This window comes from Mustela erminea, chromosome 11, assembly GCF_009829155.1.
Source record: "Mustela erminea isolate mMusErm1 chromosome 11, mMusErm1.Pri, whole genome shotgun sequence".
Classification (NCBI taxonomy): domain Eukaryota; kingdom Metazoa; phylum Chordata; class Mammalia; order Carnivora; family Mustelidae; genus Mustela; species Mustela erminea.
Window position 1 is genome coordinate 35,497,262 of NC_045624.1, and position 115,757 is coordinate 35,613,018.

The following is a 115,757-nucleotide window of genomic DNA, read 5'->3' on the forward strand; positions in this document are numbered from 1 at the left end:
GAAAAAGTAGTTACAAAAGCCATATCAATCTATGCAAAAAGGGAGACTAGCTCAAAAACTGTGTTCAATAGCTAACATTACTGTTCTATTACAATTCAGAAGACAGCCTGATGTCATATTTTTGCATCACTATTCCAGTAATAGATCTACTTGCTCCTAAAAATTTATTTTCTTTGCTCATGAAACAGTATTTTTTTCTTTTTGCAGATAAAGCAAATAGCTAATCAGTAGGAAAACAATCCAGAATTTTGTGTAAGAGAAGATAAGGCACAGGTTGATTCAGAAAGATTCAGAAGGGTTATTCCCAGAACAACCTTGGAAGTAATTTATTGAACTGTCTTATTGACTGGATGCATTACTTTGGAACAGCAAAACATAGGAGTAAATAATCCACGAATGATCAAAGAAATGTAGTAAGACTTAAAATTTCCGTCATCTTGATAGCTGACTCAAAACTTTGCCTTCAGAAATGTGTTTTACTTGGTTATTGAGTAGCTTCTCTTAAGTAGGTTAAAATTTTTAATTTAATATTATTTCTTTTTAAATAAAAGCCTACACAGAGTAAATATAGGTTATCACTTTCTGAGGGATCGTGTTAATTTCATAATTAGATAGTCTTGTATGACAGTACTTCAAAAAATGTCAGATTAATTTATTTTTTATATTTCCGGTCATTTAGAATTTCTGTTGCTTATATGAAAGATGTTAATAGCTATAGCAAACTTCCAATAGAATGGCAATAAATTCTTCCAGTAGTTGTACCTCAAACCTTGAAATATCTTTGTCCTAGTGACTGGAATCTCTTGTTGCAAGAGAATACACTAGTAGTTCCAACATGCCTGCTTTATTAAAACCCATATGTTCTTGAACATCATCTAAGTATTCTAAGAATCTCATTGGTGGAAGGGGCCTTGGAAGCCACCTAATGCAATTTTTATCAGACAGAAATCTCCTCTATCCAAGACTGAAGTCCAAGGAAGAGAAATGGGACAGCTCACCTATGATGGAATTTCCCTCATAGGAAGAGGGTATTTGTTCATCCATTCCTCAATTCTTTTATTCATTCATCCATTTATTTAAGTGTTCAGTCTTATATTGTCCAAGTCTAATACCTCTTTAGAGTTTTAGATTTAAGAATAGTTAAAAATAATTATCTCACAGGTGGTCTTGTTCCCAAACCATCTTACATGATGGAATTATGGGATGTACATTTTAAGGCTGAATATGAATTAAAAATAAGAGGCTTAAATTTCCCTGTTAAAATTAAGGAAAGATATGCCCCATACCCATTTCTTAGAACATTTTTATAAACTTGTAAATTCTTCCTCTGCACCTTCCAGATGTATGTAAATATTTAAAAAGTCTCTTGCCACTTATACAGTCCAGGAATGTCTTCCTCAAGGACCTGGAAGCCATCCGTTTGGAATCTAAACACCAAGCGCAATAGTGGACCATCTCCCCATTTCTGTGGAAGGTTGGAGTCCAGCTCCAAGTTGCAAAACTAAACGCCTGTCCTAAAGATGTGAGAATTTTTTTTTCCTTTATATAAACCCAATTACCAGGTGCATTTTGGATAAACTGTGTGTGACAAATGGTGCTGTCGAATTCTCTTAAGGATTAATTATTATGCATATTGAAAACATGTATGTAGTAAGTTGTATCTCCATGGCTATATAAAAACGGCCAGATTTCTTTCTGTCTTTGCATTTCTTAATGGATTTCCTGTGATGTGCATCATATTCTGGTTTAATGCTTGTCTGAAAATAAAATTGTTTTCTTTCTCTTCTACCATTTTAGAGAGGTTTTCTGAATTGGTAAGATTTTTCTTCTAATTATATTATTTCTCCCCAATAATATTCAAATGTTTCCCAAATAGAACTGTGCATATGAATTATATGAGGAACTTAAAAACAAATTCCTTCCACAGATCTGCTGAGTTAGAATTTCTCAGGGCACAAAAATCTGTGTTTAAAAAATAAATTCTTGGGGCTCGTGGGTGGCTCAGTGGGTTAAGCCTCTGCCTTTGGGTCAGGTCATGATCTCAGGGTCCTGGGATCCACTCCTGCATCTGGCTCTTTGCTCAGCAGGGAGCCTGCTTCCCCCTCTCTCTCTGCCTGCCTCTCTGCCTGCTTGTGATCTCTGTCAAATAAATAAAACCTTTAGAAAAAAAGTTCTTCCTGGCAATTTTGATGGATGCATCTTGGAATCGTGGACTAATTTGATTATTTGTATTTACTTATATAAATACTAAGTTCAAGCATATGAGACATTTTGTGTAGAACAAGAAGGATAACTTCTCTGAGAGCAGGGGCTCTGCCTTATTTGAATTTTGATTCCTATACACAATCAGGTGGTAATGGCGCTTGGTATATAGTGGTGACACAATAAATCTTGCTTTGTTTGTTGGCATTTTAACAATGCCAAGAAGAAAAAATTCTACCCTATCCCTCATAAATTCATTCTAATTTATCTCGCTTTTATTCATCCTTAGATTACTTATCCTAGATTCCCAATGTTCCCCTTAAAGTCCCATCATCCTTTGTTAGTGTACCTCTTAGCATACCACATAATAAACTTAGTAAGTTTCCAAAACTTAAACTCTACCTTGAATTATTATTCTTCAGGTCCATCTAATTCATTCTTATTTAATTCCACAAGAATCCAAAAAAAGCAAAATTAAACTTATGAATCCCTTTTCTTTATTTTCTGGTAGTTGTGAAAATGATAGTGCTATAAAATATTTTCAGTTATATGACATCTTTCATTAAAAAAGTTCACTCATTTATTAATGTAATACCATGATCTGCGAGATTCATAGATACTATACTTACTTTATGGTTGAATAAATTTATTTTGCACCGTAAACTGTGCTGGGAATATAAAAAAGAAAGAAACAATATTTTTCTTTAAATATTTAAACTAATTAAAACATTTGAACTGCCAAATAACTGTCAATATTCAAGTTTATTTCTACGTTTTACTCCATCACCCCAACATAAGCCTTATTATGACAAACTTTTCCAAATTAAAGGTATAGGTTTATGCCTGGGTTTATTATTAGCAATATCTGTTTATAATTCTGCCCCAATTCTTTAGTAAACAATGGGCAACTGAATGTTATAAAAGGGATTTAAGTGTCACAAGCATTTATTGATTGCAAAGAAACTACATTATATAATTTTAGCCGGTTTCTCTACAAGATTTCCTGGGTTGAACTCATCAGAATTACTCATTGTTTAAGGTTAACACCTCAGGATTATTAGTTCTTGGACCCTATTTTATAAATATAAATACAAATATAAAAAATATATAAAAATACATTTAAAACTTGGATTCATTTGGAGTAAATGATAATTATCCAATATTTTGCTGATATGTGTGTGCATGTATGTATGTTTTATAAATTGAGGTTTTTTATGCAACTTCCAAAAGAATCTTCAAATACACTATTACCAAGTTGAATATTAGCTAATTAACCAACAAGTTTTGACAGACTGGGAGGTTATCAGGAGATAATCACAGCCCTCAGGTGCTGTGAGGCACTGGGTGCAGCTATAAGTGCCTCTAATTCCCTAAGGGTGTGATTAGCTCATGATAACAATGCTCCCTTGAGTTGTTTTTATTGCTTTTATAAAAAAGTCTTTGTTGTGAATAAAGTGTTTATTTTTATGCAGGAGGAGTATGGAGTTGACAGTTTAGACTCTTGAGTGAATAGCAGTTACTTCTGACTTGTACACGCCTTGACAAATCTGCTCATTTAAAATGCTTCCCAGCCAGTCTGGATATTCTGACTACCTCAGTAATTCTGTAAGAAAGCCCAACTTCCTTAATGGACAGTTGTAAAATTATGTTTTCAAAGTAATCCTATGGGACTTCTTAAATTAGAAAGGGACCCATTTTGTGGAATAACTGCATGTGAAAAATTAACCAATCATTTTTGCAGAAAACCAGAAAAATATTTGGGGTGCTCAGGTGAATGGTCTCAAACTCCAAGATCAAAGAGATCAGCTGATTTGGGAAATACAAATGAATAGAGGTGAAATTGTGAGACAGACATCAGAAAGCTTTACTTCCCTTTGATGCCTCTCTATTTTCTCCCCAGAAATCCAACCCCAGTGGCTTTCCAGTTCAAGTAGAATAAAACTCAAACTTTTCATTATGACCTGGACATGAGCTAGTCCCAATGACTTACTTCTCAGTCCCAATCTCTTACCTCCATCATTATTGATGTTCTAACTGTTCCGGTTTTCTTTCACTTGAAAAGGCCAAGATGGTCTCAGGGAATTTGCACTGGCTTTTCTCTGTGAAATGGAAGTCTTTCCATAGGTCTTCACCTGGCTGCCTCTTCTAACCATTCAAGTCTTAACTAAAACATCACTGTCTCAGAGAGGCCAACTCCCTAAAATGATCATCTCCCATTATCCTATTTCAGCTTTTTCACTGCACATATTAAATATTAAAATTATATTAATTTTATTGTCTGTATTCACCAATGAATATAAGTTCATGAGACCAGAAACTTTCTCTTACTCACACTAATAGATAGATATAGGGATATAAGGATGTATGTTTAATATATATCATCTATGTGATAGGATGTGATAAATCTATGTGATTAACAAGGCAAATCAGATCAGATCATAAAGAAATGATTACACACTCACTATTTATTTATGTAAACAGTGCTTCACATTCCATTCTGCAAACTCTTAATGAGTTTATTTACATTTTGCTTTCCCATTTTGCTTTAAATTTTATTTATTTACTTGACAGACAGAGATCACAAGCAGGCAGAGAGGCAGGTAAAGAGAGAGAGAGAGGGCGAAGCAGGCTCCCCGCTGAGCAGAGAGCCCGACGCGGGGCTCGATCCCAGGACCCTGGGATCATGACTCCAGCCAAAGGCAGAGGCTTTAACCCACTGAGCCACCCAGGTGCCCCGCTTTCCCATTTTTATTAGTAGTGTAGATTATTAAATAAACTATTTAAGACTATTAAATAAATAGATTAAACTGCTATGGTGTACCAGAAATAAATATAAAAACCTCCAGATTTTAAAGCCAACTTTGGAATCTAAAAGTCAATATTAACAGGAAAAGTTTAGGTATCAAGAGGCCTGATATCTGAAAACTAAACATGATGTGAATGTGGGCAAGATAAACAAGAACTGAAAGAAGGATGTATTTGGAAAAATAAATATGAACTCAATCTTAAGTAGGCAAACTACATAGAAGCACTTCTATTTGTATAAACTCCTTGTCCCTTTAAAAATTCTATGCCTTATTTGTCCACACTAAAATGTGACACAAAAATATTTACTAATAAAGTCTTGTAGCTTTGAATTATAATGAAATTAGCTAATGTTTATTGAATGCTTTCTGTGTGCCAGGTGGTGGTGTTTTAGGGTTTTGTGGGCTACTCAAATTATGTAGCAAGAGACAGTGACAGGGCAACTACAAGGAGAGGGCCAAGAATGTGAACCCAAGCAATCTGGCTCCAAAGTATTCCTGTGTAATAAAATTATGTGAAACCAAGCCCGATTTGTAAACAAAATGTAACAAAGCAGATTTTCAGCCAATGCAGAATATAATGTCTTTGGACATGATCCTTACTATCTATCAGTCTAACGTCACCAAAAATTAATTATTACATTTTTCCTGATGCAGGGGCCTTAAATGGCTTTCTTAAAAACTGTTTTCATAATTTCTTAGATCCTATTAATATTCTGTTTGATCCACAAAATTGCCTTTCAGTTACTCTTATTAGGCAAGAAAGGTCAAGCACATGACAATAGTTTTCATGCCTACCAAATTGCATCACACAAATAACCTTCCTATGGAAACCAAATTAAAGTAAATTATAGAAGGAGGAGTTGGCCTCATAAAATTGAATGAGAAAGGCATAACTGTGCTATTCAACCCCCAAACCTAAAAACCTTACTCTAGTCATGAGAAAACATCAGACAAACACAAATTGAGAGGCATTCTATAAATACTAGACAAGTACTCCTCAAAAGGAGACTAAGGAGATATGAGACTAAATACAATGTGATATTATACCCAAGCAGGAAAAGATATGAGTGGAAAACTGGAGAAATCTGAATAAAGTATGTAGTTTAGCTAATAGTTTTAGATCAGTGGCAATTTCTTAGTTTTGATAAATAAAAGATGGTTACAAAAATGTCAAAAATAGGGGAGATGAGTCTGCATTGGCTCTCTTGGATGTTGGGATCAGATTTATTGCCTAGCTTACCCTGGAGAGATGTAGGCATGTTAGAATGTTCACTACATGTTTCATTACATGATCCTAACAACCTATTTGTTCAGGACGTAAGTATGTACACAATTGCATATGACTCAGTAAATAAAGTCTCTCTGAAAAACAAAGTTAGAGAATGCTTTTTATTTGCTCTTCATCTATGCACTTCATTTAAATGGCAATGATTTGATTATTTTTCCTTGTTCTTAAGGATCTAAAAATAACTCTACTCCTGGATCCTCCATAAAGTGGCTATAAAATAAGATTTGTTCATTTATATGACTTACATGTTGGTAATACTGAAATATGGGCCTGTCTTTTCTCTTCCTTCAACATCTCCCCACTTAAACTGCATTTGTCTGCTGAATCTACCTTACCTCCCCCCTCCCCTATGCCACTTCATATCTGTGTTCTTTCTGTAAGAAATCATTTGATAATTTTACATTTTACCAAAAGTAAACTAAGAATTCAATTTTAACCTCTGATTTTGATTTCATTTTCCTTATATTTATTTTCTTCTATAATACCTAAGAATATATAAAACTATAAGGACTAAAATTGATCAAATAAAATATAATGCTAAACATTTATCTACAGGTAATAATGGTTCAATTTCCAAATTCCATCAAGTTCTCATTTCTGAAATGCTGTTGCTGAGAGACTCTTTCTTGCAGTCTTGTTAAGTGACCCTGTTTGCTTCATGATCAGTCACAATTTACATCTCTTCTGAAAACGGCATAAAATAATGTGCAAATTCTCTAATGCATTTGCAAGAAAAATATTTTCTTTTAATGACTCCTAATGAACCCCGGTTTTATGCAGGGTGTGAAAAGTTGCCAAGATGTGTAAAACAATTAAGATGACAAAAAGCATGAGTTTTAAAAGCCATTTCGCTTGTGCAATGTGTGTGAAAATCCACAATAAGTCCTAAGGGAAAAATTAATTTTAATAAGCTTTTCTTCTTGCCTGAAGACTGTGTAAATCTAAGGCATAAAGAACTGTGTATTAATGGATAAGGAATAATATGAGAGTTTTATCTCATAGAATAAATCTATTTCAATATCAACCTGTTACTTTACACTTGAACTGTAAGGATTTTTGGTTATTTACTAGAGTAACAATATATTATGTCTCCTATAAGTGCAATACTAGGTAAAAATTTAGACAGGTGAAATCTTAAATAATTTTTTTTTCACGTGAATGCATTTACTATTATGGATCATTGTTTATGCCATAACCTAATCGTTGAAACTCCTATCTTCATAGATTAAAAGATGGTCACATTGATTTTAAACCTTTAAGTATAAACAAAGTATCCCAGGAAGACTTAATGATCTAACTCCAGATAATCTTATTAATTACATACTTGAAAATAAAAGCTACAATACATGATCTTCTCATGGAACAATTATTTCTGAAGCCAAATACCGTATCTAAGAGGATATATGATCTCAAGAGTTAAAAATCAAAATCATTATCCAAAGTGCAAGTCTTCATGAAAACTTCCAGAATATTTGATTTTACTGAGCGCTTCATTTCTGATAGCTTTCTTCTTTATCTTTGCTTCTACATTTAACTTTCAAAAGGACCAAATGATGGAAGCATTTTTCACAATGAGCCACCGAATGTGAACAAATTGAGGCAAAATAGAGGGGAGAGTTTGGATAATATCACAGATATTACTGGTATCTGCATGAGAGTGTGAGAATAAATTTGTGGTTAAGAATTTATACATTAGAATCATTCATTTGCACTCTAATCCCAATTTTGTCACTTGTTAAAACTGAGACTTTGGTCAATAAATTTATCCTCAGTTTCCTCAACAATAAATGTGGAATAATTATAAATAGTCCTTATTTTATTAGGTCATTTTGTGATTACATAAAATATCTGGAACTTAGTTAAAACTGTATCTTCACACACACTTAACACAGTGGCTATGAAATGGTTAAGTCTTAAGATTTTTGAGAGAGTGGAGGATGGGGATTTTAATGCTTCTATATAAGAAGAAAACATCATAGCATTCATAAAATGAGAAAATCTTATCTTATGTTGGATTTCAAATAGAATGTTCTCTTCTTCCAAAAGCCATGGCACAGAGCTCTTGCCAGTCTTACAGAGCTTCAGCATGAATGTAGAATAGGATTACTCTTGGAGCAGGTGGGGGCAGTGCCTGGAAAGGGCCATGGAGCGCTCCTAATGGTCTGCTTCTTAATCTTGATGATGGTTATATAAATGTGTTCACATTGTTAAATACATGAAGCTGTCCACTTATAACTGGTGCACTTTTCTGCATTTATGCTATACTTAGGTAAAGTTTACAGTTTGTACCCTCCAACTATCCTCCTTGTATACTTTATTTACCCATTCTTACCTCAATTTATTTACTATTTATTTTTCCCACTGAAAAGTAAATTATCTTGTCTGTGTTGTCTGTTTTGTTTCTGATCAAATTCTGTGTCCAAACAATTAGATAGCATGGCAAGACCTAAACTGAAAAAACAAATATTGAGTCAAGCGGTTTTCAGGCTCTTTAATACAGCTGAACCTCTTATTTCATCACTGATCACCAAGCACCAAATTCCATGTTGATTTTGTGTTTTAATATGGAAAGTTCTTGTGGATGTAGCCTGTTAAAGCATGGACCTAGGGAACAGGATCACGGGAGACAGAAGAGCTGGGGTTAAACATGGGCTGTGTCAAGATAACAAGAGCATAATAGGGCCGATTTACACAAAAGAGGATGGACAGATAAGAACATGAACATCCCCTCACTAAGCTGAATGTCATGGATTTCTTTACTCTGGCTTGCATTCTTCTTGAGAAATTATTTTACTGGGAAACTTCCTTACTGCATAACATTAATATTTAAATATTATATAGTATTCAAAATAAATTTATTGAGAGCATAAGTTAAAATTAGAATATTTTACTAATAAATTTAAAAAGATAAAGAATGTCACCATCAATGTAATTATTTGTTATATTCTATAGTGATGGGGTATAGGACATGCTACCCCAAAATATGGCACTTCTGTATATTGAATAAACTAAGCTGAAGGAGTTTAAGAATATGGCAGATGCAGAAAAGTTACTCTGACCTACTCATATTGTCCTCTTCCCTGAAATAGGCCATAAAATCCTCCTGAGAGGTGCCCTTGTATATACAAAGAAAAGGAGCATCATTTTCTCCAAAGACAGAGGGACACTAAGAAGAATCTTAATGAAAGAACTTGTTAAATTTCCCCCAGTTTACTACAATTACCTCATACTCTTTTACCTATCATATTCCCATCTAACTCCACTCTCCATAAAAGCCAGCAGAAAAATGCATGTCTGTGTCTTTGGGGCTTCAATTCCTTATGAAAGCTCCTGTATCATGTAATGATATTTATGTGCTTTTTTCCTCTTAATCTGTCTTTGTAAATTTAATTTTCACACCTGACCAGGAACACTCATAGGGCTAAGGAAAAGTTTTTCCTCCCTGCAACAGCTAAAATTTAGCATGCATCAAGTACCTCCTAAAAGCCAGAAACTGTGTTGTTTCATTTCAGCTTCACTGCAAAACTGTAGGATAGATATATCATCTCTAAGAAGATGAAAATAAGACCCACGTGGGAATAATGAGCAGTCCCAGTCTTGAACTGCCTAAATGTAATTTTATCTTTCCTTACAATACTGTTCTAAAAAAGCAATAATATACATCAATTCAAAAACCATATTCTAGATCTTCAGTGTGGCCTGAGGCCAAAATTTTTTCTTGAACTCAGGAAAATACAAGAGCACAAATTAAAAGTGAAGAATTTGCAGATATGTAAAAGATTAAAATCACAGTATTTCTTTGTACCTTCTTATGCTAGTAACTTTGAAAATGTCAATGAAATAGATGATTTTGTAGAAACTATACATTGCATAAGTACATATATTTTCACTTCATATATCCCAGATCTGGAGCTGAATTAGCAGACAACCTGGAAATGCCAAAGGATGCAGACAAAAATAGCCCCCGTAAAGCTTGCTCTCTCTAGCCAATGACCAGGGAAGGGGCAGCCTGGCAAGATATAAGATAGAGATATAAAAACAATGTTTGAGACCATGCCTGTATGTCATATGTTAAAGAATGAAAAGAGAGTACTGGGGATCCGAAGCTTCTGAACCCTCTCCTCTCCCAGCTGCTGCACAAGGGAACCATACCTTAGGAGACTGTGCTAGTACTTGGGAACATTTAAACAAAACAACAACAACAACAACAAATCAGCACTTAGGAGTCAGGAGTATGTGGCAATTTTTCCCAGTTATCTGGACCCTCCGCTTTTCATATTAAAAACAATCTAATGATATACCTTGGTTGCTGCTTAAAAGACATAGTCTGGGAGAATATAGCTGTGGAGTAGTGGTTCTCAAGAAGTAATGATACTGCCTTCCCAAGAGAAATCTGGTGACATCTGGTGACAATTTTTGGTCATCATAAATTGATGAGGGGAGTATTAGTAGTGTTATCTATCAGAGAGAGGTCAGAGATACTACTAAACATCTTACAGTATACAGAGAAATCCTTCCCGAAAGTAATTATTTGCTGATATTGAAAAACCCAGCTCAGAGGGAGAAATTGCGATATTGTTGAAGGCTCCATGTGTTTATATGATTTCTATTTACATGTATACAAACACTCTCTGTGAATCAATATCTCCTATTTTCATGCTTCAACACACACACACACACACATACACACACACACACACAGAGGCATACACAGGCATACACACATACCCACACATGCACACACACCTCAGTCTCTTAACATGTGGCCACAGGCAAAGAAAAGTCCTTTAAAATGACGTTTTTCATTTGACCTTGCTGTTGTTCACATTATAAAGAAATACTTGACTTTAATAGAGATCGGAGAAGTTCACAAATGTATAAATAATAATAGTCTTGAGCAGTGGGAATCCAGATTATTTTGTTTAGTTTTTATATTCTTTCCTGAACTGTCCCAGTTAGAAATTATACTGATTAATCAGTCACCTTTTTGCCATATTATTATTCTTTAAACCATGATTTTTATGGCCATATATTATTCCATTACCAAGGTCTTCATAATTTATTTAATAGATGTCATATTTTAGTTATTTATGTTGTTTTCATTCTATCCCCACCTCCCTAGGCATAGTGATGCCCTTATATCTTTATGTGTCCCTCCTAATATTTCTTGAAAACAAAGTCTTAGATGTTGAATTTGTGGGTCAATGATTATGAAAAAAATTGGAAGTCTCTTGTTGCTTATTACCAATTTACTTTGTATAAAGTCTGAACTAATTATAACTGCCACTGAAATATATGAAAATGGCAGTTTTCTATACTAGTAGATATTATTATTATAAATAATCCTGAGCTGGTGAGATAGATAAAGGAGTACAAAATGATAAAAAAGATATTAGGATTTTGCTTTCATCTCAGGTTGCATTTATTGGAGGTCAGCACTATTTTGAAATAAAGCAGACAATGGTTAGGCTCAGAGTTTACCAGCTCAAAGTTTTTAGAGGAGTCAGGCAGACAATTTCTGTGTTGAGGAGGCCTTGGACAGCATGAGGGCCCCTGGCGCCTCCGGAGGGAGGAAAGGTGAAATTGGGAATGGAAATTTACTGAAGTCAAACTACTTTTTCTCAATTCTGTTTAGAATTTTCTCAACCACAGAACTTTTGGAAAGTAGGAAATGTTAGATAACTTAATCTACTTTGTGTTACAAAGAAAATGAAATCCAGGAAATTTCAGGGATTATGAAAATTCACAGTTAGGTAATGGTAGAATTAAAATTGCACTCTAGGCTGGCTGACTCACAGCACTGAATATTTTTTAACTGGACAATGGTTTGATCTGGCATTTGCTCTTAATTATGAAAATATGCAGTCACCCACAAACCCAGAACATAAAAGGATTCAGAGAAGCCCTAAACGTAATCAAGTCATTTGCTTCAATATGTAATTTCTAGTAGTCATTTACTTGGTTTCCTCAAAAATATACTTGCATGAATTTATTCCTTTGACCTGGTTGAAGAGCCAACATAGAAATTAAAGACAATGATAAGAAGTGATTCCATAAATGGGTTAAAGCCAATGCCCATACTGTTTAAAATAAAGGCAATATACATTCCTTACTCATCAGATACATAGATTCATTATGCAAAATCAAGTTAAAGGGCACATTCCTTTGAGCAATATCAACTTTAGCCAAGAGACAATTTACGTGGAAAGAAACATATAGATATATGCTCTCCTATAATATATATAGCTGAATAATGCAGAGTTATGAGCACTGGTCCATCAGCACAGTTGAAAATCCATGTATAACATTTGACTCCCCAAAACTGAACTACTAATAGACTACTACTGACCAGAAGTCTTACCAATAACGTGAAGAGTCAATTGACACATATTCTGTATATGTGTTATAAACCATATTATTATAATGAAGTAAGCTAGAGAAAAGAAAAATGTTATTAAGAAAATCACAAGGGAATATACACTTACAGTACTGTACTGTATTTATTGAAAACATCCACATGTAAGTGGACATATCGAGTTTAAACCTGTGTTGTTCAAGGCTCACCTATACATACCATATATAATAGATACAAGCAATGCATACACACATTCACATGCATTTTTTTTCTCTTCTTGGAGACAGAAATAATATAAGAAATAAATACCTGAACAAGATAGAGACAGAACCTAACAGCAAGACAGAATTTTTTTTGGCCAAGTCTTAGCAAGTATTACTTTATCCTGTGGAAAAAGCTCAAGGGTGTTGCAGAGACCTCCAAACTTGTAGGTCAAAGGAACCAACAAGGGAAATGTTAAATTGCTTTGCTCTCACCTGCCCTAAATTACTATTCACCACACCCCACAAGAGAAAACAGTTATTAATAAGATTTTTCCATTATTTTCAAAATAGCTTAAATATATATTGGACTATGTTTGTCAAGTTAGATAAGGTTATTTTTGGAGGTGTATTAGGCAGAAAATGCTTTAACTCCTTCAGTAAAAATTTAACAATCATAGAATAGTCAGAAGAGTTTCAGATTATAAAATGTTCTAAGGAGGACACCTAAATGGAAAGAGATTAATAATTCAAGAAATAGCTTAGTTTAATTTTTGACTATAGCACTTAGCCTTTTAGTGTTTAAATAATGGAAATATTATTGTCCATTAAACAAATCCTCATTAACTTTAAAAATTCTTATCTGACTATATTGTAGTTATATATGAAGATTCTTTAGGCAATCAGATAGCTACAAATTCAGTTAAGCCAATTGATGAATATCTAGACTCAACATTAAATGCTAATTTGAGATGCTAAAACCTTGATAAGTGAAGAATAATCTTCCAGGTTGTATAGATTTATATGGACATAACTTAAGGATGAGTCTCAGTTTGTTGTCAAGCTAGGACAGAGCTGTTCCGCCATTGATGATAATCAAGGACGGACAGTTTGGTGATGACACTGCCTAGAGAGAGTAAATTTGGGTTCAGATATTTAGTATCAGGTAGCAGGAAGATAAACATCAACAGGGGAGATAAACTGTGGAAACTTACTTACAGTGAGTTAGGGCTACAGAAAATTTTGTCACCTAAATGATAAAGGCTTTTAAAAATAACTAGATAATTGTAAGAAATGCAGGACTCAGCAGGATAGGGAAAATGATGAAATTTGCAAATGTGGAAGATAAGAGAATTTTAGATAATCGTGAGTAGATATGGTTGTATCTACTGTTCCTGAATTAATTTTGAAGAAAAAATCAAATAAGTTGATCAATAATATCAAATCATGAATTGTAGAGATTATATTTGCTAATGAAACTAATTGAGTACTACTTTTTCTTCTGTAGGGGGATGCAAATTAACAATGAAAGGGCCATTATTCAGGAGATATAAAAGGCAAACTTAAAAGACAAAACTATCAGCTGCATCTCTGAAAAATAAAAATATGACCAGGATGGCAAGAGCAGTCATTTATCATGTCAGCTCAATTCTAATAGTTATATCCATGAGTTAGAATGTTAAGGTCACCATTTGATATAGAAGAAATTGGAAACCACCAGTGAGAGCAAATGTTCAAGAGGTCAGTGCACATTAGATTTAAAGGTCTTTAATAACCGTGTGCAGATCTCATGTACAAGGTGATGTAATATCATCCCTCAAGAGGTTACATTAATAAAGAGAGTCAACCTCAAGTTGAGAAGCAAAACTTCATAATGTTATTTCAGAAACTGTAATGCTAGTTCATCTGTAAGAGATTGTGTTATTAGCTATATATATATATTTTTGCAACTATTTCTGCTGCTTATTTCTGTTAAAGATCTTTAAGAGGATGTGAACTTTTTCTTTCTGGCTCAGATAATCTCTTGCATGATATTGAGTCTGACCTCACAGGTTTTCAAAATGGTGCTATTTCAGAAATGGGTACCTGTTCTGAATAGGTTGTCTTGGAGGAAAACCTCTTTCTATTAAACAAGTGGTTTAGATTGGAAACTCAACAAATTTGGGTATATACCCTGATATTTTATAGATTCTCAATGGCCTTAAGTAGTTTTTACCTTAAGAATGTCAGATTATGTAATATCCTATGCATTTTTAAAGTTGGTCATTCATAACAGAAGGAGTTTTAATATAATTTTCCCCCCACAAATGTTGAATGAATACTTACCAGGTCTAAGGCTCAGCGTAGAAATTTCAGAAATACACCAAAGTAATGAGGAAAAAAAATCACTTTTCTCATGATGATCACCATCTGCAGAGGTAAGAAAATAAAACAACACAGAAATACATGCAGGGTAAAAATTAGGATGTATGATTTTCTGGCAAGGTTTATATGTTTTACTACTTGCAGTGATTTTGGAGGATCTTCATTAATCCTTTAATTGAAATTACAAAATAAGACACTTAAGCAAACATAAATATCTATGCCTCACACTAGGAGATATGTGGGAAATTAAAGATAGTGGAGAATTGGAAAACTGTTTATATTTGGCTCCAAAATAATGTATACTTATGTATAAACAGTCCTCTCATACCCACTCCAGGAATGGGTGAAACTCCAAACAAGATTCCACAGTCACATCATAATACCCAACCCATAAGACACTGGATCAGTTCCTCTGCTGTCTCAACTTGCCCAGTTGCTCCTCATTCCATGATAAAGATAGCAACAACTTTGATATCCATAGTATTGACTGTAACAGTATATAATCAACTTCATGATTTAAAAGTTCTGAGAGGTTTGAGCCATAGCTTAACTGCAGTAGTGAAAGAAAACAAATGCCAGGGAGTAGTGTTAATATACTCATAACTAAATTACAATAATCTAAAAATGAAAATAAAACTGTGGCAGACCTGGTGATACAAACAATCTTTTTGCAGATAATTTATTCATTCCAATCCCAGGAATAATATAACATATTGAACTGCCACAATTTGGCCAATCACATTTTTAATGCTTGGGAATACTTTGCTCCAGGTAGAATGACATGTAACTTTGATTTAGCATAAACAAAAATATTGTTCAAATCATGTTCACTATTTTATATATATGATTTAAAAAAAAACTTACCCAGGGTAGAATTTTAGGGTTATTATACAACAGGCAAACCAATTTAGAAAAACCTTAATGTTTTTCATTAGAAAAAATAATATACGCCTACTTTAACAAAGGAAGAAATCTAGTGAAACCCCCGAATAGCAGACTAATTACAAGAATACTGTTTTAGTGTCTTCTAATAGGGAAGCAATCTCATAAGTATGAATGGATTGATTCTATAGTGTCTGACTTGCTAATTTGGGGCTAGAAGATGAATTGAGGGTTTCTTTGGGGGAACATCTGTAAATGATAGAAATCAAGATCCCAATGAGATTTTAAAAAATAAGAAAAGTGAAGGAAATTTAAAATAGCATATTTTAATATTTTTATGAGATAGATTTCAAATTTTAATACTATTCGATTAAAGAAGTAGTGAAAAATGAACAGCATGGGATTCAACAGGGAAAAATACAAAAAAATTAAAATAAACAAAACATGTTGTAGGAATAAAGGTAAAAATTGTGTGGTAATGCACAAAGATCGAAACAATACTTGTCAATCATATTCAACCACTAGTCAATAATTTAACCAGCTTAGATAAAAAGGGAAAATAAAAGAAGGAGCAAAGTTATTTATTTTTTATTTTTATTTTTTTAAAGATTTTTATTTATTTATTTGACAGAGAGAGATCACAAGTAGGCAGAGAGGTAGGCAGAAAGAGAAAGAGAGAGAGAGGGAAGCAGGCTCCCTGCTGGGCAGAGAGCCGGATGTGGGACTTGATCCCAGGACCCTGAGATCATGACCTGAGCCGAAGGCAGCAGCTTAACCTACTGAGCCACCCAGGCACCCAGAGCAAAGTTATTTAAATGAAACTTTCTATTTATTACTTCCAAATTGATTGGGAGTTCATTCATTCATGCACTATGCCAGACAATGGGACTGTGACAGTGGATGAGACCAACATGGCACATCTGTTCATGGAGATGATAGTCTACAGAGAGAAACAGCCGTACATGAGTAGTCAAATGAATATTTATGTAATTAAAAATACTGATGAGTACTATGAAGATAAAAAAAGTAGGTGTTGGAATGAAGAATAACAAATGGCTGCCTATTTTAATAGAGTCATAAGGGAAGACTTCCTGAGGAGGTGATATTTAAGCTAATAGCACACAAAAAGGAGCTAGAAATGTAAAGATGCATAAAAAAGGGAACATCCCAGATAGAGGGAAGATCGATGGTTAAAGCCCTGAGACAGAAATTAGATTGGTCCCTAGAAGCAGGAAGATTTAAGTAAAAGAGAAAGTACATTTTTAAAATCAGAAGTAATTTATGAGAAAAAACACATGAGTCTACATATCGGTAGGTAAGTAGTTATTAATACAGATAAAACTAACCCCAAGTTGTCTAGTCTGTTCTTTTCTACTTAGTCCAGATCCCATTTCTCCTATATTGAGTAGAAGAGTCATCTTCTATGCCAAGGAAGTGGATTAGGCAAAGGAATTCTTTCAAGAGGGTACTTGTATATTTGGTTTTCTGTGTGTTCTAACATATTGATATCATTTAGTATTTTTAAACTTTGTATTTTGGGGAGCTATTGAAAGACCAGAAGGCTCTTTTACACAGCTTCTTTAGATTGTCAAAAACTGTTATCAGTTGTATAATTCCCAGAGATGATTCACTAGTTTGGATAGCTATATCATATTAAACTTTCAAGGAAATAGCCCAGGGTCCAGGAATCATATATTTTATTTTTATTAAAATTTTTACTTGACCATAGTTTAAGTTGTCTTATTTTTCTTAAGTACTGAGGCCTGTGGGACTGTATTGATTTGTCAAGATGTCCTACTTCAAGCTGATTTCAGAAATAGAGTAATATGTTACATTTTTAGAAACTAGGTGAATCTGCAGAACTGGGCCACAGCAGAGTAAAATAAATGACTTATCAAAGTAAAAGCAAAATAAATAGAGAAAATGTGTGTGTGAGAGAGAGACCCCATTAAATTAAGATCAGTGCTTCTCTCCGTTATTTTCTTTGTCCCAACAGTCTTCTCTGTAGTAATAGTATAGTAGTATAGTATATAGTAGTTGCCTATTCTTTATTATATATTTTTTGAATATATATATTTTTTCAGGTGTTTCTTTTTCTTTTATTTTATATATATGTATACATATGTATACATATGATTTATATGTATAAAATTAAAAAAGAAATACCTGAAGGGCAAGGACTTTAATTTCTATGTGGAGACTGAAATATTTTTACCCTGGAGTCTTACTATAGAGTTGTCTTTGGGGTAGATGGTGTAGGATTGCCATATAGCTAAATCCCTCCTCCTTTAAAACAGTTGGTTACAAGACATCAGAAAAGAAACCTTTTTATTTTTTATTTTCTTTAAAGATTTTTTTAATTTATTTGACAGAGAGAGATCACAAGTAGGTGGGGAGGCAGGCAGGGGGTTCGGGGGAAGCAGGCTCCCTGCTGAGCAGAGAGCTGATGTGGGGCTTGATCCCAGGACCCTGGAATCATGGCCTAAGCCGAAGGCAGAGGCTTTAACGCATTAAGCCACCCAGGTGCCCCCCCCCCCTTTTAAAGATTTTATTTATTTAAGAAAAGAAACCTTTTTAGAGAGAGCTTCATCAAGCCTGTATTTTATAGATTTCTATTCTTTAGCCAAAGTTTTAGTATATACTTAATAAAATTCTTAATAAAATGCCACCAAATAAATAAACCTTAAATAAATGCCACCAAAATTTCTGGGCACTATGTTTCAAAGGAAAACCTTCAGAATCCCTTAGAAGGTTTATGAGATGGTTATGGGTAGTTAAGACTTGCAAGTGTCTCCTAGAGCTATTACGGAGTGTGCCTGTGCTCCTCAGCAGTGGGACACAGAGCATGCAGCCATGGCTGCTGACTGCACAGGTTTCGAAGAGAAAGTGGAGCATGTGGACATTTAGGCGCTGACTCCAGCTAAATTGGTTAATGACTAGTATCATCTAAATGAGGTAGCAAGCTGAAAGACTCATAATCTCTCCCCGTGCGCAGATTTTAATTAAATAATTATAATGTCCTTGTTGTAATTATTTATCAGTAACTGTGCTCTTGAGTATTGCCTCTTTTGCCTTCATCTGTTCTGTCAGCTCAGCTGAACAATGAAACATTCACTTGGCAAAGATGAGGGGTAAATGAATGATTCTTATGCACCACAAAATTGCACTTGAAGAATTGTAAACGAGGCAAGATTCTAGATTCTTCGTTTATAATTTTGCCTTTTTACTGCAGAGGAAGCTCAGCTTCCTGATCTAGGATATGATATGGTTGAGCTTGATAGAGACTCAGTTTTTCTTCTAACATTCAGACATTGAAGTCATAGAGAGGTTTCAAGACTATGACCAGTAGGCATGTTTTCTCAGCATCTAGAACTTAACATTACACATTATAACACATACATCCCTCAAAGAACAGCATTTTAAAATGTTACTTCCTATTTTGGGGCTGTGGAATCTATAGTCGATAACATAATGTGTGTCTCAAATAGTGCAAAACCCCCAAATAACTAAGGAACAAGTTTATATTAATAATACCCATAACAGCAGTGAGTCAAGAGACTCAGTAAGCAGTAAAGCTGATTCAGGAGTCAAAATAGGGCCATAGAGGAAAACAGAGATAGATTTAGACCATGTAAAAGGAAGCAAGTTCTTTAGAGCAGACTTCCCCAAAGAAAATTTGCCTTTATAAAGCATCACTTTTCTCCATTTCTCCCCGGAGTTCAGAAGGAAAACAAGGGTTTTAATTGTCAAATGTGACATTAAATTTTAGTAAAAGGAAGCACATTGTGAGTGTGAGCAGGGTTTGTAAAGCACTATAATGCAACACTGGTGTTTATGTGTCTCCCTTTCCTGTAATTTTTCCATTTTGCACCTCTCCTATTCCAAAAGGATCTTCCCTAACTAATATTAGTGAAATGTAGCTTCACATTCCACACACTCAAGAGATTTTGCATTTAATGTGGAAATCTTAAAAATTAAAATGCCTCAGCAACCAAAAGAATCTTTGGGATTAATGATTTTTTTAAAAAACTGAGTAGGTTTTTTATTTGTCCAAGGAAGTTCTTTAAGTGTGAATCAGAAACATTGTCACCATATTTGACTACAGATATTCAGACAAGTCTGACTTTGAAGGTTATGGGCAATAAAGAAAATACAAGGATGAAATTTTATTTCCATCCATCTTATGGATGTGTGTCTGTATGAGGCTGAACACAGGAAAGAGGTAGCTCCTTTAATCTCTCCTAATACTATATTGTACTTTTTTGTGTGTAGTCTTATTTATCTCCTGCTAGAATAATTCCTGGTTTTCCTTATTTTTACAACTATTACGTATGATATCTCAACATTTTCATTTTTTAATTGTTCCCGATAAAAACAAAAACTCTAAAGGTCTGTATATAGATCTTGCATATACAATTAATTCTCATTACTCACAATAGTTATGTTCTATAAAATCATGGGTTCCTGGGTGGCTCAGTTGGTTAAGCAACTGCCTTCGGCTCAGGTCATGATTCTGGTCTGGGATCGAGTCCCACGTGAGGCTCCCGGCTCCACGGGGAGTCTGCTTCTCCTATTGACCTTCTCCCCTCTCATGCTCTCTCTCACTGTCTCTCTCTCAAATAAATAAATACAATCTTAAAAAAAAAATCACCATGAACACTGAATTAGTGAATACTGAACCGTGGCTCCCCTGGAAAATACAGAGTTAGATTTCTGTGAGCCTCTGGTCACATTTTCATCAACTGATTAACACATAACCTTGTTTTATTTATGTTTCTGCTTAAAGAAATGTTATTTAATATATTTTGATTCATTAACATTGAATTCACAGTAAGCAGCATTGTAACTCATGACTGAATGAAGTTTATCTAACACATGTATCTCCTCTGTAAGGCAGATCACAGCCTTCTTGAGCATAGGAGCACAAGACAACATTTTAGGTGGGAGCTCACTGAGACTCCTTTTAAACAGTAAAATCACCAACAAGAAAGACAAAAATGTGTAAAAATTGTGGCATAAAAATGGACAGAAATTTATAGTGTGAGAGCTGAAACAAGAAGGTAAAATTTCACCTTATTCGACTGGAAACATGTATGTTGGGCGACTCAAATTTTTCACCTCTTTGTGCTTGTTCACAAATGCTCATGAAGGTTTTATGAGTATTGATTTTGGTGTCACAAATCAATTTTAACAAGTAAAAGAATTCACGAATACAGAATTCATAAATTATGAGGATCAACTATAGTGACTTTGTCATATTCTCTCACTTATAACAATTAAAACTTTTGAATATGTAATAGTGAATACAGTTGTGGATAATAATAGCATTTTCTTCTCTTTCCAATCTTTATCGGTTTTATTTCTTTATCTCGACTTACTCTGCTAGATAATAACTCTGATACAATGTTAAATACAGGTGGTGAGAGCAGACATCCTCTCCTCAGGTGGAAACTCAGAGGGAAAACTTAATATTTTATAAGTCTGGTGTTCCTTATAAGGTTTATCAGATTAGGAAAGTTCCCTTCTATTCTTAGTTAACTTAGAGTTTTATTATGAATGAGTGTTCAAAATTAGCAAATGTTTTTTTTCTTCAAATGTTGAAATAATTATATATATGTAACTGTAGACAAGTATATATGTATGTGTGAATGTGTGTGTATATGTGTGTGTGTGTTTGTGTGTACTTCCATCCTGGGAGTAAACCAATTTGGTTGTCACATATAATTTCTTTTTATATGGCTCTGGATTTTGTTTGCATATTTCTTCAGAATTTTTGTATCTGTGTTCATGAAAGAGATTAGCCTATAACGATTTGTCCTTGCAGTGCTTTAGTCAAGTTTTCATATCAAAGTTATTTAGCTTATAACAGGAGTTAGAAAGTGTTTCTTTTTTTACGTTCTGAAAGAGGTTTCTGTAAATTTGGTATTACTTCTTAAATGTTAGTAATATTCTCTCCTAAAAACTCCTAGCCCAAGGCTTTCTTTTGAGAAAGGATTTTATTTACATATTTGTAAATGAAAACTGTGTAAGTTTTCATAAGAGATATTATTTCAGAAGTTCTTAATTTGCAAAAAGTCTCAGATTTATTGGTATTCAAATTATCATTTCAGATGTATCCTACAAATTTTGGGAGATATTTATACTACATTACAAAATATTTTCTAACTTTCACTGTGATTTCTTCTTTCATCCAGTGGTTATCCAGAAATAATTGCTTAGTATCAAAACATTTGGATTTATTTCTATTTGCTTTTTTTTAAATTGATATTCAATTTTATTTCACTGTGTGATTTCAGTCTTTAAAAATTGATATGTTTTAGAAAAAGGTAAATATTGTAAAATAACTCATGTACTCAAAAATATCTTGCAGTTGTGTTCAGTGTTCTCTTAATGTTCATTATAATGAAGTTTGTTTATTGTTTTTAATGTTTTTAATCTACATATTCTTTCAGTTATTGAGGAAGGTCTTAGAATTTCTCCTAACTTGACTGTAGATTTGACTGGTTTTCATTTATGTTCTTATTTATTTTTATTTTAAAAATATTTTATTTATTTATTTGATAGACAGAGATCACAAGTAGGCAGACAGGCAGGCAGAGAGAGGAGGAAGCAGGCTCCCCGCTGAGCAGAGAGCCCTTTGTGGGGCTCGATCCCAGGACCCTGAGATCATGACCTGTGCCGAAGGCAGAGGCTTACCCGACTGAGCCACCTAGGCTCCTCATTAGATATTTTAAGTTATTATTAGGTGCATACAAATTCAGAATCGTTATCCTTTCCTAGTAGAAGACAACACTGGGATATATCCCTCTTTATTTTTAGTAACTCTTCTTACTTTAAAATCTACTTTTCCTAATATCAATATAGCTATACCAACTTCCTTAGGTTTGGTGTTCATAGAACACAGCTTTTCCACCCCATTACTTTAAACTTCATGTATTCTTATGTTTAGGGTATGTCTCTTACAAGTAGTATACTTCTGCATTTTTTCAAACAAAATGATAATCTTTATTTTCTTTTTTCTTTTTTTTTTTTTTTAAGATTTTATTTATTTGAGAGAGAGAGAGAGAGAGAGAGCATGAGAGGAGAGAGGTCAGCGGGAGAAGCAGACTCCCTGCCGAGCAGGGAGCCCTATGCGGGACTTGATCCCGGGACTCCAGGATCATGACCTCAGCCAAAGGTAATCGATTAGCTAACTGAGCCACCCAGGCACCCAGATAATCTTTATTTTCTAATTAGAATACTTGTTTCAGTTTTTTAATGTATTAGGTTGAGTCATATGCAATTGACAGCTTTACAGATAGAATACCTGCAATTCTATGTGACTAACTCTAATTAATGTACTTGGGTTTAAATCTACCATCTTACTTTTGTTTTCTACTTTTTAAAAAAGATTTTATTTACTTATTTGAGAGACAGAAAAAGAGAGAGAGAGAGAGAGCACGCACATGAATGAGGGAAGGGGCAAAGGGAGAGAGAGAGAATCTGAAGCAGACTCCTCTGTGAGTAGAGCCCAAAGAAGGGTTTGATCTCATGACCCTGAGATCATGACCTGAGCCAAAATCAAGAGTTGGTCATTTAACCAACTGAGCCACCCAGGAACCCCTTTGCTTTCTATTTTTATAAACTGTTTTATGATCTTTAATTTCTCAAATCCTATCTTCTTTTGGTTACTCTATTTTAATTATATTATTTTTTACCTTTCCCCTTTATGAATGTTTTACCTAATACAGTCTTTAACTTTTCTTTTCATGGCTAACCCAGAAATTACAAATGCACCCTCAACTTTCAAATGTCTAATATAAATTAATACTTTTTCCACTTGTGAGATGAGGTGACATCTCAGAAAACTCTGACTTTATTTACCCACTTCCTCACCATCTTTTGTGCTGTTTCTCAGTAGTTTACATATTTTTTGAACAGTTAATAAACTTCTATTTTGGATAGTTTTAAATTTATATAAATGTTGCAATAATATTAATAGAGTTCCCATATATTCAACTATCTATTTCCCCTTTTGTTACCATCTTATATTCTTTTTTTTTTAATTTTTTATTTTTTATAAACATATATTTTTATCCCCAGGGGTACAGGTCTGTGAATCACCAGGTTACACACTTCACAGCACTCACCAAAGCACATACCCTCCCCAATGTCCATAATCCCACCCCCTTACCATCTTATATTCTTATGCTACTTTGTGATAGCTAATTAACCAATATTGATACACAATTGTTAAATAATGCCAATACTTTATTCAGATTCTTTTAGCTTTTATTCAATGTTCTCTTTGTGTTCCAGGGTCCCACCAGGTTCCACAACATATTTACTTTTTGTATCTCCTTAAGTTCCTCTAAACTGTGATAGCTTCTCAGACTTCCCTTTTTTTTTTTTTTTAAAGATTTTATTTATTTATTTGACAGAGAGAGATGATAAGCAGGCAGAGAGGCAGGCAGAGAGAGAGAGAGATCACAAGTAGGCAGAGAGAGAGGAGGAAGCAGGCTCCCTGCTGAGCAGAGAGCCCGATGTGGGGCTCCATCCCAGGACCCTGAGATCAGGACCTGAGCCGAAGGCAGCGGCTTAACCCACTGAGCCACCCAGGTGCCCCGACTTCCCTTACTTTTGATGGCCTTGAGGATTTGGAGTACAGGTCAGGTATTTTGCATAATGTCCTTCAGTTTGGATTTATCTGATGTTTCCCTCATGCGTAGACAGAGATTGTAAGTTTGGGGGAGGAAGATTACAGAGATAAAATGCCATCCTCATTCCATATCAAGGGTCTGACCTATCAGTGACAATGTCAACCTCATGTTTGCCATATTTCTACAATGTAAATTTACTTTTCCCCCAGCCCCCCAACTCTGTACTTTTTAGAATTAAGTTATGCACAGTCTACTCTTAAGGAGTAGGGAGTCATGCATCATCTCCTTGACAGTTGGAGCATCTAGATAAATTATTTATAATTCTTCCATTTATCTATTTATCTATTGTTCTTCCATTTACTTATTCACTCAACTATTTATTTACATACATACATAAGTATGGACTCATTGGCATTTATTTTATATTTCAAATTATAACTCAGTAATTCTTATTTTTATTGCTCAAGTTGTTCCAGCTTTGGCCATTGGAAACTCTTCTGTTTGGTTCTTGTGTTCCTTTGACATAACCCCATTATTTTTTTAACTAATATTTTTTCCCCTTACTTTCTACAAAATGATCCAGGCACTACAAAATGACCCAGGCTCTTGTATATTCCCTGTCCCAATCTAGAAACAGTCATTTCTTCAAGAACTCCTACTTGCTTTTATTGGAAAGGAGTATTAAGAATCAAGATCTAGGGGTGCCTGGGTGGCTCAGTTGGTTGGACTACTGCCTTTGGCTCAGGTCATGATCCTGGAGTCCTGGGATCGAGTCCCACATCAGGCTCCCAGCTCCACGGGGAGTCTGCTTTTCCCTCTGACCTTCTCCTCGCTCATGTTTTCTCTCACTGTCTCTCTCTCAAATAAATAAATAAAATATTAAAAAAAAAAAAGAATCAAGACCTAGATCTTTTTTTTTTTTTTAAAGATTTATTTACTTATTTGACATACAGAGATCACAAGTGGGCCAAGAGGCAGGCAGAGAGAGAGGAAGGGAAGCAGGCTCCCTGCTGAGCAGAGAGCCCGATACGGGACTCGATACCAAGACCTGAGCTGAAGGCAGAGGCCTCAACCCACCTAGCCACCCAGGCACCCCAAGACCTATATCTTAAGTATTATGTTGCTACTGAGGATTTTGTTCCTCTCAGCAGGCAATTCTAGGAAATCTATGGGGTGTACTAACCTGTGTGTGTGTGTGTGTGTGTGTGTGTATACACATGTCTATAATTATTTCTATATGTAAACTTCTGTAACTATATTAAGGTAAACATGAGTTTGCACTGAAGTCTCTGACTCTCATCCAGCACCATATGGTTCATTCTAGCCACCTCTCCTTCCTTATCTATATCCTCTCACTCTAGTAGTAAGAACCTTGTTTCCATGATCCATTATGTATTTGCTTATTTTATTTGCTCAATCCCAGTATACATGTATAGTGGTATGAGTATTGTTAACCTGTATCCCCATAGGAAACAATATATATTAATTACAGTACAGTGTAATTATGGTTCTTTTAGCCCTTAGTCTCGTAGTGTCTACTCATTTCCTAAGTTAGGTACCCCCCCCCACTCCTTTCTACAAAGTCGTCATACGTCTGTAACACAGATTCTTTTGTCACAGTCTGCATTCCATTCCAAAGTCCACAATATCCTAACTGATTTTTAAAACTGCATCCATTAAAGTCTTGGTCTTTGCGTTGAAAGGTCCTATGAGTTTTGATAAATGCATAGTCCCCAATATTTTAATTATACATATATTTAGAATCCCACGAGATATTAATATTATTTTGTAAATTCACTATACATTGTCACTTAACCACATACTTATACTCTCCCTTGTTCTTCATTCTTTATTGAATTTACTTGTTTCCATCTGTGATTTTTAATCACAACCCTTTTAGTATTTCCTTTAGTGCTGGTTTGCAGGTGCTAATTCCTTGGGTTTTTCTCCTGTCATGTCTCTATCTCATTTTCACGTTTGAAGGCTATTTTTGAAGAGTCTGCAATGAGGTTAACCCTTCAGTGGTCTCAGTTAAATTCCTGGAGTAATTACCCTCTTTCTTCTTAGGATGTGTATGTCAGTTTTTGTCTCTCTATAACTTTAAGTCTTCTGTAAGCTTTGCTCAGCTTCTTAGCTATTTGGGAATTGGCATAAAGCCTTGAAGGAAAAAGAAAAGTCAAATGTCAGACTCATCTCTGTGCCCCTCAAAACCTTTGTTGCTGCTTTGTGAACTTTCCAATGACTTCAAACAGATTTTAAAAATTATCTAGTTTTTCTAATTGTTCTCAGTAAAAGAGTGATAACAGTTTGCCATACAAAAATTCTGGAACAGCAATTTAAATTTCGCATGTGTGGAAATTTCTGTGTCATACTAAGAAGGGTTTGAATAGTTTTGGGTATTCTACAACATAATCTTCATATTTACCTGTGTGATGTCATCCCAATCAGTTCAACTATAAAGTACTACATTGCTTATTAATTCAATACATATTGGTTGATATTATTGCATCACAAATATATTTTTGTGAGATGAGATATGGTAGACTATTTGGAGACTATATCTTTTTTCCAAGGTAAACAGGTATCAAAATTTAATCAATATTTTACTTAATCTTCTGGTGTATCTTGTTGTTGTTTTCATTATATGTGGTTTGAGAATCTTTTCAAAGGGTTGACCCTGAGACCTTCAGGCTCAGGAAAAAGGAATACATTGTTTTTACCTCTTTTTATTTTCAAGGTCATATAGATCCCTACTGCATTGAAGTTCAAAAGATATTATAATTATGATATCTGCAGTGAAGTCAAGTTAGTTAATGTTAACATACATAGTCACCCATTTTTCCCTTATATATGGCTACTACTTCATTATGATTATAACTTGATTTTGTAAGACACTACCTAGAATGTGGGCTAGACAGAACAAACACATGATTAAGATTAATAGCCATAGTACAGACAATACTTTGTTGATGTTAAAGAGATTTTTGGTTTAAAAAATATATTGCTTTTTCTGTTGCTTTTAATTTACTTAATTTTTATTTATTTATTTAAGAGAAGAAAGGGTTGTATACAATGGATAGTTTTGCACTTCAGATTATTGAATATTTTATTCTTTTTTAAGATTTTATTTATATATTTGACAGAGAGAGACACACACAGCAAGAGAGGGAACACAAGCAGGGGGAGTGGGAGAGGAAGAAGCAGGCTTCCCATGGAGCAGGGAGCCTGATATGGGGCTTGATCCCAGCACCCTGTGGTCATGACCTGAGCCAAAGGCAGACACTTACCAACTGAGCCACCCAGACGCCCTATTGAACCTTTTAAAGTAATTTTGCTTTGTTCTGAATTAGCACACCTAAAATTAAATTATCTGATTTTGAACTATATTCAGCGTTTACTAGAGTGACTGAAAAAAATTGTCTGTATTCCAAGAAACAGTACTGTAGATTAATCTTTGCTATTGTGCAGTGGCCTGTTGATCCTGGTCTAAATGTTAAAATATTCTATAAATATAAAAAGCTAATTTGTTAAATATAGCACAAATTTAATAAAAATGGAGGTTGAAATCTAGTTAGGGGCTGAGGATGTAACATAATTTTGTTTAAAAAAAATAATGCCTATATCATAAGAAGACTCCAAATATCAGTTATTGATGTATTTCTAATTGCAAGAAAATTTCCTATTCAAACAACACTTTTAGTAGAATTTTATAAATATATGTTGCAGCACCATCTAGCAAATTCCTAGTGTATTTACCATATCACAAACATTTTATTCTTTTTCTAGTAGTGAACATATATTTCTGAGTATCTGCAGAGTCATGGAAAATTACAGCTTTTAAGAAGCAGGGAAAAAGAGAAAAACCTCAAAAATAAATCATAAGCAATACATTCTATATTTACATTTTTAAATGCTGTTTATTTTATATCTATCTATCTATCTATCTATCTATCTATATCTGTGCCTTAGGATAAAATTTATGTGCTTTTCTTTTTAAACAAAACTCCTTGCATATAATTTTAACATATGCTATTATTTGATATTCTCGGTTGTTTATTTCTTTGGTCTATAGACAAAATAAAATTAAATACTTGTCTATTATATCTGCGCAATATGATAAAAAAGGGAAAAATATCACTATTCCTGATGACACTGCAGACAGATTAATAAATGGAAGAAAAGTATTGATAGTACTGGGAAAACAAGAAGTTAGAGATAAACCAACTTACTACTTTTATGACTGTTGGCATATTATATAACGTCCCTTTATCTTAGTTTCCTGAACTTGAACACACCAATGATAGTAACAACAACAATAATAGAGCTATTGACAAATGCTTTGTACAGAATATAATTCAACAGATTATTTTTCATAATCTATCCTACAGTAAATTTGTTTCTGATTATTTGACAGGTTAATCTACTAAGGAAGCAAGGTGAAAAGTATCATTTATCAAATGCCCAATTTGTCTTGACCAGCCTGGGTCATTTTGCAAAAACTCGGACAAAAATTCAATACATTTTGCATACCAATGCTCAATATAACCAGTGACAAAATAGTCATTCCTGTCAGTTCAGTTAATTGAAAGTTTTTATTTAGAAAAAGCAACTACTTGATTAACTGAATTTTTCTATCTTTTCAAATGGTCTGAATCTAAAATTTTATCTAGATGAACAAGTCATTTTCAAAGAAAAAAAGCTTATTCTTTTAAGAGAACATTTTTAAAATTATCAGAACTCAATGAACTTGTTTTAGCTGACTGACTTTTAAAAGCCTAAGTAGCCTTACTAAGTGAAAATATTTTTCTATTGAACAAATGTACAAACAGGTTTTTATGTCTAGAGACTGTTCTTATTGTTTGGATTGATAGCTGATTCAAAGCTTAGGTTCCAAGCTGGGTCACAAGAATCATAATGTCAGCCTGTCAACTATCACATTTCTCAAACACAGCATCTGGTTACTTTGAACAGGGACTGGCCTGCTGGAACCTGACAGTTCAGTCACTGCCAGAAGTCTTATAATAGCTGAAGGAACTGCACACAGTAACCTTTTCATTTAGCACTCACAAAGATTCTGTCCAGAGACCCAAAGCCTGGAGACACCAAAAGAGATTTAGCTCGAGTCAAAGTTAAAGTTCTGCTTCTATTTTATTTTATTTTAATCTTCTTTTTTTTTTAAAAAGAAAACTAAGGGATATTTGCAACCAAGTGGACCATTTATAAACAAAGAACCCTAAAAGCATAAGTCCAATGATTAAAGGTTCCGTGTCAACTACTATGCCTCAAGCATTAACATCTAAATAACGTCATTTTGATGACATGGGAATGAAAGTATACCCTTTTATCACTGGACTATATAAAAGTGACAGAAATTAGCAGTAACAGCTTTTCAGAGAAGGTTGGCCTCTTGGGTATAACTAAGCAACCTCTGAGAAACGGAGAGTGGTATTTCAACACTTGAGTACCATGCTTTACTAGGTTATTTCAGACATTACAAGTAATGTATTGTTTAGTTGTACCCATGTACTCCATTAAATGCATCACAGTGTGGCATGGATTCAGCAAGTTTTAGTCATAACATGCCAGCTGGAGAATAGTAAGGGGGGAAAATCCATTTTCAATTTCTGCTTAATGTTCTGGTGAAAATAATGTAAGTCACTTCTTCTGTGAATGTATTTACCTTCCAAACACATGGTTTCTTTTCGATATATACCACTAAAATAGATTTTTCAGTAACGTGGTATTTGCTTTCTTCCTCTTCCTTACTTAGGTTTTTCATTCCTTTCTTACTCTTCATTGGTGCATATAAGTTTCAACATGTTTCTTTTACTTCTAGAGTTAATTAAACTTAACGCAAGACTGACATTTGCAAGGTTTACGGAGCAATGAAAGTGTCTTTCTAGGCAAGAAATACACAAACACCATGGTTGTATTTCACAATTGTTTTTCTGAACATCTTATGGCTTTCAAAGCCTCACAATCTTTCACAATAACTATGGAAGACTATGGAAAAAATGTGTAATTTTCATTTTTGTCATAAAAATAATTTTCATTTGTTTTGTGCTCCAAACGTTAAAATCTACCCAGAGGATTCCTCCTTGTCTACTGAGCATGTCTACTAAGTACTGCTCCATATTTAACTCACTGTTAGATCACACCATGGCTTGAGAATTCTTCTAATCTCTTTTCCATTTATAACTGTACTGCTTGACCTTTTTTCAGCAAGGTGTCTTGTATATAAAATGTCAGTGAGAGGATTACAGACATGGGACAAAGATATAGTTTAATTAAAAAAGGTCCTGTGGGATTGAAAAAGGTTACTGGCCTAGATCACAAATATTTAATGCCAGATGACTATTTATGAGGCTGAATTTTTTTTAAAAAAGGAAAAGAAAAAAAAAGATTTACTGGCCATTTGTAATTGCCAACTATTAAATTTTCAATAATTAGGTTATACTTCTGATGAAAAGTTTTGTTTTGTACTTACAGTAAATCTATGGACTATGCCAGTTATAAAATGAAAATTAATTCAAGTTCCCTTTAAGTGAGACAATAGAAAAAAGGCCTACAGATCTGGTTATTTTTAATGTGAAAGTTCAAATATTTAAGAAATTCATTTCAGTGTTCAGAAACCATGTAGAGATTGATTAAACCAGATCCATGCACGCAACAAGTTCCTTTCTCACTCATTTATTCTTCCATCCAAAGTTGTTTAATTGTACATACATACATGTCAAAATATTAAACAACTGAGTTATTGAACCACTATCTTGACAAGGATGTCTGTTCTTCAGAAGGGATAGCCAAACAATAAAAAAAGACTACTACCACCAAAAGCTAGCTCACTGGGGGTGCTGGATGGCTCAGTCAATTAAGGGCCTGACTCTTGATTTCAGCTCAGGTCATGATCTCAGGATCATAAGATCGTGCTTCATGTTGGGTTCCATGCTGATCAGGGGGTCTGCTTGAGATTCTCTCTCTCTCTGTCCATCCCCCTACTTGTGCTTCTCTCTCTCTCTCTCTCTATCTCTCTCTCAAAAAAGGAAAATCTTTTAAAAAAATTAAAAAATAAAAGCTAGCTGATTAAAATGTCAGAATACTCTCTCACTCTCTTTCTCTCTTTCTCTCTCACATACACACACACACACACACACACACACCCTTATCCATGTGAAGCTGAAGCCCATATAGGAGGTCAACAACCAGTAAGGTAGCAAGGAGGATCCTTCTTTGAATTCAGAATTTGGTATCTAAATTTATATCCCTTAACAACTCTCTTTGTACACAGGGATTTTGAAGGATGCCAGAGAAAGTTACCGGCAGTTTCATTTAAACTTTAAAATTAACAGTCTCATAATGTTTTGTTATAAAAAATGGAAACTTCTCATGCTGCTTCTCTAAACCTCAAAACCTTCCTGGCACCAAAAATCTCACCTGAGCTTTAAGAATGTCTTGGACTACAGTCTTTTAACTTGAAATAAAGATCAAGATTCCTAAAATCATGAATTAGGAATCTCATTCCAGTGTGCAACCACTCAATGTAATCATCGCATTCACTTTAATCTAACATTTCTTCATGCAGAGGAGTGTTTTCAATTATTCTATTGGAGAAACTTATATACTTTGTATACTTATATAAAAGGCAACTTTTGGTGTTTTTACATGACTCCAAATTCAAAATTTCAAAAACTCAGAAACTCCATAATTAGTAATGTAATGTATTTGTATTTGGTTGTTTCAGGTATTTTAATGCTTTAACCATAGTAGCACCAATAATAGCAGACACAGGAAAGAATAAAAACAGTTTCAACAAATCTGATCCATTCAATATCTGAATGAAATACATCCAGGAGAAATTTTCAAGGTTAACAGAATAAAAGGGTGTATTTACTTGCTCATTCATTTGTTCTACAAATAAACATTTAATTTAAGTGGAAGACTACTATGTGTCTGGCATTGTGCCAAGTGCTAGGGATTAAATTGTGAACCCAAAATAAAGCTCCTGTTCTCATGGAGCTAAGAGTCTATTCAAGGTGATGCAGTGACAGAGATTTGTCAAATAATCATACTAATGAAAATATAATTACAAACTCAGATAAGTCATATAAATATAAAAAGTCATTTAAAATAAAAATTAAATAAAAATATAAATAAAAAAATATAAATATAAGTAAAATATAAATATAAAATAAAAAGTACTCTCTGAAATCTTGTAATGAAGAAAGTTAATCTACATAGTGGGGTGAGGAGTGGTGGGGAATCAAGAATATTACACAGAGCCATTGGTCAGGGAGGTCCAAGGATGAGACCATATTTAGCTGAGAACCACAGAAACTCCTAAGAATTCAGGAGAAGAAAACTTCACAGAGACATTCTTACAACTTAAGAATGACAAGTCCTCAACAGAAAAATAACCCATTCCTATGAAGAATCAAACTGTGATGAAGAGTTAGCAGGGGCAACACAAGAAACTTTGCTCCCCTCATATCTGGATATGATCACATTTGAAAAATACCTTAGAGCAACATCTAGACTGCTGTTTAAAAAAAAAAAAATAGGCACCTTAGCATAGTCACATTGACACATAAAATTAACCATCAGAATGAAAAAAATTAAGAGATGTGAAAGATAAAATGAGAAAATGCTACCTATGTCTGAATGGTGTTTTAGAAGGAGAGACAGAGACTAGGAATGAGTCAATATCCACATAAATACTGCCTGAAAGTTTGTCACAATTAAAAGAAAACCACAAGATTTTACATTAAAGGACACACGAATTCAGAGCAAGAAAATAAAATTAAATCAACAAGTAGCCAGTTGTTGTGAAACTGAAGAACATAAAAAATAAAATAAAGTAATCAAAGGTTTCAGAAGAAAAGACATATCACCTAATAAGGAAAGGTAATCAGAATGAGACTAGACTATTTATTAGCATCAAAAGCTACACAAGGTAATGGAAAGATATCTTCAAAAAGCTCAGGAGAAATGAGTGAACAAACTGACTTGTATACCCAGCTAAATGATTGGTTAAGAAAAAGGTAAAATAAAGGATTTTTTGTCCCCCAAGACAAAGCCTGAGAACTTTTTCAATCTGTGAACTTTGCTGAAATAAATTTTAAATTATGGATTTTGGTACAAAAAAAAATTCTGAAGAAAGAACTATAATGCAAGGCAATTCTCCCCCCCCCCCCGAATTTTAAATATTTTGGTAAAACTAAGCTTCAATTGCAAAAGAAAATGAACAGAAAGAAAAAAAAATACCTTGTTATTAAAGAAAGGCAGAACTTAACAAATTAGTTAAGTTAGTTAGACAACTAACATAAAAGAATGAAGGATGTGATAGAAGTTAAACTGTTCTAATCTATTTGAGAGGTCCAAGATATTCTTTAATGCTTGATTTTGTGTCATGAGAAGATACTAAAAATAAAAGGACAACTTCTATATGTAGTGAAATTGGCAGAAATTTCTAAACTAGTAAAGGAATAAAAAGAGAATTAAAAAACTTGAGCAGAAAAGCTAAGTGAAAAAAGCATATAAAACAGAAAAACAAAATAAGGTGATGGAAGTAAGTCCATATATAACATAAAAATCACAAAAATCTTATTGGATTTGTTTAATCTATCTTTGCCTCATGAAAATATCTCAGCATCAAAATAGAAAGACAGAAAGAAAAAGATAGTAAAAGATACACTGAAAATTACTAAACAAGGAAAGCTAGTGTTGTTAAATTTATTTCAAATAAAATAAATGCTAAGCTAGACTCCAGCCCCTTGAATTATCTTGAGTAGCCATATTTATATTCATTTGAAGAGAACTAGTAACTGCACTTACTGTCAACTTCTGAGTACTCTGAGAGGGTCTCAAAAAACTTTAAGAACTGTTTCTTGGGAAATATCGTTCTGTTTCTAAATTTTTTTTTTATACCAAAATATACCCAGGCAGAGAATTGTTCTGAGACAGAATGACACATTTGGTTGTCTTCTCAGCCTTTTAAAACCTCCTTTTTTGGCTTGTAGGACTTGGTCCTGACTGTCTGGTTTAGAAAACTGAAATAATTTTAAAAATTTATAATTAAAAACAAAAATTATACCACATCCAGGTTCTTGTATACTATGAGAGAATTATATGTGTCCGAGACATTTGGATTAATGTCTGGTTGATAGGCTTAGCGACTGAGCAATGAGGGACTTCTGACTATACTTCATGTTACCTACCACCAGATAGCACATTGCCTAAATGCAAAGAATAAGTGTCTCAGACCTATCAAAGAAGTAACCATAAGAAGACAAGTGGTTTAATAGACAGAAAGGTGATGATAGATAAATGATGATAGATAGATAGATAGATAGCAATATTTTACCTGTCAATTGAATAAATATGAGTGGAAATGTTAGTTATCTACTTAGAGTTAAAATCAGCTATAATAATAATAAAAATTTAGTCTAATTAAAAGAGATTAGACTGGTGTATGTAGGCCTTAGACTCTTTGCTCTTCTACAAGTGTAATTTTTGGATGAGTCATTTGACCACTCTAAACTTACATGTACTATACGATGAAGAACTAGGTGATTTCTAAGATATTTTCCAGTGCTACAATTCCATCCCATCATTTGTGGCAGTATATGAGAGAAAATACAATTAAACTGCCTCAGGCATCTTGTGAAATTTATACTTTCTTTTAGAATTCAGATTTTATTTATTGTTTTATGAAGACGATTATGATTTTTAGAAACTCCAGATAATTGGCAACCACAGACTAGGTTAGTCTCATCCATGGTTGAATTTGTAAGCTCTTATTTTATCTCTTAATGCCAAAGACCTCTAGAAGTCTGCCTGAAGATGAGCTCTGGTGAGCAGTTTGGCAGGGGCTTAGTGTTAGATCAAAGTCCTACCCTAGTTCTTGTGGGCTCTTGGAATGCCCTGAGGCTGTCCCTATTCTCAAAGGTTGCACCCTGACCTGTGTTTCTAGGGCTCGGATTTTATACAGTTATCTAGGCTCTGCAATGTGCTCGCCTCTGTCATTTCTAGCACTTCTACTTTTACTCCAAGTCCTGACCTGGACAAGTCACTTGATTTCACTGAATCTCTGACTCCTCATCTGTAAATCAGAAATAATAGAACTTGCTTTTCATAGTTATATGAGAATTAAAAGAGATAATATATGTAAAGCACCTAATACACAGGCAAAGGTGGACATATACTTTATAAATTTAAATTTCTTAAATGTTGGAGAAAATAATATTCAGAGATAACACAAAACTCAGATGACACAATCCCAGACAAGGCTGATTAGAAGTTCAGAAGGTGAATACCTAGCAATGCCAGTAGGGCTACTCAACTAACTCTCAGAGGAACTCAGAAATGAAAGGGACAAGAAAAATTTGTTGGTGTAATCTTTCAAAATAGAATGAAGTAAGGCTTAAAAAGAAAACTAGGGAGTAAAATATTCAGCTGAACATTTGAAAAAGACAAAGAGGCATAAGGGAGCCTGGAAGGCTCAGTCAGTTAAGCAGCTGCCTGTGGCTCAGGTCATATCTCAGGGTCCTGGGATCAAGCCTCACATTGGGCTCCCTACTGAGTGGGAAGCCAGCTTGTCCCTCTTCCCACACCCGACCCTGCTCATGCTCTCTCACTTTCTCTCTCAAATAAATAAATAAGTAATAAAATCTTTTAAAAAAAAGACAAAAACAAAGTAAATTAGATGAAGATCAATATTAGTTATCAGTGTGATGAAGCTGACTGGTAGATTGTTACCTTAGACCCTATTAGCAGAAGTAGATTCTACAAGGGAGGTCTAGTCCTATTCCTTGGCTCAGGTCACATCTCAAGAAAACTATTTTATTTGGTTCCAAATGCAAACACTATCAAAAGATTACTGTTGTCATATCTTGGGACACAGATACCCATAACCTGAATGAATGGGAGGTAGGGGCTTCAAAGGAAATAGGCTAATTGTGGGTGTGAGAAAGTCCACTTGGTGGTCATGGTTTACTATTTGAAGGTCCCCGACAAGATCAATAGTCAAGACTGTAAAGTGAATTAAGATTGTCAGATAAAATATAGGACACCTAGTCAAATTTGAATTTCTGAACTAAAAATTACTTGTTTATCCAAAGTTCAAATTTAACTGGAAATCCTGTATTTTTCTCTGCTAACTCTGGTAAACCTATGGATATGACATAAGAAAATGGGTATTCAACAGACAGAAATACGATGACAAGGATTTCAGGGGTTAAAAATCATATTAATTAGTGCAATACTGTAGCAAAATAGCAATCTGTCAGTATTTAGCTGATAACAATGTATTTTATTATTGACTACTGTCAGAATTTATAAAATTAAAAATCATTGACATTTAATATACTTTAAGTACTAAAACTTTTGAACATGAGGAAAGTTTGCTTGCTTCACTAACTCTTCAGCTTACTGTACCTAGGGTCTCTTCCAGCTGGGTTACAGAGCACAGTTGTTGAGCTCCAGCTACTTCCCACCCTCTTGAACTCCCTTGAAGAGAAAGAGCCCTTGGGCCCATTGTATAGGGGCAGCCATCACTCTCTGTCACCTACTCAGCTGCCTTTCTGACAGCCTGTCCAGCTGGAACCTTACCACTTCCCTTTCCTAGAGAAGATTAGAGGGACCTCAGAGGTTTACACCTGGCAATTGCCAGTTGAGTGGAAAAGAGGGAATGAGGTGCTTTGAGATTAAGATGCCAGTGTTGAAATAAATGTAGGGAGGCAGGGCAGGGATTGAGAGATTGTACCAAACCACAAAAAGTGAATGAAACTGCTAACTGATGTCTGAAATGAAGATTTATGACAGCATAAGTGAGCATTACAATATTATAAATGTATGGACTCCAGACCATCCCTCTGGCATGGATATCAGAGTACCAAAAACAGACAGACATTCGGTATTCAAAACTTTGAGAGTAAAGTATAAGACACCAGCAATAGCACCCAAGCTCTAATGGTGAGAAATTATACAACTAAAGATAAGTGTGAGTACATAGATACCTACACATATCAATTATAGGCATAATAGGCAAGATTCTTCAGATAAATAGAACCAATCTCTATGTAACGAGATTTGCTATAAGGAATTTGCTCTCAATGATTATACAGGCTAGGAAGTCCAAAATTTGTAATCATGGCCAGCAGGTTTGTGACACAGAGGAACCAATGGTGTGAATACAGTCTGAAGGCTGGCAGCCTGGAGACCAAGGATAATCAGTGGTACAGTTCTAGTCCAAAGGTCAGCAGGAAGAGACCCAGGAGAGTTGATGGTGCAGGTGAAGACAAGAGACAATCTTCTGGAGAATTCCCTCTTGCATAGAGAAACTAGTCTTCTAGTGGGCCTTCAACGGATTGAATGAGGCCCAGCCACATTCAAGAGGACAGTGTGCTTACTTAAAGCAATTTAAATGTTAATCCCATCCAAATACCTCTTCCAAGTTGACACATCAACCATCACAGTAGGTGCATGCCACATTTTGTTCATCCACTCATCTGTGGGACTGACATTTGTGTTACTTTCACCTTTTGGCTACTGTGAATACTACTACTATGAACATGGGTGTACAAATACTTGTTTGGGTCCCTGCTTTCAATTATTTTGGATATAAACACAGAAGTGGATTTGCTGGATTATATGGTAAATCTGTTTAATTTTTTGAGGAACTGCACTACTGTTTTCCATAGCAACTACACCAATTTACATTCCCACCAGCAGGATACAAGGTTTCCAATTTCTCCACATCTTCATCAGTGCTTGTTATTTTATGCCCCCCCCCTTTTTAATAATAGCATCTTTCACAAGACTATCTTACTATGTTTTTGATTCTCATTTTCCCAATGTTAGTGATGTTTAATATCTTTTTTTGTGCTTATTATCCATTTGTGTATCTTCTTTGGGGAAAAGTCTATTCAAGCTCTGTCCATGTTAAAACTTTTTTTTGGTCCATGCATGTTAAAACATTTTTTCTTTTTCAGCCTTAGTTCCTTATATATTCTGAATATTAATCCCTTATCAGATATATGATTTAAAATGTTTTCTCCTGTTTTGTGTATGGATTTCTTGTTCTCTTGTTAGTGTTCTTCGAAGCCCAAAAAGTTTTTACTTTTGATGAAGTCCACATCTTACCTAGTTTTTCTTTTGTCACCCATGCTTTGGTATTTTACCCAAAAAATGTCTGAAAGCTTCCCCCTTATGCTTTCCACTTCTCAGAGTTTTATATTTTGGAGCCTTATGTTTATCTTTGATCCACTTTGAGTTAATTTTTGTATATGGTATAAGTTAAAGGTTCAAGCTCATTCTTTTGTATGTGGATAGGATATCCAGTATTCCCAGCACCATTTTTTGAAAAAAGACTCATTTTTCCCAGGGTTGGGTTTTTAGGAAGAAAAGTACCAAAGAAAATTAATCTGAGGTTAAGTTGAACAAATTTGCAATGGATAAAATATCCCACTTTTCAATTATATTGAAAACTAACTTAGTGTTAATCACTTTCCTCAGTCAAAACCAATCACATATATAGTTTAAATTAGTGCCAATTTTATACTGAATATTATATTCCCGTCTTGTTCTAAAATAACCATATGTAACATTGTGTATGTTTTCCTAAATTAGTGTTGCTATTTTATACTCAAGTGAATACTCCTGCTCCTTTTGTGACTTTTCAGATGGGCATATTTTTTTTAGCTTATTTTTTTCCATTAATCTTTTTTTCTACCAAATCCATTCTTTTACTCTCTCAAGGTCAGTTAGAATAGTTTTCTCATTTAACTGGCATGTACTGAAATTCCTACCTTTAGATTATCCACACAAATGAAATAATGGGTTATACTTCCTCTCAAGAGCAGTAAGGAAGATGCTAAAGATCATTACCTTAGGAGATAGATAATTCCAATAAATGATGGATGTACAAAAGCTCTCTAATGCTGATGGTATCTAGTTCTGGCAAAAGCTGATTAAAGCCACTGGTCAAAAGTTAAACTTGCCCCAGATGGAAGGACTGGAGAGGTGTGGAGTCCTTAAGATTAATTAAATTTATTCCCTAGACATTTGTATCTCAATTTCACTTTAGGATATGGAGTTTACCTAGTCTTCCTCATCTCCCAGCTAGTTGTATTACCAGTTTACTGCTCAGACACTGGAATGATTGTGTTTGCTCCCATAACTTTATTCTCATTGAACAAAATGATTTACCATATTGTTAAAAACAAGAGTCCCATCATGGTTAAGAAAATGAATGATATTACAGGTGTTTTGCTTTTACTATGCTTATTGGTGCTAGTGTATTTGAAATGAAAGTAAAAAAAAGAAAGACCTAAAATTGTGCACACTATTTCAGGTGGTTAGTTTTTTAAAAACACATCCACTAAGTTTTCATGACCTGAGTCAATCTTCAGAAATCTTCAAAGTGCATTTCAGTACAACCCCCTATATTTATGATTTCAGAGTATCATACGTTAAACAGTTAATAAAGTGTACATTTAGCCAAGAAGTCTGTGGAGCAAATTAGTGTGTGAATCTAACTCTGCAATTAAATGAAAAGTTCAGCAGTTAGAAATGGGGCTAAGTTCATCTATTCTAGTTTTTAAAAATCTATGTAATACAGAGAGCAACTTAAAATTATACAATGCAGGGGTGCCTGGGTGGCTCAGTGGGTTAAGCCGCTGCCTTCGGCTCAGGTCATGATCTCAGGGTCCTGGGATCAAGGCCCACATCAGGCTCTCTGCTCAGCAGGGAGCCTGCTTCCCTTCCTCTCTCTCTGCCTGCCTCTCTGTCTACTTGTGATTTCTCTCTGTCAAATAAATAAATAAAATCTTAAAAAAAATTATACAATGCAAATCAGAGTTGAAATTTGTATGTCGAACTCTTCAAGGATGAAGATTGAAATATATTTTGGGGGTAGGAATGACAATATTTACAAAATTTCTATTACAAAGAGAAATCAGCAAATAAGAAATCATATGTGAGTGTAGTGTATTTAGAAATCAGCATTACTATATGCCAAGCAAATGTTTAGAAACCTCAAAACTTTTCTTTTAAATTTGATTTTAAAACAACAACAAAAAAGCCAAAATATTACTCTAAAATTTTAGGCAACATGAAAACTCAATGTGCACATATTTAAGACTCTGAAGTGTGCTGCAGCTCTTCTGGGATCATGAAACAGTAGCAAATAAATCAGATATATAGCTACATTAATTCAGGTTGTAGTGATTAACAGATAAAGTACATGAATATTAGGTTATAAAATTATTGGCACAAACATTAAAATATTTCAATGGTTAGATTGGGGTACAGGCTAATATGAAATTGGTAGTAATGAGTTCAGAATTAGCTTTATCATGAGAAAGCTATATGTACTAGAAAGGAAATATAATATAATAAAACAGTGGCACAGGGACTCCCTGACATAATAAATCACTTGAAGTGAAATCTGATAGGCACAGTGAGCATTTATTATAAAAGGCTTGTATACAGAGGTAAAGAGGGAAGCATACTCCAATGGTTTGCTAAATAAATAATAATTGAATAACATGGGAAAACAAAATGGAAATGAATGCAATCTTGCATTTGATTCCAGTATACCTAAGTTTGTTATTTCCATTGAAATGTTGAAATACTCACACATTTTAAGTGTATATTAACAATTGAAGTAGAGATAAGAGCAATGAATAGGGATTTAAAAAAGCAGAGAAATCAGCATGAATTCTTAATATCTGGCTATCCCAGTAAATAGGTATTATTAAAAGCAATAAACCTAAGGGCACCTGGGTGGCTCAGTTGGTTAAGCATCCAACTCTTGGTTTTGGCTTAAGCCATGATCTTAGGATGGTGAGATCTAGCCCTGCTTTGGGCTCCAGGCTGGGCATGGAGCCTGCTTAAGATTCCCTCTGCCGTTCCCTACCACCTTGCCTCTCACTCCAAAACTAAACAAATAAACAAACTCCCCTCTTTGTCTTTTTTTTTTTTTTTTCTTCCGTCACTTCTTTCTCTTAAATCTTAACTCCTGCATGCAGTGGCATTTGGAAACTGATTCTCATGTTTTGGTTAATCTCTCTTAACTGGGTCTTTGACCTGAACTAATATTACAGTTAAAAACCAAGCAGAAAGTAACCCATTTGCTTTTAGATCCTGACACTGTACAATGTGGAATAGTCTTAAGGTGACAGGAATTGAAAAACATCCGTGAGAGACAAGTAACATTTACTGTTTAGCTCCAGTTTTTTGGTTACCCATTCCAATGCGGACTGGCAGCTTAGCAGTGTTACGTAAGAACTTACCTACATTAAACTTTAGTTAGCAGTCTGAAGTCAGCATGCAGATGCTTCTGATTGGCTCAAAAACCTAAACAAGAATAAGAAAGGAAAATAGAATAAATCCTCAAGATTCCAAATTTCTTTTTTTCCTCTTTCATCCCCAAATTAGTCTAGTTCACAGCCTAAAGATCACAACTGAAAACATCTTGGGTTTCAAGTCTGAGGTATGAAAGAAAAACACAAAGTAAAAACTTCCCTTGTTATACTAAGTTCATATAAGCCAAATAAAATTAGACAATAATACCGGATAATCATGGACAATACTGTCACTGTGTAATTTTGCACAAATTTTGTCCTGTGAAGTACATCCTGAATTTTTCTGTGACAATAATTTTTTTAAAGCAATGATTTTCAAAGTTCAAGAAAAATCTTAACATCATGTAGATCTGTTTAAAATATTTCTTTCTTTCTTTCCTGGTTTCACTGATTTTTATCAACAAGTCAATTTCAACAGACTTATTTTTCACAGAAATACCTTAGTAGCTTGTTTTTATAATCCAACTAGTCAGTTTTCATGTACACATACATTGTAAAGAACTAACCCTTGCCTCTATGTCAAAATCTATGACAAATTAATAAAAAGACTTATTTATTCTTCAAATAGGAAATTTTATCTATATTCAATAGGGCAAACTGATTATCAAAACAATAAATTTGATGCACTTATAATTTCAACTATTCATATATTAAAACATGGAAACATTTAGACCTTTATTTTAAAAGCTGACTAAGACAGGTGCGTGCATAATTTTTTAAAGGAATATTAATTTAAAAAACTTCTTTCATTTGTTGTAGAAATTGAAACTTAATACTTGTAATGAAAAACACTACTCAATAATGCCAGATGAAATTTTAGCATAAATTGTAATATTTTTTATTTTGCTATTATGTCCTGGTGCTATCATCATGAATCATACATTCTTGAATTACAATTTGCTTTTAAGGAGGAATACAAACGCTCTGAAAAATTACAATGCATGTGTTATGATGAATTCTGTCCTCTAGAGGGCAGTGCAGTACAAACTCAGAGGACACAAAGCAAAAATTAAAAAAAAAAAACAAACCCCAAACCTTAAATGTTAACCAGTATCATTTTATTCTAGTGGTAGGGACAACATAGCAACATTCTTACCATATGCTATAATGCCAAAACTTCTGGGTGTAGGAGAGAAAGTATTGCCAGTTGTCCAATTATTTTGACCATGTGTCAATACAAATTCTTTAATGGAGATTGCTTTAAAAAATAAATTTATTGACTAAATTGATCTTCTGTTGTTTGGATACAGGTCAGTAGATTTTATTTAAGAAGACAGTTGACATAAATGGTTCTGGACTCGGCAAGACTTCGTTTCAGGTTGTATGAGCTCCTTAAAAAAAAATTCTTCCTCTATATTCCCCCACACAATAGGAAGTACACACTTGATTTTATGAACTTATTTTTTTCCTACTTATGGCTCTCCAAAATCCTTTTCAAAACTAAAAGTTAAACCTACTTATGGCAAATTATAAAAGCAATTATAGTTTTTATACCCTCAAGGACAGTTCTTGCAAAACTCCTAAAGCCTTTGTACTCCTGTTGGGTACTATTTAACAAATGCTGAGTAATATTAAACTTTAAACTCTAGCCAACCAAGGTAAGGACATTACCCAAGCTCTAATATCATGCTAAAGAATTAAAATACTTGCCAGATGCCTTATATACACTAACTTTTTTAATCCTTAAAACAGTCCCGGGATTTGGTACTAGTACTTCCCCATTTTATAGGTGAGGGAAATGAATCATAAAATTAAGCAACATGGTTGGTGTTTCATAGTTATTTCGCAGGAGAATTAGAAAGGAAATCCTGATCTTTCTAATGCCAAGCAGCTTTTTGTTTGTATGTTTAGTTGACACACAATGTTACATTAGTTTCAGGTGTACAAAATAGTGATTCAACTTCTCTGTATATTACACTTTGTTTACCACAAGTGCAGCATACAATGGTATTACAATATCATTGGCTAATAGTCCCTGTGCTGTGCCTTTTATTCCAGTACTTACTCATTCCATAATTGGAAACCTGTACCTCCCACTCTTTCACCCATTTTGCCTATCCCCACCCTCTTCCCTCTGGCAACCTAGTTCGTTCCCCGTATTCATAAGACTGAATCTCCATTTTGTTAGTTTATTCATTTGTTTTGCTTTTTAGATTCCACATATGAGTGAAATCATATGGTATCTCTTTTTCCCAGCTTGCCTTATTTCACTTAGAATAATACCATCTAGGTTTATCCATGTTATCACAAATGGCAAGATCTTATCCTTTTTTTGGATGGTTACATGATAGTCCATTGTGTGTGTGTGTGTGTGTGTGTGTGTGTGTGTGTGTGTGTGTGTGTGTATTTTATCCATTCATCTATTCATGGATACTTAGAATGCTCCAAATCTTGGCTATTGTAAATACATGGGGCTCCTTGCTCAGTGGGGAGTCTGCTTCTCCCTCTGCCTGCCAAACCCCCTGCTTGCGCTTGCTTTCTCTATGACAAATAAATAAACAAAATCTTAAAAACAAAACAAAACAAACAAACAAAAAACAGTGGTTCTCAAAGTACCATCCCAGATCACAGCATCCTGGGAACTCATTAGAAAGACAGTTTCTCAGGCCCCATCTCAACACCAAGAAAACAAAAAGGACTCTAACCCACAAGAAAATCTTACCAATGGAGAAGGCATCAACTTAGATCTGCATAACAACCTTACTTTTGTTTATATAAATTTCCAGGTTACCCATAACTGAGCTTCCTTGCCTTCTCCCAACTAGGTTGGTTACCCATAACTGGGCTTCCTAGCCCTCTCCCAACTACTCCTCTTCCCCCAAAGTTTTTCTTTTTTGTCTTTAGCTGAAGATAGTATTTAAGATGATGTATCACCAAAATTTACCTATTTTTCCCTGAGTATCTCCCATGTGTACATGCTCATTTTTCTATTGTCAAACTATCTTTCATTACAGGGGTCTAAACCAAGAACTCAGAAGGGTAAAGGGGAAATTATTTTCCCTCTCCACACTAGAATTGTCAAAGACTGAGGGTAGAATAGTGGGTGCCAGAACCTGGGGGCGGGGAGAAGGGGGACTGTTATTCAATAGGTATAAAATTTCAGTAATGCAAGATGATTATATTGTAGAGATCTTTTCATTGTATCTATAGGTAACAATACCGTATTGTACACTTAAAATTTTGTTAAATGGGCAGATCTCATGTTAAGTATTCTTTTGCAATATATATATATGTGTGTATATATATATTTATATATATATATATAAAATCATAATTTATGCAGTTTGTACCTTGCTTGAATTTTGATTCAAATTAGCTAACTGTGAGAAGATAATTTTGAGATAACCAGGAAAGATTGGAAGAGACTGAATATTAAATAATAAGAAATTATTACTGTGATAATGATGTTATTGTTCTATTTTTTTTTTTTTAAATCTTTACCTGTTAAAGATTCATAGTGAAGTACTTATAAATGAAATGACAGTATGGTGGGATCTGGCTTAAAATACTCTGTTCAAATAATAAGTAAAGATGAAGTAAGGATGTTGATCATTTTTGAGGCTGAGTGAGAGGTATGTGACTTTTACCATTATCTATTTTTGAATATATTCAAAAATTTCCATAATTGAAGATTAAAACAAATTAATAAATAAAGGACCCCCTCTTTGCCAGAACTTTGTAAATATTGCAGACTTATTGAAGAACGATAGGTATGAAATTCATCAACAAAGTATTTTCAGTATATCATAACATATCATTCTTAATGTCTGTGAATTCAAGTAATAGGAAGGTGCAGATAATTCAAAACTTAAACTAGACTTACCTTTGTTCACAAGGCAATGGAAATGAGCAAAATACATGGAGATGGCTTTAGTAACATTTCATTCCAAGCCACATGATTTGAGAATCTTGAGAAAGACTGTTAAGTTCAAAGTTAGAAGCCATTATTACCATAAGCAGCCTACTTCTTCTCTGAAGAAGAAAAAGAAAAGAAAGAGGAGGAAGAGGAAAAAAGAAAAAAAAGCTGGCATTACAAAGTTACCTGTTCATGTCTCAAGCTGTTTACCTGGCTGTTTGCAGTGCTTGGCAGAAAAGTATATGGATATTCCCACCATGGCCTGAGAATCAGGCTATCCACCTGGTGTTAGTGACCCCTGGTTATTTGTCTTCTGTAGCTAATTTTTTTTAGCTCACATCAACTTAGGACTTGGACAGTCTGGGTATCCAGCCTCACTGTCTCAGCCATCTAGCCCCTTATGGAGACATCCCTTCCATGTCCTAGGCCAAACTCTGGTGTGTTCTTCCCAATTCAGAACTGAGAGTACAAAAGGCTGATTTGCATGTTACCCAGAAATTACTTAGCCAGGACATTTAATATGTTTACAGATCTGCTTCAGTATTTTCCTTACATCAGCCTGACTTGAAAGAGCCGAAACTAATTCTAACCATGCAAAATTTGTTTTTATAATTGTTACTGTTTCTGTTTGCTTGACAGTTGCTTTCTTGGTGGGATGAACACTAATGGGTATTGTCCAAGATACTGTTATTTTAAATCTAATTCTATGCTTTACTAAGTTTTATTAAAATAAATACCCATGTGCACTGCTTCTATGAATTTGACTACTATAGATATGTCATAGCCATGGAATCATGTAGTATTTAATCTTCTGTTGCTGATTCATTTTACTTAACATAATATCCTTCAAGATCATCCATGCTGTAGCAAATAGCAGGATTTATTTCTGTTTTAAGTCTGCATAATGTTACATTCCATGTATACACCACATTCTTTTTCCATTCCTTTGTTGATGGATGCATGGTTTGTTTCCATAAATGGCTACCCGTGACTATGCTGCGGTAAACATGGGAATGCAGACATCTCTTAGAGATGGGAGTAAAGGAAGTTGTTCAATGAGAATGAATTTTCGGTTGTGGTAGATGAACAACTTTTAGAGATCTCTGTACAATATAGTGACTATAGTTACCTATATAATATTAAATACTTCAAAATTAATTAAGGGAGTAGATCTCATGTTAAGTATTCCTACCATTTAAAAAAGAAACAAGTGAAACAATCTTTGGAACATGTTGGATTATGTTTATTAATTTGATTATATTAATATCATGGGTCTTTGTATATGTCCAAACTCATCAAAGTCTGCATGTTAAATGTGTGCAGTTTTTTAATACATCAATATACCTCAATAAAGCTGTTTTTAGAAATGGCTGCTCTAAAAAATAAAATAAAATAAAATAAAATAAAATAAAATAAAATAAAATAAAATAAAATAAAAATGAAATAATTCATGGGCTTATTTCTTTGCCAGTGGTACCACACAGAGTACCTCATATATGCCAAAGTTGGTACTAGGTGAATGGAAATAAAAAGATCATTAAGACATGACCTCTCCTTTGAGAAGTTTACAGTTCATCTTGGGATCAGGTTGATGGTGGGACATGGTAGAACACAGCCATGTTAATGTTGGGGAAGAAAAATTTTATTCTCCCCTTCAATGTTCTCACTGGTCAAAGAAATCAATTGGTATGAAACAGATTAACAGGGAAAAGGAAATTTAATTACATGTGCATGGAGGTCCAATAATAAAATTGAGACCCAAGAAATGACCAAGGCATGCAGTTTTTACACATATTAAAGAAAATAAATCTGTGAAAAACTGACAAAATAAATACATGTTTTGGAGCTTCAATTAGTAAAGAATTCTAAACAGAATTTGGACTGGCATAGTAAATCAGTAAAAGTCACAAGATCTGTTTATATAGGTTTTTATATTTTAATTTTATTTCTATATTGTTATTTGGCTCTTTATATAGGCTTCTTTGGCCTTGAATTCCCTATCTCAGATGATAAGGATGACTCTCTACCTCCTGGTACGGGGTGGGTACTTTTCACATGTGAGGTTCATTTCCTGCTTTCTGCAGACAAAGGAGGGTCAAAGTGTCCATTTTGCATTGGCTATTTCTTAAGTAATCTTAATTCAAAATAATCAATATGCCAAAGTGGCATATTTTGGGGCTGCTTGCCCTGAGCCCCAGCATAAACAAATAACTGTAGGGGAATACAGTAAGTATGTTCCAGGAATAGTGCAGATAATAAACAAACCAACAAATAACACTTAGAAATATCGGTGTATTACAAGTGCCCTATGACCTTTGGCAAATGAGGTAAAGAGAACAAATGCCCCAAAGTTTCAGAATGCATACATTATTCCCATAAATACATGTGAATAAAAAGTTATAGCTGCAATGTATAACATGGTAACCACTGGCCATTTGTGGCTATTTACACTTTAACTAATTAAAATTACAGTAAATAAAAAAGATCAGTTTCTTATTGGCACTAGCGATATTTGAAGTGCTTAATAGCTATATGTGTTTATTGGTTACTGTATTGAATAGTACATGGCATCACCATCATTGCACAAAGTTCTGTTGGACAGCACTAATTTATAGTGTGAAGACTGTTAATAGTCCCTCTTAGACTCTAACGTGCATAAGAATTACCTGAGTGTCTTGTTTAAATGTTAATTTTGATTAAGAAGGTCTGGAGTGGGACCTGAGATCCTGTATTGCTAACGGGCTCTTGGATGACACTGATGATCTGTAGACCATTTGAGTAGCAAGGGTCTATACTATTACATTAACCCTAACAAAAATGTAATGTGTCAAAGGGACTTTGTCAAACCTCCTTTGCTCTGAAGCAGTATATCTTTAATGGAGACAAAAAAAGATGATTACTATGCGCTTAATAGAAAGAATTTTTCATCTAAAATATTGGAGGTTGTATTCTACAACTCAGTTATACACATAATAAGGTCTACAAGTCCCTACATTTAAAAAAAACTTCAGTTCTGAAACAAAGTGTAACAAAAATTTCTGTGCTTTAACTATGCACAATCCATATCCTTCCGCCTCTGATTTTTGGCATTTGTTAATCTATTAAAAGATCAAATAGTCTCAAATAATTTTAAATTTAATTAAATTGAAATTTATTTATCCATTAGAAAATTTGAATACATTTAACTACTGCTCTAATAATGCCACCTGCAGTCTTCTCTTTTGATTATTTCATTTTTTTCCTTGAGATACATATATTTTTATTTAAATTCAATTAATTAATATATAATGTATCATTAGTTTCAGAGGTAGAGGTCAGTGAATCATTTATCTTATATAATACCCAGTGCTCTTTATGTCACGTGCCCTCCTTCATGTCCATCACCCAGTTACCCCATTTCCCCACTCCCCTCTCCTCCAGCAGCCCTGTTTCTTTCCTAGGATTAAAAGTCTGTTATGGGTTGTCTCCCTCTCTCAACAAAAAAAGATTTTGTCTTCTTTAATTTCTTCCTCTCTTCCTCTGTGATCCTCTGTTTTGTTTCTTAAGTTCCACATTGAGTAAAATCACATGATAATTATCTTTCTCTGATTGATTTATTTCACTTAGCATAATATCCTCTAGTTCTATCCCTGTCAGTGCATGACAAGATTTCATTTTTTCCATGGTTGAGTATTCCATGGAATGAATATAAATATATATATATATACATATATATATATATATAATCTCCTCAACTCTTCTTTATCCATTCATGAGTCAATAGGTATCTGGGATTTTTCCATAGTTTGGCTGTTGTGAACATTGCTGCTATAAACCCTGGGATGTAGGTGCCCCTTCAGATCACCACATTTTTATCTTTGGGGTAAATACCCAGTAGTTCAACTGGGTCTTGGGTAGTTCTATTTTCTAATTTTTGAGGAAACTCCATCCATACTGTTTTCCAGAGTGTCTGTACCAGGTTGCACTCCCACCAACAGTCTAACAGAGTTCCCCTTTCTCTGTATCTCCACCAGCATTTGTTGTTTCTTGACTTGTTAATTTTAGCCATTCTGGCTGGTGTGAAGTGGTGTCTCATTGTGGTTTTTAATTGTATTTCCCTGATGCCCATTGATAGTTGAGCATTTTTCATGTGTCTGTTGGATACTTGTATGTGTCCTTTTTTTTTTTTTTAAGATTTTTATTTATTTATTTGACAGAGATCACAAGTAGGCAGAGAGATAGGCAGAGAGAGAGAGTGGGGAAGCAGGGTCGCCGCTAAGCAGAAACCCTGATGCAGGGCTTGATCCCAGGACCCTGGAATCATGACCTGAGCCGAAGACAGAGGCTTTAACCCACTGAGCCACCCACCCAGTTGCCCCTTGTATGTGTTCTTTAAAGAAATGTCTGTTCATATCTTCTGCCCATTCCTTGACTGGAGTATTTGTTCTTTGGGTGTTGATTTTGATAAGTTCTTTATAGATTTTGGATATTAGCCATTTCTCTGATAAGACATTTGCAAATATCTTTTCCCATTCTGTTGGTTGTCTTATGGGTTTTTGTTTTGTTTTGTTTTTGGTGTGTGTGTGTGTGTGTGTGTGTGTGTGTGTGTGTGTTTTGTCTTATAGTTTTGTTGACTCTTTCCTTTGATGTGCAAAAGCTTTTTTATGTTGATGAAGCCCCAGTAGTTCATTTTTGCTTTTGTTTCCATTGCCTTTGGAAATTGTGTCTAGCCAGAAGTTGCAGCCAAGGTCAAGGAGATTGCTGCCTGTGTTCTCCTCAAGGATTTTGATGGATTCCTGTCTCACATTTACATCTTTCATCATTTTGAGTCTATTTTTGTGTGTGGTGTAAGGGAATGGCCCAGTTTTATTCTTCTACATGGTGCTGTCCACTTTTCCCCACACCAATTGTTGAAAAGACTGTCTTTTTTCTGTTGGATATTCTTTCCTGCTTTGTCGAAGATTAGTTGACCATAGAGTTGAGAGTTCATTGCTGAGTTCTGTATTCTGTTCCATTGATCTATGTGTCTGTTTTTGTGCCAGTACCATATTGTCTTGATGATTACAGCTTTGTAATAGAGCTTGAAGTCCAGAACTGTGACGGTTTTCTTTTTCAACATTCCTCTGGCTATTCAGGATCTTTTTTGGCACACACATTTTAGGATTATTTGTTCCAGCTCTGTGAAAAATGTTGATGGTATTTTGCCAGAGATCACATTGAACGTACAGATTGTTCTAGGTAGCATAGACATTTTAACAATATCTGTTCTTCCAACCCATGTGCATGGAACATTTTTCCATTTCTTTGTGTCTTCCTCAGTTTCTTTCATGAGTGTTCTATAGTTTTCTGAGTACAGATCATTTGGTTATTTGGTTAAGTTCCTTTCTAGAAATCTTATGGTTTTGGATGCAATTGTAAATTGGATCAACTCCTTAATTTCTATTTTTTCTGTCTCATTGTTAGTGTATAGAAATACAACTGATTTTTGTGCATTGATTTTATATCCTGTCACATTGCTGAATTCCTATATGAGCTCTAGCAATTTTGGGGTAGAGTCTTAGAGGTTTTCCACCTACAGAAGCATGTCATCTTCAAAGAGTGAGAGTTTGACTTCTTCTTTGCCAATTTGGGTGCCTTTAATTTCTCTTTGTTGTCTGATTGATGAGGCTAGGACTTCTAGTACTATGTTGATCAACAGTAGTGATAGTGGACATCCCTGCCATGTTCCTGGTCTTAGGGGAGAAGATCTCAGTTTTTTCCCATTGAGAATGATATTCTCAAAAGCCATGGGCTCTTGGTATATGGCTTTTATGATATTTAGACATGTACCCTCTGTCCCTACACTATGAAGAGTTTTAGCCAAGAAAGGATGCTATACTTTATCAAATGCTTTTTCTTCATTTATTGAGAAGATCATATGGTTCTTGACCTCTATTTTATTAATGAAGTGTATTACATTGACTGGTTTGCAGATGTTGAACCACCCTTGGAGCCCAGGAATAAATCCCACTGGTTGTGGTGAATAATCCTTTTAATGTCCTGTTGGATCTATTGGCTAGTATCTTGGTGAGAACTTTTGCATCCATGTTCATCAGGGATATTGGTTTGTAATTCCCATTTTTTGGTGGGGTCTTTTTCTGGGTTTGGGATCAAGGTAATGCTGGCCTCATAGAAAGAGTTTGGAAGTTTTCCTTCCATTTCTATTTTTTGAAACAGCTTCAGAAGAATAGGTATTAATTCTTCTTTAAATGGTTGGTAGAATCGCACTGGGAAGCCACCTGGCCCTGGACTCTTGTTTGTTGGGAGACTTTTGATTACTGCTTCAATTACCTGGCTGGCTATGTTTCTGTTCAGGTTTTCTATTTTTTCCTGTTTCAGTTTTGGTAGTTTATGTCTCTGGGAATGCATCCATTTCTTCCAGATTTTCAAATTTGTTGGCATATAGTTGCTTGTTATATGTTCTTATAATTGCATTTCTTCAATGTTGGTTGTGATCACTCCTCTTTCATTCATGATTTTATTTATTTGGGACCTTTCTCTTTTCTTTCTGATAAGTCTGGCCAGGGGCTTATCAAGCTTATTAACTTTTTCAAAGAATAAGCTTCTAGTGTTGTTGATTGTTATACTGTCCTTTTGGTTTCTATTTCATTGATTTCTGCTCTAATCTTTATAAATTCCCTTCTCCTGCTGGGTGTAGGCTTTATCTACTGTTCTTTATCCAGCTCCTTTGGGTGTAAGGTTAGGTTGTGTATCTGAGACCTTTCTTGTTTCTTGAGAAAGTCTTGTATTGCTATATGCTTCCCTCTTAGGACTGCCTTAGCTACTTCCCAAAGGTTTTTAACAGTTGTATTTCATTTTCATTTGTTTCCATGCATTTTAAATTCTTCTTTAATTTCCTGGTTGACCCACTCATTCTTCAGGAGGATGCCCTTTAGCCTCCATACATTTGAGTTCTTTCCAATTTCCTTCTTGTAATTGAGTTCAAGTTTCAAAGCATTGTGGTCTGAAAATATGCAGGGAATGATACCAATCTTTTGGTACCAGTTGAGATCTGATTTGTTAACCAGTATGCGATATATTCTGGAGAAAGTTCCATGTGCACTCGAGAAGAATCTGTATCCTTTGCTTTAGCATGGAATGCCGTCAATATATCTTTGAAATCCATCTGGTCCAATGGGTCTTTCAAAGCCCTTATTTCTTTGTTGATCTTCTGCTTAGTTGATCTGTCCATTGCAGTGAGTGGGGTGTCAAAGTCCCTTACTATTATTGTATTATTATCAATGTGTTTCTTTAATTTTGTTATTAATTGGTTTATATAATTGGCTGCTCTCATGTTAGGGGCATAAATATTTACAATTGTTAGATATTTTTGTTGGATAGACCCTTTAATTATGACATAGTGTCCTTCTTCATTGCTTTATTACAGTCTTTGATTTGTAATCAAATTTGTCTGATACAAGGATTCCTACCCCAGCTTTCTTTTGATGTCCACTAGCATGATAAATTGTTTTCCACCCCATCACTTTCAATCTCGAGGTGTATTTGGGTCTAAAATGAGTCTCTTGCAGACACCATATCAACAGGTCTTGCTTTTTTATCCAATCTGATACCCTGTGTCTTTTGATTGGGACATTTAGCTCATTTAGATTCAAAGTAACTATTAAAAGATCTGAATTTAATGCCATTATATTACCTGTAAAGTCATTTTTTTTCTGTATATTGTCTCTGTTCCTTTCTGGTCTATATTACTTTTGGGATTTCTCTTCACTTAAAGGATCCTCTTTAACATTTCTTACAGGACTGGTTTAGCAATCACAAATTCCTGTTGTTTCTGTTTGTCCTGGAAGCTTTTTTCTCTCCTATTTTGAATGACATCCTTGCCAGATAAAGTCTTTTTGGCTGAACACTGAATATTTCAGGCCAGCTCTTTCTGGCCTGCCAGGTCTCTGTGGATAGATCTGCTGCCAGTCTAATGTTTCTACCCTTGTAGGTTACATAACTCCCCACCCCGCCAACCCCCCAGTTGCTTCCAGGATTTTCTCTTTGTCTCTCAGATTTTCCAGTTTCACTATTATATGTTGAGGTGTTGACCTATTTCTATTGATTTTGAGGGAGTTTCCCTGTGCCTCCTGGACTTGAATGCTGGTTTCCTTCTTCAGATTAGGGAAGTTCTCCACTATAATTTGCTCAAATATGCCTTCTGCTCCCCTCTCTCTTTCTTCTTCAGGGATCCTAATTTTTCTAGTATTTTGCTTGATGGTTTCACTTTTCTCATGAATTCTCTCCCATCATGATCCAGTAGTCATTTATCTCTGTTTTTCTCAGCTTTTTAATTCTTTATCATTTTGTCTTCTATATCACTAATTCTCTCTTCTACCTCATTTATCCTAATAGAGCCTCCATTTTCTATTGCATCTCATTAATAGTCTCTTTTATTTCAGCTTGATTAGTTTTGTTCTTTTATTTTCCCAAAAAGGGATTCTCTAGTGTCTTCTATGCTTTTTCAAGCTGAGCTAGTATCTTTATAATCGTTATTCTGAACTCTAGTCCTGACATCTTTCTATGTCTGTACTGATTAGATCCCTGGCAGTCAGTAGTGCTTCTTGTTCTCTGTTTTGAAGTCTAGTCATTCTTACAGAAAGTGGTTAACTTTCTATTAGTAGAATTGAGCTATACTGTTCTTGGATCTCTTGGTGAGTATGTAGGTGTTCAGAATGATTTGATAGCTATCTAGCTGAATTTCTGAGACCAGATGAAACTAAGATCAACTTCTCCACCATCTTGGACAAATCAAATTGATTACTTCCTTTCAAAGCTTTGCTTTTCTTAGTTTATTTGTTGTTGTTGTTGTTATTATTGTAAGTATAGTGGATCTCATAAAAATAATTTAAGCTTAAAAATAGGGGATTCATTCTTGTTCCAAAAAAATAGGGCTGTAATTATTATTAAGGAGAACATGAAAAGTGAAAATAGCTCTTATTCCTTAGTACTAACAGAATGTATGCCACTTCCTTTCTTGTTCCCATTTACTGTCTCATTAAATTCAACTAGGAAGTAGCATTCTAATGTCAATTCAAAGCATCCATCCCTAAAACAGATCAGATATAATTTCAGTTATCTATTCAGTATTTCAGTACTGATATATCTCTCTGGAAAATTCTTAATTACATTTTGATGTTGCACACTGTTTATCAGTAGGGCTTCTAATCCAGTGCAAAAACAAACACACCCCAAACACCAAAAAACAACACACCAATGTAAAATAAAGCAAAATAAACAAAAATGGGATTCTTTTCATTCTCCTTTTACTTTGAAAGTATGTAGACTTTTAACTGCTCCATAATTTTTTAGAGACATTCCAGTTTCCTCAAATTGGGCTTTAATGACATTACATTATTAATTTAAAAAGCCCATATAATAATATATACCTAAGGAAAGTATTTACTAACCATTGAATCACAGGGAACTTATAGAGTCATATTATATATTTCCCATCTCTACTGAACTTATCCAGATTAAAAAGCTACCACAAGCAGGGGTTTTGTTTCCTACTAATATGCTTAAAAGATGATCCATTTCCAATTGCTAACTGGCTACTTAGAATCTTTCCAGTCCTATAATTTACTAATTTGGATGAATACTATGAAAAAGAAAGAGGGTGTTAACAGGAATAGAGCTCATTATGGCTAGATGGGAGAAGATTAACATCAAGCTTTTAATGAGAGAAGAAATGCTTGGGATGGTATGGAGAGCCTCGCTGTTATTTGTTTTTCTTATCCAGTTAAGTTTGAAATCATTCTGCTTTTTGGTTTTCTTTCAGCTGTGTAGATTAGGAGGACCTTGTGGACCAAAATTCCTATGCTTATATTTGCCCACCCAAAACCAGAGCATAAAGAATTCCACTTCATTTGTTTCTCATCTTAATCAATGAACATAGGCCATCTTAGTATAAAAATAAGGATGAACAGCAATAATGGGAAGCAAGGCATAATGGAAAAGAGACCAGAGGTGGTAGGAAGGAAGCAAGCAAGCCAACAAAAAAACCAAAACTTCACCCTGAAAATTGTGTCTTTACAGGTGAAAAAACTCAGAATAAATTGATTATTAAATTAGGGTTCGTGAGTAGTCTGTTGTTCTTGGGAATAGGTAGAAGAGAAGGTTTGAGATTGGTAGAATTCCTCTTTTCTACTTGTGTTTGGTTGTTATTGTTTCAATCTATATTAATCATTTTATAATGGAGAAATAATTCCTGAAAGAGTATAATTTTCAAAATGATTGACTTATTTGTGATATAGGGAGATGCTCTGTCAAATTCACTGACTCACTAAATGAGATAATGGTTCTTTACAATTAATTGTTATCAGAAACCAGAACAGAAGACAATATAAAATCAATTTATTTGAGTCCTCAATAAGTGCAATAAAATGTTACCCTGCTCCTTCAGTGAATGACCTGGTTTCACAACCAGATAAAACAGAACAAGTGTGGATCAGCAATCAGGATTTCAGTATTATCTAATAATTGTTATATTAAGGGTACCTGTGAGATAAAATATTAATAATTCAGGGATTGCAGATATCCTTATTTTCTCTGAAGAATATGCCATCTAGTATGTTGAATAGCTGGTTCTCCTTATGCAAGTGTGTATCTGCACATACTTTGATTTCAAAGTTTCTTAAGTTTCTACCAATCCAATAGTAATTTTTCTTCAGGAAAATCTAATTCAACATTTCAGGAGTTTAATGATAAAGAAACAGATTAGAAGACAAGGAGAGAGATTCTTCATAGATAAAATGAAGCAGCCAAGATATTTGCCCAGGATCCTGAAGCTAAAACCCAAGATTTCAGAAATATAAGAAGAGAGGAGTGGGCAAAGCTTTTTTCTTTATTATTAGCAAAGACTTTAACCCAAACTCCCATGAGTAGATAGCTAGGTTAGATGACTTAAGAGATACCTGGCTTACATTGATTGGTATTTGTTTGTTTTTTTAGTTTATTTACTCTTGTCTAAAAGACCTGGATGATGACTTCTTTTCCTTGGGTGATAATCTGAATCCTGCATAGTTTTCTCTAAATAGGAAGCTCCTTCCAAATAGGAAGCAGCCCAGTCTAATTTCTAATTTCACCTTACCTTAGCAACCAAGTGTAAAGCATATGTAAAGAACATTCATGTACAAATATTTTTCTGGATATACATTTTAACCTATTAAGATAAATATTTAGAAATGGCAATGCTGTATGATATGGTAAGTATACATTGAACTTCAAAAGATACTGCCAAACTGTTCTCTAAAGTAATTGTGTCATTTAATTAACCCCACCAGCAGTGTAGAGAGTTCTAACTACTCCACATCTTCAACAGCGTTTGTTATATTAAGTGATATTTGGCAACAGGTGAATGGTTAAACACATTTTGTGTATTACTATAATTACCGCTCAGCAACAAAAGGAAATAAACAAACAACATGGATATATCTAAAAAACATTCTGCTATGTGAAAGAACCCAGACACAAAAGGACACACAGTACATGAGTTCATATTTTTAAAGTTTTAGAGTGATCAGAACTAGGGCACCTGGGGGCTCAGTTGGTTAAGCGTCTGACTCTTGATTTCAGCTCAGGTTATGATCTTGGGCTTGTGGGATTGAGCCCTGCATCAGGCTCCCCACTCAGCATGGAGTCTTCTTGTCCTTCTTCCTCTGCCCCTCCCCCACACAGTCTGTGTCTCTTAAATAAATAAATAAGATCTTTTAAAAAAAGAGAATAGTCAGAACTAATCTACAGTTAACAAAAGGCATATTACTGATTGCCTGAGGGAGAATGTATATGGTGGAGGTGGGGGGATGACTGGGAAGGGCACAAAAATATTATAGATACATATGTTCTATATCTTGAGTGAGACAATAGTTGCATAGGTACAGACATGTCAAAACTTACCAAACTGTATATTTAAAATGGGCATATTAACTTATATATATTATATCTCAATATAGTTTTTTAAAAACTGAAGAAAATCAATCTAGATCTGAAAGTTAAAGATGAGGAGAAGCTAGAAAAAACAAATGCAAAAACAAAACAAAAATATTTTTAAAAATTAACAAAACAAAAAAATTTAAAAATATTTTAAAAACCTATCTTGTAGCAGAGTGGGCTTCAAGGACTCTTGAACACCCTGCTCCTCAAAGGTGGAATGGGGAAGGGAAACATAAGTAGTCACTTGAAGTCAAGTCTGTCAAAATCAGTTGACAAGATGGGTGTCTTAGGCTATTGAGGTAGGGAAGGCTCTAAGAAGCGTAGGAGGGAAATCTCCAAAATTAACTTCCTCTGGTTTATACAATTGCTTTGACTGAATCTAGTGGCAATAGCCTCTTCTATTGGCATTGTTTCTTTGTTCTCTTTGGTTTTAAATATTTGAAAAGTTATGTCACTTGGATCCACACTGCTGTTTGCATTGTTTTGACTGATCTCTTTAAGCAGTCTCTACCATTAGTCCTTGTTTTTCTGTGCAATTTCCCAATTTTTCTTTTGAGATATCATAACAGATCCTTGAAATTCTCTCTGACATTGGTATATTCAAATATCTATTTTCCTAAAGTGCCTCATAAAGCAAACCTAGTAATATACATTTTTATTATTATTTAGGACATAAAAATTAGGGCTTGAGAATTCATTTTTCAGTTATAGTTTTGAAATCATTCTTACATTTTAGCTAGAAAATATTGAGAAACATTTAGTTATATATGGTTCAGTAATACGTTTTCAGAAATAAACCTTACTGAATGTGGTATAAATATGAAGTTAAACAGATTTATATTTATTGTATCAAGAAACAAATATAAAATATTGACTATGTATTTATATTTCCATCTAAAGAATACTAATATCTGTGTCATTTTTGGTCTATTTACTTAAAGCATTTATGTTTATATGTATAAATATTATCTTTGCATTTTTAAGTATCTAAATATGGATACATTATCAACATAACTTTTGGATTTGCCCTTATTTTTTCAATGTGAGTGGAAAATTATTCAAGATTATAGAAAAACACCATTGATCCTTGTTTTCCTACTTTGGATTCTTAATTTTCCTTGCATGATACTCAGGCTTCATAAGTGATGAAGTGAAAGGAAGAATTATTTTAGTTTCAAAAATCACTGGATTCAGAGTTTTAAATCTAAGATGATTTAATTATTGAAACTCAGTCTTTATTAGTACTATGTACAAATAAAATTTGAGATTGATACAAAATATTTTTATCAATTCCCACTTTCCTTAAATGACATGTACACATCAAATGACTGTATTTTATTATTTATCAATTATTTGCTAAATAAGATGGTATTGCTTTTATTCTTTATTTCTAGTTCTGTCATTTTCCTTGCAAAGCCAATCCAGTCTAAGAGTTAAAGAAATAAAAAAAGATAAATGGTTTATGTATTTTTCCCCTCTACCCAAATACAACCCAATCCTGATGACTGCTTTATGTTGAATTTGTTGTATATATACATTATTCAATACTCTGAGCTTTGTAGGGACATTAAAGAAGAATAAATAAGGAGGATAATATAAAGGCAACATACAACCAGCAGTGAAGAAAATTCTGAGTCAACCATGTTTGTGTAAGAGATCAACCTTAGACATCTCATTCAACGACACTGATTAAGAATATAAGAATTGATTGATTCTTCTCCTACCCACTTAAGCCCCCATGAGTCAGTGCCTTGGAAGTCAGATTTCCTGAAGTTACTATCATTATTTTGGTTCCCAATTACCTTAAGAAAATCTATCTAGATTGTGTATATTAGATTATTTATAACAGGTCAGCCAGGTAACAGTTTTGAAGTAGTTGTTCTTGCCAACAACATGTATGATCTTGGTAAGCAAAACAGGACAAATGTAATATCTCAATGTTCTGAAAAACAATCATGTAATATCCTTGTTGTGAAGTGTATCATGCATGCTGAGTGTTATAGTTGGACTGTAAAGCACATCACCATTTATGAAGTGTGTTCTAATTTCCAGTCCAAAATAGAAGAAAATAAATATAATCACAATATAATTTTTGCATATAATTCAGTATTTAATATGGCTTAAAATTATTAGAATAGATAAGGCTTTTGTTTGTTTTAAGTAGGCTCCACACACAATGTGGAGCCCAACGTGACTGAGATCAAGAAATGAGCCCAACGTGACTGAGATCAAGAAATGACTGAGATCAGGAGTCATATACTTAACCAACTTAGCCACCCAGGCACCCCTAGGTAAAGGTTTTTTAAAAGTTTTCCTCTGCCATTTAGCCCATACAATTTAAGTATAAAGGTAATTTTAATCAGTCTTTGCATATTTTTTAATTAGCTCATCCTTCTCTAATTATTACATTAGTTGAAGTTCTCATTAAATCTTCTGCTTCTTATCTCTGCAGGACAGTGTCATAATGATGTGAAGGACACTTAGAGGACTAAGGAGATAGTGATTTATAATTTATAATTTAATATGACAAACTGATGTTTCATTTATTATGATGAAACCTTTTGGGAAAAGACAACTCACACTTTAAAAATATATGTATTAGTAAGTATAATTTAAAAAATCACAAATGAATACTATTATAACTTGTATATTCCCAAACTCTTCAGCCTTAGGGAAGGATACTCTTTCTTTAGTACTCAACTACAACCCCCAACTCTTCTCTGTATGATTGCCAGAAGTCCAGTGCTCTCTCTAAGTGCTGTATTTTATCAAGTATTTGTTCACATTTTAACATCATTGAAGTAGGATGTATTTTACAGCCAATGAAATCTTGCAATCATTAATCATTGTCAGCCAGGCAACAGTTATATGATTGCTATCATTGTCATCACTCATGTGATTTTGGTAGATATTCCTGATGGCAAAACTGGCCAATGTAATGTCTCAACATTCCGAACATTTGATTGTAAGAACAATTTGAGGAAGCAATATAAGCTATGTTTTTGGTACAGAATCTTTCTCATGAAGCTTATATCAGGTGATTCTGATGCAAAGAGTTCAAGGCATTACATTAAAGAAAAGAAAACCTGCTGTAAAGCCGTATATCAAATAAGAAAAAATAATCTAGTAACGTATTACAATAGATACCACAAATGGTTTGACAGTTTGCCTGGGTAGCTGAATATATAGTCCAAAAATTAGCAGATTTTGATAAAAATAATTTAAAACACTTTTAGGCACTTAATGGAAAAATTATTCCTTACTATTTAGTGATCTTCAGAGAGATAAAAGTCTTAGTATAATAATTTAATTACATTACTTGGGAAAATGTCAGTTATTTAAAACGTATGTAGGCAGGACATCAATCTTGGTCATATAACTAAATTTAGTGTTCAGTGGAAACTGAATTTCAGTAATTATTATCATTTTATAACTAAAACATTGTCAATTGACTTTTCAAAATATTCAGGTCTTGTTTGATGCATACAGATACTGTCATTAACATACATAGTATGCTCTCAGCAATGAAATATTTTTAACATTGAAAGATGTGTGTTTGTCATAAAAAAGTTAAGAATTTTGTATATCTTTTTATTCATTTATGTAATAAGTGAACAAGTCTATAACTGTGTAACTTTGCCTATTAAGAGAGTATATTATTTTATTCAAAATTATATTTAAAAAATTATTTTCTCAGTTCTGCATCAACATCAGGTTTCCATATTTATGCATCATGCATCAATTGAGCCCCTTCTCTTTGCAAGGCACTGAGTTAGAATCTATAATGGATAAAATGTCCTTGCTTATAATAGAGGAAAAAAAAGAGGAATTTTAACATATAGAACAGATATTATGCTTGGCTGCTATAGTTTCTTTTTCTTATTTCCACAGAAATAAGAAGTATAATTTTTAGAACATGAATATTAAATGAGACATCAATTCACCTTTTAGACTCTCCATTACTTTATCTGTAAAACTGGAAAAAAAAAAACCTACCTTGCAAGGTTGTTGAGATATGAGAATAAATGAGATAATGCATACGGCTCATAGTAGGTCCTATTGTTACTATTATTGTGTTGACTATTGTTACTTTTAGTGTTCACAGGATATTCTGTGCTTTGAAATGCCAGGATATCAGAACAGCAGTCATTTCTGGAGGAAATGTGTTCAGTCCCTGGAAAATTATTCTGAGATTTCAAGAGGGTGAGCACAAAGTGGATTAATGAATTAAGACATGAACAGACTTCTGAAGTACAGTCTTTAAAACAGAAATTTTCACATGTGCATTGAATTGTGTCACTGTGAAAAATAACACAGCATCAAAATAAATTCATTGCCCCTGGGTCCATCAGTTTAGTTTAGCATTAACCAAACCCAGGGAGTTAATTTCTCTGTGCTGAGCCACTGTATTAAACTTTTTAACCAATTTGCATTTTATAATGTGGAGACTTAAATAAATTTTTCACATTTCTGACTGATGGATATAGTATGCCCTGATTAAAATGCAAGAAGTAATTTCTGACTGAGGACTACGTTTGTTTGATAACATCACTTTTATATAGCAGGAGAAATTAGATGGGTTAAAAATAATAGCTTTGTCCCTATTTCTTAAAATGCAGAATTGAAAGACAACTAGTTATAAGTCAATATCAATGTTTTGAGAGACAACTTTTGGGAAATGTTGTATATAATCATTTCAGCTCTCATATTAGATATCTATTAAGGATGACCCAGGTGTTTGTTGTTTCCTAAAAGTAACACTGCTTACTGGAAATCTATTACTTTTTTTTTTCACTTTTTAAAAAATTTAGTTCCAGCACAGTTAACATACAGTGTTATATTAATGTCAGGTATACACTATAGCAATTCAACAATTCTGTGCCTTACTCAGTGCTCATCAAGATAAGTGAACTCCTAATTTCCTTCACCCATTTCACCCATGCCTCCACCGACACAACAAATCTCTATCTCTACAGCATTATTTTTAAAGTACCTAAGTATAAAGGTAGTAGATATATTCAAATGTTAGAGATCTTGAAGACATTGTTCATGAGAGTGCTCTCTTCTGGATGCTACCAGAAAAATGTGCTCATGCTTGCTTATGCGCTCTCTCTCTCTATATATATGTGTGTGTGTGTGTGTGTGTGTGTGTGTGTGTGTGTGTGTGTGTGTGTGTGTGTTTATTTATTTTATAGAAAGAAGGAGCATGTACAAGCTCAGGGGGGAAAAACAGAGGTTAAGTGGAGAGAGAGAATTTCACTGAGATTCTCCACTGAGAATCCTCACTGAGCCCCACATGATGCTTGGTCCCATAATCCTAAGGTTATTATCTGAGCTGAAATCAAGAGTTGGATGCTCAATTGACAGAGCCACCCAGGAACCCTAGAAAAATATATTTTCAAAAAGTTTCATCAGGGGCTTCTGGATGGTATAGTTGGTTAAGCATTTGACTCTTGGTTTTGGCTCAGGTAGTGATCTCATAGCCCTGGGATCAAGCCCTGCTTTGGGCTCTGGACTCAGTGTGAAGCTGACTTGAGATTCTCTCTCCCTCTCCCTCTCCCTCTGCTCCTCCCATTCATGCTATCTCTCTAAAATAAATATATAGTCTTTAAAAAATAAAATGAAATAAAAAGTTTTGTTAAAACCTAAGTTTGTAATACTAAAACTTTTTGGCCAACTATTTTTGTCCTCCTGAAAATCTTTAACATTCTATTTTTTGTAAATATTTCCTCCATATTTGTATATTTGCAATATAGAAAAACGACTCTAGTTCTCTCTCTTGCTGTCTTTTAGTCTCTTTCTCCTTTTATCTGTCATTTTGTATTTTTTTAAAAAAAATTTAACTAAGCCCACTTCTCAATGGAATCCATTACATTTGTTAGGACTGCAACAATATCAGATTTTAAACAAAAGTATTGGTCAATGTTATAGATTTTTGAATTCTTGACTTGACAAAATAAAAATTGAAATTGAAAAATCGACAAACTCTGTATCTGCTAAGTTACTTTTTAAAGTTTTATTTTATTTAAATTCAATTTCTTAACATATAGTGTATAATTAGTTTCAGAGGTAGAGTTCATTTATTCATCAGTTGCATATAACACCCTGTACTCATTTCATCACATGCCCTCATTAATGCCTATCATCCTGTTACCCCATTTCCCCATCCCTGCCCCTCCAGCAAACCTTACTTTGTTTCTTATAATTAATGAGTCTTTTATGGTTTTTCTCCCTCTCTTATTTCATTTTATTTTATTTTTACCTCCCTTCCTCTATAATATCCTGTTTTGTTTCTTCAGTTCCACATATGGGTGAAATTATATGATAATTGTTTTTCTCTGACTGACTTATTTTGCTTTTCATTATACTCTCTAGTTCCATCCATGTCATTGCAAATGGCAAGGTTTCATTTTTTGATGGCTGACTAATGTTCCATTTTATTTAAATATATATACACATATATGTATATATACATACATATATACATATACCCCACATCTTTATCCATTCACCTGTTGATGGACATCTGGCCTCTTTCTATAGTTTGGCTATTGTGGACATTGCTGCTATGAACACTGGGGTGTAGGTGCCCCTTCAGATCACATCACTACATTTGTATACTTTGGGTAAAAACCTAGTAGTGCAATTGCTGGGTCATAGGGTAGCTTTATTTTGAACTTTTTGAAGACTCCCCATACGGCTTTCCAGAGTAGCTGTATCAGCTTACATTCCCATCAACAGTGTAAGAGGGTTCCCCTTTCTCCACACCCTCACTTCATTATGGTTTTGATTTGTATTTCCCTGATGCCAAGTGATGTTGAGAAATTTTTCATATGTCTGTTGGCCATTTGTATGTCTTCTTTGGAAATGTCTGTTCATATCTTCTGTTCGTTTCTTAACTGGATTATTTGTTCTTTGGGTGTTGAGTTTCATAAGTTCCCTATAGATCTTCGATATTAGTCTTTGATAAGACATTTGCAAAATCTTCTCCCATTTTGTTGGTTGTCTTAAATTTTGTCAACTATTTCCTTTGCTGTGCAAAAGCTTTTGATGTTGATGAAATCCAAACAGTTCACTTTTGCTTTTGCTTCCATTGTTTTTGGAGATGTGTCGAGCCAGAAGATGTTGCAGCTGAGGTCAAAGAGATTGCTGCCTGTGTTCTCCTTTAGGATTTTGATGGGTTCTTCTATCACATTTAGGTCTTTCATAATTTTGAGTCTATTATTGTGTATGGTGTAAGGGAATGGTCCAGTTTTATTCTTCTGCATGGTGCTGTCCACTTTTCTCAACACCAATTGTTAAAGAGTCTTTTTTCCATTGGATACTCTTTCCTGCTTTGTCAAAGATTAGTTGACCATAGAGTTGAGGGTACATTTCTGCATTCACTATTCTGTTCTATTGATCTGTGAGTCTGTTTTTGTGGCCAGTACCATATTGTCCTGATGATTACAGCTTTGTAATAGAGCTTGAAGTGTTGAATTATGATGCCACCAACTTTGGTTTTCTTTTTCAACATTCCTCTGACTGTTCAGGATCTTTTCTGGTTCCATACAAATTTTAAGATTATTTGTTCCAGCTCTGTAAAAATTGTTGGTATTTTGCTAGGCATTGCATTGAATGTGTAGATTGCCCTAAGAAGCACAAATGTTTTAGCAATTGCTAGATCTCACACAGCAATTCAGCAAAGTGGCAAGGTATAAAATTAATGCACATTATTCACTTGCATTCCCATATACTAACAATGGGTCAGAAGAAGGAGAAACTAAGGAATTGATCCCATTTACAACTACACCAAAAACCACAAGATACCTAGAAATAAACCAAACCAAAGAGATAAAGCATCTGTACTCTGAAAACTATAGAACATTTATGAAAGAAACTGAGGGAGACAGAAAGAAATGGGAAAACAGTTCATGCTCATGGATTGGCAGAACATATATTGCTGAGTTACATTTTAAGTTTAAGGCTAAAATAGTATTTCTTAACATAATTCTTAAAATTTATGTATTACTAAATTAATAAAACATTTTAAACAAACTTTTGAATATTTTAACTATGGTATCAAATATTTATATATTTATGCCCTCCACTTCCAAGTGGATCTTTTTAACTCTTTCTTTGGGAATATGGGAGAAGGGCTTATAATTGTGGATGTTTATATTTGGGCTGTTATTAGTAGGGCCTACTTCCTATATGAGTTCAAAAGTAAGTGAAAGGTTAGCATGAAAATGCCTGATTGGTTTATTGTGATAATAACAGTGCAACTGGCAGAAACAGGGAATCCAGGAAGGAGAATTGATGTTGGAGAAAAGATGGCAAGGGAATTAAGAGTAATGTCTAATAGGTGACTGGATTCAGCAGTAAAGCTTAAGAGGCAGGAAGGATTGGAAATTGGGACAAACTGCATTAAACAAGGTATCCAGAGTTTAGCTAAGCTATTCTATGTTGCCTTTGTATCCATTTTGTTTGGCTAAGTGACCTACAGGGTCCTTAAGCTGATACTGGTTCCTCATGGAAGCACATACCATAGATAATAGCCCCAGAGTCACAAGCAAAGGTAAATTCCTCATTGAACTTCTCAATAGCTCTTATGATCAGCAGCCTTCTTTGGTTCCCAGAGCCTGTCCCTTGTGCACCTCTTAGATAAGACCTCTGTGGGGCTCACCAAAGCCCTCCTTTTTTGAATTGACTAATTCTCTTTTTGGCTGCTAAAACCAAAGTACTCTATCTGCAGACCCTAATAAAAGCATGTGCCCCAGGTCCTACTCTCTGGCCACACTTTGCCTTAACTTTCTCATGTGGCCCCCTGAGGTGGTCCATGTATTTCCTCCAGAATGTGTAAGTAATGAAGTTCTCTACTTCAGTTTCTCTTATGATCCGTTATTAAACCTTGATTCACTATCTGACACCTTGTGCTCCACCTAACAAGTGTTAATTTAACAATACATAACACATATAAGTCTTTCACCATTTTAAGAAGCTTCCAGAATATATTCTGGAATAAATTTACCTTAATCTATTCCACCACATGTATTTACACCATAATCATTAAACTTCATCTCTCTAAATCTCAATAAATTTTCCTTAATATCTAACCTAAAGGCCATAACACTAGTAACATTACAGTTGTACCAGACAGAAGTATAATGTTCTTGGCAATTAATATTTTATCTTTTCCAAAAAATTTAATGTAACAATATTCTTACTTTGGATCAGAATTGAAACTTCTTAAATTTTTTTCCAACCTAACAATTTACAGTTATTAAAGAAATTTACAATTCTTATGGTACAATGGAATGTAAATAACTCTATCCTTAAAACATAAATAAAACAAACACTTTCTCCTTTTTATATTTAGGCCCAATTCAGTTTGCTCCATTGCTTCCAAACTCCTTGGGGTTGTTCCAAGGTTGTAAGAGGAGACTTGCTGATGGGTGCACAATGTAATTATACTGTAACCAAGCATCTGCCCTCCCACTGCCTGAAAAGCAGACAAGGAGGAGTGTCAAGAATATGCATAAGAGAATTCAACTCATCATTATTCATGTACCTAGAAATATAAAGTTCCACATATACAGCATTACAAAGCTCATGGAAATCAGTAACTGTAACAGGGCTATAGGAAAACAAATAAACAAACACAAATCTCATGTCCTTTCTCAGGAGGGGTATTCTCATTGCTACTCCTAGAAACTTAAACCCCACTGCTTGAGTCTTTTTTTTTAATTATTAATATTTTATTTATTTATTTGAGAGAGAGAGAGTGAGAGTACACGTAAGCAAGCAGGCATGAGCAGGAGGGAGAGGCAGAGGGAGAGGAGAAGCAGACTCTCCACTCAGCAGGGAACCCTAATCTGGTCGATCCCAGGACCCTGAGATCATAACCTGAATGTAAGGCAGCCACAGTGAGCCACCTAGGTGTCACCTTGCTGCTCGAATTTTAAGCCTTAATTTTGCTGATTTCATGGATATGGTAGAGAGAAAACTGGAAGAATATTAGAGCTGGAATTGCTTTATATTAGAAAAGGCATGGATGTAGCACTTAGGAGCGAGGGGAGTAAGAAGGTGGGAGGACAGGCATCAGGGAATGGGTGGAGTAGAGAGAGCACACTTGACGCCAAAGGATGAGAGGAAGGGAGCAAAAAAGAAGAAACTTGAGCTGCCAAAGGAAGTGGAATCTGGTTGGAAAGAAATGTGTATAATGTATTTTGTGAAGTTTTGGCTGTATTTTTGGACAATACTCCTTGTTTCTTCCTTGTTAAGACTTCCTCAAAATAGAAGACTTACTCAAAATAGAAATATTTTCCAATATTTTGTAATTTGGCTTGTGATTTTTTAAAAAGGGCAATGATAAAAGTCCTAAGGCAAGACTGTAAAATTCAGATATTTTTAAGCTAGGTCAGAAACAGGTATTATTTAAGTAAACCTTCAGATAATCCAAAAGATAAGCCAGGTACTTTTTTTCCATCAGAAGTGTAAATCTAATGAAATAGGATAATTAGGGAAAGAAGCTCACATCCTCGGTAGATTCTGGGTTCTTGATAACCAATCAACTTGACTCTGACTAGTCAAATCTCATAGTTCAGATTGTTAGTGGTTCTCCTCAGAATTACTGCCTTAAGTCACTGAACTCTTGAGATAGATTGGTGTGTAATAAACACATTTTAACTTATATATTACACCTTTGAAGGTCATATATGTTATTATATATAATAATATATATATTTCTATATATAATATAGAAATATTAATATATATATAGAAACTCCAAAATAAACTTTGCATATATATATAATATATGCTCCAAAGTTTATTTTGGAGTTTCTCTCATAAGGCAGTACTCTATCAAAGTTTATTTCCTTAATATCCCAACTTAAGCAAGGAGAAACACAAAAAAATAAACAGATTTACAAGCCCAATTTCTAAATTTTCATTAAATGCTTCTCATAACACAAGTAACACATATTTGTTGTGCAAAATAAAAAATTCCAGGTTAAGGAAAAATATTAACTAAAATCTTCATAGTTGCTCTTGACATTTTGTTATATATATAACTTAGAAAGCATTAGTGTTTGTTTCTCCAAAATGTGATAACATATTACATGTTTAATAACTTTGATTTTACATGTAAGCTAACTTTCCACATCAAGGAAGATAAATTTATGTCACTCTTTTAATTATATTCCTGGAGTATAATTTATTACTAATGTGGAATATTCAGGTTGTTCCCAAATTCCATACCCCATATGTTATGGAATTGTGTCTTTTGGTTTTTTCTAGAAGAAAACTCTGGATTTTGAGGTAAATTAATTTATCTGGGAGTTGCAGCACAGTGGGAATTTAGTCAGGAAGGAAGAGCCACTAATAAACGGTATGTAACAAACTAAATACTACCATAGTCCCCTGGAACTTAAATCCAGTCCACTTCACTTTTAAAGTTAGTGCAGAAACAAGCCAGAGTGATATCTAACCTGAAGAGTGAGGGAGTAGAGGAATCCATATACCAAATCCAGATGGTCATCCAAGCTGGGCTATTCCCAGAAAGAGTAACTTATTAATTCCATGCCCTTTCCAAACTACTTCAGGGCTTCCAAGGCAAAGGAAGTTTTCAGGCAAAGAAATATAGTCCTGGATGATGTAATTCAGGCCAGAGTGTTCTTAAATGTTAACAGTGAGAAGGTAGAAGTGGAGTATCAAAAGCCTCTGTGAAAGTTGACCTCTCAAATTATTAATATCCACTCATGTGCCACATTCATTTCATTCTACCCCATCATAGATCTTCTAATTTGGTGACCAGTCACAATTCTTGAATAAAGAATGAACAGGAAGGTTAGTAGTACAATTTATAGCCCTTACCAACCACAACTGGACCTGAGACCACAACTGATACTCATTACCTCTGTCCTCAACTACCCATTCTAGAATCCCTTCGTTCTTGGCAAGCACTTCTACTGATCCAGGGGGTTAACCAACATCTTCTTCTCTAAGGGGTTTGGGACTTAAATTTAATGTTCTAACAGAGCCATGGCTACTATAGTTGACCATTTGCTGTTATTACTGGGTATAGAAGTAACAAGGGCCCCTGGTGAAACCTCTGAGTTCTAAACATAGTCCTAGGTACCCTTATATGGTATAACCCTATATCCTCAAGATAGTCAATTCCTCCTTCCAGCATTGTAACTCTTTTCTTTGCCAATCAGTCTTTTTGGATAAGGAGCCTAAAATGATCAGATGGCATCTGTAACTAGATTTGGCGGAATTTATTTTTCCCCTTGGTAGAAGTTTTCCCCAGTTCCCTTGCAAACCAAAATATCTATCCCAGCATAGCATAAATTTGAGGGAATAAAAGTATAAATTACTCAAGTGGGTCACTGAGCTCAAGATAGTAGGAGATCCCACTGTCATTTTCTTTTGTCTCCAGACCTGTATATTTTATCAGTTAAAGACATTGTACCAGCAGTGGTTCAAAGTATATACTATATCTTGAAGTTTCCTTAACATCCCAGGGCATTAGTGCTAGGCTGATATCACTTAAACACTCATCAAACCAGCAGTTTCAAGGCAATGTAATATATGAAAGAAACTGAGTATCATACCCCACCGTTACCTCCTTTGCCTTAAGAGAGGTTCCTTGGTACTAGGCAATGTAATATGGGTTTGAATGCTGATAAATTAGACACTCTGAGCCCTTTTGGGTAGTGTGATGGCCAAGGAAAGAAAGGCACACCAATTCTCAGAAAACGTTAAAAAAACAAAAAAAAACAAAAAAAAAAAAAACAAAAAAAAAACAACCAGTAAGGGTGAATCGCTGCCTTCTTAAGAGTAGACTAGGTCCAGAATAGTCAGCCAGAAGTTGGATGGTCTCATCTAAAAATGATACCATATTGAAAATTCAACATTGGTTTCTAATGAAGGTAAATCATTTAGCAATCACAATAGCTGGGTCAGCCTTGTTGAAAATAAGCTTATACACAGTATCTATCCTCAACATTACTGTGTAAGCACTAGGTGGCTAAGGATAGAGGCCAGCTGACCTCTACTCAATGAATCTGGAGTCATCTTATCCAGCTGCCTGTTCTGTGTTTCCACTGAGTCCCAGCAATCTACACACTTTGTCCTTACTCCCATAGCTCTATCTAAACACTTTTTAAGCTCATTCAATCTTTTTCTTTCCAGACCAAAGAGACCAATCAAGTCATTTGTCTTACCTCAGTCTACTTCTGCATTCATACAAAGCTGATGACCAAATACTTGGAACTATGTCTACTGGGAGGATATTTTTGTCACTGTTGCTTTTAGGATACATCCCTGAATTGAGACTATTGTGCATAGCAGTGCTACATGTCTGTTTCTTTATTTCATCCACATTTTCTATTAATTCATTAAACATCATTCTAATGGCAGTTTTAAAATCTTTGCTTCTTCTAAACCCTGACTTGTTTACTTTATTTTCCTGTTAACTTCTTTTTCTCTTGAGTACAAGATACTACAATTTTGGAATGCTTATCCTGGTTTGGCTTACAAAGCTAATTTTGGTAGTAAGTTTATTCATTTCAGTTTACTAATGCTAGCTGGATCTGTCCAAGTGTTGAAGATAGAGAGGTATAAGTTTAGAGAAATTGCTCACCAGTATATCTTCATTTATAGTTTCATCAAAATATTAAAATTTTAGTTATATAAAATTTTAGAAGACTACTGTATACTGAAATCAGAAAATGTGGTTCTAATTCTTGCTCTGACCTTACAATTATGATACTCTTGACAAGTCATTTAGCCAGGCAGAATCTCAGATTTCTCATGGCTAAAATTAGACATTTTACTCATTTCTTAGTGTTGTGAGGGAAAGTACTTTGTAGTGTGAGTTCATACATGGTAAGTGCTCATTAGTATTAACCAAATTTGGATTAGGTGAATCCCAATCACACTGCTACGTAACTTATAACAATGTTATAATCAAACTGTAATATATATAATTATTGAAAAATTGGAGTTTTAACAATACTTTCAATTAATTTAAGCTAAAAAGTTAATATTAAAATATTTCACTTTTTCTAGTTGTTATACTTTTCTATATTAAATATGTAAATATTTTACAGTACTTTTTAAACTAAAAATAATGCATATCTTATTTTTATTTCTTTGGTTAACAATATTACAAAAATGATCAAAGAAAGTTCATTTATTTTTAAATTTCTGTTGCATTTCTAAATATCAACTGCAAGTTGAAAATAGTAACCAATATATTTTCAAAAGAAAAAAATTTTTTAAAATATTTGTGTTCATTTTAATCTAATTTTCTGTTTAACTATTGATTTGCAATTGAGAATCAGTAGCTCCCAGTGCTATAGAGGACTATGTAAGTTATTTCCTGGCAGGGCTTGGTAGCACATATGCTTCTTCTAAGAATAACTAAGAAGCAATCTGCTGATGAATATACTTTATATCCTTGCATCCAAGTCCTTCAGGAACATTCAATATCTGTGTCACATAAATAGAACAAATATTTGACTCCAAGCTACTCATTCTCATTTCTCTTGCATACCATTCAAAAACTGTAGGACATGGTATATTTAGAATTAAAAATATAGGATAAAAACAGATTACTTGTTTTACAAAATACTATAATTTAAAACATGAGTATAAATGTTTTTCAAATATACACAGAAAAATTAACTTAATAAAACTTAAAAACAAAGCTACTAAATTTTTCTATTCACATAAATTAAACAAAAATGAATGAAAGTATTGCTCCATAAAGTTGAAAGAACATCAGCTACCTTCACCTTGAATACTGTCTTAATTTATGTTCATCATAACAGTGGATATCATAAAATTAAGGAGGAAATTTTATACGCATCTCTTGAAAACCATTTGATGAACAAATTATATTTGTTCAGGTGAATCAAGTTTATTTTTTATTAGACACATTTAACCATATGTCGCTAAATGGCATTTTCAAAATTACAAGAAGTAGCAGTAATTATTTATGAAGGTCTCAGGTTGCCTGAGACCTTTTAATTGTTATTAATAATTTTTTACACAGAAATGCTATGTCTAGAACACATTTTCCCTTCTTTCATTTCTAAAGACTTTAGAACGTCAGAGATTAATTTTCTCAGCATTCCTTCTAGATTCTCCATTTGTATTGGTGAAAATGAGTTGTCCCTGGTTTCTTCAATCATAGGTACAGATACATACTTCTTCTCATCACAGTTTTAGTAAGATTTTTATACATTTCCTCTAAAAGTCCAAATTTAGTTTCATGAAGTAGGTCACAATATCTTCTTATTAGCATTTGAATATACATAGTATTTACATTGGTGTCCTTTTTTAAAAATTTCTAATGCTAAGAATTTGTACTGTCTTCTCCTATTTTTTTTTTCACCTTCTCTGCCAGGCATTTAAAAAATTGTATCAGTCCTTCTAAAAGATGAAATTTTGGCTTTGTTAATTTTTCTATTACATATTTGTTTTCCATTTTATTTTTTATTACAAATGTAATTAAATACAATTGAAGTACACTAAACAGAATATATTTAAAACGCAAAAGTTGATCACTTTTGGAGTATATATACACCTATCAATTGCCACATTCAAGATAACCATTTCTTCACTAATTATTGAATTTTAGGTTAGGAGCTATTTTTTTTTTTTCAACCTTTAAAGATACCATTCTGGGGTGCCTGGGTGGCTCAGTGGGTTAAGCCGCTGTCTTTGGCTCAGGTCATGATCCCAGGGTCCTGGGATTGAGTCCCCTATTGGGCTCTCTGCTCAGCAGGGAGCCTGCTTCCCTCTCTCTCTCTGCCTGCCTCTCTGTCTACTTGTGATCTCTTTCTGTAAAATAAATAAATAAAATCTTTTTTAAAAAAAAAAGATACCATTCTGTTATCATTGACTCCGTTTGGGTTCTTCTATTGACAAGTCACCTGTCAGTCTTATTGCTGCATCTTTACAAGTAATACGATTCATTATTGCCAGATTTGGATACTTTATAGATTTTTTTTTTTTTTGTATTTTGCTTTTAGTAGATTCAGTGATAGCTGAGGTATGATATTCTTTATATTCACAAAGATTTGATGCTTTAGTATCTGTGATTTGGTGTCCTTAATGTTTTTGGGAAATTCTTTGCAATCATAAATATTGCTTCTTCTGGAGGACTTTTCCAATCTCTCCTTCTAGACTACACATATATCTCATGTGTATCAATCATATGCCACTTTCTCCATTTTTCATCCTTTTGTCTCTGTTTCCATCTGGATATTTTCTTCTAACCTGTCCTTTGTTCACTATTTCTCTTTTCAACTTTGTCTAGTCTGCTGGTGGACATATCTATTGGTTTTTATTTTAATTCTTATGTTTTTCATTTCTGGGACCTTTGGCTGTTTTTAAAATTCCCAGTCTTCTGTGCAAACTTGCATCTTTCCTTTTAATGGAAACATTAACTATAGTTATTTTAAAGTGTATCTCTCTGAATCATTACTTGCTTAAAATCCTTCACGTTTCCCTACTAACTATAAACAAAACAAAACAAAATGAAACACAATCCTTCCCCTGGCTTTGGTGGCCATGTTTGCTTTGACTCCTGCTAAACTCCTCAACTGCATCTATTTTAACACTCCCTAACTCCCACTCATTATGCTGCATATGACTCTGTAGCTGTCCCAATCTTTTCCTCAAGTCTTTCTCTTCAAGATTTTCGTATCTAGTGACCCTCTTAGACCACTCTCAAAATATGCCTTTCCCCCTTGCTAGCACTCTCCTTACTTATGATGACATTGATTATATTTTCTTCCTATTGTAATTCCAGGCCCTGGCACATTACTTAGCATATGATAGGCATTACTTATGAATGAATGATTCAGTAAATGAAAGCGATATGACTCCTCTTTATCTGTAAAAAGATGAAAACATCTATTTCTTTACTTTATCTCATTCATCTTTTTTAAAAATTTTTTTTTTAATTTTCAGCATAACAGTATTCCTTGTTTTTGCACCACACCCAGTGCTCCATGCAATCCGTGCCCTCTCTAATACCCACCACCTGGTTCCCCCAACCTCTCACCCCCTGCTGCTTCAAACCCCTCACATTGTTTTTCAGAGTCCATAGTCTCTCATGGTTCACCTCCCCTTCCAATTTCCCCCAACTCCCTTCTCCTCTCTAACACCCCTTGTCCTCCATGTTATTTGTTATGCTCCACAAATAAGTGAAACCATATGATAATTGACATTCATCTTTTTATCTCTCGGAGCATCTGGTTAGGTAATTTATGTAATACATTTTGCAAATTGAGTTCAATTGCACAATGTTCATGGGTATAAAATTAATAAAGAGTATAGAATCTGAGTATATATATCAATATACTTCCATATACTTCCATGATCATTACATGATTATTACTATGACAATATCTATTACGAACATTCTTAAATACTTACATGTTTTTTAAAAAATTTTTATTAACATCTAATATATTATTAGCCCCAGGGGTACAGGTCTGTGAATCACCAGGTTTACACACTTCATAGCACAAAGCTTCCCCAATGTCCATAACCCCATCACCCTCTCCCTAACTCCCTCCCCCTGGCAACCCTCAGTTTGTTTTGTGAGATTAAGAGTCTCTTATGGTTTGTCTCTCTCCCAATCCCACGTTGTTTCAGTTATTCTACTTACATGATTTTAATGAGTAGTGAATATGACATTTTACTGATTTTTGCCAATTTTTTTTTCTGCAATTTTGAATATGTGTAGTTCTGGTTACAAAAACAGAGTTTGACTACGATTCAAAAGAGGAGATGTTTGATTTATAGGAATAATTTTAAGATGTTATTTTCAGACCAGTAACTTACAAAAATTACTTAAATATTTAATAAATTCCCTTTGTCTATGAAGGGGTCAAACTGGCAATTTCTGACACTGACTCTCCCAACATTTCCTGTGAATTTATAGAAAAAATTAAAACTAGAATGGTATCAAAATCTAATACTAGAAAAGCAATCTAGTACTAAAATCCAGAAGGAATTGTATTTAACAAAAAATACCTAGGAGTCAATTAAAAAGCACAAATCTAGCTTACACATTTTCTGAAACATAGCAGCCTGCTAGCCAAGAAGTAGGTAGATGGAAATTTTAGCTATTCTCGTTTTCTGGATCTCATCTTAGAATACATATATATATGGCTGTTTTATACCAATGACATTATTGGCTCACCTACTTAAAACTGTATGAATACCGGTTCCAGAAAGAATGGGTTTACCCTTGCACTTACCTACACTCCATTATTACATTATCATCCCATATCTACTCAGATATTGTGTTTGTGAATGAATGGTGAGGGAATTTGCCAGAAATGGCATGCTACACTTTTAGATGAATAGTTAGCTTAAGTGAGGGAAGAGACAGAAACCTGGTAGCAACACAGTATGATGGGAATGGTAGATTTTCACCTGCTGTACTAGTTCAAAGTGCCCAAGAACCTTGTCATGTGGACAGCAGAAGATTCCATCCATTTAGGCAGGGAATAATGGTGAATGTCACTATACACTGGAAAATCTGAGTACTATCTAACAATAACAACCACTCTTCATTCCATCTTTGAAGTGGGAATCTAGCAGAATGATGCTAATAACAACCAAATGGAGACAAAACTGGAAAAAGAGTATTACTGATATAAAACAGTTTTGTTGGGAAACACCAGAGCTGAGATGAAAAGGCTGCGATGACTACAAAACATACTGAAATAAGGTGAAGTTTCAAGGATGCAAGAATACCTCCCCATCTCTAAAACCCATTTTAGAGATAATAAATATCAGTACTGACATGGGAAAGAAATAATCAAATGTTGTAGAATATAAACAAAAGAAATTTAACCAGAAGATGAGGGGAGAAGATAATAATTTTAAACAGCAATAAAGAGTAGTGTACATAGGAAGGAAATAGAATAGAAATCTAACCTAAAATTAATTGTTTATGTTCTTAAGGAAGGAGGAAAACACTTCCAATCCTGGAGATGATACAGATCAAATTACACACATGAAGAAGGCTCACATGGCTTAGGCAAAATTAATACAGAAACTAATGACAACTCTGAAAAAAATTAATTGCAAAAAAAGAGAACATAAACTCTAAGTTTGCAGAGAGAAAATAAACTGAGAGTTCTGACTAAAAAACAAAAGTCAGACTGGCTTAATACTTCCCTGTAATCCTGTCAGTAAACAATGGTCCATAGGTATAGCATTTTGAAGAGAAAGCATCTTAACCCATGAATGGTATTTTTAGCCAAACTGCCATTTATGTCAAACAGGCTAAGATACTCTTCATAGGTGCAAGGATGTAAAAAATATACCAACCTGTGATGTGTGTAAACCTGGTGATTCACAGACCTGTACCCCTGGGGATAAAAATATATGTTTATAAAAAATTAAAAATTAAAAAAAAACATTAAAAATATACCAACCATAAATTCTTTCAGAAAATAAGGCCATCAAAAAATTCACCAGCCACTCATGAAGTATATAACAATTAACTGAGGAATGGGGATTTGTGGAACAAATTGTTAGTAGCACTCACTAAATCCATTTAAACAGTCATGCAAGATGACAAATATATATTTTAAAAAGTTTTTGAAAGGACACCTCAACTGGTTTTGTTTTTTTTAAAAAAGATTTTATTTATTTATTATTTTTTAATCATTTATTTATATTATTTATTATTTGACAGAGAGAGAGAGAGGGAACACAAACATAGGGAGTGGGAGAAAGAGAAGCAAGCTCCCCTCTGAGCAGGAAGACTGATGTGGGGTTTGATCCCAAGACACTGGATCATGACCAGAGCTGAAGGCAGTTGCTTAACGACTGAACCACCCAGGCGCCCCAGGAAACCTCAAACTGTAAAAACATCATTTAATAAGAATAATTCCAATCTAGAATTCAGGATTGATAACAAGGACTAAAGTTGAAAATGGAGGAAGGGCAGATTATTTTATTTTAAAAGCCCACTAATGTCCTGCTACATAGGGAGATATTAGAATGTAAAGGTTTTTTTTTTTATTTAGATAATTAACATTTTTCATATTAAAGCATTTTAAAAGCAACTAAATATTACAAACTTCCAGAAAAGCATAGAGGGTAACAAAACATCTATGTACATACCAGGCTGATTAGAGAGATTTTGTTATATATGTTTCAGATCTCTTCCTTCTCCCCCTCATTTTATTATTATTTTTTAAATTAAAAAAATACCATGAAACAGTTCATGGCACTTTGTATACCTCTCCTTCCATTCAATCACCCCATTTTCTGGTTTCCACCACAATTCCGAAGTGTATCTTGCCTGTTTTGTTTCTATAGTTACCAAACATGTTTTCATCTACTTTCACCAAAGTAGAAACTGATTTATGTGTTTTAAAATTCTACAGAATGGATCATGATTTACGTATCATTTAAAAACAATATTGAGTTAAAAATGCAAACTGCAGAATTATGGAAATCTTATAGCAGTAAAATGAATGAACTTGATTTATATGTACTAACATAAATGAATCTTAAAAACATATTATACAGTATAAAAGCTGGGTTTTTTAATAATCTAATGTTGATACATATAAATCAAATTTAATAACTCTTGCAGCTGTGTGGCTTTCTGCTATATAAATATACCACAATTTATTCATCTATTTTTTATTAAGGAATATTTAGCTTGTTTCTAGCTAGTTCCTATTACAGGTAATTATATAATGAACATCTTTGTACATACCTCTTTGTGTGATTACATGAAAGATTCTTTAGAGTATATTATCTAATAGAGGAAATGTTGGAACACTGATCATGTACATTTTCAACTTTTATAGGTATTTTCATATTATGCTCCAAATTATGCTAAACTAGTTTATGCCAGTTATATATGAGAAGTCTTGTGTATGAATTTACTCATATTCTCACAACACCCTGCATTATCAGACTTTTAAAAACTGCATCTCCCTCACTGCTAGTGAAGTATCTTCTCATGTTTACCTTTTTAATTAACAGTCATGTTTATTCTATAATAATTCATATATGTACTTATATTAATATGTATATGTATATTAGCTATTTAAATTGGTGTGTTTGTTGTTTTTTAAATATAGCTTACAGGAGTTTTTATATGGTCTGAATATCGCAAATTTATCTGTTATATATTTTGAAAATATCTTTCTGCTGTGTTTCATTTTCACCATTTCTTCTGTGTCTGTTTTATTTATTACCGAATTTTCTTTATTATTCATACTTTCCTGTCTTGTTTGATAAATGTGTCTGTGTTCCAACGTCATAAATATTTCTCTACGTTTTCTTCTAGAATTTTAAATTTGTGTTTACATATAAGTCTTTAATTAGGGAAACTATACATCCCATTGTGCTAACCAGGGTGCCAGGTGTTTTAGAATTTATTCCAAATATTTCATTGTATGATGAAGTTTTGTGATTAATATTTACATTAAAATAATTTGTTACTTCTTTGACAGACTTCCTCTTTAGATTTCTATCTTTTTCCAGTGTCTTTTCTGGTAAGTCTCTTCTAGTGTAGTGACAGTTCATACTTCAAGTCATGATTAAATCCAAGAGATGGCCAATGATAACCCTTTTCTCTTTTCCCAACCTTTTCTAGGTACAATGTAACCAACTTAACTTTTTCAAGATTAGCATGCTATATATGCTCTCTGACATGAGGAACCAGGAACAACTGACTTCTTCCAGTGTTTATATTTTGTAGAAGTATTATACTCTAACATCCTTGCCAGCTACTTGGTGTAGCAGCCAGTTGTGCCTTGACCTGTGAGATGCAGTGGCTCTAGGCTATTACATAATAGGAATTTATAAAATATAAATATGGGAGACAGAGGTTGAGCAATCCTGCTCTGGTGTGTAGTCTGAATTCTCTTGATTGAGTGGCTTTAAAATATATTGCATGTCATAAACCTACAACTATTTGTTTATTGCTTGGCCATGCTTTTTAATTCTCAAATAAGCCCTTTTTGCATCAGTGAGCTCAAAATTAAAAGTGCCTATTTAACAAAAAATAAGTGTTAATTTCTATTTCTCAATAAGGTTGATGAAGATACATGTGATTTGCATGATAAATATAATAACATTTGCCATCTACTATGGAGGCCCTAGAAATAAGACTAACCACAAGAAAAACAGAAGATATAAATCTATCAGAGAAGTACAATATCTACTTCAAAACTGAGTGCTAAATTAGAGAAGACTAAAGATGGTAATTTAAGATATGCAGATGCAGAAGGTGGATGATATTACCATTCTGTGAATACTTACTTTTCACTTAGATCAAATGACTACTCGTCTAAATTAATTTCACTCATTTTCGAAACAAGTTTTTTCATTTATGTGTGAAAAGTATGTCAATAGCTGTTAATGTGTTACTTTAATTGGCAGAAGTAAGATTTTATGAAATTAAATGATAGGAGTTTTTTCCTTCCGGTGTTATCAAATCATTTTAGTAGAAAATCATTTAACTCAATTTGAACCATATCTTAATTTTTTATCTTGCTCTTGAAATCAAAGTGAAGTTTTGGAAATTCATTCTACCTGATTCAAAGCATTGGATCTTATTTTTATTCCTACTATGAATTCAGTTAAAATAATAAAGAGTGAATATAATATTACTTATTTTATAATGGTAACACAAATACAAAATTTTCTGGGGCACAGAATAATGTAAAAAAAATATGTTATTATCGAATTAAGCACACTGTGGGAATGTAAAAGGATGCAACCTCTATGGAAAAAAGTATTGGGGTTCCTCAAACATTAAAAATATAACTACCACATGATCCAGCAATTCTGTTTCTGAATATCTATCTGAAAATAATGGAAATATTTACTAAAAAAAAAGTATCTACTGCCCCATGTTTATGTTAGAATTATTCACAAAAGCTAAGATATGGAAACAAATGAAATGTCCATTGACAGATGAATGGATGAAGAAAATGTGGTATATATATAATGAAATATCATTTCACTTTAAAAAGGAAAGAAACCCTGCCATATGCAATAACATAGATGAACCTGGAGGATATTATGCTAAGTGAAATAAGCCAGTCACAGAAATCACAAAAGCAAAAACAAACAAACAAAAAACCCCCCAAAACCCCCAAGCAACAAAAAACAAAAAAAGAAAAACAACAACAATAACCAAAAAAAAACCAAACCAAAAACTACATGATTCCACTTTCCACTTACATAAAGTATCTAAAATAGTCAAACTCATAGAAGTAGAGTGTTGGTTGCCACAGACTGAAGGGAAGGGGAAATGTGGAGGTTCTATTTAACTGGTATGAAGTTCCAGTCACACGAGATGAATAAATTCTAGAGATCTGTTGTACTACATAGTGCTTACAGTTAACAATACCATATTGTACACTTAAAAATTTGTTGAGTAGGGGCACCTGGGTGGCTCAGTCGGTTTAGGTGTCTGCCTTCGGCCAGGTCATAATCCCAGAGTCCTGGGATCATTTCCCATGTCACTCTCAGCGTGGAACTTGCTTCTCTCTCTGCCTGCCACTCCCCCTGCTTTTGCTCTCTCCCCCTCTCGCTCTCTTGTTCTCTCTCTCTCTCTCTATCTCTCTCTGACAGATAAATAAAATATTTAAAGAAAAATTGGTTGAGTAGAAACCATGATAAATATTCTTACCACAATAAAAAAACTTTTAAGAACATATTAAAATACAATTATAAGCAGTTGTAGTACAAGAGTAAGGGAATCACAGAATGTGATGATGTTAATATTGAATAAAATGATACTTCAGGGGCACCTGGGTGGCTTAGTCAGTTAGGCAACTGACCCTTGATCTTGACTCAGGTCATGATCTCAGAGTCCTGACATGGAGCCCAGTGTCAGGCTCTATGCTCAGCATGGAGTCTGCTTAGGATTCTTTCCGTCTCCTCTTCCTCTTCTCCTTCTCCTCCACCCCCCTTGCTCTCTCTCTCCCTCTCAAACAAATCAATAAAATCTTTAAAAAAATAAATAAATTACTTCAGACTGTGAATACTTAGCTTCTCTTTGATAACCACCATAAAATGAAACTTACAGGTATTAAAGCTTTTGAATCTCTACTTTTAAATCAAACTAGATGTTGTAAAACGGTTTTAGTAGAGATTTGTCAGATTTTTAAACAAGCAACTTGCTGGAATAGTCAGTGGTCTTTGAGACGTAAGGATATGTGTGCTATTAGTGCTATTATTATCTTAGCTTGATAGATAAACTCTAAAATGTTGCAACATTTTATTTGCACTTGGATTGTGTTGCAGGTAATTGTTTAGTACAGTTAATCTCTTCACAAGTCACAGTCTTTCTTTCTTTTTCTTTCTTTTTCAGATTGTCATTTTCTGCTTCAAGTCTCATTTCCATATCAATATATATACATCTACATACACAAAAAAGTTAATGACGGAATATCCCAAATATTTGAAAAAACCGTAACTTATTTAACCATGCACTATTATTGAGCACATAGATGATTTTCATTTTGTTAATGTTAGACATTGCTTGTCCTTATACATGTATCAACTGAGCATTTGCCCAGTTGTTATCCTTAAGATAAATTCCTAGAATTTGGGTTGCTAGGTGAAAGAAAAGGAATTTTTCATTTTTTAAAGATTTTTAAAATTTATTCATTTGAGAGAGAGAGAGAGAGAGAGAGAGAAAGTTAGAATACAAGCAAGGGGGAGGGGTAGAGAGGGAGAGATAAACAGACTCCCTGCTGAGCAGGGAACCCCACATAGGACTCAATCCCAGGATCCCAGAATCATGACCTGAGTCAAAGGCAGATACTTAAATGACTAAGCCACCCAGGTGCCCCAGGAAAAGGAATTTTTTAAAGAAGGTTTCTGATAAAAATGTTCAAAGCACTCTCCAGAGATTGTGTCAGCGAGTAGTGGTTTTTTGGTTTCCCTCTGCCAGATCAAGACTAATTCATTCATTTTTTAATTCAACAAATATTTACTCAAGCCCATTATGTGTCAGGTACTAAAATACTGGTGTTGATGACTTACACAGTCCTAGTCTTTATGAATCATGGTAATAGAGAAGTTGAAAGGGCTTAATAGAGGCCTAAAGAGTGTGGTGGCTTCACCTCACTCAGTGAAGTATGGAGAGGACTGGCTAGAGTTGCCTATTAAAGCAGGAGAAGAGAGCCACACAGTGAGTAGCTGGCACTTCTAATACTGGCTATCACAGGGTGTTTGATATTTCCTGTGAGCCATAGAGACACTGAAGAAGGCCAAGAGCTGTCTTGAGGATTGCCTGCAAGGCTGAGAGAAACCCAACAAGAAAAGACTGGAGGCAAAATACTAGAGGTAGGAGCAAAGCTGGGATGGGAGTAGGAGAGTGGTATGAAGCCAGAAAAGTGGTTCATGTGTGTCAGGGAGTGGCACAAAGCAGTACAAAGTCCGCAAAGGGAATCTCAGAAGAATCCACAATGACATCCCTTGAGAGAGAGAGAGAGAGTTGGCATGTGCATGCTTGACTTAGCAGAAGGTAACACCAGCCAAGCTACAACAGCCTCACTTTCCTACGTCTCTATTTTTTTTTTTTCTGGTAAGGCTTTCCTCTCTAAAGCTGGAAGAGCAAGGAGGGGAGAAATAAAAGCTGACCATGCCCCCATTCTTTACTACATGACCCCCAACCTGATAGTCAGGCCTGAGCCAAGGAACAAAACAGCTTCGAATTAAATTACAGTTTAAAATTTTAATTTAGTTGAGGCTAACACTTATGTTATCACAAGCTGAGGTGATTCCTATAGCTCGGAATGAATGCAAAGCTACAGAATTTGCCTGAGATATAGCCAAAGGGCAGTGAAAGAAATCTAGCAGAAGACATCTGAAGGCAGTAAATAGGTAGAAATAAAGCTGTTTTATAATTGTACTTTAACAAGTTTGCTCTATGCAATAAACTGGTTAAATAGGCAATTATAATGAAATCAGCAACTGCTATTGAAGTAAAGTCAGCTATGTCAGCTATATATAATCAGTTATACAAGAAGGGTACTAACCTAGACTTCAAAGCACATGAAGGCTTCCTGTGAAATGTAATTTTGCAATTTAATTGAAAATTGAAAATGCAGCTGAAAGAAGCCTGACTGTAGAAAGAAGCCAGGAACTGGCTACTGTTAGAGTAGGCAGTGAACGAGCCTCTTCTTTCTGGGATGAGATCAGCAAAGCAGGAGTAAGAAATGTCCTTTCAATGTAATATCTCACTTTCAAATTTCCAGACACTTGGGTCCAGTTAATAGGAACAGATTAGGCCACCTACATTCTTTGTTACTCTGACAATATTCCTACTGTAAGACAAGTGCATCATAAGCCATTTGCTTCTGTAACTCCCTCCTTCTAGCGTGGTAAAAAGAATATAAGCAAAGAATGACCAATATATATATATGGCTGGGTGAATGAAGAACAACTAAAAGTATGAATTCTTTCACACTTAAAGAATGAAGATTTTATCTTGAAGACCACAGGAGCTATTAAAAGATTTTAAGCACGAGAATTGCATGAGAATTGCCCTGATTGCAATGAAAAAAATGGAGAAAATGTCAGGTGCAGATCGACCAGTAAGGAGGTCATACCAATAATTTGGCTGAGAAATTAAGAGAATCAGATCTAAGTTACTAGCAGTAAGAATATAATTGGACATTTAACTGGAGGTAGAATATCCAGAACTTAAGTGGTAACTAGAGATAGAGGAAATAAGAGAATGCTTGGTGGCAAGGTGCTAAGGGGGCCCTCCTATAACTTACTAATCCCATGGCACATAGTCAACAAAAATCAGAAGGAGAAGGCCACACATAAATTTTTAAAATAGTAACTTCTTCCACTTGTAAATACAGCCATATGGTGCTCTGGAATTTGACACAACAGAATAGTATCCTTCTGCTGAGAAGATTAAGAAGAGGAAAAAGGGAAGTTCATGGAAAGGGAAGAGTACATTTTGGGAAAGGAGTATAATTGACAGGGAGTTGTTTGGGAGCATTATTTTCCCTGTAATTCTCTGTTAGTCCTTTCCATTACCTGCTGAAAGGTATATCAAGTTTAAACCAGTTTCCAGGATATGAAACCTGGAATCATGTCATTACCAAGTTTGTATCAAATTCTCTGCTAGATTTTCTTCAATATCATTAGATATTCCTGGGAAAGGGAGTGGGCAGGGCTCTACATACTAGAGGTTATGGTATGGTCAGGTTTTCAGAAGACACTCAGAGTAGAGATATCCGTCATCTGAAGTATTGGTATCTGTTAGCAAGGACCTGTGATTCTCTGAAAGCCTGTGCTATGGGAGGTAGGAAGATGGTGAGAGGCATTAATAAAAGAGGTTTGTACTCTCATCCCAACAGATGATTAGGATTTGTACTCTGCTCCCAACAGATCAACAGATCATTAGGCATTAGGATATGTTTTATAGAGTTTTGGCTCTAATAACAACAGCCACTCTATATCTTTTTAGATACTCCATGAGTTAAGCAAAGATTGCTGTGGGGTGAGTGGCTACTTCAGGATCCCTGGATTCTGAGTGTTCTCATCGATGAAAAGTAGGCTCTGGTCCTGTCACCTAAGCTGCAGATGCTTTAGCTCATTTTAAGTTGAGGGAAAAAGTTCAGGCTGGAGATGTTTAGGTTATTTGCTTAGTTTTTAGCGAGACTCTAAGGATCATTTGATGAGATGCACAAGTTGCTCCAGATTCTCAGGGTACCTGACAGTATTAACAGAGAGCTGATGCTGACCCTGGGATTTAAAAAATGTTCTTTTACTTTTTAATCAAACTGTTGATTGACTTCATTATCTTTATTTTTTTCTTTTGACTTTTAGGGGAGATAGAAAAAAGTTAAAATATGTTTATGGCACATTTCCAATGAACAAGAGCAATGACCTTAAGTATTTATCCCTAATTTTAAATTAAAATTTAAAAGTATATATTTACACAAGCATGGATAAGTATTTTTAACTGTGAACTTTAAATTTGATACAAGGAATCAAAATTTTTTTATTCTGCAAAGGTGATTTTATAAGCTTGATTTTAATTCATAATATTATTATTTGCAAGGAAGCAGCTCACACTGAAGCTCCTATTCTTTTTCTTTGACAACTGAAAGTAAATGGGTTCTGGAATTATTTTTGGGTGCAATTTGCACATCCTTAAAAATACAATGACTAAGTTAAACTAATGCATGAGCAAGCAAAACAACAACCGTAAACAAGCATGAAATAATATTTCAATACTCCAGAAGTAACTTATCTTATAGGTCTTGGTTTATGACTTTTCTAATCATCACCTCTGTTAATTAAACCTTTTAGTCATTATTATAACTATATTTCTTCAAATATGAATAGTTTTAAAGTCTCTGACCTCTGTTCTTCACACCGCATATACTTTCTTCTTTGGGACATCACATCATTTAGTTCAAGAAAGAAAGAGTCATTTTGAAATTTATTATGAGCCGTATTGAAATGATCGGTGATTCATGATTCATGATCCAAAATTTGAGCATCCTCTAACTGCACTGTATAAAATCTCAAAACACCCAAAGATAATATCTATCATATGTTGCCAGTTGGTTGAGGGTTATTTTGCTGATATTTTCACTCTATCTCTAAAGTCTCTCTCTAGTACCTTCTGCAATGCTTAAATTTATTGTTGAAAGTGGCCATGGACACCTACCAATAATAGAAAAAATATGTAGAATTTTGGGAAAAAAAAGTAATGTAACTGCTAGATAAGTTTTATGTCTGATTGCATATCCCTTTCTCTCAGTAAATGTTATTGTAGGTTTATTATATTCTCAATGGTTCACTGGATAATATGTATGTGCATAAGAAATTAAAGACATGACATTGATCCTTCAGTTATTTAATATTTTATATTATTTGCATAGACAAATACACAAGGACAGCTGTGTATGGTGCCAGATATTATACCCATATATCAATGTTTGTGTTGAATGTTATGCATTACAGGTGTAGGCACTTAAAGGAATGATCAATAAGGGCAAGAGAAATGAAAGGAGGCTTCATTAAGAAAATGATGCTTAAGATTGGCTTTGAGAAATGAATAGAATTTATGCAGAGTGACAGTGGTTTATCAGGCTGGGAATCAAACAGGTGCAAGGTATTTTTGTGGAGAGGTAAAGAAACCAGTCCATGCATATTTAGGGGATGCCAGTTTTAGGCACAGTGGGAAATAACATCTAGAAGAATGAGGTCACCTGTTCTTATTGCTGCTAGCTCTGAAAAACAGAACTCTATACATTCTTTCCATCATTCAATTCAATAGATATTATGTACCTATGTGTCAGGGCAATGTTTTAGGCCAAGGGCATATTTGTGAGACAATGTGGGAGAAACGGTAATTAGTTTGTTTGGCAGAATCAAAATGGTGTGTAGCACAGTTATTCTAACATCATCCTGCAAAAAATAGGTATTTATTTAAAAAAATCATCACATATAGCAAGTTTCTAGAAGGAACAAAAACATTTTAGAGTGTCAAATAATGCATTGTACTAATCGGGATGATTTGTCATTTTTAGACCATAAGCAGGTTCTCTAACAAATTATTCTCACTTCTGAATCATCAATGCTGCTTTCAGACTGCTCTCACTTGCTGATTTGTACAGTGTGAGTTATGCTCACAAATATGTATTACTTTTCTTCTAGGGAAGGCTTTTGGGCCAACTTCTTTATCTTTGATTGCTCAGCTGTCATATCTTCTCATTCTCTAATTTACATTTTCTCAAAAAATTGAGAAGCATTCTATCACTGAGCAAACTGCAAGTTTCTATTATGTTCAGGAATGCTTCTTTCTTTTATGTTACAAAGCTTTTTAAAACAAAAACATAATGCAAACAAATGTATTTTCCACTCTCAGTGGGAGTGAGGATGAGGAACGGATGGGAGGGTTTAGGAATATATATATACAGCAGAAGCAGAAGTGCTTGAGATGTATAAAATATAAAGTAACAGTCGAATCCTTCTTTAATTATACTTGTTAAGGTCTTTTTCTTTTCCTATGAATAAAACTAGGAATAGAACTATAAATTACATAAATAGTGGGGTTATGCCATTGCCCATGTTTTAGATGAAAGTAGTATGAAATATGATTTCAGAAGGAATTTGCTCTGACATCTTCAACAATGCAAATATTCTATATTACAGGTATCAATATTTCTTGATATTAGTAGAGACCAACTGGGCATTTGTGGGTTTATTATAAGAAAATAAATTTTAACTGACAGCCTAACAGCTGCTGAGATACAACCTTAGAGGTTAGCAGGTGATGGGTTAATTTCTTACAGGATAAAACTCTTTTCCATTTTCATTCACCTAGGGAAATGAGGTAGAGTAATTGAACCAACTCTGCAGTCCCTGGGCTTTATAAGGGAGCATGGGAAAAAATATAATTTGTGAAAATTGGAGGCTAATTATCTTCAGCAATGAATTAGTGACCAAATGTTTTCTTGTGTATAAAGTGTATAAAGTGAGAATTTGGGGACAGCTCAATGGAGTTAACAGTAAATAACACATTTTTTAGAGGCTATAAAATCCTCAGATTATGTTGATTTGATTGAGAGATGTTCTTGTAAAATTCCTAAAAAAAATCGTAAAGTGAAATGTCTGAAGACAAAACACTTGCTTTAAAAAGACTCTTCAGTTTTTGGTAATTTAGTAATCTCTACATGAATGAACTATGTAAATTGGTATCACTTTCGTTGGCTAAATTAGATTACTCATGACAACCAGAGACTGCACATAGAAAATAATTTTTGTTACCACTCTTCAGGGAATTCTGTAGGCAAGAAATAAAAGATGGAGCATCATTTAACTTATTGTTTGACCAAAAGGACCATTGAATGTGGTACTATTACAGATCTTAAAGGAACTGGGTAAGTAAAATTTATGGAACAGTGCAATGAGGAAATTTAGAGTACCTTAGAAATTCCTTTTCTAGTCATGTTGGTTATCTTAAACATGAGGAGAATAAACAAAGAAAGGTTTTTAAGATAAGAGTTCCATTTAGGAAGACAGAGAAGGAAAAGAAAATTGACACATAAAATATCCCAAGATTAGTCTAAGTTTTATAATTACATCTTTTATGATGAGAAAAAAATAGCTAAATATATTTTGTGACAATTAGGCTTGGAAGTAACCAGTTCGAGTTGTAGTCACTACCTTTGTTCTACACCCATCAAAACAGTGATGAATCATTTAAAAAAAATCATAATCAGTTGTTAGAACCATAAAGGCCACCAAATTTATCACCAACTGCTTCCCAAGGTGGAATTATCTTCTCTGTGGCACTAATTAAATTTTTCCAATATTCACACATTTGAAATATTATCAATATAGGTAAATATTAATTTTAAAAATCATGTTCTAATTAATATAAACAAAATTTGAAATCTGCAATGATTGATTATTAGAAAGAGTGAGGAATTGAAAAACTGGAAGCAATGTTAGGGTTATGTTAACACATTTACATAATCAGATACCAAGTATTAATAATGCTTTGAAGGTTAGTTTTATATAAGGGAGGTTCTTTCATGAAGGTAGATATGCCAAAATTCTCAAAAGATAATGAACTCCAAGATTTTCAGTTTAAAGGCTTACTTAGCATTACATAAATAAGTCCATAATTGTGCCACCTCTTTATTTGGTTTTCTAACATGCAAAATCTATATAAATGCTATAATCACTTTTTCCACCTGTTTGATTGGATATGATGTGATTAAATTAAGGAGGATTCAGCTCAATCATCAGTTCCCTTGCCCTCATGGCCTGCCAGTCCACATTTTCCTCAGTCTCTAATCCCTAAATAGGAGAAATCTAAATATTTCTGGTTTTATTACCCAGCAATAAATCACAGCTGTTACAAGTTTTATTCTTTCTTCCTTAGTTGAATTAATAGATTCTCCATATCATTCCTTGAAGATCTGCTCAGAACTTTGGATCTTGAAACTGCATCATTCTATTTTTGCGTTATATATTCAGTGCTACTTTGTGTATTGAATTTTTAAAATCCATACAATACTGTCATAAATTCTAACCTTATTATCATAGCTGTCCCTTTATACTCTCATTTTATGCTATTCACAATATCTCTGTCTCATCTAGTAAAGAGGACAGTTATAAAATATATAGGCAAAATCCACAACTTTCCTATAAGCAACAAAATAGCTAATTAAAATATTAATATAAAAGGTTAAAATATATCCATCATGTAATAGCTTATTATTATCATTATATAAAAATCATACTCATAATTTGAAAAGCCCACCTAAAAATAGGCAAAGTATAATAAAAGTAATTGAAAAAATATAAAGCCACTAAAGATATGTTGAACTACAAACACTTAGCTGATGATGTTTTTTAAGTGGTCAATCTAAGGCATTGCTCAGGAAAATAAATTGAAACAAATATTTTCAGAAGTGCTTTGCAAATTACAATAATAATCTGAAAAAGATCCATAAAATTTGATAAAATAATCCACTTTATGGATTTTTTGTTATTGAAAACCATGAATATATACAAGAATTTCTGTACAAAAACAGAAGAAAAATGCAAAAGTCTAAAGACCAAAAAAAAAAAAAATGCAGAATGGATAAATAATATTGTAGTAGAGCCTTACGGAAAAGAGGAAAGAGAACTAAAATCAGAATGCTTAAATTCAAATCCTAGTTTCTCACTTATGAACTGTGCATCTTTGAATTTTAACTTAAGCTCTCTTTACCTTGGATTTTTATGAAATGTGGATAATAATACCTATCTCAAAATATTAAAAGGATTAATGAGATAATACATAAGCATTTGGAAGTGTCTACCCTGTACAAGCACTCAGTAAATTTTATCTATTGCTGTCTGATGAAATATTATGAAATCATAAAATCATGTTGTTAAGTATTATGTGGAAATTAGGAACAATATATTAAATAAATATGCATCGTATAATATTTCAGTATAATGAAATCAATATTTTTAAACTATTTCCTAATAATTTTTCCTTCTTTATAGCCCAGTTTCTTTCCTTGCACCCCTTAGTCACTCATAATCTCAGGTAATGGGAGAGTCAATGCTACCCAGGGAAACTTAAGCACAGGCAAGTTCTGATATGATGGAATTCCAGTTACCGTAGTTCAGTTAAATAAGACCCGCTTCCAAAACAACATGGTTTAACTTTCAATGATTGTGGTATATTAACAGTGAGTAAGTGCATAAAATATATACTTTACCACTAGTTCTTTAGCTGGCAAATCACTATGTAAGTAACAGATGTGCACTGTGATCAATGATTGATCACTAACTTCTTTTAAAGTCTGTGGAGGATTAATTACCATGCAAATACTACTTCATGAACAGACACTAAAGCATGTAATTGGGTTGCCTCCTTATCTCCTAGTGATAAACCCATCTGACATAGCTTACATAAGCTTACTCCTGACTTTAAAAGCCACCTTGGGATGGAGGAGGGAAAAGATTTTAAAAGTGAGTGACAGGGATTTAAATTTTGAATAGACTGAATTCTTATCAGAAATATCTTAAAACCAAAATTGGATGGAGTTTTTATTTTTGTGCACATTTTTTACACATTATATATTTGTAAAATTTGACCTATGATTATGTAAGAAGGCCCAGAAGAGCCAAAGTGATATTAGGAAACAACAAAGGTAGAAGCATTGCCATTCATTATTTCAAAATATATTACAAAGCTACAGTAATTAAAACTTGATACTGAATAAAGACAGACATATAGAGAACAGAATAGAGCCCAGGAATAAACCTATGCATATGCAAATCAACAAATGAGCCCAAAATAAACAATTTAAAAATAATAGTTTCCTCAACACTAATGGGAAAACTGGATATCCACATGCAAAATAATTAAACTGAATGCCTATATTACACCATACACAAAAATCAACTTAAAATGGACTAAAGACTTAAAATTTAAGACCTGAAACTGTAAAACTCCTAGAAGTAAATATAGGGGAAAAGCTTCATGACATGGTTTGGCAATGAATTTATGGATATGATCTCTAAAGCATAGGCAAAAAAAAGCAAAAACAAGTGGAATAATGTCAAATTCAAAAGCTTTTGCATAGCAAAGTAAACACTCAACAGAGTGAAAAGGCAATGAATGGAATGGGACAAATATTAGTAAACCATATATCTGATAAGAAGTTAATTTCCAAAATACATTCAGAACTCCTACAATTCCATAGCCAAAAAAAAAAAAAATTAAAAATGGACAAAGGACTTCAGTAGACAATAATCCAAAAAAGACATGTGAATAACCAGTAAGGCCATTTGAAGGTGACTAACATCACTAATCATCAGACAAATGCAAATCAAAGCCACAACGAGAAATCACCTTGCAACCTGTTAAAATTAGTATATATGTAATAATGATATATCCACATACATACCATGTATACAGATATCATGTATAACACTATGTAAACATATGTACACATGCATATATACATAATACATGATATATATAATATAAACAATAAAAAGTAACAAGTATTAGGTTGTGGAGAAATTAGAACACTTACAAAAGAACTCTTAAAACTCAACAATAAGAAAACAAACAGCACAATTAAAAAATGGGCCAAAGACCTTAGCAGACACCTCAGGAAAAGGGATATAAAGATGGCAAATAAATACATGAAAAAAAAAAGTTCTATATCATATGTCATCAAGGAAATGCGATTAAAACAACAATGAGATATTATTACACACCTATTAGCATGCCCATTATCCAGAACACTATCAACACCAAATTTTGGCAAGGATGTAGAGCAACAGGAGCTCTTATTCACTCACTGTTGGTGGAAATGTAAATGTTGCAGCCCTTTTGGAAGACAGTTTGGTCATTTCTTAAGATGCTAAACATACTCTCACGATAGGAGGCAATGCTCTTTCTCCTTGCTATTTACCTAAAGGAGTTGAACATGTACATGTCTGTACAAAAATCTACATATGGCTTTTCATAGCAGTTTTATTCATAATTGGCAGAACTTGAAAGCAATCAAGATGTCCTTCAGTAGGTCGATATATGAATAAGCTATGGTACATCCAGACAATGGAATATTATTCAGTGTTAACAAGAAATGAACTATCAAGTCATGAAAAGACATAGTGGAAACTTAAATGCATATCACTAAGTGAAAGAAGCTAATCTGGGAAACCTACATACTATATGTTTCAAACTATATGACATCCAGGAATAGGCAAAATTACGGAGACAACAAAAAGGTCAGTGGTTGGCTGTAGTGGAGGACAGGAGGTAATAGGCAGAGCAAATAGGGTTTTTAAGACATTGAAAATGCTCTGAAAAATGTTACGATGATAGATAGAAGTCAAACATTTGTCCAAACCCATAGAATGTACAACACCAAAAGTGAAACCTAATGTCAACTACGGATTTGGGGTGATGATGATATGTCAATGTAAGCTCATCCTTGGTAAAAAATGTACCATTCTGGTTAGTGATGTGGATAATGGGGAAGGCTATGCATGTGTAGGACCAGGAAGTATATAGAAATATATGTACTTTCTTCTCAATTTTATTATAAACCTAAAACTGATTTTAAAAACTTAGGTCTTTAATACAATTTTTTTTAAGATTTTTTCTTTATTTATCTGACAGAGATCACAAGTAGGCAGAGAGGCAGGCAGAGAGAGAGGAGGAAGCAGAGCAGAGAGCCCGATGTGGGGCTCGATCCCAGGACCCTGGGATCATGACCTGAGCCGAAGACAGAGACTTAACCCACTGAGCCACCCAGGTGCCCCCTTTAATACAATTTTTTAAAGGATTTAATTTGTTTATTTGACACATAGAGAGAGAGCATGAGCAGAAAGAGCTGCAAGCAGAGGGAGAAGCAGGCTCCCTGCTGAGCAAGGAGCTGGATGTGGGGCTTGATCAAGAACCCTGGGACCATGACCTGAGCCAAAGGCAGACACACAACTGACTGAACCACCCAGGTGCCCCAGGCTTTTAATAACATTTTTTTTTTTAAATAAGGTAATAGGTTTGCCTCCCCTTCTTTCTCCTAGAACATTTAATTTAGAAAACTTATAATTGTAAGTACTCTCTCCTCTATTTGAAATGTACATAAATACTCAAGGTGCTTAAGATATGTGGGCACCTTGCTTTATGTTACAAAACTACCTCCTATCATAAAGATATGAGACTTTCTCCTCTGAATAATGCTGATGAGCTAATCTCAATTACTAGGTAAATCTAAATTAACTATGTGTGAGAAGTGGTGTTAAGTCATCTTACTTGAGGAGTACTTATTATTTATCTTGACAACAGGTATGTAATGGGTTGTTTCTGCTTGGTTATATAAAAGGTTGAGATTTATTCCTGTTTTTGTAATCTCAGCAGATTGCCTGTGATATGCATCATATTCTGATTTAATGCCTACTTAATAATAAAAGTGTTCTCTCTCTCTCTCTTACTTCTGTGGAGTGGTTTTCTGGGTTGAGAGATTTGTTTTAATTTTTTATTTTTTAAGTGATTTTATTTATTTACTTATGAGGGAGAGAGAGAGAGTGAGTATAAGCAGGGGAAGCTGTAGGCAGAGGGAGAAGCAGACTTCCCACTGAGCAGGGATCTCAATGTGGGATTCCATTCCAGGATCCTGAGACCCTGACCTGAGCCAAAGGCAGACACTTAAACAAATGAGCCACCCAGGTGTCCCTAGAGATTTGTTTTTAATTAGATTTCTCCAACACTACTCCCCTATAAAATGCTATAATTTAAATTATTTTGGTTTTTTTTTTTTGAAATCTAAGTTACTTTCAAAATCTCACTGGTAATAACATTGTGATAAAATATAACACTCATATTCATCTGAATTTCTAGTTCAAACAGCTTCCTAGAAAGAAATTGAGTCAAAGATTAAATTTTATTTAGCTCTTTATATATATACCAGAGTCTCATTTACTACATCTTCCTGAAATAGAGAAGTAAAACACACAAAAATCATGCAATAAATTTACATGGTATAATGGAGAGAATGTTCTCAGATATTAGAAAAAGATAATACTCTTACTTTTTATAAATGCTTACTTTCTTATTCTAAGAATTGAAAAGTATGTACATAGTAACAAAAATATTGACTAGATTAAACATTAAATCTCAATTGGTTCATTTTCTGAAATGAGTTTTTGCCTTAAAATTCTACTCTTCTCGCTTCCTCAAAGTGACCCTGAGTAGACAGAGAACCTTTTCAAATGTGTAGTAGAAGGGTGGACTGATGGTAACTTTTACAAAATAATAAATAGCAGGAGATTTTAATGCTGATTTTGATTTTATTTTATCAATTTTCCTAAAACTTTTCAAGTGAAGATCTAATACAGTTCTTGCTAAAAGTGCTGCTGTAACCAGGACTCAAATAAAAGCTCCAGGAAGCTATGCATTTTCATCTTACTGAGGGCTATTGATTCTTACCATTTTATTACAGAAAAGTCAATCATACTCAAAAGTGGAGACAACAGTTTAATGGGCTCTTATGTAATCAGCTTCTCATTCCACTTATACCCTACCCATTACTTACCTCAAAAGTAGTTTATTCGCTTATAAATATTTCAGCATATATCAAAAAGAAATCTTTTAACAATGTAATCATATTGTCATCTTACAATATTATTTTTTTCACATCCCATAATATTAAAAATAATTTATTAATCTAATTAACATCTTCCTGGCTATCTTTTCTAATTTTTTAAAATTTGTTCACATTAGAATCTATGTAAAGCCCACATATTTTATTTGATTAGTATATCACTTTTTATCTGCAGATTCTCCCTACCCCTTTTCTTCCCTTAAAGATGACTTGCTGAAGGATTCAGTTCATTTTTCTGTAATTTTTTTTGTGCACTCTAGATTTTTGCATTGCATCCATGTCCTATCAAATAACATGACACTCTGCTCCCTGTACAGCCTACATTTATGGTAGTTACATCCAGAAGATTGTTGAAACTCTGATTTGATATGTTAGGGCATTCTATATTCCACAAGGAGATATATAATGTCTGGTATGTGCGAGTATGTTTGTGTGTGTGAGAGTGTATATGTGTGTATGTGTAAGTATGTGTGAGTCAGCAGTCATTGATCATTATCTAAGATCATTTAATTCACTGGAGGTTAAAAAATTATGATATTCTAATTCTATAATTTCTGCTTTCATGTCTTAGCTAGAAGATGTCTATAAGAAGAAACTTTCTCACTTATTTGATTATGCTAATATACTATTCACAGAGAAAAATTTCACTTTCCTGTATAATTACTTGTCTACCACATTCCCAAGGTGATCAATGAACTTCTAGTTTTTATTTTATTTTTTGCTATTATTTTAAACTTACGTTTTAAGATTAATTGGAAGGGTTTTAATACATTGCAATCAACATTCTTGCTGATGTTCCAGGATAACTGCATTTGACCAATCAGAGCCTCCAGAAGGTTTCTGAGTCCTTTGACACAAATCTAGCAATCTGATAACTTCTTTGTTTTTTGGCATATTAAGATGTTTCAGGTTCAGTTTGTATGCTTCTTGCCCTTAATCTAGAATCAGTCATTTCCCCCAAGGAGCTCTGGTTCCCTTTGTGAGAAAAATATATTGGATGAACACAATCTGGATACTAAAGGTACTCATTGCAATTGGATGTGTGTCATTTAAATATTTTGATACTTATTCTTACTCCTTAATGGTATCTCACCCATTAATCAGAACCTTTGAAAATATTTTTAGGTATACTTGGTGTACTTTCTTTGTATTATTTCTCTACAAGTAAATATATAATACAGACAGAGATCTAGCAGGTCTCTATTTTTTCTGTATTGCAATCATTTTTAGAAAACAGAAGACAAAACACAATAAAGTATTAGAGCAAATAGCACAAATTCCTTAAAAAATCCAAGTCATGAATTCTTCCTAATAAGGCACATACCTAGGTAACTGAGGGCACCAATTTTAGTACTTTTTATGTCCAAGACATAGAGCAATTGTTCTTTAATACACTACTTGATTTAATTATCATTATAATCCTATTGTGAGGTAATGTTATTTTCCTTGTGTTCTAGTTACTGAATCAAAGCACTGAAGGTTAAGTAGTTTGTCCATCATTCTCTAGGAAGTCTTTTTTTTTTTTAAATAGTTGTTATACTGTTTAGAGATAAATACTACAAAGGGTAGTATAAATATCTGTTCATTAGCTGATGTATGAATGTCCAAATTTGATATCAGAAAGCCTCTTGTATTAATGACAGGATGAAGAAATGGGTTCTCAGAATAAATCATGTAAGTTGAAGGTATGATTGGCCATATGTAGGTCTGCTATATTGAAACTTGCAGGCTTAATAATGTAATAAGAAATGGAAGGTAGTAGTAGGCAACTACTACTGAAATGATACAACATTTTCCTTATATGATAATAGAGTAACAGAATTGGTTCTTGAGTACTAAAGTGGATTCTCCTCTAACTCTAAACTTCTCTTCTAACACTAAGATTTAAAAATAAGTAATAAAAATAAGCGCATAACAAACAAGTCACTGACTGTTTGTCTGGGAAGTCTCTGACCCGGTAGATTCCTTACTCCTTCAGGTTACTGAAAGCATCCTTTGTTAGGTCCACTTCAAAGGAAAAAGGCAGGGAAAGACACCAGAGACACATTATGGTGTATATTGAGTTCAGAAATTGTTTTTGAAGACCTGTTTTCTGGGATGATAATAATAAAATGAGAATGGTCTAAGCTGTTTGGCCATTTCTTTCTCCCAATGCCAGAATGCGGATCCATCTTCATGAGCTCAGAATGGACAATGTAGCTCTTGATTTGCCAGATACCTCCAGCCCCATATGTGAATGTCCATCTCACCAAATTCTCAAAACTGGCAATTATAACTATTTAATTATCTGCCTTTTCTTCTTCCAAAAATATTCACAAGAAAAAAATAAGAATATTCACAAGGATTATAATAATAAGGGAAAATGCTTATACAGACTGCTATATCAAGGAGAATCAGTGATATGTGAAATCAGCCTAAATTTGGAGAACTACTGATTCATAGCAACTAAACTGTCTGCACTCATTTTTTCTTACTATGAAAATAAATGGTTAATATATTCTTGTTGGAAAGTTTAAGAATCAGTTATGTAGGGCAGTAGTTTACAAAATCTGGTCTCCATACCAGTAACCTCAACATCACCTAGTAACTCATTATAAATGAAATTCTCAGGCCTCAGATGCCCAAAAATCTGTATTTGAATAAATCCCCATAAGTGATACTGATGTATGATAAATTCCGAGAATTACTCATATAGGTAGAGAATCTTGTGAGAATGTGTAAATCAAGTAGCTTATCAATTATCAACCCACAGAGAATCTCAAAGTACTAGTGACTGAATATTGTGATCTTTACCTGTTAAGAACACATGCTTTACACATACATAATGTGCGTGTAAGGCTTCAAACAGGATGTTCCCATTTGTTTTCATCACAATTACACAAGAAGAAATATGGCACTTGTAGTTAAAATGAAAATATCTTTTCCCTGCTATCATGGAAATATATGGGACAAGGTTTTTTGTTTTTTGTTTTAATCTAATTGCTAAGAAAATAAGTTTTAAAATGGGCATTTAAGTCTATTTTATTGTATAATTCCCCACAATATTTTTTAAAGAACATCTTGGAATTCATTTATAAAAAGAAGCAATTTATTAATTTCCCCTGCTGGGATCAGCTTTAAAAAAAGGTTAATATTGGCATTAACATTTTGTTCTGTGACTGTCAGTGCTCTTATCTATTTGTCTATAAGGCAATGGTGAACACTGTGAAACAGTATAATCATCCTAATTTAGTTGGCCATAAGGTCTTCCTGCTGAGAGAATCTGGAGTTGAAATACTACTATGAATTCCCTTTACTGTTAAAGACATATTTTAAACATCTAAGTTCCTGGGATATAGAATCCATTGTTTATTATGCCTAAAAGATCCCTCTGAGAAGTTCAGTACAGAAAGCTGGCAACCAGGAATGCCTCGGTGACTCAGTGGTTGAGTGTCCAACTCTTGGTTTTGGCTCAGGCCATTTTCTCAGGGTGGTGAGATCAAGCCCTGAATCAGGCTCCCTGCTCAGTGGGGATCTTGCTTGAGATTCTCTCTCCCTCTGTCCCTCCACTCCCTCTCTAAAGTTAAAAAAAAATGTTGGCAACCACTATATTGGGACACCGAAATATCAAACTAATCCCATGGAAAATGGGCCATACATATTGGATTCACTTTGCTTTGTTGTAAAATAACAAGACAATCAGATTCTTCAAAGGGATTAAATTAATGTATTTTTCTTCTTCTCCTTAAGACACATCTAGTTTCATCTTTCCTTGCTATATTTCTTCAACTTTACTCAGTTTATCAGGTTGATCCCTTTCCACCTTCTATTGACTCTTACCTTTGATTATTTGGGCCCAATCTAAATTTTCACTGAGGTTTGGAGTACCAAGATACCAGTCCCTCTATCTCATAATCCAAGTAGACACATGTTATATCTATCCTCCACCACATCTAACCACTTAAACAACTCAGTCATCAACTTGACTTTAGATTTCTAGCCTCCAGAACTGTGAGAGAAAAAAAAAATCTGTTAATTTAAGCTATCCAGTTTATTGTACTTTGTTATCGTAGTAGGAAACTTATACAGCATGCAAAACAGATCTCTAATTTAATCTCCCACTCCAAACAAGCCAGTTGCTCTCCATAATCCTGGTGTATGTTACCACCATCCACTCAATTATCTTTATTAAATACAATGAGAATCATCTTTGATGTTGCTTTCTCTCCCATAGTCATATTTTAACTAAGATCTATGCCATATTCTCATTAATACAACAAGTAGTTAAGGAACTGAATGTGCCTGACGCTATTCTAGGTAGCAGGAAATAAGGCAAGGGGTCCCTGCTCTTAAAACTTTATAAGGGAGGAGTCAAGATGGCGGAGAAGTAGCAGGCTGAGACTACTTCAGCTAGCCGGAGATCAGCTAGATAGCTTATCTAAAGATTGCAAACACCTGAAAATCCATCGGCAGATCAAAGAGAAGAAGAACAGCAATTCTGGAAACAGAAAAACAACCACTTTCTGAAAGGTAGGACCGGCGGAGAAGTGAATCCAAAGCGACAGGAAGATAGATCCCTGGGGGAGGGGCTGGCTCCCGGCAAGCAGCAGAGCAACGGAGCACAAAATCAGGACTTTTAAAAGTCTGTTCTGCTGAGGGACATCGCTCCAGAGGCTAAACCGGGGCGAAGCCCACGCGGGGTCAGCGTGGCCTCAGGTCCCGCAGGGTCACAGAAGGAGCGGGAGTGTCTGAGTGTCGCAGAGCTTGCGTGTATTGGAACGGGAAAGCCGGCTACAGAGACAGAGCCGACAGTAAGCTCACAGCTCGGTGTTACCTTGAACCGGTCGCAGGCTCCCTGAGCTAGGAGCGCGGTGGGAGGTCAGGCAGACGGGAGTAACTGGGCGCTGTTCTCTGAGGGCGCACTGAGGAGTGGGGCCCTGGGCTCTCGGCTCCTCCGGGCCGGAGACCAGGAGGCCGCCATTTGTATTCCCGTCCTCTGGAACTCTACGGAAAGCGCTCAGGGAACAAAAGCTCCTGAAAGCAAACCCAAGCGGATTACTCACCCCGGCCCCTGGTAAGGGTGGTGCAATTCTGCCTGGGGCAAAGACACTTGAGAATCACTACAACAGGCCCCTCCCCCAGAAGATCAACAAGAAATCCAGCCGAGACCAAGTTCACCTACCAAGGAGTGTGGTTTCAATACCAAGGAGAGCAGCAGAATTCCAGAGGAGGAGAAAGCAAAGCACGGAACTCATGGCTTTTTCCCTGTGATTTTTTTTAATCTTGCAGTTAATTTAATTTTTTTCTTTTTCATTTTTTGTTTTTTTTCTCGCCTTCTGATAAAATTTTTTTTAACTTTTACCTTTTTCTTTTTTAACGTTTTTTAACTATTTTATCTAATATATATATTTTTTCTTTTTTATATTTTTCTTTATTTGTTGTCTTTTTTTTAATTCTTTTCTTTTCTTTTTTTTTCTTTTTTCTTTTTTTTTTTTTCTTCCTTTTTGAAGCTCTTTTTATCCCCTTTCTCCCCCCTCACGATTTGGGATCTCTTCTAATTTGGTTAAAGCATATTTTCCTGGGGTTGTTGCCACTCTTTTAGTATTTTACTTGCTCCTTCATATACTCTTATCTGGACAAAACGACAAGACGGAAAAATTCAACACAAAAAAAAAGAACAAGAGGCAGTACTGAAGGCTAGGGACCTAATCAATACAGACATTGGTAATATGTCAGATCTAGAGTTCAGAATGACAATTCTCAAGGTTCTAGCTGGGCTCGAAAAAGGCATGGAAGATATTAGAGAAACCCTCTTGAGAGATATAAAAGCCCTTTCTGGAGAAATAAAAGAACTAAAATCTAACCAAGTTGAAATAAAAAAAGCTATTAATGAGGTGCAATCAAAAATGGAGGCTCTCACTGCTAGGATAAATGAGGCAGAAGAAAGAATTAGTGATATAGAAGACCAAATGACAGAGAATAAAGAAGCTGAGCAAAAGAGGGACAAACAGCTACTGGACCATGAGGGGAGAATTCGAGAGATAAGTGACACCATAAGATGAAACAACATTAGAATAATTGGGATTCCAGAAGAAGAAGAAAGAGAGAGGGGAGCAGAAGGTATACTGGAGAGAATTATTGGGGAGAAATTCCCCAATATGGCAAAGGGAACGAGCATCAAAATTCAGGAGGTTCAGAGAACGCCCCTCAAAATCAATAAGAATAGGCCCACACCCCGTCACCTAATAGTAAAATTTACAAGTCTCAGTGACAAAGAGAAAATCCTGAAAGCAGCCCGGGAAAAGAAGTCTGTAACATACAATGGTAAAAATATTAGATTGGCAGCTGACTTATCCACAGAGACCTGGCAGGCCAGAAAGAGCTGGCATGATATTTTCAGAGCACTAAACGAGAAAAACATGCAGCCAAGAATACTATATCCAGCCAGGCTATCATTGAAAATAGAAGGAGAGATTAAAAGCTTCCAGGACAAACAAAAACTGAAAGAATTTGCAAACACCAAACCAGCTCTACAGGAAATATTGAAAGGGGTCCTCTAAGCAAAGAGAGAGCCTAAAGTGGTAGATCAGAAAGGAACAGAGACCATATACAGTAACAGTCACCTTACAGGCAATACAATGGCACTAAATTCATATCTCTCAATAGTTACCCTGAATGTTAATGGGCTAAATGCCCCTGTCAAAAGACACAGGGTATCAGAATGGATAAAAAAAACAAAACCCATCTTTATGTTGCCTCCAAGAAACTCATTTTAAGCCCGAAGACACCTCCAGATTTAAAGTGAGGGGGTGGAAAAGAATTTACCATGCTAATGGACATCAGAAGAAAGCAGGAGTGGCAATCCTTATATCAGATCAATTAGATTTTAAGCCAAAGACTATAATAAGAGATGAGGAAGGACACTATATCATACTCAAAGGGTCTGTCCAACAAGAAGATCTGACAATTTTAAATATCTATGCCCCCAACGTGGGAGCAGCCAACTATATAAACCAATTAATAACAAAATCAAAGAAACACATAAACAATAATACAATAATAGTAGGGGACTTTAACACTCCCCTCACTGAAATGGACAGATCATCCAAGCAAAAGATCAGCAAGGAAATAAAGGCCTTAAACGACACACTGGACCAGATGGACATCACAGATATATTCAGAACATTTCATCCCAAAGCAACAGAATACACATTCTTCTCTAGTGCACATGGAACATTCTCCAGAATAGATCACATCCTTGGTCCTAAATCAGGACTCAACCGGTATCAAAAGATTGGGATCATTCCCTGCATATTTTCAGACCACAATGCTCTAAAGCTAGAACTCAACCACAAAAGGAAGTTTGGAAAGAACCCAAATACATGGAGACTAAACAGCATCCTTCTAAAGAATGAATGGGTCAACCAGGAAATTAAAGAAGAATTGAAAAAAATCATGGAAACAAATGATAATGAAAATACAACGGTTCAAAATCTGTGGACACAACAAAGGCAGTCCTGAGAGGAAAATATATAGCGGTACAAGCCTTTCTCAAGAAACAAGAAAGGTCTCAGGTACACAACCTAACCCTACACCTAAAGGTGCTGGAGAAAGAACAAGAAAGAAACCCTAAGCCCAGCAGGAGAAGAGAAATCATAAAGATCAGAGCAGAAATCAATGAAATAGAAACCAAAAAAACAATAGAACAAATCAACAAAACTAAGAGCTGGTTCTTTGAAAGAATTAATAAAATTGATAAACCCCTGGCCCGACTTATCAAAAAGAAAAGAGAAAGGACCCAAATAAATAAAATCATGAATGAAAGAGGAGAGATCACAACTAACACCAAAGAAATACAAACTATTATAAGAACATACTATGAGCAACTCTACGCCAACAAATTTGAGAATCTGGAAGAAATGGATGCCTTCCTAGAAACATATAAACTACCACAACTGAACCAGGAAGAAATAGAAAGCCTGAACAGACCCATAACCAGTAAGGAGATTGAAACAGTCATTAAAAATCTCCAAACAAACACAAGCCCAGGGCCAGATGGCTTCCCGGGGGAATTCTACCAAACATTTAAAGAAGAACTAATTCCTATTCTCCTGAAACTGTTCCAAAAAATAGAAATGGAAGGAAAACTTCCAAACTCATTTTATGAGGCCAGCATCACCTTGATCCCAAAACCAGACAAGGATCCCATCAAAAAAGAGAACTATAGACCTATATCCTTGATGAACACAGATGCGAAAATACTCAACAAAATACTAGCCAATAGGATTCAACAGTACATTAAAAGGATTATTCACCACGACCAAGTGGGATTTATTCCAGGGCTGCAAGGTTGGTTCAACATCCGCAAATCAGTCAATGTGATACAACACATCAATAAAAGAAAGAACAAGAACCATATGATACTCTCAATAGATGCTGAAAAAGCATTTGACAAAGTACAGCATCTGTTCCTGATCAAAACTCTTTAAAGTGTAGGGAAAGAGGGCACATACCACAATATCATCAAAGCCATCTATGAAAAACCCACCGCAAATATCATTCTCAATGGAGAAAAACTGAAAGCTTTTCCGCTAAGGTCAGGAACACGGCAGGGATGTCCATTATCACCACTGCTATTCAACATAGTACTAGAGGTCCTAGCCTCAGCAATCAGACAACAAAAGGAAATTAAAGGCATCCAAATCGGCAAAGAAGAAGTCAAATTATCACTCTTCGCAGATGATATGATACTATATGTGGAAAACCCAAAAGACTCCACTCCAAAACTGCTAGAACTTATACAGGAATTCAGTAAAGTGTCAGGATATAAAATCAATGCACAGAAATCAGTTGCATTTCTCTACACCAACAGCAAGACAGAAGAAAGAGAAATTAAGGAGTCAATCCCATTTACAATTGCACCCAAAACCATAAGATACCTAGGAATAAACCTAACCAAAGAGGCACAGAATCTATACTCAGAAAACTATAAAGTACTCATGAAAGAAATTGAGGAAGACACAAAGAAATGGAAAAATGTTCCATGCTCCTGGATTGGAAGAATAAATATTGTGAAAATGTCTCTGCTACCTAAAGCAATCTACACATTTAATGCAATTCCTATCAAAGTACCATCCATCTTTTTCAAAGAAATGGAACAAATAATGCTAAAATTTATATGGAACCAGAAAAGACCTCGAATAGCCAAAGGGATATTGAAAAAGAAAGCCAACGTAGGTGGCATCACAATTCCGGACTTCAAGCTCTATTATAAAGTTGTCATCATCAAGACAGCATGGTACTGGCACAAAAACAGACACATAGTTCAATGGAACAGAATAGAGAGCCCAGAAAGAGACCCTCAACTCTACAGTCAACTAATCTTCGACAAAGCAGGAAAGAATGTCCAATAAAAAAAAAAAAAAAACAGCCTCTTCAATAAATGGTGCTGGGAAAATTGGACAGCCACATGCAGAAAAATGAAATTGGACCATTTCCTTACACCACACACAAAAATAGACTCAAAATGGATGAAGGACCTCAATGTGTGAAAGGAATCCATCAAAATCCTTGAGGAGAACACAGGCAGCAACCTCTTCGACCTCAGCCGCAGCAACATCTTCCTAGGAACAACGCCAAAGGCAAGAGAAGCAAGGGCAAAAATGAACTATTGGGATTTCATCAAGATCAAAAGCTTTTGCACAGCAAAGGAAACAGTTAACAAAATCAAAAGACAACTGACAGAATGGGAGAAGATATTTGCAAACGACATATCAGATAAAGGACTAGTGTCCAGAATCTATAAAGAACTTAGCAAACTCAACACCCAAAGAACAAATAATCCAATCAAGAAATGGGCAGAGGACATGAACAGACATTTCTGCAAAGAAGACATCCAGATGGCCAACAGACACATGAAAAAGTGCTCCATATCACTCAGCATCAGGGAAATACAAATCAAAACCACAATGAGATATCACCTCACACCAGTCAGAATGGCTAAAATCAACAAGTCAGGAAATGACAGATACTGGCAAGGATGTGGAGAAAGGGGAACCCTCCTACACTGTTGGTGGGAATGCAAGCTGGTGCAGCCACTCTGGAAAACAGCATGGAGGTTCCTCAAAATGTTGAAAATAGAACTGCCCTATGACCCAGCAATTGCACTATTGGGTATTTACCCTAAAGATACAAACGTAGTGATCCAAAGGGGCACGTGCACCCGAATGTTTATAGCAGCAATGTCCACAATAGCCAAACTATGGAAAGAACCTAGATGTCCATCAACAGATGAATGGATCAAGAAGATATGGTATATATACACAATGGAATACTATGCAGCCATCAAAAGAAATGAAATCTTGCATTTTGTGACAACATGGATGGAACTAGAGCGTATCATGCTTAGTGAAATAAGTCAAGCAGAGAAAGACAACTATCATATGATCTCCCTGATATGAGGAAGTGGTGATGCAACATGGGGGCTTAAGTGGATAGGAGAAGAATAAATGAAACAAGATGGGATTGGGAGGGAGACAAACCATAAGTGACTCTTAATCTCACAAAACAAACTGAGGGTTGCTGGGGGGAGGGGGTGTGGGAGAAGGGGGTGGGATTATGGACATTGGGGAGGGTATGTGCTTTGGTGAGTGCTGTGGCACTCACCAGTGTGTAAACCTGGTGATTCACAGACCTGTACCCCTGGGGATAAAAATATATGTTTATAAAAAATAAAAAATTTAAAAAAACACACAAAAAACTTTATATTCAGGAGGAGTGAACAAAATCAAGTATGAGTAACCAACAACTACCAAAACAACAACAACCAAAATCAAGTATGAATAAACAACATGTTTATTTCACAAATAAACATGAAAATATGAGATGACAATGAATGATAGCATTTAAAACATAGTGCTGTGATAAGACCATGTGTAATAGAAAGTGGCAATGAAATACTGTAGGAGTGACAACAGTAAGACACACTGGGATAAAAGTGTCACAGTAAGTACAAAGGTACTGAGGTTGAAATAATCTTGGCTTTTAAGGAAAAGGGAACATGGCTGGGAATAAAATAGAACAAGCAAATGGGGCAGAGTGGCCATGTGCTGATAAGGGACCAGATTATGCCCTTAGTTTCCACAAGAAACTATATTTTTTCTGTGTACATTGGGTGATAGCCTGAAGAGCTTCTTTTCTTATCACCCCCATTACCTAGTTCAAATCACCATTATTCTCTCTTTGTTAATTATCTTAACAATTATTTAACTAGTTCCCTCTTTCTTCTCTTTCATCCCTTCCAAGCTCTGCATGACAACTATAGTGATATTTAAATTCACAAATCATACATGTATTGTCTCTCTTCTCCTTAAAATCCCTCAGTGACTTCTTATTGTGTTTTGAATAAATTCGAACACCTTACTGTGACTGGGGTAAAGGTCAAGAGAATTAACGGGTATTAACCACTAAAAGCAGTGCTTGGCATACATGCAGGACTCAGAGAATGTGAATTAAATGTCTTTCTACACAAATATAACATGGCATTTTTCTCCATGTCTGGACCAACTCCTCTTTTTCTTTCCTAGAATGTTTTGTCAAAGTTACAAATGAAACTATGAAAGACAACTGTGATACCTGGGTTACAAACTCACATATTCACAGGATCCAGAACAACAATGAAAAATGAACTGGGTTGGGCTGTAGGGAAACATAAAGGGGACAGTGGAGACTGGAAAGTTGGAAGATAAAGACAGAATCAAAAGGAGATTGCTACTGTTTAGTTCCAACTGAGTGTTCCCATGTTGGGCAGTTATGCCATGGTTGAGAGATTTTTTAATTTTTTTCTAAAGGAAGTCAGAAATCAAACTTTTATAAGAAATATCTAAATCTGAATTTTTAAATACTGGCATTTAATAAGATTTTTAACTGTACAGGCACAGAAGAACCCATCCATATATCCAGCAGTTGGCTGCTAGTTTGAGGCTTTTACTATTATGGAAGGGGGGGGTACCCAACAATAAGTTTTGATGAGGATATGAGAGATTTAGATCATCTAATTTTGTTTAGGAGAAGAGAGCCAAGGTCTTGAACTATATACCAAATCATTTTGCTTCATTTTTCTCAATAAAAATAATAAATTCTCATACATGTATAGGCCAGTTAACTGTTCTAAAAGTGTTACACATATTAATACTTAAAACTACCCTGAGAGATGGGTACTATTTTGATCTCTTTACTGATAAAGAAACAGAAAATCAGGTAAACTAAGGGTATGCCCAAGATCTCACTTCTAGGAAGAGATAGAAAAAGGCTGGAGGGAGTGTACCATGAGGGAGAAGAGCACTAAAGAGGAAGGAGATGAGACTGATGAGGCACCAGGTAGTTTTGCCTGGGATCTGCTTTACACAGCATCCACTGATGATTATTAGTCCCAGCAGACCATTTCTAAGAATTGCAAAACATCACATAATGGGCCTGTCCTAGCTTTAATAGTAAATAGGCCAGCTTGTTATGCAAATGCTTATATATATTGTCATCTTTCTTCCCCCATCTTCATGCTTTCCACATCAGCCCATCTGTTCTATCACCCTCTCCCCATACAAGGGTGTTACTCCATCCCCAAGGAGCACAGCCACCAACACTGAAGCAGAAGAATGCAATGACATAATGGTGATTTTTTTTTAATCAAATTTACACGTAAAATGCATTGCCAGCAAGAACTCTTGTCAGGTCACAGCTGTTTCACAGTGAGTCATCCATCACTCTGAAAACTATCCCACATGGACCAAAGCAATGAAATCCCACGCACCAGGGAATAAATAAATTTATGCTAACTCAAGAATGTCTTCCATCAAATGTTTGCAAGAAACATTTACACTAGTTAGGTGAAAAGAATGCAGCATTGCTGCATCAACACACTATAAGTATTTTTTAATGAAACTCTAAGAATATGAGAAATTTGAAAATGAATAATTACCTCTGTAAAGAGAGTACTGCATTCTACCAGAGCTTTGGAAATTTATACTTTTTTTTTTTTTTGCCAAACACGAAAAATATTCAAGAAGTTCAATTGTTTTTAATAGGACCCACCAATAGACCCTCAATAGGCCCAGGAGGAGAAACATAACTGTTACATAGTAACATTTGAATTTGGTCCAAAACTTCTGACAATCCTAGAATATATCCTCCAATTGCCTGTGATAGAGCCTGAAATTTCTATTCTTTTGGGATAATGTAAAATGTCCATGAAAAATAATAACTGGTCATGAAATATATATGCATTCTCTTGCAAAAATGAATGGAGAGCTTGGGTAACTATGCATTGGACACATTGCCAAAAGGAGACAGGACATCACCAAGAGAAAAACAAGATGCCAAATAAAACTTATCCTCTCTGGTAAATTTGACCAGGCTAGTCATGCTGCTCCATTTCCTTGGAAAATGAAATAAGAAATGCAAAAAGAGAGGAAAAAAATAGAAAAGGCATTGACTAAAACCAAATCAAACCAAATCAAAAGAACCAACCAATCAAGTAAACAAACACAAAAATAGAACAAAACTAAAACATCAAGTATTTTAAACACAAATACAAAACACAAACACAAACACAAAAATAGAACAAAACTCAAAACATCATGTATTTTAACTGCTTGACTTGGAAAGCACATGCTACCAATTTCTCTTGTAAGGTAACTGTGTAGATCGAATTTGTCCTTGATTTTGAAACTAGGAGGCTTATCTGAAAGTTTTCAGGAGATGAGTACTTATTTCTCTATTATCTTCCTATACTTTCTCTATCAAATACTGATTAAGGCTCTTGTTGAATTCATCCCAGAAGGTAGATTCACTATCTTCTCTGGTACACTTTATGTTGTTAAATGATCCTTTTTAAAATGTAGTCTTGGGGCGCCTGGGTGGCTCAGTGGTTAAGCCTCTGCCTTCAGCTCAGGTCATGATCTCAGGGTCCTGGGATCCAGCCCCGCACTGGGCTCTCTGCTTGGCAGGGAGCCTGCTTACCCCTCTCTCTCTGCCTGTCTCTCTGCCTACTTGTGATCTCTCTCTCTCTCTCAATCTCTGTCAAATTAAAAAAAAAAAAAAAAGGTAGTCTTAGTCTCATACTTCTCCTTATTAATTCTGAAGCCACGGAGAATAAACAATTAGAAAATAATGCTTTCGGCCTCACTAGTCAGAAAGATGCCTCACAACAGTGGCATCTTCCTATTCATCCAGGAACCTTCCTATTCATCCAGCACAATGTTTATGTTTAATAACTTCAAGCAGCGCTTTATCAGCAGAAATACAATGTAAGCCACCTATGTAATTTAGAATTTTCGGGTAGCCACATTAAAAAGTAAAATATGTCCATTAGTCTATTATTAACATTTTAAATGTCAATTTTACATGAAATACTTTATAACTAACACTACTCAAACTACTTTATGTGTTTTATTTAAACCAATTTATCCAAACCATTATTATTTCAACAGGTAGTTATTATAAAAATGTATCGAGTTGATATCTTCTTTTTTTCATACTAAGTCTTCAAATCTAGTTTTTGTTTTATACGTACAGCTTATTTCAATTGCATGCTATATCTTCAATGGCTAAAGTGAAGTGCAGGCCTATGAAAGCAACGAAGTTGTGCTTAATGGAAAAACACTTTTAAATAACTAATTTTTAAATGCAAATTTATTATAATTAAATAAATAGAAAATTAACTTTCTTGGTTGCTATATACGTAAGTTTTCAATAGATACTTGATGGCTACCACAATGAATAGCACAATTCTAAAAGATTGAGTCTTTGAAGGAGTCGTAAATATATTAACATCTCCCACTAGCCTTAAAGGAAAAAATTGAGGAAGAAAATTCTAAGTCAAATCCAAACCATAACCAAAATGAAGCACTTCTGTGGAAGAAAATATCTTTCAGGACAAAAATCCTTCTATATGTCCAAGCTGACATATAGAATGAACACTACACCAGCTTTTGATTTAGACTATATGAGAATGTTAGTGCCTCCATTTATCAACTGAAGTGTCAATATTGGTAATGGAAAGCTTTGATTTTGAAAACCAAACTAGACCTACATGTTCTACGTCTGACACTGGATTAAAATCAAAACAAATTTATTTATAAATGATAATAAAAACACCAATATATTTATCATTAAAATAGATGGCTAGAATAAGTTATAGTATCATTTATAATGCCCAAATTTTTAGGTTATTCATATAACAATTTACCTAGTGTGATGTTCAAAGTTTGAAGACAGCCATGTATGTAGAAAACTGATTCATTGACTTAATAATATTGATTCTTCTACTACATTGAGAAATAAATATATAAGTTTGTGTTCAGTTAAAGGGTATAAAGGTTTTTCTTAGAACCACCATATATTGAGTCTGGTTAGTCCTTCCATTGCGAATTAAAAATAAAAAATCATGGTTTGGCCAGAGAAAAGATAAACTTTATGACTTAAATATTTTCCTAGAACACATCAACTTAAATGTTTAGGAAAATACATTCGCTATTATTGTAACCCAGATATTTCTTTCCCCTCTACATACAAGCCTCCTATATCTGCTTACCCATCCACATTCTCAGCTGATAGTATTGTTTTTAACTTAATTTAAGAAACTGAAGCAATATGAAAAATTTCAATAGCTCTGACCAATGAGTACCTACTCATTTACTCGCATTTGTACCCTCTTACTCTATGTGAACAGCTTGTGCTCCAAATGAATGCTGACCTTTTCACTTTTACATTAGATTCCATCTTCCTTTGCCTACTCCCCATCAATTTCTTCACTTTATTATTAATTTTCTTCTTACTAGTAATAAAGTTTCATTAAACTATATACAATATCTTCTCCCATCTTAAAACAAAATCTCTCTTGATACAAGCACCCCTATAGCTATTTCCCTATGTCACTGATCTCTTTTATGTAACCCCCACAAAGTTCTCTAGCCTCACTGTAAATCCTCTCCTATTCTCTCCAACAGTCTAAAGCTCAACTAAATGAATTTTACTGCATCACTTCCCTGAAACTATTCTTTCTTGTTAGTGACCTCTATATTGATAAATCTAATGATCAGTCTCAGTTAATCTTTCTTAGACTATTTATCTTTTCTAAAACATTTCTTCTTTCAGAAAAACCTTGATCTCCTACTTTTCCTTCTACCTCAAAAATTCCTTTACTGATTTCTCTACTTTTCCTTACTCTATAAACAAAGTCACACAGCAGGACTGAATCAATGGAATTCTAACTGAACATTAGGATTTGGTCCTTAGAAGTATTTTACAGTTACTTGCAAGATTTCATTGGAGTTTCAGTACTTTGAATATTACTTTTTGTGGGCAATACTTGCCTTTATAGTTACAGCCTGGAAGTTTTTCCTAGCTCTAGGCTCATACATCCAGCTGACAGAATGGTGTCTCTGGTTGGATGTCTTAACTTAACTTAGGCATCATAATTTAAAACCAGACTCCTTGTTTTCTTCCTGAGCTGTTTCCCATGTTTTTAATGACTAATCATTCATCTATCTGTTCAGATCAATAACTTCAGAGTAATACCCTACTCCGCTTTCGGTACTGCCCTGTATCCAAGTTGTTGATTTATTTTGCATTTATTTGATTATTAAAGAGGTGACTATGTTTCCAAATATATATTTATTTTATATTTTATCTATTAAATGACTGTTTACACATTTGATCCATTTTCTTTTTGGAGTATTACCCTTTTAGTTATTCTTTATTGGTATGTACTACTAGTTCTTTTTGTCCAGAATAGAAATTGCTTTATTATATTTATCTAGGGTTTATAAACAGAATAGTGTCATTGTTTAAAAAAGATGAATAATACATAAACATAGAGCAAAGTGAATATGATCTTAAATCCTACCACCCAAGAAAAACACCACTGATATTTCAGTGATCATCTTTTTTATATCTTTTGATAAATATAAATATAAATTTAATAATAGAACTATAGCACATGTGCAATCTTTTTATTTCATTTATGTGTTTCCAGTGGCCACCTTTGCCTAAAGCAATTTTTTATTTTCTTACTTTCCCTTTTCTTACTCCCTTCCTCATATCATCTCCTCCTGAAAGACTTATACCATCTCCCACTGCAGGTATCCAGTATGAACAACCCATTGAGTATTATTACATTAATCCTTAGGCCAACATAATTAAGCCTCACTAAGGCTTATATAATCTCTTTCTCTCTCCTCCATGCCCCACCTCCACAGATTTTTAGCAATAATTGATTTCATCAAATATACAAAAAAAAAAAAGAGGTATATTCAGAGACAATCTCTGTCTTGTTTTCCCTCCATCCCACTTGGTTCACCTTTTGCCTCATTCCCTTCCCTTTTAAACTGTAAACAAATATATTAATATAGCATTCCTTTCTTACTTCTTCTCTTAGACTAATGGTAGTATACTTTTCTCCAACTTGCATTTTTTTCACCTAAAAAAGCTGTTCTTGACACCACTATGTATTATGTAGTACCTCCTTTCTATTAAAAGGAGTCTAAAACTCCATTGTGTGGATGTATTCTAATTAATTCAACCATTTCTTTGTTGATGCACTTTTGGCAGTAATTGGCTTCATTCATATGTCTCTTAATATTTGTACAGTGTATTATGCTGATAGATTCCTGGAAATGGGGTTGGTACATCAATAAGTAAACTCATATAAATTTTCTGTATGTCACATACCACATTTCTACCAACAACACATGAAAAAACTTATTTTAATATATTTTTGGCAGGTACTGTTTTGCAAAATATACCAAATACCTCAGTGTAGTGTCACTTATTACCATGAGTGTCAGTGGGCTCACTTTAATATGTTCAAGGCCCATTCATATTTTTTTCCTAATGAACTGTCTGTTGCCTATTTTTCTATCAGGATGTTTTCCTTATTTTCCTGCCCCCTGATTCTTCATACAAAGTTATAAATATCACTGGCTTTTTGCTCCTCTCAGTGACTGGACTCCATCAACTTATACCTTATAGTTTTGGGGATTTGTCTTCTAATTTGTATGTTTGTGAACTTTTTATTTTGATATAATTTCAGATTTATAGAAAAGTTGCTAAAATAGCATAAGGAATTCCCATATACCTTTACCTAGATCATCAGTTGACCCCATACACTTGCTTTCTCTTTCCATATATATAATTACACACAAAAACAAATGCACACAACTTCAGTATATATTTCTTAAGAATGAAGAAATTCCTCTGTATAGCTATAATTATAAAAAATCAGAAAATATAACATTGACCTAATGCTCTTATCTAATCCACAGTTCATATTTAAATTTTGTCAACTGTCCTAATATCTACTTCCTTTTTCCCATTGCAGAATCCAGTCCAGAATCATGCATGGCAGATAGGTGTCATGTCTCTTTAATCTCACTTAATCTTGTACAACTTTAGGGTCTTTCTTTGTTTTTCTTGATCTTAACACTTTTTGAAGAGTGTATGCCAGTTATTTTGTGCGATGTCCCTCCATTTAATGTTTCTGACATTTCCTTGTTAGATTCATCTTATGCATGTTTAGCAAAAATACCACAGAAAATATGCATCTTCAGCATCAGGAGAAGTATGAAGTTGGTTTGCTCTAATATTGAAGTTGTTACCTTACATATTTAAGAAGTATCCACTAGGTTTCTTCACTGTAATATTTCTTCCCCCCATGTAATTAATAAGTTATTTTGGCAGATATGTAGTATATAAATACCCTGTTTCTCCCCAAAAGCTAGTAAAAGACTAGCTTTTACCCACTAGTCTTAGCAACCACTGATGATTTTCTAATTGACTTATTTCTTTTATATTTATTAGTTGGCACTCTGTTATAGGAAAAGCTTTCTTTTACCACCCCTTTATTTAATTATTTGTGTCCTTATTTATATTAGCAAAGACATGGATTCTTATTTTATAATCATCTCCATCATTATTTCAATTTATCCTTAAATAATCCCGTATTTGCCCAAAGGGAGACAATTAAGCTAGCTTCTTTGCCTTTAATTATATCCCCATCATTCTTTTAACATTTTATTACCTTCTAACACAGTAAGATGTTCCTGATTCATCTTTTATCTTCCATGACCCAAACATGATTCTTTTTTTTCTCCAAAGTGCCTTCTGGTGACAAGAGACCTACCTGCTTAGGCAAGAACTGCAGAGAAGTTCTTGAGCACCTTGGCAGGGACTATAGATATTTTGCAAAGAGGTCCCATTTGAGCTTAACCTTCTGAGAGCTCCTATGGGAGAGTAAAATGAAAAAGTTAAGTTAGGTGAATTGGGGAAGAAAATAGATTTTCCTGCCCAAACTGGGAAATGATGCTGGTTCTCTTAGTTTTTTAAGAACTCCAGAAAATTTGCTAGATTTTTATTATCATATTTTACAATTCTTTTATTTTAATTATTTTTATATTTCCATCTCTCATTTTGTGAATTATTTTTAGATATTTAAAAATATAATTCTATTGGGGCACCTGGGTGGCTCAGAAGGTTAAGAGTCCAACTTTGGTTTTGGCTCTGTGCTCAGCTGAGAGTCTGCTTGATATTTTGTCCTCTCCCTCTGCCCCTCCACTGACTCATGCTTTCCCTCTCTCTCTAAAGTAAATAAATAAATCTTTAAAAAATAATGATTCTTTTTTTTCTACTTTTCCCTACATATTTGTTATTCAACTTTTTTATCATTTTTGTGGACTGGGTTATATTAAGCCACCCCTCTCACCAAGAATAACTGCTGAATCTGTGTAAAACATTTTAAAAAATCTGTTTGAAGGCAGTAGAAAAACTAAGAAACCAAAAAGGACCAGAGAATCAAATGTTCCAGAGAGGACAAACATGTAGCTGAAGGAATTCAATATTCTACTCTTTACTTAATTTTCCAATCTATAAAACATAGCTGAGAGATGGAGAAGTTGAGCATAAAATAGTAGCTAAGAAGCTGAAAAGCTGAAGAGAGCTTTCAGAAATCTCATAAGGTCACCAGAACAAAAGTTAGAGATTAAAAATCACAAGGAAGATGGACAAGGGTAAACAGCTCAGGATTCCACTGACAGCACTAGGAATTTGCATCTCTGAGAGACACGGAAAATCAGATATAAAACAGCCTTCACAAATATTGAAATATGTGTTTGAATTAGGTCACTACCCCCTTGATTTAGGAGTATCAACTCCTTTATTAACTTTCTGCCAACAAAAGGAAATCTTATGTGGAGAATTATAACATCATCAGAACCTCAAATTATCTTTACAAGAATTGGTAATCAGTGTTTTTCATTCTAGCAAACAATTTTGGCATACTAGATGAAATACCAAATCACCAAAACAAACAAACAAACAAACCAAAAAAAGCATAATGTAAAAATAAACTGATTCAGACATTGGA

At 34.3% G+C, this 115,757-nt stretch overlaps 1 long non-coding RNA gene across 1 annotated transcript; it reads right to left on the reverse strand.

Moving 5' to 3' along the window:
• Nucleotides 1-41,809: 41,809 nt before the first annotated feature.
• Nucleotides 41,810-114,566, reverse strand: LOC116569119. Its single transcript, XR_004276856.1, has 3 exons — nucleotides 114,519-114,566; nucleotides 45,705-45,853; nucleotides 41,810-41,873 (listed from the first exon to the last, which is right to left on the reverse strand). It is a non-coding gene; the product is annotated as an uncharacterized LOC116569119 (long non-coding RNA).
• Nucleotides 114,567-115,757: the final 1,191 nt, after the last annotated feature.